Raw genomic sequence first — 144,179 nt, forward strand, 5'->3', positions numbered from 1 at the left:
AAGATAGTCCTCCATCATGCAGAATTCATTGGTGTTCTCTTACAAATAGTCAATATGGTAAATTTTCATCAATGGTGTATCAATGGTGGGCTTAACTATTTTAAAGCGTACTTGGAAACTAGATCGCCTCGCTGTTGTTTAACCATACTATATCATCCCTAAGACTGCCTCGGGGGTCCTCTCCAGCATTTAATAAGGTAATGAGACATTACATATAACCTATTTGTATGTATTATATTATTGGATTTCCTGCTGCTATCAAATCAATTGTTACTTATTTGGGATAATCCAGCAGGCACAACAGACATACCCTGGACTGTATTTTCGTTTAACAGATTAGTGGCAGACATTTTTCTTAAGTAAACATAAAAAACAAAATACAAAATGTGAGATCGCAGCCCTATAAACCTTGAAAACGCAAACAACCCTCAGTTATTGCAGTTCATCTGTATTTTCCCTTTAGATTTATTTTTTATATGCAATATCTCTTTCTGTAAATTAGAAACACAGTAAATGTCACAGGGCTTATTAAATGGCATCTAGGTAAATGCATCCAGTGCCTAAGTATAGGGGTAGTTTGCATCTACCACTGAACTACGAATCCCATTACCCTTTGAAGCTGTGCACAAACAGTATACTGAAATGCAGAAAACAATGCAAGGACAATACTTATTTTTGGATTTCGTTTTATAAAATGTAAATAAAAATAGGGTCGCGTAACACATGAAACGAACCAGGTTATGCTAAGCTACGCTTCGTTTGCATCTGAAATGTTACCCAAGAAACTATCTTCGTGTTCCCAAGTCCTCACCTTGTTGGCAACACTCTTAAGGTGATGTTCCTTATAACGCAGGGTGTTCTAAATACACTGTAAAATGAATTCATCTCTGAATTATACATGCGTCACACTGCTTGCAAAAGAACAATAATGCAACAAAATAAACCACTGAATATTAATGATGACAATTTGCATACAGATAAAACCACCAAGTTTATTTCTTCGAAATGTAGGTTTGATGCTGTTAAAAACTCTTTCCATCTTTACGATGACATCATGTCTTAGCCATGTTTCCTGCACTCTATTGTGTTGTATGAATAATAACGAACAGCGGTATAACGAAAAGTAAGAGGAGACTGAGATGTGACCGAACTCCAATAAACAGACAGAACCCCCTAATTCTGTTTGATGGTAGTCCACCTATTGTAAGTGACATAGTGGGCCCAAAACTGTTTAATCCTCAGGGCCATTTTTACTTTAGGGATGTATTTACAAGCCAGGAGTCATGCTTTACAAAGACTATATGACTTTGTGACCTTTTGGTATTTCTTTACGCATATTATGCTTTTTAGGTCTGTGAAAAACTGCGATGTACTCATACTGAGCACCTGGAACAGACAGATTTAAGTCCAAACGAGGGACTGTCTTTTGTAAACAGGGACACTTGAGCAGTATGCATGTGAATGGATTTAAGGGAGCAGATGAAAAAGAGAGAAATTCCTAATTTGTATTAAAGACCACTAGGGGTTGTGTTTAAAGAACCAACACAGAGATTTAGAAATGCAATACTGGACTCGTGGAAAATTGTAGATTTTAACCAAAAATTTAATGAACAGCTTTGGAAATAAAAGTTCTATTAATATAATAATTTCCCATTCATCTGGGGATAAAAAAATGGGCTGTATTTTATTAATTTACTAATTACTGTCAGACAAACATTTCTAACACATTTTAAGAGAATAAAGACCTTTGTAGATGCAACAGTATCCAATGGATTGCTTTTACGGAAAATGATCTGTATTCGGAAGTTTGTCTGTGGACATTTTTATCTAATGTGTAAGCATTTCACTGTTTTGGGAGAATTTTTATTGGGAAGCATGTTAATTTTCAGGGGAGCACAATTCTCCAGCATATGGTGCAGCTGTGTAACTGCTGAACAACATCCAGCTGACGGGGAAATCCATGTGCATTCTCATTCCTCTTTGGCAGCTGAGAGCTACTTAGAAAACCCTGCTGTTTGTTACAAGTTCAATTAAATGTGTGACACATAATAATACACAAAGGAAGTTCACACTGTCTCGAAAATGCCATTACATGTTTATCATCAACTCAAACCCAAGGTGATTTGGCCTGCCAGACTAGGTATTTTCAAGCAGAACATATATGAATTCCACATGTGTGGTGCTGGCATAAGACATGAGCTGTATGTCAATAAATTTAGACAGTACCTATGGCATTCTAGTTGCTTGCCAATGACTGGGTAGCACTAGTATCATCCTTAATCCAACATATATGATAACCCTGATAACCACAGTAAAAAGGCATATAGGAGCTAGATGTTTTGTTCATTTACAACTCTTCAATCCTCATAGGGAGACTGTGTGATTTGTAGAAGTAGGTCTTAACCAACTAGTTAATTCCCATCTTCCCATTTCAACCACTTTTTGCCTCTCGAACATTATAATAAATGACAGAATCTACCTGTGTGCTGTCAAAAGCCAGACCTAGGGGCCATATTTTCTGGATAATCCAGCATGAGCACTGGCAGCTCAATCAAAATGATTGGAACTGATGAAAGCACTTGTACTCAAAGAAGGATTTACCATCTTGGTCTTTTTAGGCCCTAGAGGTTAAAACCCCTGGTTAAAAACATTGTGTCTCATAAAAATGAATGTTGGCAAAATAAACTGGAAGTACCACAGACCTGAAGTGCACCGTGCACTCAGAGAATGTCTGGGCTCTCATATTATGATGAACATTTCCTCTAAAGATGTAAAAGTTTAATATCTAATTCCACTTTCGCTGTCTTCTTCACAACCGTTGGTCTTGTTTTTCCTACTAATGATGTGGCCTTAGACTGTAAGGCCGTGCTAGTTTCCTAAAAATATTTTTTTTCATTACAATTATTTTTGCCATGTCAAAATAAATTATCTCGTTACCTGTGATAGCTCAAGATATTCATTCATTCTTTTTTTTTTTCAAATCTGGTGGGTTTTTTAAGTGGCTTATCTGCCTGAAAATTAGCAGGATTTATTTATAATTTCTTTAATTAAATACAAACTAATATCATCTTTTCCAGAATTGCCTAATCATTAGTTCTCTTACATGTATAAGCATTGCTTGGTGGTAACGTTTAATTTTCATATTCATTTTAGAAGTACAGCTGCCACTTGGCCATTTCCGTTGTTAGCTAATTGAGCTAGTGTTTAACCACCATGACCAAGAATACATTCAGGGCAGCACTAAAGCACTTAGCATTTATTCAGCACTCAAACTTGGCAAGTTTGACCATCTGTTAATTTGAATTAACAATAGAGTGCCATACATGATATATTTTTGGCCAAACATTCTTTCCAGATTTGAAATTGATACCGGACCACCCCAATCTTACTCTGCCTCACATTACCTGTGCTTAACACAAGCATTACTTCAAGACCACTGACACAGAACCCTTCTCGAAGTTGTGTCTCACAGGCCCTCTAACCCACAGAACTCATTCTCCGTTATAACCAGGCTGAGCCATGGTTAACTGCTTCTGAGGGCGGTCTCCCTGTGCCTCCAGGTCAAACAAAAGGGCGAACCCTTTGGGAGGAATGTATTCCAACCTTCTGAATTTTCAGAAAGTGCTTCCATATACTCATTCTTCACGGGCCGATGTCTCATCCATGGCAGTCATGGGTTCCAAGCGCACCCCGTTCTGCACAGCCGAGAAGGAGGCCATGGTGTGGAGTAGCATAAACACCAGCACGCACAGCCTTAGTCTGGTGTTTCCGAGGCGGGATCCCGCTGAGACCGGCAGCAGAGATGGGTGGTGGTGATGATAGGGATGCAAGTGATGGTGTCGATGGTGATGGTGGTGATGACCGTGGGGTTGATAGTATATGGACTGGGAGTTCGAAGATTTGGTTGATGAGTTGTGGTTGCTGCTCCCTGGTGTGTTACAGGAATGCCATCGGACATCACAACACTCCGCCTCTGTGTTAGACATATGGTTTTCTAGCAATTCCGCTGTAAAGAAAAGCACAGAATAGCATAAGATTCTGAGATATAGATGTTGAACAGTACTGAAAAGTTATGAAAATATCATTTTAGTACAAAAAGAGAAAAAGGCACAATGCAAAAGAAATATGAGTAGACAACCAGGGTTACATACTAGGCTTTGCATGATTAGACCCATACTACCAGGTAGATATTTGTATTGGTTAAGTTTTCTTTTTCTTATAGTCATATTGCTAGATTAATGGGAAATCTCCCCAGATGTGTCCTAGGGAAGGTGTCACACGTCTGCCTGCTGTCCTGGAACATTAACTCATAGAGCCTAGAGTGCATGACGTGGAAACCAGTATGACATTAAGTTCAGGCGTTGACTAATTTGGTTTGGATCTATGAGCCAGCCCAAAAAGTTAGGAGCCAGTTTTTTGTTTTTTCTTCCCCAATCATGTTTTTATCTTCCAGGGTTTGTCCAGCCTTGCCATATATTTACACACTCTAACACCATACAGTAACAGACACACTCTGACATCTTATGCTCACAAAAACAAACACCTTACAGTAAAACGCTAATATTCTACACTCATGTTTACACTTTAACACTATAAACTAATATTCACACTCTAACACTATATGCTGACATACACACTCATGCCATTGCCATCCTCTAACATACACAATGATACTACAGCACACACACACACACACACACACATTCAAAGACTATACATATACACACTGACTCTGACACTATAGTACATGCATACATACTAACAGGCTATACATACAACTTAAAAAAAGACCTCATTGTGAGGTTGAAACGTTGTTTTATTGTCTCAATAAATCTGCCTGACGCTGGAACTCTTGAGTGCCTGGAGCCTTTATTTACCTTCTGGATTTACTGGGGAGCTGGCCCTTCCTGGCACAGTTATACTCTGACATTACAGTATACACATACATACTAACTAGACTTGTGCTTTCGTATTCGGGCGAACATGAAAACGAACACGAAGAAACTAAGAAGTGAAGATAACGGCGGTAAAACGTACACGAAAATGAAGACGCACAAAACTAAGAATCTTGGTGTTCGTCTTCGTCTACTAATCTCAATGATCCCTTAGCCCGCCTTATGTACGCAGCATCGCAGGGGTTGACGGAAGCAGAAATTCATAGGTTCGCCGTCAAGGGTTAAGGGGCCGTGCGAACTACTCTATTGGTCGCCTGCAGGGTCCTCCTCTGGCATCAACCAATTGGCCCTGCAGGCGACCAATAGGCCTACTCGCACGGCCTTTTTAACTCCTGACGACGAACCTACGGATTTTCGTAGGTTCGCTGTCAGGGGTTAACTTGGTGCAACTTGGCCTGCAGAGACCACTGGTATCCCTGCTCCAACAGTTAAAAGTCTGTATGAACGACCAATAAAGTCGCTTGTACGGTTGGAGCAGGGAGACCAGTGGTCTCTGCCGGTCAAGTTGCTGGACGAGGATTTTAAATGTCTGTCCGAGCGACTCTATTGGTCGCCAGCAGGGGGCTCATCTGCCATTAACCAATGAAGAAAACAGGGAAAAGAAAAAATGTTGGTGCGCTAAGCTAGTCTCAGGCTCAAATAATACAAATGTATAATATAAGGCCTACCAAACAGTGTGAGCATGCTGCAAATACAGTGTGTTGGCTGTACAATGTATACAAAAAACAAAATACTGTCTGCGCTTCTCACCCTAATAAAGTTGGCAACAAATATATAAACATAATATAAATGAGAGGTTTTGGTTATATGAATTGGCCAAAGCATAATTAAGCTCACCCGCCACGTCAAGGCACACTCTCAATAGGGTGAGATCCTACTCTCACCTCCTACATAGTGGGCACACAAAGCAGTTTATACTGCTACCAAAACCAGATTAATGTGTTGGGGGAGGTGCAATTAAACCTCCTCCCATTTAACCCCTGGACAGCAAGCTGCAACCAGACTGATGAGGAGCCAACAACCTCAAATATGTGCAAACAGGGAAAAGAAAAAATGTCGGTGCGCTAAGCTAGTCTCAGGCTCAAATAATACAAATGTATAATATAAGGCCTACCAAACAGTGTGAGCATGCTGCAAATACAGTGTGTTGGCTGTACAATGTATACAAAAAACAAAATACTGTCTGCGCTTCTCACCCTAATAAATATCTGGTTTTGGTAGCAGTATAAACTGCTTTGTGTGCCCACTATGTAGGAGGTGAGAGTAGGATCTCACCCTATTGAGAGTGTGCCTTGACGTGGCGGGTGAGCTTAATTATGCTTTGGCCAATTCATATAACCAAAACCTCTCATTTATATTATGTTTATATATTTGTTGCCAACTTTATTAGGGTGAGAAGCGCAGACAGTATTTTGTTTTTTGTATACATTGTACAGCCAACACACTGTATTTGCAGCATGCTCACACTGTTTGGTAGGCCTTATATTATACATTTGTATTATTTGAGCCTGAGACTAGCTTAGCGCACCGACATTTTTTCTTTTCCCTGTTTGCACATATTTGAGGTTGTTGGCTCCTCATCAGTCTGGTTGCAGCTTGCTGTCCAGGGGTTAAATGGGAGGAGGTTTAATTGCACCTCCCCCAACACATTAATCTGGTTTTGGTAGCAGTATAAACTGCTTTGTGTGCCCACTATGTAGGAGGTGAGAGTAGGATCTCACCCTATTGAGAGTGTGCCTTGACGTGGCGGGTGAGCTTAATTATGCTTTGGCCAATTCATATAACCAAAACCTCTCATTTATATTATGTTTATATATTTGTTGCCAACTTTATTAGGGTGAGAAGCGCAGACAGTATTTTGTTTTTTGTATACATTAACCAATGAAGTACAGGTGTACAGGTGTACTTGGTTGATGGCAAAAACTACAAGAAACGAAGAAAAAAACGAACATGAAGAATGTACACGAATATTCGCCCGAACCGAACACAGGAACGGGCGAATATTCGGGGAATATGAAGATTTTTTCCCCCCAAGAAGACAAACACGAAGAGAATACAAACACACTACAGTATATATACACTCACTCTAGCACTAAACACACACATATACTCTGACACTATAATATACACACACTCACATACACTACTCCTCGACACTCCCCCTCACCTCCTGATGACCTGCCACGCTGCTGCCTATCCTGAATCCGGCACCATATGTTAGTGCCTTACTGGACTCACGGCACCCACTACACCATGGCCCCGCAGGAAAACATATGGTACCAGATTCATGATGGTAGCCCTGCAAAACCCTGGGTGAAAGGAAGTGGTTACTAGTTGCCATGGTGACCTGGGGCACGGGGTTTCTCAAACTCTGCATTAAGTGAATAGATGCAAAGGGAACTGTATCAGATGCCATATGAAAGAGCTGTAGTTTTGAATAAAAACACATTTTAAGAGGAGGTTCACTGAAATACAGCCAAATAAACAAATCACCAAGCATCTTAAACAGCAGCTATCTGCTTTAACATCAGGACTGCAATGATCTCTGTGGGCATCAAAACTGTGATTGTAAGCATTAGCCACCATTATTTTAATTTTTTATTTTTACTTTACAGTTTCTCGGGATAAGAAAACAAAAAAAACGATTCACTGTTGTAGTGTCAAACGGTAAACATACCGTATGCAAAAGATACAATCTCTTGGAAACCTTTGCACTGGAATAATATACAGTTCCCAAAGATTTTGTGTGATACCTCCAGCTGGAGGGGGTGGGGGGGGCTTAACTTTTACAACAATATTACACTTTGACACTGTACAGCCCCTCCAGCACTGAAAGGGTCAAACAGATGTTTGACCTTGGAAATATGATGATTTGGGATTTAAGGAAACGTAAATATTACTTTTTAGACAAATGGTTTTCCTTTAATGGTCACAAGGGAGGAATAGCAGAAAACCAAGAACAATCTGTGCAATACTGACCACGGTACAACGGCCCTCACTGTACAACTTAAATAATCCGCACACATGTATATTCATTTCAAATATCATATAAGGAGCACGCACGACATAAGTTGTGGCGAAGTAAAATTGATGAAAAAACCCTCCACTTAAAGTAGGTAACAGAGGAAAGTGCTTGAACCAGAAGAATGTCTGTTATACCCCTCAACATTTCAGGCCGAAGGATGGGCTAGAGGTGGAGAGGGCCAGGGCTGAAGGCAGGAATGAGTATGGTCGGACAGACCCCTTTCTCCTAATCAGAAGAGCCACCATATCAGAGCCACTTCTCTTTATTGGAAGAGCCACTTTATGGCGCTTAGAAGTAGTGTGTCACAAGGTGGCCACCTAAAAGCTGTAATGGAGGTGTGTGCTGCATTAACACAAACCTCCAAAGATCTTCCACCTTTTGGGCCAGTAAGGGGAAGCCAGAAGCTCTCCCCAACCGGCCCGTGATCCCAATGGGACACTTGGGATGTATGTAAAAGGGCGATAAGGGCACTAAATTTAACCCATGTAATGTTTTTGCAAACCTAAAAAAACATGTATTTGTGTCCACTGTGACCCTTCTTGTCCAAATTATTAGGATTTGCATGATTAATCCTTCAATTTTTCATTATTCCAAAAACTCTGACAGTAGGAAAGAAGGAGGGGGCGTTTAGGAAGAATTAATTAGTAAAGTAGGGTTTGACTGTGTTACCAGCACTGTCAGAAAAGGTGGTTTGCTGGTTTTAAGTGTCTTTTAAGCATTTTTTGACGCGCTTGAAGATTTCTACCCCAGAAAAGGTTCCATGCCAGTACTCACGTTTACAGATGAAGCCAGGTAACCCTCCGTAGATAAATTCGTCGTTGTCAGGTAACATGAAGGGGCAGCGTGTTTGCACCTCCAGGCAGTACTGCTTGCAGGGAATATGGTGGCGGCACTGCCGCTGGGTCACGTTGAAATACTCCGAGCACAGCCAGGCTTTGTACACTGCCTACAGAAGGGAGAGGTCACATTCAGTTAGACAGGAGACGGCTGCAGAGTCCAAGGTAACTTTTAAACTTAGTACCGTAACATTTTCCTATTGAGGTAACTGGAGCAATGCTTAATTTTATGTAATTTAAGCACAGTTCTTCATCAGTACAATAATACAATGTATCAAGCCCTGTGACCACTATCTGACACTAAATTTACAAAATAAGTTTAATTCAATATGCTGAGCAACGGAGATGTTTCTCAAACATAGTCACTTTACTTTCCCTTTCCCTACGTGTAGGATCTTAAGTGATTATATGGAAATATCGCAAACTATCTAGGGTATTTGTATCAAGTGATTAATTATCTCTGGAGCATATGTTCAGTGGTAACAAAAGTAATTTCTATATGTCTGATGTGTCATCACAAAAGTTTTAAAAGATAAAAAGTGCCATCTAGTGGAAATATGTTGTACTGCATAAAATGGATGAGTAACCAACTGGAGTATTTGGTTGGAACATAGAAACATTTCATGCCAACCATTCAGCCCATCTAGACTGCCCATTAATTATGACTTAAACCTTAACTAGTTGTTAGTCTTGTCTTATATTATGGATAGTCATATGCTATACCTTAATAAATTCCTTTATGTATTTAATGAGACCTGCATCACCAGATCACGTTGCCCCAATATTTGCAATTCTGATCCTACATTGTATAGTTAATAAATCTATGTAATGGCTTTCGAGACCAAAATAACCATTTCATGTGCATTACAGGTGTTCTGGTTACGCAGGATGCCCACAAGAGCAGATCACATGATTTGCATGATTATTCCTATACATTAAGGTCTGCCTCTCTTTTGGTAGAAGCTGGTATGTTCCGGCAGCCTTAGAAGAAGTTAAGTGAATTCAGGGCAGTATTATGCTGGCTTGACAACATGACACTGAATATAATTCTGTGAAAGTAAAATAGGATGTACTATTGAATCCAAATATCTCTGAAAAAGCTTAAACAGACTAGATAACAGATATTTTGAAATATGAATAGTTTTAATATTTGGATGTAAATAATGCTAGAATCCGTTCAACAAGATGTCTTATTCTCCAACTTAAAATGGAAACTTTCATGTGAAAACAAGGATTTGTAGACAATGTACATTTGCTCAATGATGAAATGTGTGACCCTTAACAGACCTTGACTTTTACATGTGCCTAAAGTTAGGGGAAAAAACATGTTAAATGTTTACATCCTCTTGAAAAATGGCACATTAAGCCACCAGTCTCTGCAAAACTAATTGAGATGTGTCAAAATAAAAACACCAAGAGCATCATTGGGGCAAATGCTGTTTGCTTTACTGGTGCCCAAAAATATGGGCATTATGTTGCCTTTAAGTACAATACATTTGCAAGATGTTAATTTGTATTTTTTCTGTTGTGATACCCATAAGATGCATTTATACACCCTGATCATCTTCTCTACATTCTCCAAGGGGCCGAAAAAAAATATATTCTATCAGCAAAAAGAGGGATAATAACTGTATTGTTTATATAATAAGAAACAAAAGCATTATTGTTTGTGTCACTTTTCACTCAACTATATTCCCAAAGGAAAGCTTAGTGTACATGTCTAGAAGATCTTAAGAAATAAGTCCATGTCCCATCAGCATGCCAAAGACCAAAGCAAACATAACGAGAAATTCATACAAAAGGAACACGAGCAACAATATGTGTTTAGAAAAACACAAAAACATATGTTCTTAGGCAGGAGTGTAACTGCTTGTAAGGCAATAAATCCACTGAAAAAAATGTAAAAGTAAAAAATCTTTCTACATTTCAATGTAAAACTGCTAACAATGAATTAAGATGGATGGCTCTTCTAAACCCCCTTCGGGTTATGCACATTTGTTTAGTTGTTATGGTTTTCCATTGAACTCTTTAGGGGGATTTTGAGATATGAAGTGATAATAGACACCTGCCCTTAGCTGGAAGAGACATTTGTTCCTGAGAACTAATTTGCACTATTCTAGCACCCCCCCCCCCCCGAATATCCATAGTAAAAATAGTTGTCTGCTGCGAGGGCATGCATCCTTAATATCTTCAACAAATATGCAGAAATAGCACTCTTCATACAGTCGTAATCAAACCCTGTCCCAATGCACTGTTATCTAGGTTCAAAATGTTTTAACTTTTAGCACAAACCAATCAGATCATAATAGATTTACTGAAAAATAATATTATTTGTTTTTTTTGTTTTAATGCATTGTTATATATACATTAAACTGGGAAACACTATGGCATGCGCTGTAAAGCTCAGGAGGGTTAAGGAAAATATTGTGTGTGGAGGGGGAGGAAAGGCAGAGACATTGTACAGAACAGAGTGGGTGTGTATTTGGAAATGTGATATGTGACAGAGATGTACTGAGTCATAGACACCAAGACATGAAGCTTATAAACCGGGGAGACAACCAACTTATGGAGAGCGCAAAACAAAAAAAAATATTCTTGGATGGAATCTGAAAAACAAAAAGAAATATTCTATGGCTGTTTTCAACTGGGTTTCTAGTAGGCTCAGGGATCTAGAGTAAGACTACATAATGCTCTAGGTAGGATACCCAACTAAACCAACCTCCTCCCCACAAGGCCAATATTTAATGTATGTACACTTCAGTACTGGGAGGTTTCTTTGGTACCCCATATACTCTTTGTTATGGCCTATGGTCAATATTCTGACATTGAAACAGGACAGCCAACACCTATGGCATGTTTTTCAATACTGTCTTAAATCACAGGAAAGTTACTTGAAGTGCATCATGGAGGGTGTAAAGGTCTTCTAGAACAGTACTTTATCTTGGTGAATATTAATATTAATATTTCCCGCTCAAAAAAAAAACTCCTTCAGCATTAAGTCCTGCTCCAAGGACAACTAGATAAACAAGTGTTCTGATCAGGTCAGTGCTGACAAAGAAGCAAGGAAAATGAACAAGTGACCAGGGCAGATGAAAGAGCTGCTAAACTAAAAGCAAAATTATTTTATGTAGCCCACAGTCTTAATAACAGGGCATGTGTCTTAAATTACGTACGGTTTCCTTCTTTTATTGGTCATAGATAAGTAAAAGGTTATTAGTGGCTATGAACTCATTTTTGTAGTGACCCTTTTTGGTTGGATGTGGATAACATCTGCTATTAAGATGTCAAAGTAACCTCTTCTTATGATGTAAAGCACTATCCATCTTGAAAAAGGGCACATTAAGTATCTGGTCTTTCTGGAGATATTTATTCCTGGGTCTCTTTTTGCCCACAGTGACCTTCTTGAAGGAAATGCCTGACCTGGTGAAAATTTTTGACCCCAAGCCAATTTGCAAATTCAGGGGATTTAAATGTCTGAACTTTCATTGATGTCACTGGGAGATCCTCTTAGTCTGAATAAGACCCAAAAGGATCTGTATACACCTCGATTAGGTTCCGTAGTAAGTTTTTTTTTGCTGCTGGTCACACTTTTCAAGTTCACCGTTGCAAGTTCTGTGACACGTTGTCACAGCAGCTTCCATTGTTAAAGAAATGGAGAAAAAAAAGTACATATACAGTGTTCTATGAGGTAGAAATGGAAACCCCTCTAGTGATGTCATTATGACATCACAAGGGTTCCCTTGCTTCAAAAGAAATCCCTGTTATCTTTTTTAGTGAGCAGTGGAAAAAAATATTACAAACGTCGATAAAAAAAATTAACAAAAGTTAAAAGAAAGTAAAACTAAAACATAAAAATAATTGTAAATCCCTAAACAAAATATATATTTTTTTAAGTTAAAGACTCAGAATACCACATTCCAAAATACAACAATTTACAAAAATTATGCCATAACTGCCTAGGCATATGAGATGAATTCAAACTCTAGACAGGTGTTTTTATCTCTCATTTGCACTAAATGTGTACAATTTATAACAGATACAAATGTTAAACTTTTTTTTTCATATTAAATGAGAATTTATCAAAAAATATATGTATACTTTGTGTAGGTACGCTAAATGAGAAAGAAGGAAATTACAGGAAGGAAAGGATGTAGAAAAAAAATGTTGAAAATGATGTTATGGGTAAATTATACAAAGTTCTTGCATTTCATTCTATTCTCACTAGGGGGCATACTTGAACAAAACATTGCTCTTATGCAGCAAAGATGGTGATAATTTAAATCTCATTGATAAATTTGTATTAATGCCTGATGTTTCATTTACAAAGATAATCCAACATTATCTTAATAATCAAATATTAATTTTAGGTTGATTAGGATTTCAGTATTCTGAATGCCAGCCGCCTTAATTGTGTAATAGTGTTCACAGATATACACAGATAACTGGAAAAAATGAAACAAAAAAGTGATGAAAAGATGGACTATAAATATATAAATGCGGACTATATATATTAATTATAAGACTACCTCACACAATTCACCTTATGACCAACAGCTGAGGTAATGCCATGTGATATTATGGTCTGCCTCAACACAGACCGGTGAACATAATATATTCTGTAATTTATGTTATTAAACTGAATAACCAAAACATATTCTACAATATTTAACATCTGAAATATAAAAAAAATAGTAATCTACTGGAATTTAAAAGGAGAAACATAACTTTTTGACCTTCTTAGCATAACCAGATTTATGAAATTTACAAGCAGCTCATGATTTGTGTTTTTAAATCAGTGTAATTGTTGAAATTAGAGTGTCATCCAAAAAAGGTCACTGCAGGCAAGTGTGACTGTCTCAGATGTGCTTCAGTAGTACTCAATAATAATAACAGACTACACAGTAAACCCATGCACACAGGTAAGTGCGTAAACAATTATGGGACTTTAAAGGACTCAATTAATTTCAGTACTAATTCTGTACCTGCCCTGACAGCATAAAGTCTATAATTCACATAAAAATGTATATGAAGCTGAAATCTATGTGTCCTTTTAAAGGGACAGTTTACTGCCCTACTACAGAAGAATGGATATAAAAGCCCACTGTGAGTAGAATTCAAAAGCCTGCTACAGAATGGACAACAAAAATAAAACAAGAAATATAATCAGCATAAAGCGAATTGTACAAATACATCTATATAGCAACTGTGGGGGAGTATGGGACTGCCAATGGCCATGGGGAGGGGGCATATTGATGCACTTTTAAAGGCCCTCTAGGAAGACCAAATGTTATGTACAAAAGATGTTGACCGGGAATATTACTGTAGGCATAAAGTTCGTAAGTGAATAAGGTAACAAAATATGTAAGTAAATCACTGTACCTATACATTCTAGCTTAAAAGTGTACTTGAGAGGAATCCAGCAGACCAGAATTGTTTTAGGATATACTGGAGTAGTGTAGGATCATTCAGAATGTCCATGCTACGTTTCAGATCGGCCACATCAGATTAATTAAATGCAAGGGTTTGGTGATGTATTAACAACCAGTAGTACAGTGGGCTTAGCTGGTGCCCATGTGGTAGGTACAAGATTCAAGCTAAAATATCTTCAAGTAAAAAGTGATCAGTCCAAAAATATGTTTTGGTGAGGACATGTAGTGAATTGAGGAGAGAAAGTTGCTGAGAATTCCCAACAATGTCCAGGACAATACAGTCAAGGTGTATTGTTCATCCCTAAATTCCCAGTAGAACTTACATTCAGACACTCCTACTACATGGTGTGAAGATATTTTGTATCCTACACAAGATTGGAATGTACTCATATCTTCCGCTCACCGGCATTATGAGAATTGTCACTGCAACTTAATTTAGGGGATGAGGTAGTATGTGTATATCCTGTTAATCATGACAATTCTCTGGAGCCTCAAGGCAGTGGAGCTCTGGGCCTTGGACTTTGGAGTTGAGTCCTGGGGTGCTAGGTCCCGAATATGGAGGAGCTGTCAGTGTTCCTTGACTGAAGCAAGCACTTTAGTATAGACATTTCTCGACAGGATGCTTCACTAGGAATCCCCACCTGTAGAGTATGTGATTTCCCGGGAGACTCATCTTAACTAAACTTTTGAAAACAATCTACATAGAGGTTATGGTTTTTTGTACTTCTGCATAATGTGCTCCCCTCAGGGTATCCTAAAAGGTGAAATGTATTATGCATGAAATTTTACAGTACACTTTTTTTAAGTATGTTAAAGAAACAGAGATCTTCCAGAATGACAACAGAGACAATTGACAATGTTTCCCCATTTAGTTAAGGGGCATGTCTCATTGCTTTCCAACTTGCACTGCTTGGGTACGTCAGAGCTCTGGAGTTCCATAAACGTCTCCTCTAACCTATTCCCACTAAACATTCACCTGCTTGGTAATGCAACCATCATGACATCACTTTTTGCGGCCTTGGAATTGCAGAGCTCAAAATATCCTTTGAAACGAACAGTCTTGTAACTGTTCCCTTAAAATAAGTATATTATCACTGCAGAGTGCTGTCATGTGAAATGCTCTGCAGAACTGCTGTCTACATCTATTTCAGCTTGTCGATATGATAGTCTTGTAGGCACATGTCATTTTGTTCCTGTAAAAAAACAGAATTATGCTTTGGGGAAAAAAGAAAGAAAAAAAAACAACTTTTCTTCTCATTTCAGTTGTACATTCGGGTCCCTTTAAAGCTCTAATCATAAATTATTATTATTATTTATTGTCTTATATAGCACCATCAAATTCCGTAGTGTCTATATGTCCCGTTTTGTGTTCCATTCTTGTAACTACTGAGCTCCTGCTTTCTGTTTTTTAATTCATTATTTGTAGCTTGCACAGTTTGTGTCATTTGTAATGCTTTTCAGTGTAAATGTGCTGCATTGAGTTGTTTAATGTAAACCTTTACTTTTGAACTGCGAACGCACAGTTAAAAAAGCCATTCGCCCCCTGAGTACATGCGCTCAGGTTGAAACTGAGAACAATGTGTTACATTAAATAGATATTTTTAAAACCATATTATTATTTTTATACAATGCTGTTATTTAATCTAATAGGCACAAGTATGCCGCAATTTATTTAACAGAAAGCCATGTAAGAATGCATTCATATAGCATGCTGTGCCCTACTGCAGCAACCCTGATAGAGACAGCCACTAAATATAATTTCATCATATTTAATCAACAAGATCTGGGCTGTGATGATGTCCATATCTTTAGAGCAGCGATAGATTCAGTAAATGCTATCTTTTTACATTTTAAACATTTGGTGTACTATATTAAAAGTTCTAAGCAGGGGCGTAACTAGAAGCCTCAGGGTCCCGGTGCGAGAATTTGTTAAGGGCCCCCCTCTCACATCTACCACCTTCTCCCTCCCTTCTCACTATCTACCCTCTCCCTTCTCACTATCTCACCCTCTCCCTTCTCCCTACCCCCCCTTCTCACTATCTACTCTCTCCCTACCCCCTTCTCACTATCTACCCTCTCCCTACCCCCTTCTCACTATCTACCCTTCCCCCCCTTCTCATTTCCTACCCTCTTCTTACCCCCTTCTCACTATCTACCCTCTCCCTACCCCTTCTCACTATCTACCCTCTCCCTAGCCCCCGTTCTCACTATCTACCCTCTCCCTAGCCCCAGTTTACTTACCGTTTTGAAGTCCTGTGGTGGGAGCATGAGGCCTCTGTCTTGCTTCTCTGCCGCGGTGCGCGCAGGGGTTCACTGCTGAGCTCAGCATGAAGTGCCGGCACCTGAGACAGATGCCTCACGCTCCCACCACTGCAGTCGGGTGGCGGCAGGGAGCAGATGAGACAGAAGGATGCCGAGCGGTTGCTAAAAACGACCGCTCGGCCCCTTGGGCCCCCCTGACTGGCAGAACTCCAGGGCCCGGTCGCAGTCACGACCCCTGCGACCCCGGTAGTTCTGCCACTGGTTCTAAGACCAACCTAGGTCATAAAGCAGATCTGGTCATACGAATTGTTTAGTGGTTCATTGTTCTCTCTCTCTCTCCAGACACACTGTGTGGCTGCAACTGCATCATCAAAGTTACTTGTAAGTGAGATATATAACTGAATAAACTGAAACTTTTTCCTAGTGCCTCAGAGGCAACCATGAAGAGACTTTAGGGACCTAGCACCAACATTTGCTGTAGAACTGATATCCAGAACAAAAGCGTTTGGTATACTGACTGCAGCAAGGTGTAAAGGCACCACTTATACTGGTTTCTCACTGCAAGACATACTGGCTGGAATAAAATTACATCAGGGTAATACAACAAACTGAAAACAAACATCCAGGTTCAAGAACAACAGCGCACCACCTAGTCTCTAGCTTTCTTCCCTTGGGAATATCCCTCTAAGGCCAAAAGGCCAGCAGTAAGACATATCTTCTTGTTTCCCACCTAAGAGAAGACCCACTGAAGCCTTCAAGGGGGGTAGCAGCCAGAATCTTCAGGGACCTGAATCTTCAGTGCATATGTGCTAAACTCATCCATAATATTGAGATAAATATCTTAAATCAAACATTGTGTGGTGAAAATAATGTGCAAAAGTGTACTGCATGAGGGCAGGGAACCAAAAAAAGCGGTATTTCTGCCCCAGCCCTTGGCTGGCATTATAAAATGTATCCTCCACTTGCCAGCCACAAGGCTACAACTGGTGGGGTAAAGATAAAACGTACAAGGGAAGGCCCATAAGTATAGACACGCATACAGTTTTCTGTAACCAGAGGACAGAATGTAAAGATAGCTTTAAAATCATTCATAACAAAATATGCAAAATATCAAGTTATTGTGTAACTTATTAACTGCCAAGTTATTAAGTGGCACTAGACACGTGGAAATGATGCAAAATTACATTTCACTCTATGTGTCACCAGGGGGTTGAATAAGGCACATTGCACTTGGATTGCCAATAGTGCAATGCCTTGGGCTTGCTATGAAAGCTTACATCTAAACTGCGCTGTGTTGTTAATGTAAAAGCTGCTATCAGTAACTGACTATGACAACATTTACCAACAAAGGAAGAAGGGAAAGTTTTTCTTCTTGTGCGTTTGCATTTATCTCACTCTTATTCTGTATATGCTTTGTACGGATACGTGGATACTTATGACTCCATAGCTCACTCCCGTTCATACTCTTTTTGTGTAGTTGTGGATTTGGCATCTCTCACACCCTCCAATAGATTCTGCCACATTCACACTTAACACTCTTGCAAACAGATTGATATATAGGATAGTTCTTTGGCACACACTCCATATGAGAACTCCATAAGATAAGAAATTGCGGGGGCACATTGTGACTGAAATTATATCCACAGTGCTGCCATATTTGCCCCTTCCTAATTTCTTCAATTTTTGCATATTAGTCACAATTAAATGTTTCACATCATCAAATTAATTTTAATATCCATCACAAATAACCTGAGCTTTAAATGATGATTTCATGTATAGAAGGAAAAAAGCTACTTGGCCCTATGTGAAAAAGTAAACGACCCCTTAGCTACTATTTTTAACCAATTAACCAAATTTAATTGATAACTGGATTCAGTTTCACTAGACACAATCAGGCATGATTACTGCCAGCCTTCTTAAATCTGAACATCAATTAAATGGAACATTTTTTGCAAAGTGAAATAGGCTAAAAGGTCTAAAAAAAAAAAGCAGCACATGATGTTGTGACCTAAAGAAATAAAAAAACAGAAACAATGTCATTGACATCTATCAGTCTGGAAAGGGTTACAAAACCATTTCTAAGGCCCAGGGACTCCAGTGAACCGGGGTGAAAGCCATTATCTACAAATGGAGAGAACTTGGAACAGTGGTGAACCTTTCTCCAAGAGCGCATCGATGACTCACCCAGGAGGTCACAAAACCCAGACTAACATGTAAAGGGCTGCATGACTCACTAGCCTCAGTTAACCCCTTCGTTCCCCTATAGACGTACTGGGACGTCCAAAAACCGCCCACAAAGAAACCCCTATGGACGTCCCGGTACGTCCAGCCCTTCGTGCAGCGTCAGGGACACATCCCTGCCGCTGCACGGGAGACCAGGCTGTCGTTTGACAGCCTGGACTCCCCACTGACAGCAGAAGCCGGCTTTGCCGGCTTTCTGCTGTCCGATCGCTGTCCGAAGCTGTTACACTGTAAACTGCCCGATTGCGCAGTTGCAAACGGAGGACAGGATATCCCCTGCGGGGGGGGGGGAGCAAATATATTCTCTAACCCTGTTGCAGTTGTGAATGAACTTGCCAACTTTTTTTTGGGGGGAAAATATACTATAAACCTTTTGCAGGCCATCTCTCTAAAAATAATTGTATTGGCATCCAGGGAATGTTTGGTTACAATCCATAGAGCTTACAGTTAAGTACACTTTAATCAGACCTTTTCTGTATGTCTCACCATGTATGACCAAAAATGCATACAAAGGCTCTGCAGGAACGTGTTCTGTACAGTAATGGAGTGTTCGCCAGATTGCGTTGTGTGCCGGACAGAGGAAGGGCCTATTGATTTGATGTTTGCAGAGAAGGAGGTGGACCTATCAGATCATGTGTGGATGGAAGCCTGCCAGACAATGTTGTACATGGGGTGGGAAAGGGGCTTATGGACAGTGAGCCAGGAGGAGAGGATTCCAGACAGTATTGTATGGTGGGAGGCTGTTTGACAGCGTTGTTTGTGGATGGGGAGAAATAGCTGGCCAATGTTATGTGCAAGGTGAGGAAGGGACTGCTGAACAGTATTATGGGGGCTTTAGTGGCTTCTGGATACTGTTGTGGGGGTGTCAAAGAACAGACAGGAAAGAAAGAGAGAATAAACCGAGGAAGATGCGGGAGAGAGATGAAAGAAAGAGGATAAAAAGAAGAAAATAGGATAGAAAGAAAGCAAGGGAGAGAAGAAAGGAGGAGGGCAAGAGAAGAAAGGAAAGGAGAACGGAAAAAAGCCACATTTTAATGATGGACACATAAGCTAGAATAATATTTTTTCTCCCTACAGGTGTGGTTATCATCTAGGTGAACCCCTACATAGGAGTCATAGGTTGCCCGTCCATATCTTTATTATGCTTCTTTGTGGTCCTCACACAAAATAACGAAGCAGAGCACCTGACTGTGCACACGACATTGGTAGTTTTAACAAATTAATGTAATAATGTTAGAAGCTCAGTAAGTGGCAGTTCTTCTCGATGTAGCATTTGTTTTATAAAACGTGTGGTTCATTGCTCATAGTCATACAGAAAGGTTGTGTTATACTGAAATGTACTGTTGTAACAGTGACTAATTAGGAACAATTTAAAATGTCTTTTCTTCCTGGTGACCTGTGGAATGCCCCTCATATATTCCCATTTAGAATCTATAATCACGGGGACATCATCCGTGTTGTAAAACACTGCAGTGTTTAACGCTATCCTAGCAGCCAAAGCATCAAATGATGTTTTGTTTCTGTCTCAATAAGATGTTTGGTTAATCTTGGCCCTGTTACATAAGCAGCTTTCATAGAAATATCTTTCAAGATTAAATACAGGTTCATAAATATTACTGTCAAGCCTATGACAAGCAAAGCTAATTAGTAGGTCACAGATGTGGCTCCTAAGTATCCCATGAACCACCTTACATGTCAAATGGTGTAAACTGAAGTAATGCTGTGACTTGACTAAGATCAATGTGATATTTTTTATCTGGGCATATCAGTAAGTTCAGCTCATGTTACATACACAGTTTAAGGAAACACATTTTAAGCAGATATGCCATTCCAGGCACAATTCCAGGCTCCTACAGGTACTAATAATTTGCATTTAAACAAACCTTTCACCTAAAATCACGTTTATGGTAATAACAAGAGCATCTGCAATGTCCCCCTAAAATAGGGGTACAGTTGGGCTACATAGGCACATAGAAATATACACTATATGGAAAAAAGTATCGTGACACCTGACCATTACACCCACAGGGACTTTTATGACATTGCATTCTAAATACATAGACATACACATTAAGTTGGTCCCCCTTTGCAGCTATAACAACGTCCACTCTTCTGGGAAGGCTTTCTACTAGATTATGCAGTGTTTCTGTGGGAAGTTTTGCCCATTCATTCAGTAGAGTATTTGTGAAGTCAGGACTGATGTTGGACAAGAAGGCCTGGCTCACAATCTCCATTCCATTTCATCCCAAAGGTGCTTGATGGGATTGAGGTCAGGGGTTTTGTGGGGGCCAGTCAAGTTCTTCCATACTGATGTATCCAACCATGTCTTTCTGGACCTTGCTTTGTTCACTGGGGCACAGTCATGCTGGAGTAGAAAAGGACATTCCCAAAACTGTTCCCACAAAGTTGGAAGCATAATATTAAACAACATGTCTTGGTATGCGGAAGCATTACGATTTCCCTTCATTGTAAGCCCGACCCCTGAAAAACTGCCCCAGACCATTATCCTCCTCCATCAAACTTTACAGTTGGCACAATGCAGTCAGACAGGTAATGCTCTCCTGGCATCCAGCACACCCAGACTCACCCTTCAGATTGCTGAACAGAGAAGTGTGACTCCACAGGACATGTTTCCACTGCTCCAAAGTCAAGTGGCAGCATGCTTTACACTACTCGATCCAACGCGTGCCCCAATACTTGTGTGCATATAGTGTGTGGGTTTCCCCCTGAATCATCTGGAACTGATCTGTGCCTACAAAGGGTTTTGGCACACATGTTGTGATTTTAATGTTGCAAATTCCACCACTAGGTCAAAAAACGAAATAAATCACTGTTGTCCCATATACTATCTATATGTTAGAAACTGCTCTTATTGGATAAGACTTACAGTAACTTCCTGTTATCAATATCTGCATGATTAATCACTCCTCGCTTGTTCTGTTACTCCTCAACTTTGTAAGGTTTCCATATCCTTTGTAGGAATGGTGTAGGGGAAAGAACATGAATTCAGAAGACTTAACTGACACGATAGTTCTACCACCTTTAAGCACTTATATCTAAAGGAGTTATACTAACTTAAAACAAAAAAATCACAAGCTACATTAAGTTTGAATTAATTCACATATGCAAGTCTTTGGAGGTCCCTTTTTGATACCTTAAGCACATATTTGGCATACGCTCAGCATAGATACACAATAAATAAAAACTATTTCCATACCAACCCTAGATTTTACTGCATGCAAATTGAAGCATGCATTGTTTAGTTATTGGAGTTAGAAGAGGAGACTGCCTCACTAAAGTCCTCTCCTGGCTACAGAAACCAGGAAGCATTAGTATGTAAACTTCTTCAAGATACCCAATAGCACACTAATTGAAGTCCCTGAAGCGGAAGCCAATATATGCTAGTGTCCCGACAGCATATATATGCCTGGCAGCTGGTACTTCCATTGAGCTCCCTTTGACAATAATGGAAGTTCTGCTGAGCATATGCAAGAACCATACTGTGGTATGCTCCCTGATTTCAGTATTCCCTGCGGAAGTGTGCGAGCGGAACCAAGAGACCTGCAGTTCAGGTAAGGGGTGGGGGAGGTTGTATGAATGAGTATGCGTGATTGAAGGAATGAATGAGTATCTGTGAATGAGGGAATGAATATCTTTAAATTAGTATATGAATGAGTGACTGAAGTTTGTGAATGAGTAAATGAATTAATGTGTGTGTGTGTGTGTGATAGCATAGATGTGTAAGCTGGGTGGGGAGCATGGCACAGGGAGGCTGTTTGGGTGCAAACATGGCAAGTCATATGCTTCCAATCTGGGTGTTGGACTGGTCCTGTGGATGTAATCTGGGTGTCAGGGCTGACATGATACTAAAGAAGAGGCAATATGCAAGGGTGTGGGTGCATTAATTCACAAGGGGTGCTGGCTGAGGGCATCACATATATCAATACAAAGGCAGGGCTAGGTGGTGGGATAAATATACGATTTGTGGCTAGCTAGGGGCAATACACAAGAGTGTGGGGTCATTAGGGTGTCCCATTGGACATGTTTTCCAGGAAAAATATAACTTTTACATATTGCTGACCAGCCAAGTTAAAATGCTGCCCTGGGGATGTATAGACTCATAGACGGGAACCAATTAATCAGATATACATCCTCCATACTGCAGGGCAACATTTTATCCGGGCTGGCAAAATCACTGTTGCAAATACAATATGGAAAATACTGTTTGGGGTTTTTTTTGTAGCTTAGCCCGTCCGGATGTGGGTGTCCATGTGGCAGAGCCTGTCCTGGTGTGTGTGTCAGAGTGGCAGAACGTGTCCGGGTGTGTGTCTTTGAGTGTTGGTGCGCCAGAGCCTGTCTTGGTGTGTGTGTGTGTGTGTATATATATATATATATATATATATATATATATATATATATATATATATATATGTCTGGGTGTCGGTGTGGCAGAGTTTGTTCTGGTGTGTGTGTTAGGCTCTGCTTCATGGACACCCAATCTGGTATGTGTGTTTTGGTGTCGCTGTGGCACAGCCTGTCCTGTATTTGGGTGTCCATGAAGCAGAGCCTGTCCTGGTGTGTTTGGGTGTATATGTGGCAGAATGTGTCCTGTTTGTGTGTCTGGGTGTCGGTGTGGCAGAGTCTGTCCTGGTGTGCATGTGTCACTAACGGCGGTTCAGGCTGTGGATCCGCGCTGCAGTACAAGGAAAGGCGCCCCCAAGCGGTGATGACGAGCAATGCAGGAACAAACAGATGGTACTAGGAGAAAGCAATCGGATAGTCGGGGTCACGAGCAGAGGTCAGGGCAGGCAGCAAACAATGGGTAGTCAGGTACAAGCTGAGTTCAGGTAAAGATGGCAGGCGGCAAACAACGGGTGGTCAGGTTCAAGCAGAGTTCAGGCAACAAAAAGGCAAATAAGGTTCAGGAACGCTAGTGAAGGCAATAAAGGCACTATCACAGGCAAGGGATACTTGCAGACTGAGGGTTTAAATATCCCTCTTGCTCCAGGATCCTCCTACCCCCTAAATTAGGGGGAGGAGGAAAAAAGATAAATACCCCTTTAAGACGCTGCATGAATATTTATGAGATAGCATGCGCGAACGGCTCTCATGACGTTGAGACGCGCGTCCCGTCTAGATCCTTTGATCCACACGGGGGCGCGCGTCTAGCGGCCGGACGGACGGACCTCACCGCGTCTCCCGCGAACGGAAGGAGCAGGGGGCTGAACGCGCGGGCTGCGTCTCGGCTCCCCTGCTCGAGGCAGCACGGGAACCGCCGGCAAGGTAACAGCGTGTTTGGGCGTTCATGAGGCAGAGCCTGTCCTGGTGTGTGTGTTGGGGTGTCTATGTGCAGAACCTGTCCCAGTATGTGTGTGTGTGTTTGGGTGTCAGTGCGGCAGAGACTATCCTGGTGTGTGTGTTTGGGTGTCGGTGTGGCAGAGCCTGTCCTGGTTGTGTGTTTGGGTGTCAGTGTGGCAGAGCCTGTCCGGTTTTTACTTATCCAAAGATAAAACACCCTCCTGAATTTGTAGTCACTTTGGAGGACAATACATTCTAGACCCAGAAATCATTGAGGGGAAAAGTAGAGGTTTTGTGTTATTTACTCTATTTTAATCTCTGTATTTTATTAAAAAGGATTAGTACTAAATTGTTACTTTAGACATCCCGTGTACTGATGTACTATATATATCATGCAATCACTTCATAAACCATAATACATACCAAATACACTGCATCTATAGTTTGAAGGAAATTTGCTTATAAAATAGTTTTTTTACTAGGGCTGAAACAACTAATCGATAAAATTAATAATAATCGATAATGAAAATCGTTGTCAACGTTTTTCATTATTGATTAGTTGAATCGATTTTTATCGATTATAAAAAGAGGTTTTTTTCAGAGCAAATGCTCTGAAAAACTCCTCTCCTTATATAATCCGATCTCAAACAGAGATCAGATTATAACACTAGAATCCAGATCCCCCGCAACGCTGCAGGGGACCTGGATTCCCCTCACTGTCGGCCGGTCTCTCACTTCCGTCTCTCTCCCCCCTCCCATACACCCCTATGACTCCTCCCCCCTCCCATACACTGCTCTGCCTCTCTCCCGACTCCGTTGCTGACAGGCACTTTCACTGCAGCTTCATAGAAGCCTCAGCGTAAGTGAAGGGCAGTAACGGAGGCTGTCTGTGCACATCGCGCAGACCCCCACCGGCTGACAGAGAATCATCCTCTCTGTCAGCCGGTGGGGGTCTGTGCGATGCGCACAGACAGCCTCCGTTACAGCGGTGTATGGGAGTGGGGGGGAGGAGTATGTCTCCTCCCCCTCCCATACGCCACTCTGCCTCTCTACCCGGCTCCCTGGTGTCTTGTAAACCTCCGTTGCTGACAGGAGGCATAGTGGAGTATGGGAGGGGGGAGGAGGCAGAGTGGAGTATGGGAGGGGGGAGAAGGCAGAGTGGTGTATGGGAGGAGGCAGAGTGGAGTATGGGAGGGGGAGAAGGCAGAGTGGTGTATGGGAGGGGGAGGAGCCAGAGTGGTGTATGGGAGGGGAGGAACCAGAGTGGTGTATGGGAGGGGAGGAGCCAAAGTGATGTATGGGAGGGGGAGGAGCCAAAGTGATGTATGGGAGGGGAGGGGTCAAGGTGATGTATGTGAGGGGGAGGAGCCTGAGTGGTGTATGGGAGGGGGAGGAGCCATAGTGGTGTATGGGGGGGTATTATGAATTTCAGGGCATATAGGGGGTATAAGGCATATCGATATTAGGCATATCAGGGGGGCATAAAACATATCTGGGGTAAAAGGTATATCAGGGGGCTCAGTTGGATATCAATGGCATATAAGGAGTATAAGGCATATCGGGGGCACAGTGGCATATCAGGGGGCACAGTGGAATCTGGCATATAAGAGGTATAAGGCATATATAGGGGCAGAGTGGCAAGCTGGGGGTCAGATGTGCATAACTGGGGGCAGTTTGGTAAATAAAAGAAAATATAAACACAGCTTTTTTCTCATAGTTTTTATTAAATATGAAAAATAGTTAACATATGAATTATTATTTACTAATAACTTTGTATTAAAACCTAGTTTGAGAAACACCGTGTTTGGGTTCTTGTAGCTTTTATTATTATGTCAGTAAAATAAGAAGGTGAATAGAGAGAGAGGCCATTGCAATAAAGAGATGAAAGTGTAAATTGTACGTTTTTTATGACATTATTTTAAATAAAAAAAAATAGATTTTTTTATCCGATTAATCGAAAAAATAATCGGCCAACTAATCGATTATTTACCATTTGTCAATTTTAAAAAAATGTCGCCGGATTTCATTTTAAAAATCTCGTCACCTTATTTTCCCTCATGAAAGAACCACCAGTACTAAAACCATTTTCAGTGTATTACAGAAACAATACCCCCAATATTTTAAGTACATAAATATGCATGGAGCATACGTGACAAACTCTTTGCCTGTTTTATTGACCTATATAGTAGAAAAGTTTCTTAAGAATGTTCACTAAGTATTATGACTTGCCAGGGAGCAGACAATAATTTTAAGCTAACAATATTACCTGAATTTTATTAGGACATGCATTTGTGTGGGTGCTTTTTTATGTCACATTAACTATTCCTAGTTAAACGTTCACCATGGAGTTTGAGGCGATTACCACTGTGTGTAGGGAATTACTCTTCAGTAAATTTCTTATTGATGTGACCACAGGTAGACTCATCCAGCAGTGACTTCAAGGATTTTGAGCATAACATAAAATGTTGGCTATGACTAGTAAGAGGCTATCTCCTTTCAAACACTTATGAATGCAGAAAGAGGCAGATGATATAGCAGAAAAACGCATATAAGAAATAGATAGGAGAAGAATAGCATCATTAAACACTGTCACTGGTATGACATTTTCTGGGTTCATTGAAGACGTGGTAAGATAATCACTAATATATCACTAATATCACTAAATATATCACCAACTTTAAAATAATTTATGGTATTAGCCACAGCCAAAACATAACATGGTATTGCTCTTGATGAATATCCACACAAGATCTGAAATACAACATCACAAATGTCATATTATTTAATAATCTCCAAGCTGCTACCAACTATCTTGCATGTTGATCACCAGGCTGATACCGTGGTCTTTTGGTAGCCTAAGAGTTATCCATCCTTGATTTCATTGACATCTCCAGAATAATACTGTATGAAACATTTATTTGGGGTCTCACACATGTTTAATTCAGGCAGGATTTCTGGCTGTATTTGATTATCTGTTTTAGTGCACTGTCAGCTCAGCGTGACTCTGGGTTTTACCTGGTAACAGAGACTCACGCTGGCAATGCGGTATTCCTTGGCAACACTAGTGCTGGGCAATAATTATCCTGGCAGCAGGGCGCCACAGGAAGATGCAGTGCTGGGATGCTCCTTAGGGAGTTGCGGATCGCTGACTAATGAGAGAAGGAGAGCCCAGACCAAAGCTAACAAACCTTGCTATGTTAATTAAAGGCAGTGTTAGCCAGTAATGGTAACTATGGCAACAATGGACCGAGTCTAACTGAGGAGATTTTCAATCTACACTGAGGGTGAAATATCCAGGTAGTGACTGAAAAGTCTCACAGGGGGACCTACTGAAGCAAACATGCATAGGCTACTACTGTAGCTAATAGCCCATTTCCTTCTATACATACCTACATACAGTTCTATACGGTTCTATAAATGCATACATACACTACGGTCCAAAAGTCCAGTCCACAATAATCAACTGGTTTTATTTGATCATTTATCAAAAAAGTTGTAAAATATTGTAATCATCCTATACTCAGTATTCAAAAACATATTATTTGACACTGAGACAAAACATTTTTTATCTCTTTATTATATCTTTATGTGAAATTGTGACCACATGAATATCACCTTCAATACCATCTGCTTACAAAATACTATATATTTTATTGATATACTAGCACGTATGTGAGTTGCACTTGTCTTTTAATGATTAACACCTGCTATTAGTTCTATTAGGATGTTCCTGCTGGTTCTTCTACTATTATTGAAGGACAATGGATAAAATACCTTTTGTACTCATATCAGTGGAGCTTAGTGAAGCAAAATAACGACAAGGTGTTTTTCCAGGTGCTGAGCAACTTTCTCAGCACCAACTTGCAGCTAAGTTAAATATTTCTAAAGGGGCAATGCACATAGAAGAGATTTCCTGAAATTAAATCATTTTTATTCAAAGCAAGACAGGACAAAAGTGACCACATCGTCAGAAGAGTATATCTGAGTAGAACGGCATCTACATCTACATTTAAGCCCAGCTCAACCAGAAATGTCCTACCCCAAGAAGCAAGAGCACGGTCAAAAAACAACTAGCAAACCAAAGCCTTCATGGTAGAGTAATGGTCTCCAAGCCACTTCTTCCTCAAGTGTAAAGTATGAGCATTTAATATTCACCATTTTTGCCTATTCTGACTGCCTATAGTTTGCCTATTCTGACTGTCTCAGTACTCTCCATGACAGCTCTATATTAAAAGGACACTCCAGCTATCATACACACTTTAATGCATATGGCCAATTTAAATTTCTGCATTGTCTGTTTTGCAAATGCATGGGGGGAATTAACCTGAATCCACCTATATGCATCTTTCATTTTCACACCTCGCAGCTCAATGCCATGCAGGAGATGTGTGGCTGAACACATGGGGCTACCCTTTTCAGCTTTTGGTGATATGAGGCAATAATGTCACAGTCAACAATCGGCCCTGATCTCTTTGTAGCCATTACAGCAGTTCTTCCTCAATTTAGGGAGGAATAAAGATTACCTGGTGTGATACCCCTAACTGAGCATTAGGTCCTTCAGGATACCTCTGATCTTTTGACCTACCTTACACCTGATATGGGACCATACCTTTTCTTGCATTTTTCCTCTTTAGTCTCATACACAGGGCAAGGCTGTAACGTGGCTCACTCTGATCTCACTGTACTGCTATAGTAAAGGTATATCTAAACAAATAAATGTAATATAAAGTTATCCATATGCCACTGTAAAATCCACATTTAGCGAGAACTTATGCATTATGTCCACTTACGACAAGTTAGGGAAGATTTATCAATGTAACAACGTATAGGAATGCTTTATCTTACCAGATGTGCAAAATGTGCAACTATATGTATAAGGGGCCTAACAACTGAGGTTTGCTTAGTGCTCTATTGGTAATAAATTCAACTTTGCAAATTGTTAAAGAAAAGGTTTCAAGAAATAGTTTCTTTATTTCCGATATATGTTCAAAATAAAATATTTCTTCCAACTCAATAAACATCTTTATTCTAAAGCTTACAATTATTACTGTCTGCTTGATTTCCTTCTAGCAGATATTGTGCAGACAACATGCTAGCTCTTTAAACCTTACTAACACATTAACCATAATGACCGAGGACTTAAATCCAGCGGTTATAATGAGTAATGCATGGGTATGCCTGACAAATTAGTGCTCCCTTACAGTGTCTCCTGTCTTGCTCCGCCCAGGAACAAAACAGAGTCACGTGATGTGACGTCACTTCCCGTGACTCCGCCTTGTTCCTAGGCGGAGAAAGAGAAGAGACGATGTGAGGGAGCAACTCGACGGCAGCCTTGCGGGACTGCGCGGGAAATCTGAAGTTCAGGTAAGGAGCTGGGCTTGATTGGCCACAAACGTGGCGGGAGGGAGCGGGAGTGGAACACCCACATTGCGGGAGCGGGCGGGATTGGTCAAAAAATCAGCGGGAGCGGGATTAAAAAAGCAGTCCCGCGCAGGGCTCTAGTAGGAAGCCCCTGAGTTAAAAAAAAAATGCCAGACAAGATCCACATGAATGAACACCAGAAAGCTATCACTTTTTCCTAAATACAGCAATATATAGTTTCTGCCATAGTAATTAAAGGGCATGACTCTCATGCACGCTTACAAGATTTTTCAAGGGCTGCCCCTATCCTCTGGAATGCCTTCCCCGGTCTATTCGTCTTTCTCCGTGCCTTTATTTTTTCAAAAAATCCCTTAATACCCACTTCTTTAAGGACACTTACAACATAGCACATTAACGCCCTCCCATATTCTTTTAGCTCACCTCTCCTAGTCCCTCTCCTGCAATACTTTTACTAGTGTGGCTGGTCCATCCCTTACACTAGCACTTTTACCTTTTACCTATTGTGTAATACTCCCTAAATCCCTATAGATTGTAAACTCGTTTGAGCAGGGCCCTCCTCACCTGTTGTCTCTGTTAGTCAATTTGTTATGTTACATGCTACTTGTTATGTCCCGTCTACCCATTGTACGCTGCTACAGAATTTGATGGCGCTATATAAAACAATAAATATTAATAATAATAATGACTATCTGTGGCTGTTTTATTATGTTAAGATTATGATTAAAAAATAGGAATCTGTCACAACTTTATTCTTATCAAAAATATCATGAATTACCGTATTTGCTCGATTATAAGACGAGGTTTTTTTCAGAGCAAATGCTCTGAAAAATACCCCTCGTCTTCTAATCGGGGTCGTCTTCTAATCAGACCTCAAATAGAGTCTGATTAGGAGACTAAGATCCAGATCCCCCGCACCGCTGCAGGGGACCTGGATCCTCCTGTCTCACCCCCCCCCCCATCATACACACACTTACCGGTGCTTCCTGCTGTATTGCCGGGGCAGCGGGTTGACGTCTACGCGATCCGCGTAGACAACGTCCGCTGCAGCCGGAAGGAGGTGTGGCTAGCAGCGGGGGTTGTCTGCGTCCGTCGCGCAAACCTTCCCCGACTGTCAGAGATCAGAGTTCCCCGCACCGGTGCGGGGAACTCTGATCTCTGACAGCCGGGGAAAGTATACGCGACGGACGCAGACAAACCCCCGCTGCCAACTCCACCTCCTTCCGGCTGCAGCAGAAGGCGACGTCAACCCGCTGCCCCGGCTGGAAGCACCGGTAAGAGAGGGCTGAGAGGGGAGGGGAGGGGAGAGTGTGTGTGTGTGTGTGTGTTAGTTAAATGGGGGTATAGGGTGTGTGTGTGTGTGTGTGTGTGTGTGTGTGTGTGTTAAATGGGGGCATAGGGCATTTCTGGAGTGGCGTTAAGGGGGCATTTAATAGAGCACTCTGCCTCCTGAAATGCCTTATACACCTATATGCCACTCTGCCCCATAATATGCATTTTAACCCCCTAAATGCCAGAGTGGCATATAGGGGTATAAGGCATTTCTGGAGGCAGAGTGCTCTATACAATGCCTTTTAACTCCCTTAATGCCACTCTGCCTCCTGAAATGCCTTATACCTCCCTATATGCCACTCTGCCCCATAATATGCATTTTAACCCCCTAAATGCCAGAATGGGATATAGGGGTATAAGGCATTTCTGGAGGCAGAGTGGCATATAGGGGTATAAGGCATTTCTGGAGGCAGAGTGGCACATAGGGGGTCAAAAGGCATACCATGGGGCACAGTGGCATATAGAGGGTTAAAAGGCATATCATGGGCCACAGTGCCATATTGGAGTGGCAAGCCTGGGGGCAGATGTGCGTAACTGGGGGACAGGTTGGAAAATACAAGAAATAAAAACAAAAAAAATATTTTTCTCAATCATAGCTTTTATTAAAAAAAATAGTTTACATGAATTAACATTTACTGGTAAAACTTTTTTCCTTTAGGGTCGTCTTATATTCAGGCTTTTTCTTTTTTTTCTAAGTTAATATTCAGATTTTGGGGGGTCGTCTTATAATCAGGGTCGTCTTATAATCGAGCAAATACGGTAATTCTTCAACTGAGTCTGTCCTACCATCAGAGGGTGAAAAACATGTTCTGTTGTGATGTCTGCTGCTGAACATAAAGCTGTCAATAATTGCTTTGTAATTATAATCAGTATTGTATTATTAAGTAACTGATGCAAGCAGTTACTAAGTAGTCCTTTATCTATGAATATACCAAAAACATGTTCTTTATAAAGACTCTCAGTATGGGAGTTTTAGCTGAAGGGCAAGTTTTAAACAACTTCTTCTGAGAATGTAATAACAATACCAGACTTAAGTATTTAAGATCACGCAGGTCTCATTTTTGAAAGAAAGAGAAAGCTGACATGTACATTTATGCAATCAAGTTGATGTGAGCAGTCATATCACAGTAAAATAAGCCATATTCATCATCTCGAACCTCATAGTCCCCAAACAAATAAGAATAAAGTCATGTTTGCAGTGTTGTATACATATTGTTGTAGATTTGCCTTCTGAGTCCCTATGACAGGTATCATTTTAATGAGCAGTTAACCTGTCTCTATCATCTTCTGAAACCAACTCACTGTCACCCCTATGTGAAACTCAACTCTAAATATATGAAAAAATCCCTCTTAAGCAAAATATTTAAGGGGCGTCAGGTATGGTATGGATTATAATAACTATGTGCAACTGAAACGTTTTATGTTGAGGATAATATGGACCTCTGCACTGATGGACAACAGCAGGAGGTAAAGAAACAGCACAAAACAGACAAATTCCCAATACCAAAGGAGTTGCAAGGTCACCAAGTGAAGGGCTGTACAAAGGCATTCATATTTAATGAAGTACTCTTTTATCTAGATAGTACTCTTTTATCTAGATTTGCTACTTTTCCAGCTGCACCAAAAATACTTTAGGGTGAAATGCTGGTCTCTTTAATAATCCACATGCACAAGGGAGCAACAGTAAGCCCTTTCAGGTCATACATAGTACTCTATAGTTCCAGAGATCAAAGACTAAAAAAAAATACACACGCAGGTTAAATAACTGTATATCGTAAGCAACAAGAGCAGTTTCATTTAAGGTGTTTTTTCACTTTGGAGGAAAAGCGTTCACAAAAAAGTTTATCTAGAAGTACTTGACCTATGAAGTTATGAACAGTGTGCACATGGAGCTCTGCATGACGTATAAAAACACAGAAGTGTGACATTTTACCAATACACAATAGTTCATACTTTAAATATTAAACAGTGATTTTCTCTTAACTAATGCACAGAGCCAATTATGTCAACAAAGATCTGCCCAAGAATGCAGAGATCAATTACCATCTCCCCACATACTGACTGTTTCACACATTCATTTATACTATGCACAAAAAGTTCCAAAAACAGATGAAGGCAAAAATCACACACTATAGTCCTGGATAGACAAGATAATAGTTACTGTAACACTATAAACATTCCGGTACAGGTTGAATTGAGATACACAAGATAAATCATAAAAATAACATTATTTTAAAGAAGTTATTCCTCAAATGCTCCCAAAATATTGGACAGCTACAGAAAGCACGGTGCGGCTCAGTAGGTAGCAAAGCAGATGAAAAATAATAATCATAAAACTCAAATTATTTGAAGGTTTACTGGTGCTTTAGGCAGTAACACACTGTACTTTTTTGTAAAAAAAATAGGTGCCTGTACTCATGTTCCTTTTAAAAATACCTTTATGTATACACACACTCTCTCCCTGCATATACACATGCACTATCGTTTACCCGTACACACACTCACGTCTCCTGCTCTCCTTCAACTTAATGCACCCTAGAGTCCTACACGGGACTGTTTTCTTATTCCTGCTCCAGCCCGCTCCAGCTGAATTTCTGACCATTATCGCTCACTCCTGCAAACATTCTGTCACAGCTTTTAGAGATAGTGAAGAATTTACGCTAAACATTCAGAATAACGGACATAAAACATTGCGTTCCATTAAACGGCCCATAAGATACACAAGGCTGAATATAAAAGTGAGGCTAGGACCGCCTCTGAAATTGAATGCGAAGAAGCAAAAAAACCCGGCAGCCTTGCGGGCGTGCACAGGATTACCGGGACCCACTGGTATATTGTATGCCTGCATGCAGCCACCACACACAGAATACCGCCCACACCCGCAAGTTTTTTGATGGGTCCCACAGGACCCCAAACACAGTGCAGTCCTCTAATGCACCCCTCCGCAGCTCCTTTGAGCAGAAATGTCTGCGTTTGGAAGCTACTAGCATAGTCTTCTTCTCATACAGCCTCATACATGGGACTGTATCTTGTAACGTCAGGATGTCATGATGTCACAGCTAACCCAGACGCACACGTTACTCACACACTTGACAACATACCTAGACACATGGATATAAACAAATATACCCAGACACACCAGATCCATGATCTCCCCAAACACCCTGGAGAGAGATGACACTGGCCCTGGTAATACAGCCGTAATGTATACACTATCATACCTAAAAAATACAGAAGGAATGGGCCAGTTTTGCCTTGATAAATATTGCCAGTCAGGAGACATTATACATAAACAACAGAAATACACACATCATCACACAAAACAAAGTGATGATTTGTTTGTTTTGTGTGATGATTGTTGTGTGTGTTCAATATATTGATAGGTGATATCTGTTCTCACACATTTCAGTGATATACAGTCACGTACGCTTTCAGCGAGGACATTTCTGCCCACGGCGCGCACACACGTAACATTCACATACAGAAATGACAAAACACTAGATACCAATACACTTTCTGTGCCCATGGGATAGTGAGTCACTCCGAATCTCAATCACATCACATCCTCCCTGTGTCACTGGTGTTTCCCTCGTCATCCTGAACCCTGCACCCCCAATACAACAAAATGCTCAGACATGGGTCCGTTGCCATGGAAACTTCTGGATGTGGTGTCACAACTGTCGTGTCTGAGAGAAACTAGGAGGGTGAGATAAATAGTGATAGAAATAACAAATAAGAAGAGATCTGACAGGGAGAGGAAAGAGAACGGGGAGAATCTGAAGTTGGTAGAGGATGGTCAATGGCTTAATATATATATATATAAGGTATAATAAGGGAGTAGCCGGAGGGGTGCCCTAGCATATAATGGAAAGATGACAGGTTTGTGATCGCCTTGTATGTGTTTAACAGTTAAAATGACCCTTTCATCAGAGAAATTGCCCCAACAAAGCAATAAACTAGCTATTATTTTTTTCTTCTGCAAATGAATGGGCAGGAAACAGACACAAAGAAGGCATGATATGTATCTGACCACACTACAGACCACGCTACAACTAGATATTGATCGATCAACATGGATGACGCAAGTGAGCTGCACACAGGGACATGCTGACTACACGTCATACATACAAAAATACATACAATAATGCCTGACAGAAACAACCCCCTTTCATTTACTAATTTGGTTTGTGTAGCATTTTGTTAGCTTTTAGAAACCGCATGAAACCTGGATTTGGTTAAAAAAGTAGAGACAAAATATTACAAAATGTAGGTCTTTGAGGTGTTATGGGAATGGTTTAATGGCCCAGACCGCCTTTTCAAAGAAGAATGCATAATCAGGTATTTTATGAGTACTTAATATGCATTATTTTACTTTGGGGAGAAGCTCCAGCTCCAGAGTTGCAGCAAGTACTTTCCACATATGCACACCAGGGGGTCTCAATGGTCTCCCCCAGAACACTTGCTGAGCCCGTTCTGGGACTACATGTCAGGAGATGTGTCCGGCCAAACACATTCTGAAGAATCCCCTCATGCATTTGGATGGGGGCACCACATATGTTAAAGCAGGGCTCGACAAATCCCAGGCGCCAGGTCGCCATGGCGACTCAGAATTTTGTCCTGGCGCCTAGGAGTTTGTCAGCCTCTTACATCCCAAAAGAAAATGCCCCCGTGTCACCACGGGGGGCGCTGCTGCTGCTGTCTGCCCAGGAGTCTGGGCAGACAGCACAGCCACTCAGAGCCCGCCCCCGAGCCTGTGATCACTCCCACGGAGTGATCCTGTAGGCCAGGGGTTCTCAAACTGCGGCCCTCCAGCTGCTGCAGGACTACATCTCCCATAATGCTCCTTCAGCTAAGGGGCTGGCTGAGGAGTATGGGAGATGTAGTCCTGCAGCAGCTGGAGGGCCGCAGTTTGAGAACCCCTGCTGTAGGCTGAAACCGCAATAGCAGGAAAACCTGCAATAGCGTTTTCAGCTGTTACAGGCAGCTTCAGGGAAGGGGGTTGTGTGTTGATTGGTTCCCCACACAAGTGTGGGGACCTGACACAACATCCCCCTGCTGCCTGATCGCTCCATGAGAGCGACAGGGCAGCGTTAACCTCTTCAATGCCGCGATCGCGGCATTTAGGGGGTAATTCCCGTTTTGTAAGGGGCTCTGCTGCTGGTGGTCTGCCTGGAAGCCCAGGCAGACCAGCAACAGCAAAAACCAACCCCCACAAGCCCTTTGACTCCTGTAGGCATGGAAGCCTACAGCAGTCATCAGAGACTCCCCCCTGCAATGGCTGGTCTATAGACCAGCAATTGCGTCCCAGCTGCCAGAGGCAGCTTCAGGGACAGGGGGAGAGGGTTCTTTGGTCTCCACATGAGTGTGGACACCAGCCCCAACCCCCCCCTGCTGCCTGATCGCTCCATGAGAGCGACAGTGCAGCGTTAACCCCTTCAATTCCACAATTGTCTATAACACATTTGTGGCATTGCAGGGGTTAACATTTGTCCCCACAAGCTTGTGGGGACTAAATATCAGTCAATGCTGTGCTCCAATGGAACATCAGCATTGAAAGCGTTAAAAAAAATAAATATATATATATATATATAAAAAAAACAAAAAAAAAAAACAGCACTGACCTAAAAGTCCAGGGTGCTTCCAGGTCAAATGCTGTGAGTTTAGTAAGTGGGCTGATGATGATCAGATCACTCCTAACCAACAATTAGTGTAAAAAAAATTCCTGGCTCCTAACTTTTTTAGCTGGCGCCTAGATTTACAACAAATTTGTCAAGCCCTGTGTTAAAGGGACCTCTTAGCTATCATATGCATTAAGGTGCATATAATGCCTGGATCCGCCCTAGCCCAAGACAGGGAGAAGACTCTCCTCTTAAAGCTCAGGTTAGTGTGCCGTATGTGTCTCTCTAGTTTTTCAAAACTTTGTACCAAAAATAGTATATATATTCCAGTACAGTTATAGGTGCTCACATGATATGGGCTGGACAAATGTATCAAGCTTCTCAGAGCCAGACCTTTAGAAGCCTGGATAACATATTTCCTAAAGAGACAGTGTCATGTCTCATGCTGCCCCACCATTAAATAATGCATCTGCCATATAAAGCTGGGGTTGTCCACACCCTATACACCTAGCGCTTTAACACTGGACTTGGCTCTGCGTGTTTTGAGACTATAATTTAAGACTAAAATCATGCCTCCCATTTGATACGAAACAAGTGTATAATTTTAAAAATATATGTATTGATTAGTGAAAAATTAAAAAAAAAGGGAAATTCCATATTCATTCAGTATATTGTACTGTGCCACAAACCATTTCAAATATATGTTGAAAGAACACAAACCTGCTACTAGTATAACAATAACATTTATGTATATGTATTCAGGACCATGGACAGCAATTCACATGTTGGGCTCATGAGCACATCATTAACACAAGGGAGTTTCAATGCCTTTATGACTTAAGCATACAAGTCCACTTCCATTTTGTTACTGATTCTGGTCCCTTCAGTCTACAGTAGTAGATCCTTGAGGCTTGTTTGTCACACAATCTTAATAGCTGAACTGCAAAATAAAGCTAAAATAGGTAAAGCCACGGGCCAAATAGTATATATATCACCAGGTACTCGGGGAACTTAGCAAACACATAGCCAGATCACAACTTTTGACCTTCAAGGATTCTTTCTTGTCTGTTAAGGTGACAGAAGACTGGCAGAAGTGGCACTGTAAGAATACCTTGCATTCTTTATTTTATATATATATATATATATATATATTCACATTAGGTATAAATGAAACATGAGTGACAGGAACATGTGTTTTAACCTACGTGAGCTAAAGGGGCTCGATGGATGACTGCTATGATGGTAATGGTAAATTCTATAAGTTATGACATTGCCATAACAGGTAAACCTTTCACATAGACTATTTTAGAAAAAGGGTATGAAAACTCATTACAGGACATAGACAGGAAGGCCCTTGACCTCTACGACTACTCACACTCTTCTCTGTCATTCCCAAGAAGAAGAACCTACAGTACTCAAGTACATCATCAAGGTCATCTGTCATCAATTGGTGCTGTATGTATATATGCTTTATATAATATATAAGAAGACTTGAAAGCTGTGGTCTTGATTTCTCTTTGGTCACGGAACAGCTTAGATATTTAAGACAAACAAATATCTAACAGGCACTAATAAACAAAAAGGGATCAAAAGCTCAGCCAGGTAACTACAGACCTGAGAGCCTGACACGTGTGGTGAAGGAATTAGTTGAAAGCTTGCTAAGGTATAATATAAAGAAATACACTTTGTTCAGTGCTTGGTTAAATAGTGGTTTAAAGATAGTTGTGGTTAATGGAAAGTTCTCCAAATAGACAAACGTGGTAAGTGGAGGTGAGTTTTAATGTTTATAAATGCAAAGTTACGCATTTTTGGAACAGAAATACATGTGTAAATTACACCTTAAATGGGATTGTGTTAGGGGAATCATTATATGAAGAGGACTTGTGAATAATTGTAGCTGCTGCAAGGGCCAGTAAGGTATTGGCGTGCATAACAAGTATTGACTCACCGGAGGAAAATATTATTTTGGCTCTGTATAAGTCAACAGTAAGTCTGGGCACCTGTTCTTAAAAAGGACATTACAAAGTTTCAAAAAGTGCAGACACAGGCTAGAAAGTTAATAAGAGCAATTGGACCTTAATTATTATACAAATACATGTAAGGACGATACCAGCCTCTCTCTGATGACTTGTTCATTTACAGGACTGGGACTAGTTCAGGACTAGTTCATTTAAAGAACTAGAGGCCATTCATTTGAACTCGAAAAAAGGAATTTTCACTTAAAGTGAAAAAGCATTCTCTACAGTAAGAACAATAAATTTGTGAAATTCATTACCTATAGAGATTGTGCTATCAAAGTTGATGGATATCTTTAAATATGGGCTGGATCATTTTTAACAAAGAAGAATGTACAGGGATATAATTGGTTATATGGGCATGATTACCAGTGTGTGTGTGTGTGTGTAAGTGCATATGTTAGTTACTAGAGTGCAAGGGCTGAGGGGAAACTCTTCTCTAGCTACCCCCGGGCTAGGAGATCACATCAATGGGAATGCTTTCTGTGCATGCACGGAGGGGTCTCCCACATTCTGCATAGTGTTTCCATGTGTAACACTTGGCTCTGCCCCTTTCAGCTTAATGGCACACTAGTCTGTTTCGGTAGGCTGGTGTGCTAATGGCACAGAATGGTGTCTGTAGTGCTCAGAGTTAATTAACCCTTTCTGAGAACACTGTGTGTGCAGTAAGCACCATGAGATGCAACTGTGAAAAAAAGTTAGCCATTACTGCCTGTCAAACTACTACACTAGTAAGTGGCACCAATATACTACACACGTGTTCATGTGGATTTAATAAAGCAGAGATGTATTGCTGTAGTGAGACATTCACAGTTCTGACCCAGACTAATTAGTTTGAGAAATGGCTGATATTTATTAACCTGCACAATGGCCAGGTGAAGAATATGTTGCTTTACAAATGGGATTTGACTTTGCTGTAGATGAAAAACACCTTAACCCAACCTGGTTAAAAAGGGGTCACAAAGAGGTCTACGAAAAACCATGCATGATTGTGAGTGGTTTGTAGAACACGCAGAAAACAGACAACCGTTTTGTATAGAATGTTGTGGTTAGCAAAAGAATCTTAACCACCATGGGAACATCTGGAAACCATTTCAATGAGTGGGAATCAATCATTTACTGTAGATGTGTACTGCAATACACACAGCTCTAAGTAGACTACTATCCACAGTTCATGTTATGTTCTCAAACACACGAGTTCAGATTACAACATCTACATGACCCTTTTTCAGGGGATTCTGAAACCGAGGAAATTGCTTATGGTGACGTTTTTGAGGTGGCTTGGTCATGGCTTTAATAAACTCTGTACATCTCCCTAGGCACACATGTCTATCCTCCTTCCATGAGAGCAGAGCCTTATGTATAGCATTTGGCATAAATAAAATGTTTACTTAAGAGCAAGGGGTCTATAGCAAGAAGTACTAATGTGATGAACTTGCGAAATAAATACTTATGCAGGTGTGCTTTTCCTATAGCAAGAAAAATTACAATTATTGGAAAAAGTTTGGTAACAAAGGGTTAGTAACATGCTTGTGAGTTTCATTCAGTGCAATAAAGATTATAAAACTTAATTGCTGTAAAAAAAAATAATTTTTTTTCCCCCTTAATGTTGGACTATAGACTTGTACATTCAGATTCATACAAATCTCCAAAAATGAGGAAGGATCCCAGACGAAACCCCTATGGCTCCGTCCTATTTCTTAGGTGGACCGAGAGGCCAGAATAATGCAAACAGATTAACAGAGAAGGAGGTGCAGAAACACTTCTCCTTTCCAGCCAATCTGTCTTCATTATTCTGGTTTCCAAATGAACTTCTGCAAAATGGCGGCACCTCTGGGCAGGCCCTCTCCCCCGATTGGAGGAAAAAAGGAGAGGGGATGGCCGGAGGTTCTGCCAGTGTGCAGAAGTTCACCGGTGGCCAGGATAATGAAGATAGATTCGGAGAAAGAGAAGCGTTTTTTTGCATCTCTCTTTCTCTGCGAATCTATCTGCATTATTCTGGCCTCTCTGTGCATTTCTACAAAAGGGCGGAGCCACAGGGACAGCCTCTACAAGTTACGCCAATCAGGAGACAGAGTGTGTCCGGTGGTTCCGGAAGTTTACCGGGAGGCCAGGTTCACTTAGAAGTGGACAAAGCAAGAAGACACAAAGAGAAGCGGTCGTCAGGGAAGGTAGGGAGATATTCACATGTAACAGCGTGAGAGAGAGAGTGTGTGAAAGACCATGAGAGAGTAAATGAGGGTAAAGGACAACAAATTTAATTTCCAAATGTAAAAAGACCTTCAAATTTTGTCCAAACCAAAAGGTCATGAAACAAATTTGTTGTCGACCCCCCCCCAAAAAATGTCTAAATAGTTTTTTGTCCATCTGCACAGCTCTAGTGGACTGTTCTTGTATACCCAGTATCTGCAAGCTGTCACTTGATCAGGTTTTGGTTTAACTTCCTTTCACATTCAGGTCAATGATAGAACTCAGTGATTTATATACACGATGTATCTCTTCTGAGACATTCCAGATAACAGCGTTCTGCGGCAATGGAGTCACATCATATTTGAATGGCTTTTTAGCCAAATAAAATGGAGATTTATAGAGATCTATAAAATAGACATTATTGCTCCTGTATGGGCCAACATCAAGCTCACCAAGAACTTCCTACTTTATATTACAAAGGAGGCAGATTCCACTGTATCTTTCCATAAAACGTCACGCACCATACACATCGCATCCTACCAGCCGATCCCTTTCCTAGAGAATAAATCCTAATTCCTGATATGCGAGTGCTGCTTTTAAGCAGTTATTAATCTGTGTAATGAGGTTTCCTGAGCACTGTGCACAGTTTAAGAGCTTTCCCCAGAGGCTCAAATCTGTAATGTCCCCTCCTGGGATTACAGCTCATCTCATAATGTCCATCGGGCCTGCGGCTGCCACAATGCACCTGGGATTACATTCTTAGTCTACTGCAAAATGCACAACACGAAACAAGCTCCCAAATGCAATAATACGGAATGCAGTGGTATTCTTCATATGAACATCGCCTAGTTTTTCAATGTTGGTAGTGCTGAATTTTTTTAGTTATAACAACCTAAAATATTTTTATAAATGATGCTCGAAAAAGCAAAATACACTAAAGTAAATACTCTCGCTGGATATAACATATGGTCCAAGGGTTTTCTTTCTTTGTAGCATTAAATAATAATATTTAATATTATATCACTGTTAAACTTTTGCTTATCATAAGAGCAGAGGGACAGTTAGCAGCCAGACTCTAAACAGTAGTAACCTGCCAATGGTACTTGTGCCATTCCCAAAATATCAGTCCCATGGTCCTCTTTTAACTGCCACTGGGCCATGAGATATGGCAGAAAACTGGTATCAATATGGATATTGGATTCATTAGTCTAATCCATCACTGTGGTCAGCGACGGGCTGTTTGAAATTTGTGGAGGTGGTAAAGCAGTGAGCAGGCAAGGTAAGGGTGTGAGGTGTATGGTATGATTGGGGAGTGTGGTGTGATGGAGAAGTGAGTGTGTTTTAGTTTCAGTGTGCAGTTTGTGTGAGTGTGTGTTACAGTGAGTGTGTACTAGTGCGTATGCTATTTACGGAAGGCGAGAACCACTCATCTGTACCTGCCCTTTCACGACTGTGGCTATTAGTTTTATTATTATTTATGTAGACAGTGACCTGTAAAGTTCCAGTGCCTTCATTTTTGTGAAGATCACTGTAGCTGTTGTAAGATATCATTTGGAATGGCTCAGCTGAAAACAGAGTCGAAACATGTTGTGCTTTCTCCCTTGGTAATATGCAATGACAATTTCTAGATCCTTTAAACGCTGGATGTACTGAGCTCTTTCTCTTCTCCATTGTGTTGTGTTAAGAGAATATTTCTAGAGAAAGAGACAAACACATTGACAACAACTAAAAGGAAAGAGTAAGTAGGGCACACAACAGGCCTGTTAACTAAGTCCAAGTTGCCAGTTGAGTTGCAGAGGTAACTTGGCTAACCTAACTATACCCATATCCTCGACAATCCAAACTTAAACAACAATTTGTCTAATCAAACAAGTGCTGTGTATTTTTAACATTCAGGTCTCTCAGGTTGTGCCAGTTGCTCTCAATAGACAAGCATCGTCAATGTTGTCAGTCTGTTGCTCACGAGTTGAGTTTATTTTGTTGGGTTTGCAGGACTTTTTAACTGGACTGACCAACAACACTTGAGACTGAGTTGCTATCTTTTCTATTGCAGGTTCAAGCAAATCAGGAGGCAAGGTGACACGTGGTTGGTTTTTAGTATATATACATATGCAGATTGTTTCATTAAATTCAACTTATAAAGAGTGAGGCTCAGCAATTTTACTTTACTGCCAAATCAATCTGACTTGAGCGAATATACTCATGACATAAAAGAAACATAGAGTCTAACCAGTATACGTGACACCAAAAAGAAAAACATAGCTAAACACACAGACACAAGTAAAGAAAGGCAAATGGACAGAGTCATCTAGAAGCACTGACAAGCACTTTACAGATAAGATCAGTACAATCCTGCTTTGAGTGACAGCTTTACTACCTAAAAAGCTGTGATCTCATGGCTTGGCACTTCTAACCTATTTTCTTTCATTCAACAACATAAGGGAGTGTGTTTTAAGAAGTTCTACAACTTACATTATCCTAAAAGAACCTATGGAATATCCCCTGTAATAACACTTCATAGTGTTTATACAAGTACAACGCAAGACTGCATCAAAAATGGGCTTCGACACACTTAACAACTACCACTCGCAGCAGTAATTAGTAATTACTTCCTATGCTATACAGCATATCCTGTAATAAATAACTATAGGCAGCCAGTGTCTTAAATGTAAAATACCCAGCTCAACTACCCATCTTCAAGGTTAATGGGCTAATGGCACACTTTTAAGGCCACACATACCATAGGTAAAGCCTTGCTTAAGTTGCAAGTACATATTTAATTTAAGAAAAAGATAAATAATAAAATAACGAGCACTACAGGAGCCCTTCAACCAATGGCAAGTGAGCCATTGTGTAGTAGGGGCTAATAATTTCCCCCCTGAGAAGTATAGACCCCATTCTTCTGCTGAATGGGATGGGGTTCGTAATAATAATAATAATAATAATAATAATAAAACCTCATGGGGAGTCATGGAGCACAGCAGTTCTTCACCCTACCCTTTATCCTGTGCCCAGTGGAATAGCTGAAATACTGATTAAATCCTTGGGGCTCACGGAATGATTCCTTCATATATATTGGCTCAAATAACAGAGGTCACCCGACTGGTCATACATCACTGTCCTTTGGCAGCAACGTGGTTACTCGATGTAAGGTAAATGTTGACTGTCCTAAAACATGTACTTTCTTTAACTGGCACTATTTCTATTTCATATCGGCATAGAAACACCGGATTTGATGTTATTTACCTGTCTCGCAGTAGAACAAATAAATTAACACAGTAAATGTGTGGGCAACTACATTATGCCATGTCAGCACCAGTAATTGTCTCCTTCCCTGTGTGTCATTGTGTATCTGCTGCGCACCTGCTATCATTCTGCATTGTGATGTTTCCGTACTGCAGTCTGTGCTCGAAACATGAAACGTGGCTGTGTGCAGCAGACGGGAGGGTGGCAGGTATTTTACGCTGGCAGAGCTGCAACGCAGCCAATAATGGGGGAGTACCAAACGGGAGGGGGGGGGGGCACAGCAGTGGGATGCGGAGGCTTCCCAGACATGAGCCATTAGAAGATAAACAGCCTGCAGCGACAAGAGCAGGAAACACGGGTAGCTCAGGAGGGAAACCCAAATCTGAGATTGGCAATAAGGAAAGCACACAGAACTGCTGTATATAACGGCATGTTATCCCCAGGAGCTTCGAGCTGCTGCAGGGATGGTGCAAGGCGCATTATTTCTAGCATGAAAGGGGGAATCCACCAAGCTAATCTACTGCTAGTTCATTGGGAAACCCTCTCAGTGTTATAAGAAGGGAACTAATAGCAATCAAGTACAGCAAGGAATGTAAAGATAGATGCGGAAAAGCAAAGGCATAAAAAATGGATGATGGGAATTTAACTCTGTAACAATACATCTTCTGAGACCATGGTATTCAGGATAGATTCTATGTGATTTCTGCCTATAGTACATCTAAAAAGCCATTTTATGTTCTATAATAAAGGTTAAGGTTTTAAGTATTGTCTTTTTTTTCCTTCTTTTTCAATATTTATGTAACAGTAGAGCTGCCAGAGGCTTCTAGTCCGTGGCCTGTGGCAAGGAGATAAATAAAACCATGACAGCTACAGAAAGATGTAGTAAACCTCAGGGCCATTTATCAAACTTTTGCAGTTAATACCAGGATAAAACTGGACCGTGTTTAGCTATAGAACTATGCCCTAATGTAAGTCCTGGTGAATCTAGTGTTATATTGCCATATATAGCCGTGGTTTTCTATAACCATGGGTTTGGATACTTTGAAAAGCAGACCATCTGGTTCAAGAAAGAATTGATATCGACAAATGAGGCCCAGCCATAAAGCTATATCTAAAATAAGAACTTGCAACTTTATTGTACGCCTTTGAGGCTTTGGTGGCCAGGATCTCAGTAACCAGCCCAATGTTAACATTAACACCATAACACTGACAACTCAACAAATTTAAGACACTACACCTCGGTAAATCCAAACTTCACTCTGGTACCTCTTCCAGAGGGGACATCTCTACAGTGGATCAATTTTAATCAATGGACCATATCCCACCACAGCTCTGCCTTTTGTCTGCTCATGTTTGCTCTTGTAAACAATCAATCTACTACAGTATCAATGTGTTTTTATTTGGCACGTTAAGTCCATTGTTTTTATGTCAGCAGAGATTGTTTTAATTAAGTTATTGCATCAGTGTAATGATTTTCAGAGAGTAAAAGAAAGGTTGCTAGAAGCAGTCATCTTGGTTTCATACCCAAAAATTTTGTGTGATTCAGATTTTTATCGGGAAGATCATCTTAGAAAATGCAGGCCTATTATAGCAGCTACATCACGGACATTTTTCCAATAAAAGCGTAGGCAGAACTATGTAAAACACAGAAAAGGGGCTCCCATCAGCTGTGCCATAGCTACTGATGGCTGATTATCACATCAGGCAAGTCCATCAGGGCAGAAAAGCAAGTAAGGGCCCATAAAGTAAGGTAAAGGAACAATATGTTTTAAGGAAAAAAAAAAGACAAAAGTCTTTCCGAGACAGGGGAATAATCTGCTTACAACACAGCCGACAAAGCCCTTTACATGGTGTGAATGATCTCTGTTTCCTAAATTTTTTGAATCCAAATGAAGGTGTGAAATACTCAATTATTAGCCATAGACCCAGTGATAAGGAGAGATTAGTCAAGACTTGTTGGTATTACATGCCGGACAAGTCACTACTAGCTTGAGACAGACACAGGCATTATATCCTCGTAAATCCAAGATACATCACAATACATCACAACATAATCCAAATGTAAAAAAACATTCTGGGTTCCAAAAATACAATGTTTCATTAAGGATATACTACTGATGTCGCAGTAAGTTAAGTGGGAAAGCGGAGGTGAAAGGTGTCCTTTTGGTGGCTTCTCATTGTGTGACTACCCACCATATGGCATCCAGTGTTCTCCTGGGATGTCTAAAAGTGAATTAATAAAGAGAGTGTGGCTGGTTCTGGAGCCCTTTTACTCTGCTACCCCCTCCCCCTGCAGGGAGATCTGCAGCCGGAAAAAGGTTCCCTTGTCGTCTCCATGGGAACAGGCAGAAACTGAGACGCTAAGAGACATTTTGATGGGGACTGAATGAGGCTATCAAGTGCTCTCCTTAACCCTTTAGTGAGCCTAGATGACCGTGGGCATTAAATTGGCATTTATCCATACAAAAGTGATTATGCCTTATGAATTATTTAACCTCATAAATCGCTTTACCATTAGAGGCAATGCTCACTACACAGACCAGCAAGAAAAAGAGGGATGCTAAGGAGGATGGAAAACTGGTTGTATATCTGAACTGTAGCTTGAACCTTGCAACAACAAAACAAATTGCACAGATTCAACGCAGAGATTTAGGTGAGAAAAGAGTTAATGCCGTCATGGTTAATGTGTTAGTATTAAGTACGTAAGATTGTCAGTTCAATTCCAGCCTGAGCCGCCTACACTCCCTCTGGCAGAATCCTTTATCTTTCTATACATCCAATTCCCATCAGTGAGTGATAAAAAGCAGGTGATACCAGGCTACTTGTATAGAAAGGCAGTACAGTACTACTATGCTACTGTATTGAACAACGATTTATGTCCTAATCAATACAAATCTTACTTTACAATTTAATTCCTGAAGAGCCGTCCTCTCAGGATGTTTCAGTGCCGTCATTCATATGAATGATATTCGACAAGCCGAAGTTCTGCTCCACTTCAGCCTCATGCATTACAATCAAAGGGAAAAAAAGAGCACTATGTCTCACATATCTTATACCTCACTGATTACTGTCAGGACCAACAGAGCCACATTAGCAAAAAAGCTTAGAGGAAATTATCCGCGTCTGATGCTGGAGAGTATCTAACAAGTCTAGCAGACATAGACCATACATTTCCCATCTAGCCAAAGTTTCCACATGGACGAGGCTTACGGATATGACCGTATTCCATGAAAGGAGTTATGATTCAACCATGAGCCACCTGCGCGTTTGTTGAAAGATGTGGCCCAAAGAAAGAATTTAATCGCCTGGTTATACATCTCACATGTAGCTGGGCAGCTGCCCTGGTCAATGTATGCATCTCCTGGAAAAATGGGCGACATGGTCACACTAGTGAAGAGATATTCTGACTTCTCACCTCGATTTGACTCAAGCCTGCTGGTCCTTAGGTGATCACAGTCGGATTAATCAGTGCCTAAGCATGACAGAGCAAAGAGTCCACAGGGGCCCATAGACTTCAAAGGTTTGAAGGAAATTTATGTCTTAACTCAGGTGGAGCAATCAAAATGTCAAGCAAGTGAATGACTCACTAGGGCTCACACAGGCCTTTCCTTAAAGCTATCATTAAAATTTTGCATAATCATATTTATGTTTAAAACATAACTGTAATTAGTATAATTTTCTGTTTCATTTACAGGGGAGGAAAGTTTGCATAACATTCTATTTCCGTCTGTTGTTTCATTGGAATCAAGTTATACACAATGATTATGTACCAACCCACTTCTATCAATACCTATTTACTGTGACTTTACTGTGCATGCAAATAATATAAAATTTTGATAAAGCTAATTAGGTGCTAATTTGGTTTTATTCATGTACCCATAAGTTCAAGGTGAATGGAGTATGCATTTTGAATGGCCAATCCCAACAGGTTTGTCCAATGGGAAAGGTCAAGCTGGCCCTACACAAATAATACTTAAAAGGGGAGTCATATTAAGGTTCAGAGAATCACCAAGTGTTTGATTCACTGATGCTTTTCCCTCAGCTAAATGATTGGCACTCTACAAAGAAGCGCCATTTGTTTGCCTTTCCAGTGGATGCTTTCTTCTTTTGTGGTAAGCAATGTGAGACAACAAGCAGTATGACTGTAACCCATCAACATGCATTTAGATACCAGTGTTCTCCTGCACTTGCAGGGGTATGATACAGTACATGCTTGCATAACTTGTCTACAGACACTCTCAGTACCACACCTGTGTATGCTATGGCAAAAGGGTAGCCAGTCATGGCACAAATTTGACATGTGTATTTGCCGTAGATTTAGGTGTCTCTCTTTCTAAGTACCCTACCCAACTCAAACACCTTATTCCTTTCCTGGTTGAAGAAGGGGTGATTGTCACTCGATGGCCAAACTATACTATACCCACAATGTTGGAAGCATGGCATTGCCCAAAACCTCTTGGTATGCTAAAGTAAGTTATTTTGGACAATGCTATGCTTCCAACTTTGTGGGAACAGTTTGGAAAAGGCCCCTTTTTATTCCAGCATGACTGTGCACAAAACAAGTTCTAGAAAGACATGGTTGGATGAGTTTGATGTGGAAGAACCTGACTGGCCCACACAGAACCCTGACCTCAACCCCATCGAACAAGTTTGGTTAAAATTCTAAAACCTTGTGGGATACTGGTATATCTGCAATGGGGGGACCAACTACATATTATGTCTATTAAAAATACAATGTCACCCTGTTGGTGTAATGTTCAGATGTCCCAATACTTTTGTCCATATAGATGTGTGTTATTCTGCTGGCTGTGAATGTATTCCTGTGGCTAATAATAAGCACCTTCTCCTAGTACACTCAGCTACTTGGTGTGCTGAAGCCTGTACTCTCATCAGCTATCCGGCTATACTTTGTTTTCTTTGTTTCATGGAACATGTATTAGTTTTGACCATAAATTTTGCTTTGAATCTTCAACCTGAGCTTGTTCATCCTTGAAGTGTCTATCATACCTGGTCCCGTGAATAAGGTTGCAGAAGGAGCCATATTTTCAGGATACATATACATTTAATATGTTACTGACCAACATGTATGAAGTGTTGCATTACCTGTGAAACAAGGGCAGGAGCCATCCATCCTAATTAATTGTACTGGCAAGCCTCCTAGAACTGTTTCATAAGCAAGCCAGATTTTAATTTAGTAATTCAATTGGGCAACAGGGGGCTCTTTGTGTTTTAAAAACTTTTTACTATTAGCAAAGTACTCTTACCTTTCTGAATCAGTTAAGAAAATATGTGAATTTAATATTTTCTTCGCAACAGATCTGCAGTTTCTACTAATGAGAGGCCAGAGGCTTCACAAATGTGTAAAATATTTTAATATTATTGAACGAAGACATGTTCTAAGGATAGGAAGAGAATAGGTTAACTCATATATCTGACTGAATATAGCTATAAATATTTCACGTCCTCTCTGCTAGAATGATCATATTGCTTCTGATGTAGGTCACCTTAGGGCATGAGGCCAAGAAGTTAAGTCTCGCTGGCAAAACCCTTAGTTCCTCTCTATATTATAGATTTCTAAAAAAGTTATTTCTAAAAAAAAACACAAACACACCTGGGTAACGACCACTTAAACCATAAAGCATACATTTATGACTTAATCTGCTTTTCGTTTCTATTCCACGCGAATGAGGCAAGTTCCCTTTAAATGGATAACTGGCATATTTGATAAGGAGCTTAACCTGTACCTGTAATTAATAAACCATACATTGACACTTTGTATTAAGCTTCATCTGCATGACATGGCAGCCAATAAATTGGCAAATGTAGCGCCTAGAGGGTTTATAAACTACAGCTGGTCTGGGCTTCATGTGCATCCTATTTTGGCCAACACTTTTGTGAGCGTTGCCAACATACTGTCATTGAATTCAATCTGTAGATAAATATATCTTATCTATCTATATGCAAGTGAGTACATGCTATCTACACATTTGAGGCTGATATGTTGGGTTTTGGTTGTTGGTTGTTTTGCTGGTCTATCTGAACAATGAGAATTTTCCCACATTGTCATGATTTTACTCTCGATTTATTTGAAACACCACCTCACTATATTGCCGGAGCTGCAAAGAAATATTGCAAGAACATAAGACCTATTACAAACCCCTGACAAATAGATTTTACCTTTCAGAGATCATTCACTGTCTCCAAAATCTCCAATATGGTGAGGAGTAAGTTGAACTTTATATACAAAAAATAAACATAAAAAAAAATTCAAATCTACTGGATCTCAATAAAGAATATTGATTCCTCATGTATCCACCTAGATATACAAGACTTGGTCACAGGTACTTTGAATTTGATATAATGGTAATGTTAAGCGCAGTTTAATTAGAGAGATTTATTTAGCTATGTGGAATAATGATGTCATTAATATTCCCACATAGGCTTTCATTTAAATCCAGGACAATTCAGCATAATCGAAAAGGGATGAAAATGAATAAATTTATATCTTTAGTAGTTATTAAGGATGGTGCTCTGTTGGGGTTACTGTTTTTCCTTTATAAATTTTGAGCATATGGCAAACACATTAGCCACTTTGTACTCTTATAATTACATTGGTTACACATGTAATTATTTGTGAACCAGTTGTCTGCACACTAATACAACTGATGTGTCATCCTTGTAAGTAGGAAACCTGGCTCTGTTCAAGAACCTCTCCTAAAGGGACGCACCTGGGCTTTTATGCTGTTTAAAACGGAATCAATAGATAAAATATATCAAAATAAGTATCAATGTAGCAAATGTAAGTATCACTTGACACACTTCTCTATGCACCACACCTGCACCCGAGACTACATTAAACCTAAGCTCAAGTCTCGATAGAATGTTGTGCGTAGTACTGCTTAGCATAAAATCCAATAAAAAATATTAATATCATTTTAAAATGATAGTTGATAATTGCTGAGCAATCTACCGTATTTGCTCGATTATAAAACAAGGTTTTCTTCAGAGCAAATGCTCTGAAAAATACCCCTCGTCTTATAATCGGGGTCGTCTTATAATCAGACCTCAAATAGGTCCGACTATGAGACGACTAAGATCCAGATCCCCCGCAGCTGCAGGGGACCTGGATCCTCCTGTAGAGAACTTACGCTGCAGCCGGAAGGAGGTGTGGCTAGCAGTGAAAAAAAATATTTTGGTTTTATTTCCTTCTATTTTCCAACCTGTCCGCCAGTTATGCACATCTGCCCCAGAAATGCCTTATGCCCCCCATTTAACAGTCCCTCCCCCTCCCTCCTCCAAACTTACCCGTGCTTCTGAGTCCCCGGTGTGTAGCCGGGGCAGCGTGTAGAGCTCTACGCGATTCGCGTAGAGAACTTACGCTGTAGCCGGAAGGAGGTGTGGCTATCAGCGGGGGTTGTCTGCGTCCATCGCGCAGACCTTCCCCGACTGTCAGAGAGAATTCGGGACCGGCACCGGTGCGGGGAACTCTGATCTCTGACAGCCGGGGAAGGTCTGCGCGATGGACGCAGACAACCCCCGCTGATAGCCACACCTCCTTCCGGCTACAGCGTAAGTTCTCTACGCGAATCACGTAGAGCTCTACACGCTGCCCCGGCTACACACCGGGGACTCAGAAGCACGGGTAAGTTTGGAGGAGGGAGGGGGAGGGACTGTTAAATGGGGGGCATAAGGCATTTCTGGGGCAGATGTGCATAACTGGCGGGCAGGTTGGAAAATAGAAGGAAATAAAACCAAAATATTTTTCTCAACCATAGCTTTTATTAAAAAAAATAGTTTACATGAATTAACATTTACTGGTAAAACTTTTTTCCTATAGGGTCGTCTTATATTCAGGCTTTTTCTTTTTTTCCTAAATTAATATTCAGATTTGGGGGGGTCGTCTTATAATCAGGGTCGTCTTATAATCAAGCAAATACGGTAATATATTGGTGTAGTTTGTATGTCTATAGGTAGTTGGATTGAAAGGACCCTGGTGCCAGTGATGATGGGATATACATAGACTCTGTTTCACATTACAAGAATAAGCCCAGAGAAGGATGACATCCCGGCAATGGCTCCATGACTTGAGAAGGATAGGGCACACAATATTGTCTCTAAAGGGTTAATTTGGGTGGGAGTCAACTCTTGGTCAGTAGGTGGACATTGGTGGGAATTCAATGCATTTATAAGGGGTGAGATTAGGTCAGTCTCCCTCTTTACCAAAAATTGTGTATTAGGTTGTGATGACATTTGTCCTGCCTGCCTGTCCTGTTTCATGGATGGCTGGTTGGTTTATTATTTATACGGTTTGGCATGGCTTTGCTCGTGGAGTACATTTGGGCGCAGGTGCCCCGATGATAAAGCAAGGCAGGTTTGGTAGCCACTGTGCTAGCGGGAACACCAGTGGCTTCAACATATAATTTGTTGCAGCAGTACACCTGTACCAGGGTTAGTTTATTTATCTGATTAAGTTATGGTGTATGATGGTATTTTTAAGTATGTAAACCCCTCCATTAGATTGGGGTTTTCAGGTGCAATTTCACATATTCATGTTATGTATCTATAATATGTGTTGATGGTATCATGTATTATGTTATAAACAATGTTACAATTGGAGTGCCATATCATATTATTCCAATAGCGGAAGTAAAACTTATTTCATCAATAAAAGCGTGTCTGTGGTATTAGGATATGGCCCAATAGACTGTCCCAAAGGCATGTCTCCATGTCAACTCACTGCATTTTTCCGTTTCATCCAAATGTCTTTCCAATGCACAATGCCAGTTCTTCCTCCCCCAGCTCATTACTGCACAGCTGCATGAAAAGCCTACCACTCAAAAACCCCAGCTCACACTTAAGGTCAGTCTACCAGGACAACCATTCAATATGTCCACAAATATGTGCCAGCCAGCATATTATGTGAATACATTTGAAATGTATGGGTGTAAGAACTGAATGCTCAATAAAATATGTGAAAATATTGGTACTCATCTACACCAATAATCCTCATCCCCCTCAGGTGCCTGTGGTTGGCAGCCTGGATTTAGAAATGGACTATCCTCCCTGGGTAGTTTTTATACATTCAAAAGGAATACAAATGCTATGTGTTTATTTAGTTGTAAAATTGTTATACACTATATGACCAAATGTATATGGACACCCCTAGCAGTTATTGAGTTTAGGTTTCACTGCTAACATGTGTATATAGACAAACATTGGCATTAGAACGGGTCCTATTGAAGAGCTCAGTGACCGTCATAGGATACTACCTTTGCCACAAGGCAGTTCATTTAATTTCTGCCCTGCTAGATCTGCCCCAGTCTACTGTAAGTGCTATTGTGAAGTGGAAGCATCTAGGAGTAACAACAGCTCAGCCATGAAGCCAGTTGTTGAGTACTAAAGCGTGTAGCGTGTAATAATCTCATGTTCTCGGTCGCATCACTCACTAAGGAGTCCTATACTGCCTCTGGAAGCAACATCAGCACAAGCACTGCGGGTTGGGAGCTTTGTAAAATGGGTTTCCATGGCCAAGCAGCTGTACATAAGCCAAAGGCCAAGAGTGGACTGGAGTGGGGTAAAGCTCACCGCCACTGGACTCTGGAGCAGTGAAAAATATGGTTTCTCTGGAGTGATGAATCATGCTGGAAAACTGAGTTTCATGGAGCATTGTGTTCATTGTAACTGTGGGATGTCTATTCATAAAGTAAGATTAGTGTGATCATGTCATTCTGGCATGGGGGGGGTGTGAGGCAGTCCCCTGCACCTAGAACAGTCAAGTAGCAGTGTTAGGATCAACAGTGAGGATATCAAGATGCAGGAAATAACAGCAATATGAATAAGTTACTTTATTGGCAAAAGCAAGCAGATGGAAGTTCAGGAGAGTAGTCAGCAATGGAGAGGTTAATGAGGAGAAACAAAGACCAAAAATACTTTCAGCAGTGATGAGGTTAAAGAGCAAGTCTAAAGACCACTATTACTTGCCACTGAATTAGCCTTGATAAGGAAGGAAAGTAGCGAGCAGGAGCAGGAGCAGGAGCAGACTGCTGCAATTTCAACAAAATAACTGCGTACTGAGTAAAGTTCTCCTTGTCCCTTTTATTTCGTGCTTGATTAATAATCCGTCCCTTGTGTGATGTCATCTTCTCTGCTGCAAACCCTATAAAAGGGTGCAGTAAGCGCATGCACGTCCTATAGTGCTGGTGATGATCCCAATCTGTTTGTTTTTGGGCCTAATGTTCCAGGGAACCACGGAGGTGCCTGCTGCAGACTGGGTAAGTGGGTATTCGGGGGGATGAGCTCCGTGGATACCCCTGGCAAGTGTAGACATTGCATCCTAGGGCACTCAGTTTCAAACACACACAGCCCTCCAAAAATTACATGCGCTAGTGCTGGATGTCTGAGGCACTAATCTTGCTTCAATAATAAAGTCACTACAATCATATCAAGATCCATTTCTGAAACAATAATACTGTTAAAGTCTTTCTAGGAGATGGAATGAGACACAATATATCTTGATATTTCAACTTAAATATATAAACAGAGAAAGTTTAATGTGGTCCTTTCTGCCCTGTTTGAATAAGACAAATAATATTTATGAGGGCTACATGTTAAGTGCATTTGATGCAAATATTAATATGTTGAATGTTTTTCCGCATGTTTCTGGAAGCCAGTGAGGGCACCTGCATAGTTGAGCAGCTGGAAAGCAGTGGATGAATATGGCACTGGTGTTGAGGATTGATTGCAGTGGGAATAGTGGCTGAGAGGGAGCCAATTAGAAGAAGGCCACAGGAATCAATTTAGGATATAATTAAGAACACATCCAAAGCTTTAGCTGTGAGATCCTGGAAATGTTACACAGCTTAAAATGCCAAGATTTATTGAGGGACTCAAAAATTATTCTTAAGAAGATGGCCACTGGATATGATGTGCCAGAAAGGATCAACCCAACCAGCCCATGCTCTACACTGCCTGTAGAAGCGGGACAGTGGGACTGCAGGACAATGCCTGGAAACCTGGGCTGTTGGGAGGTATGCTTAAACATACTTTTTTTTTAAATCCTTTTATGATAACGCATATTATCACATGATATTCCGGTCTAGCCTGCAAATAATTTTCCCTTCACCCAAGCATTGTTTTGTTTACTATTTTGTACTAAAGTGAGGTAGACAGTGGTCACCAGCAGTTTATATCATTAAAACCATCGCACTTTTACAACAGAGAAATATGCAAATCTGTAATGGCTCCACGCAAAGTGGTACCAAGGGAAGGAAAATACTGTGCTTTTCCATTAAACTACTTTTAGAATCGGGGTTTTGCTTACTTTTTCTGCTTGGCTTCTTTGTTTTCTCACGCAAGTCCCCAAATCACATACAATAAAGCTTGCTGCCAGTTTAGCATCTGAAAGGGATGTTTTTACATCAGACTCGTACTGGAAATCTCCTTCACCCTTACAGAGTTATGTAAAAATACATGATTGCGAGAGATAGTATATTCATGCACATCACAAACTCATTAGCATATATTTAGAGTAGATGCTATTGGACATGATTAGTCAACTGTTAAGGCATCTGCTTGTTCGCCTGGTTAATCACTCGTTATTATCAATTAGAAAATTCAAGTTTTCCATGTAAAATGATGCTTTTGTGGGGACAGGTGAATTAGTACCTGATATTTCTTACACCGACAAAATTACCTTTGTGGACTATTTGCCAAAATGTTCTAAGGACTGTGGATACAGACCACAACGCAGTAAAACAACTATAATGTAAAAAAGCTGGATATCTCGTTTAAAAGTAAGAGGCAGAATTGACTTTAGGAAGGATGGAATCAGGGACAAATGTTGGCGCAACAAGCATAACAATTAATGTCTTCACCTGATGTTATCACCATTTTACTACTCCCACCCCTACAAAGGCTGTCTATTAATTTCAACAAACAAAACAGAAACTATAATTTAACATAAACAAAGAAATACGCATTTAATGCCGCAAGCAAGGTCTATATTCCATAGTGTTCCAAATATAGGTCAAACCCCTAGAGTTAGATATGAATTTCAAGAAAATGTAAAAAGTATTTTCTCACTCTCTCGCTAAATGTATCCCTACCTTATCCGCTGTCTTCCGCTTGTCCCCGTGTGTTCCGTCTTCACTCCCGGCGCACTTCCGCATAAGAGCTCTTTTGTGGAAATACCGTGGAAGAGGACTGAGTCATGGGGACAGCCTCTCCCCCGTTCCTCCAATTGGAGGAATGGCTGTGCCTAGAAGCTCCACCCTTTTGCAAAAGTGCGCAGGGAGTGAAAACCAAACACACGCGGACAAGCAGAAGATACTGAAAATGTCTAAAACCTGATTATTTCAAAGATTTAAATTAGAGGGAAAGTGTGGCCTATAATCGGGACAATACGGTAATCTGTCTGATTAGTATACCTGTAAACTCTCTGGGTTTGACCAGGAGTCTCCAGGTAAAGCTCTGCTTCATCGGGTCCTTTCATTCTTTCTTCAAATAGGGGAGTTCCATTTGGCAATGCCCATTTCTCCCTACTCTTTGCCCACTTCCCACTCAAAGAGTGTAGCTAGCCCCATAACTTCATGAAACCACCAGCCAAGGAGTGAGCTCCCTATAGCCTACATGGGACATTCCAAAGTTCAACCACAGCTATTCACGTTTATATATATATATATATGTATAATTTTACACACTATAAGAATTTTGTGCCAGCATTTAAAACCATGTGTGATGTGTGGCCATCTACACTCAGCACAGTTTTTTATTTAAAAAGAGATTTTTACCTAAAACAACATTAGTGGCTTGTGATTTGGCCTACATGAAACCTTCAATGTGATATATATATAAACTGTGGGGCATCTACCTTGGATAGTGGCGAAAATTGGGACTATCCTCCGAAAGTGGGCCTGTTGGGAGGTATGAGGTCTGAATAATGTTTCTGTTTGTTTTTGGATGGAAATCCTTGTGGTGTACACTTTTCATAATTCTGCGAAAACACAGGCCAATCTAAACATGTTTGACTGCAATATAAAACCTGCGCATCAAGCAGGAAGGTACTTAAAGCACATGAGCAGTGAACTGACTGAGTAAAACATGCTGCAGGCGGTCTGAGGGTCAGTGACTAAGACTTCTACACAGAACATGTATATAGATGAGACACGATTCACATTCTTCGCTTACTGTCGCAATATTAGAATTTCAGAAACTTTTGGAGGTACAGATCAACAACAATGCAGTCCTTTAAATTATGTCACCATTATGGCTTAGCTGTATGTTCATTATAGAAGGTCAGTTTAAGAGTGGCAGACATATTTGTATCTGATATCATATTCATACGAGTCAAATAATTAATTCACTCAAAAATGAAATATATTTCACACATATATAAATGAATGACATGTTTACATCAGAGTGTATACATCACATATGTATAGTTGGCAAACGTTCCCATTAAAGATTTCCATCAGGCAGGGAATAAACTCAATGTGTTCATTCATAAATACGGCCCCTAATGCTGACACTTTGATGGATCAATACAATGTGTTCATCCATTCAGATCACTTGTATGATGGATAAAACATATATTTAAGTCCCCACGTATACAGAATGGCCAGAAAATAACGTACTAGAAAAGTACCGTAATAGATCAGTGTCAGCAGGTTCAGGGCTGAAAATTAAGCAATAGTGCAGCTGTAATAAAGCGAATGCTACTCTAGGGCGTTCCAAAGCTTTATTTTCCCCCATACAATATGTTGGTTACATGGTTAAAAGGGGTATAGATATCGAGGCGTATTTTAATATGCCGTCTCCAGAATTCCACATCGTTTCCTGCTGAAGATAAATGACGACGATGTAAACCCCTAAAAATAGTCCTAAGTAGTCCTAATATACATTGGCACGGTTGCCTCCTAAAAGACACTACTCCGGGAAGTCTTCTTATACAGAAATATAAAGATGGGAAGCAAAAAAAATGCCTAAACAGAAAAGATGCCATGTAAAATCTCCAAATCCCTACAAATCACTTGTAGTTCCTCTTACATTAACCTTTTCAGTGCTAACCACGTGTGTTATACACAGTTGGGGGAAAATGGGCCCAGCGCAGCATAGTAGTGGAGACATCTGATTTTGCTCGTCTCAACTGTACATGCAAGACTTCTGTTTAAAAGCAGCTAAACGTGATGGATCATCTGCTTACCTATATAGAATAAAACTGATGTATTTATGACTCCAAAATATCCCATCTAAAATTATCTATTAACCTCTGCTCCAGGGGTCAGCACTTCTAACCCATAAATGGTGGGAGGAACAAGTTCTGCTACATTCCTATCGATTATTGTTATCAGAGGGGATGATGCGGTATTACAAGCAACGACAAAATATACCCTGGCTTTGTGAATGAAATGAATGACAGACTAGGTGGTAATGATACAAACACAACTCCACACAGAATCTAGAATGCATGTCACGCTGGAGAACAACGTACAACGGAATAATGGCTGAAAACAGTATTCTCCCTTCCCAACCTGGAAAATGATAACCTTTAGCACACATCTCGTTTCCCCCAGGTTACTTTTAAAATACATGTTTCTTACACAAATAACTACAGGTAGCTTTAATAAATGAATTATTTTAAAAGCCATGAAGACATCATCATTACATCATACTTTGCAACTGGCTTTTGCAACGTAATTGGGGGAAAAACCAAAGCAGCTGGTACAGCAAATTGCCTCTGAAGTGAAGAATCTAAAGTGAAACATCATTTGAGTCATAAACTGACTCTGACCAAGATTACATTATTGAGTTAACTTACAAATTTGCCTTGAAGGTTAATTTCTGCAACCTATAAAGACTTTATCCGTGTTTTATTAAACTAGCAAGCTCCGATTCTAGCCTACAGCGGGTTTTGCGATCAACCCAGTGGTCAGACGTTGACGGCTCGTACGACCTAGCCCACAATCTGAATGTTGGAAGCACTGCTGGTTGTGTTTGTGTAAACCCCAGCTGTGAACCTGAGCTCTGAATCAAAATTTCAGCGTCATGTACGGGAGCAGAGGGACTGCCACTGAGAGGATTTATCTACTGCTTGTTACATCGTCATACAGCCAGTCGCGCTTCCATTGGGTTATATTCCAGGAAACTACGAGGAAGTCTGAATTCATAATAAATAGATAACATGGTGAGATTATGTTCCTGACCAAAGACATGCTACCTGATTTTGATTACAGAATTTAGATTTAATCACCCGTTATACTAGTATCAAGGGCATGCAATACACAGGTGGGCACTAGAAACAATTCTGTGTACCACATTGCCTCGCATGAAATAGTTTATTATCACAAAATGTCTTGACTTAAAATCCACAATAAATATAAAATCAATTCACATGGAAATGTGAAATAATAATGGATAAATCTTGCAACTTGTTCACATTTAATGGCGTAAACTCTTTATTAGACCAATTGTAACCTTTCAGAGAAGGAATATGCAGTGGACTGGCTAGAAACGTTTGCCAGAAACACTGTTGGGACACAGGCTATGGCCCGCTATTACCAAATACTGCCTTTAGTAGTCCGCCCGTTATTCCTGCTGTAAAGACTCAAACCTTGGCTGGCCGTGTATAACGGGTAGTCACTGAGATTTTTTTAATGTCTCCTAACACATTGAACTATGCATTATGCAGGGCCAGCTCAGTCATTCTTGCTGGAGAACTTGCTAGTGTTGGCTCTTCATAATAGTGCAGTGAGAGAGTTGGAACCAAGACTAATAAATAATTTATTATTTTCTGAGATTTTATCCAGCAAACCTTTCACCATTTTGGTAGCCCTTCTTTGTACTCTCTCCAGACTGTCTATATCATTCTGAAGATGGTCTCCAGACCTCTGCACAATACTACCAGAAATTTAGAACCGTTTTGGTAAAAATGGAAATGCAGTAAAATAATGCAAGCTGTAATGTTTTTCCTTATTTATTTACAATTTTAAGCCTAAACTATACGGAGCATGTTAATAATAATGGAGAATGGCGATGTTTAAATGGAAAGGAACGGTGGCTGCATTCTTTTAAATGGTCTGAATGTCCAACGTGATAAAGCCAAGCTGATGTTACCACCACCTACCATGACGTAACTGGAAATCGGGAATAAATTGTGGGCACATCAGGAGTGTGATTGTTGTAGGTCAAGGAAACGTACGGTGACAAAAGGTCTACAAAGGCCAACCTTTCCAAGAACTCTTACTAGATAATTCATAAAAGCGCCTAGAAAACAACAGTGTAAATGATTCTTAACAATACAAGCACCACAAAGTTCAGTCTTATCTGTGCTAAACGTAAATCGTACATCCCTGGAAAAAAACGAATCCACAACACACCAATAATAATGAAAGCGATCCAATGCTCTTCTCTTATTTTGTAATAATTTTATGTTTCATATGCTTTCATTTGCTCTGTATTTGTTAGTATATCCCTTTTGATTATCGCAATGTTATTGTTATCTTTGTGTGTCTGGCCCATTTTTTCCTGTTTAGTTTTCTTTCTCTGTGTCTCCCTTCTTCTCTTCCTCCCCCTCTTCCCCTCTGGTACAGATAGCAGGCTCTGCTGATTGCAATGCAGGAGTTGGCGTCTGCATTTTCTGGCAGGCGGTTTTAGTTGCCATGGTTTCTGTTGCTTTCTGTTGTAGTAGGCAGCAGCCCGAGTGGCCCATTACAGAGAGAGGCTGGTAAGAGGGGCCACAGGTCAACCAATCTCAGCGTTTTTCACATACCATGTCTGCCTGGCACAAGAACCACGAATTGTACAAATGTCAATTGAGGAAATTAAAGTTTCATTAGCTGAGCTGGGGGGGGGGTATAAGAACTCATTAAAGAGTCGCAGGGTGCGTCCATGCACTGGCTGCTCAGCGGGACACACCACCACTATCCTTCTTCGTCAATTCTCTATGTGTTTTCGAGGTGTTTGTAGAAAATGTTTAGATTTTGTGCTCAAGTTTATAAACTTGATCACATTTTGTGTCACCCCCCCCTTGCTGCCGTAAAGCACTGCTTTGCAACTTCTAGTGCTACGTCACAAGCAAAACAAACCCTTATTTAAAATCTTGAAACAAATACTTCCTTACATGTCTTGACCTGGTAAACCTTGTGATACATAATTATTATTTTTGCTGCAAACTCATACAAAAGTAGAAACATTATGAGTGTCCTTTTAGAACCGCAGGATCATCTTGTAGAAGATGTGCATGGGTTCGTTTTTGCTCGCTGCGGACCTCAAATAACAGAGTGCCTATGGGCTAGAACCATACTAGGCACCAAACTATGACACCTGGATGAAGTACTGCAGTCGAGCTCAAGGGGCAGTATTTAGTCGAGGTGCAGTGCGGGGCAGTCTATATAGCCAGTTTCCCTACATCATTTGCAGGACACACACAAACATCCGGGCTTACTATGGTACCGTGCCCTATTGGCTGACTTGGGATGATAGGAGTATGATTGCTAACAGCAATCTGCTAACAGCAATCACAGTCCCATCATGCCTAGGTTCCAGCATTTACTGTTTGCCTGGGTATAAAAAGAGTGTGTTTGCTGTTAGCAATCACACTCCTATCATGCCAAGTCAGCCAGTACATGCTGAAACCTGGCTAGCTGCCCCCCTTGTGTATTGATGCTGCCATCCGTATGGGGTCTGCACTTACAGCCACCCTGTAACAGCATGTAATGGCTGACTTGGGATGATAGGAGTGTGATTGCTAACAGCTAATAGCAATCTGCTAACAGCAATCACAGTCCCATCATGCCTAGGTTCCAGCATTCACTGATTGCCTGGGTATAAAAAGAGTGTGTTTGCTGTTAGCAATCACACTCCTATCATGCCAAGTCATATTGTTGACTTTTTTTTGTCCAATTGTGGTGTGTTACCTTTAATAAAAGTGTGGTTACACACTAAAATTGGACAAAAAATACAATGCCCAGCCAACCAGTACATGCTGGAATCTGGATATGCCTGAGATTGCTGTTAACAATCATAATATATCATTTTTTTGTACAATTTTGGTGTGTAACTTACTTTTATTAAAAGTGGGGGGGTCATTTTCAGTTTCGGCTAAGTGAACCCTGAATTTTTGGTTTTGGTCCAGAATTTTCATTTTAGTGCATCCCTAAAATAAATAGAACTATTTTATTTTTACTTATACAGAATCCTGAATTTGTAGGCCCAGAAATCCCAGAAATCAGTGAGAGGAAAAGTAAAGGTTTTGTGTCATTTACTGTATTTTAATCTGCATATCTTATTAAAGGCCATATTTTCTCAGTGAAAAATGAGTGCGGCCCTCGCACGTATACAATTCTGATGAAGTGGCCCACTGCAGAAAAAACTTGGACACCCCTGCACTAGAGTAACACGTTACCAACACTTGGAGACATCTCAGCGATTATATATATATCTTTTTCTGTATATATAAATATTTAATAATTCTGATACCAAAAACACCCATCAGGACCAGTAACTCCACTTGTACTTATCATTATTAAATTAGATTAACCATAAACACTACCAATGAGGAGAATCTTGTTAAAAAGTTCTGGTTTCAACCCAGAAGTGAGTTTGTGTTAATATTCTAGTAATATGATGTCAGGAAAGCAGAAACCTCATTTTAACCGCTGCAAGTGAATTCAGTGAAATAAATAGCAGCCCTGTTTCTAGATAGAGATGCAACTCTCAAAGTTGCAAGACAAAAGATGGCTCCTTCAACTTGGCAGGTGTATAGAAATAATATGATGCAGGGCAGCGATCATTTAAGAGCACAGACTTTCTGTAGGTTTCACTGCATTTACCCTATCTTTCAGTGACAGTATCTCTGTAACCAAAATAAGGGTAATTAAGGATATCAAATACCAATTTAGCCGCAGTACAGCATATCGAAGAGAGTAATCCATACTTTTAAGCACAGATTTATACACTTTCCATGTAAGTTAATATAAAAAAAGTGTATACTCACCTTTTATATAATTACTTAAACAATTCTGCGCAGTGAATATAAAGCGATCTGTATCATTAATCGTAAAGGGCTACTAAACAGCCACAAATACGCCTGCCTGGGGCAAATCTGGGTCAGTATATTATACACACCTGCCCTTAAGGCCAGTGGCCTGCCTGTAGATATATAGTAATAAGTCACCGGTCCATCACGTTTAACCCTGCCGATGATCAAGAAGACAGCCCCGCATTTGCACTGATTTGCCGTTGTGTCGCAATAAGGGGAAAAATTCCGCCTTGTCCCCAAAATTGCTCTGATCTCTCACTGGATCACCCGGCTTGAATTAATCAAGGCATTGCTACTCTTTATATCTCTGTATATTCTTCTTTGTTTAAAAAAAAGGAATCAAGTCGATATTTAACACTTCAATTGAATTTGATAGCACAACATCTGTAGGTAGTGAATTCCACATCTTTCTTACTCTTACTGTAAGGAACCCTTTTGTTCTTTGGACATCCCCATTAATGAACAGCCATCATAGAGTTTGCATCCCCACTTCAGGGAGAACGGGCAGAGCTGGTTGGCTTGCCAGCATTTTATAAAGCAAAATAACAGGTAAAATTGTGCGTTATGGGACCAGACCCGGATGGCTGACTATGCCCATGCGACTGCGCATAACCAGCCGCTGGCTGCACCTGGTGCCAGGGCCACCAGTCTGGCCCTGTATGGGACTTAAGGGATAAGGTTTCCGGATGAGCCAATTAAAACAGGACACGTGTGAATCCAACACCCTGCAAGCCAGTCTTTCAGGCAACACAGCAGCATGTACAAATCACACAGCACCAGGTTTAAGTTGGTTCATTGTGTAGATTTCGCGGCAGAATGTACACTTTGTAGGTACGCAGTGACAATCACGCCTATTTGGTGGAACATTGGAGCAAACTGTGTATTTGTAGATTCTCATTTTACTACAGAGGGGTCCACGTAGCTACTGGTCTGTGCCATCCACCACCCTAGAGACAGTATTGCATATTGCAAACCCTAACTGGCAATTTATCATCATGAAGATCTCATAGGCCCATGAACACATCTGACACTGATCAACACAAGCGTAACATACTGCTCAACCGCGTGCCAGAGGCTCCATAACTGCCCCTCTCCCATGACTAATTGATTTTCTATACACAACGGGCAGAGAGGTGGTTATATGTAGGAAATAAACTTCACGTAATGATACGTCTTCTCGCCAAAGACCTCCGTGTGCGCTCCTCTGTATTAGCTGTGTATCCTGACAATACAAAAAGGTTAAGCACAATACGCACCCGCCGTGTGTTTCTAAATGGGCATTACCCCCTGTAATGCTCTACCCGGTAACCTCATCAAAATGACCTTTTAAATTAACCCTTCAAGTGGCAAAAGTACCTATGCAAGTGCCCATTCTGGCACTCCGACTGTTAACAGACCATGTTTGCCACAGCAGCCAATCACACAATAGATCGATTTAGAACATCAAATAAATTGCCCCAAAATAGTGACCCCAGGAGACAGGTGTTCCCTGCACTTGCCCCCCAGCAGCTGGCACGGGCTGCCCCCCCTTACCTTGCAGTCCCCCACGCAGGATCTCACAGAGTACTCCCCAGCTTGCAGGTATTTCTCCAACACAAAGTCAAACTCCTCGTATTTTTCCTGAGCGTGTTGATCCAGTCTCTGGTAAGCTTGGACACAGCTACTGCACACCTCACCCTCAAGGAGGGCAGAAGAAGCTGCAGCTGCCCCTGCGAAGTCCTCCATCAGTTTCTCCAGGCTGCAGTTCAGGCTGTCGGGGTTAGGCATGCCCAGCAGCAGATCCAGAAGGGTGTAAGTATTACAAAAGGACAGGGTGAGGTTGCGAAAATAAGCCTTCAAAAAGTTCCTCTTGGAGGAAAAAGAGAAAGGGTGGTTGGACCAGGAGGTGGAGGAGGTTTGGGGAGAGGGTGGAAACAGAGACCCTCGATGTCTTTGCAAGTAATGCAGTTTGGTGCAGGCATAATCCAGGTGAGAGGACCTGGCACCAGTGCAATGCGGACTGTGAGCAGCAGATTTGGTCAGATTGCTTAGGAAGTTGTCCCAGCACCCCCTGCCCTCCCATGGGAAGCTCTGGAGGGACAGCATGCTGGAGTTGGCCTGCTCCCCCAGGGCTGGCTGGAGGCTGAACGAGAAGCTGCCTCTTGCTTTGGCCCCAGCGGAGACCAGCCAGAGGTGATTAGACAGCAGGACGGTGAAGAACAGGAGAGAGGCTAGGGACATTCGCCATCTCTGAGCCCTCTCGGAGTCGGCGCACGGCTTGTCGCTGTGTCGAGGTTCCCAGCAGATCTTTAAAACGGCCTCATCTTCCCTTGGATACATCCAAGCCCCCCTGATCATATTTTAGGGGGTGGGAGAATGCGGGGAGCTGCGGCCGGGTGCTGTCAGTCTCTCCCCACCCCCTATATGTTTGTGGTGGGTTTCCTACACCACCAGCACAATGTCACCTGCCTCTCGTGAGGGGGCCTGCGGAGAGGGGCATCATCGGGAGGGGGTTGGGGAGGGGGAAGGGTGGACAAGAAGATGAGAGGCTGATAAAGAAAGGAGAAATGACGGGTGGCTTGAGAAGAAGGATGTCAGGTGGTGGTGCTGGAAGGATGGATGGATACGGGAATGGGTAGATGAAGGGATAAAGGATGGTGGATGAAGGGATGGGAGCTTCCCCTCCCCTGCCCGCCCCTGCCCGGGTCACTCAGGAACTGGCCATCGCAAGCAATACTAGGAGAACTAACCAGGAAAAAAAAGATCCCCCCTCCCTCTGTAAAGATTTACCCCCGGGGCAAAGTACATCAAGGTGAAGTCCATAGGGGGTGCAAGGGACAACCCATGCAGATCCCCCACCCTCCCCCTATGAACCCAAAGCAAATCCAGGTGAGAGCATCCCCGTGTGACTGCTGCCCCTGGTAGAGCGCCTCTCCGACTCAGCCTCTGCTGCCCATGCTGATCGCGGGCTGTTCGCGGTCCCCTGGTCCTCTCTATGGTAGGTGTCTGCACCGTGCTTATTGTTTTCTCTTCCTCTTTTGATGGGCACTGTTCTTCTGCTCCCTAGGCATCCTGCTGCTGGGGCGGAATATTCCCATACCTCCTCTTCCTCCCCGCGCTCCGAGGCTGAGCTCTCCCCTCTGTGCTTTTTTCTTTTATTTTCTATTTAATCTGTCGCCATCTTCAGCAGTGGATAGAACACCTTGAGAAATTGATCAGAGGAGCGCGGGCACGTGTATGCGCGGCCCGATCACGTGACCGCGCACTTCCTCCCCAGCCTTATGCAACTGCTTTTTTTTTTATTATTATAAAAGCCAACCCCCTGATTCTCTGTGATCCTCCACCCCTTTACTCTCGCCCCCCCCGTCTTTTCATTCACTCCACGCCGCTCTTCATTCATCATCTTTTCCATTCAGTTGCTTGCCTTACAGCCCCCTCCCCACCCAGTGCTTATACCAACCATGACTAGTCACCTTCCCTCAGACTGCTCTGAAGAGCTTGGAGGGACTAGGCTATTCTGCAAAAGGCAACAAACCAACAAGTCTCCTCATGAGAAGGAAGTAGCCCTCAGAGGTCAGATATTTAAATGCCAAGAAGTGCAAAAATACGGAGGAATGCACACTTTGTAGGTATTTTCCTGCTTTACTAAAGCAGTGTAGGACACTGAAAACGTTTATTTCTGAGAAATTCTTGTGCTCGTCTTTCTCATTTTTCTCAATTGTGGTAGAGTTCTTTTTTTTCTTTTTCGCCAGTGATAATACCCATCTTGGATCGGAGAATTGTAAGCATTGGCAAGGACCCCGCGCTCCATATAACACGCAGGTGTTGTTATATGTTTGGGTTTAGTTATTGCCATTTAACATTTAATTTAGATTTCTTTTTACAGATGAGCCTGCACTCAAGTAAGCAGTCAAACCATATTTAGTACAAATCATCATGTTTATTTTACATTCACATTCTCACTGATATTTAGTAACGCCAGAATGAAAATATTTGATCATTAGATGCTCATGATCAGGTAATTCATGTTACGGTGTCTCTCACTGAATTTATATTGTGTAACCAGTGTACACTCGGCAGCCAAGAAGCCTGTATTATCTTCATAACTGTTTAGAAGCTTAGCCTATGGGTATCCAAGATGCCTTCCAATAATTCATCTAACTCAAAGGTAACCAACAATCAGCTGTCAGGACATCGCGAATAATCGCACTTTTACATTTCCACTAGCGGTGAGTGCTGTTAATTATGGATTCTGGACGTATTTTGGCTCCATGTAGTGTCAATTCACATAGTATAAAATATATTTAAAAAAATAATGTAATAATTGAACAGCTGACAGGCGCTAGTGTATGTGTATAGGAGAATGTGATATTGAACACGATACACAAGGTTGTAGGTCAATCACCTCTTCTTTAAATTTGCAGTATTATAACACAAACGAAATATGCTTTTATTCTTCAATTAAACAAAGGAGGGAATGTCACTTTAAGGGTCCTCAGAATTCCTGTAGCCAGTTGTAAATGTGGCATTCTCCTAAGCAAGTAAAGTCCAAGTAAAACAAATAATGCTTCCCAGCCTTCTGGCTTCTGAATTGTAGCATCCTCTAAGGTCCTCAGGTCTAGAGGCTTAGATCACACAACCCACCATACATTGTAACCAATACACACAGAGCAGGCAGCCTGAAGGGAGAGCTGGTGTTGTGAACAGGGATACAACATACCTCTGCCTAACTTGTCTCCCCTCTGTCTACCAGGCTAAGCTTTATGGGGGGCTTGATGACCACACCTGTAGTTAGATACCTGGATAGAAGTTAACCTTATCCTTACTGGTTCGTGCAGCAAGTGAAATACAGGCAGGAAAGCCAAAGACACTCAGCGACAGGATTCTGTTGTAATCTGATTCTGCTGTCCATGAGTTATGGTGCTGATTCTTCCTCAAAATCACAGAATTCAGCTAGCATTAGCACAGTGCCTGCATTCCCCGCCAGTCCCACAACCCATATAGACGCAAAATAAATATCCCTATGTTCTATGCAAATCATTATGTGGGTATTTCATGTCATATTTGTGTTGTTTTACCCGCCGCTCCTATTTTAAAAAAAACATTATGCCTTCATCTTATAAGGTGTCATTTCTATCTTGTTTGTAATGTAACTATAGTCCTTTTTTTTTAAAAAAAAATGTTCATTAGCCAAGTAACATATTATTGAAACAGTAAAGTATCAAGCACATGTTGTATGTAATGAGGCAGAATTCCCACACTTCCTATCAAGCAAAAACTAGTGTTGATATGAATGTTGTCCAGTCTGCGCAACTGTTAGATTGTACCCAGAATTAGGAGATTGGGATGGGCGGCCCAGCTGAGTAGCAGGAGGTGAGCTTAAAAGAAGATTTAATTGAAGTTTAACATTTTTGCTCTCCTTTCTTTGGTCATTGACATTGCTAGCCAATCCATTCGGAAGGAAAAATCCACTGATGTAGCAACATTTCCTTGTTGCTGCTAATATTATGTGATAATAAAAATGTGTAATCCTGTCTCCATCCACTGCTAAGATGGCCGTTTCAGACGGGACCATCTGCAACCGACAACCCAAGGCAACCCAGAACCTCCTCACCTGCTCCCAAAAACCTATTATCTATTGGTGCGACCAGGAAAATTTCATGTGGGACAAGTGGCTGATTCTCAAATACCAAACCTAAATTGCTTCAAAGGTGAAAGATACACATATTGCCCCAATTTTAGGTGCATATCTTTATAAGTAGCAGAAGGCACTACTTTGCATATGTCATCTTCATTGCGTCTGAAGGGTCAATATTGTCTATGTGTTTGCTCCAGGTACAGACACCAGTAGGCTGTGAGGTGTGTTTTGACTTACTTTGTAGGTAAGTGTAAGGTGATTTGGTGGAATGTGCTTTGTGGGCAGTTTTCCATATAATGTTTTCCAGACCATTGGGCCAGTCCCTGTAAGTGAAGTGTTGTGATACCTGAGTTGTACAACTATGTGCCAGAACGTATTGAAACGGGAAATGGAAAAATTAGGAAAGTGTTCTATATAATTGTGCATCAAGAGGATGCACTTAGGAGGTTTGTGTCATCTATTGTACATATACCACTTGACATGCCAAATAGTCATTGGCCCAGATGTTCCTGAAAGTCAAGGTTCCATACCCGAGAAGGGAGGGTTGCCCATCCAGTTCAAACCCAATCTCAGTCTCATCTGTTTCAAAGCATTTATTGTGGTGATAAGAAGCATGAAAGACATAGTAGTGAATTTAGAGACAGATCTGGAGAGAACCCCTGATCATTATATCGTATTGGCTCACATATAGGCCGCACGCTTAAAGTTTGATGCTATTTTAAAGAAAAAAATATTTTTAAAGAAAAAAATAGACATTAGTGGAATGGTAAAAAAGTATTTTGTCTAATGAACAGGAATACATGTATTTTAAAATTTTGGGTATCTATCAGTTTGTCAGCATATGTTATATACAGACAGAAAACCAATAGCCATGTTAAGGTCCCCCCTTAATTCATAATGTACCTTACTTACAGATATGCCCCTCTGCCCCCAGATATACTTTATAACCCCTGATATGCCATTCTGACCCCCAGATATGCCACTCAGCCCCTGATATGCTTTATGCCCCCTAGAAGTGCCACTCTGCCCCTGATATTCCACTCTGCTTCCTAGAAGTTCCACCGCCCCGACTTACCAATGCACCCCCAGACTCCCTGGTGTCTAGCAGGGCCGGCCGGTGGACGTCTGTGCGATGCGTGCAGACAACTTCCGCCGCCGGCACTTCTGCCAGGGCTTCTATGGTGGAGCATCGGAAGGTTACGTCACGCCGGTGCTCCACCATAGAAGCCCCGGCGGAAGTTCTGGCAGCGGAGGTTGTCTACGCACATCACGCAGATGTCCACGGCTGCCGGGGAGGAGGATCCAGGTCCCCTGTTGCGCTGTGGGGGATCTGGATCTTAACCCTGCTGCTTACCCGAAAAAGAAAAAAAAGACACCTGCCCGGCGCCTGAAAGACACCTGCCCGGGCGTTGGGTGATATCAACTGCCGCTAAACCCCGAATATAGGCCGCACACCCACTTTAAAGACCTAAAGTGGGGGGAAAAAGTGCGGCCTATATTCGGGCCAATACGGTAAATATCTGTAAAGGTGGACGTTAAAGTAATTCTAGCTGTTTGTCTTGGAAAAGTCTTTATTTAATGATTTAATGTCTGATGGTGTCAAAAACACCTGCAGGGTATAATAACCTTGAGAAAATGATTCATTTAATCAAAGTTGCCCTACCAGAGAACCAGAGATGCAAAGTGTCATAACTGCGCAGGTCCACCTCAGTTTTAGCCGTCAGTGGGGGGGCAATGGAGATAGTGGGCATGCACCCCCCTCCATGTAGACTACGTTGGCGTCCAAACAATTTACTCCTATTTTAGTGGTGGTATTTGCATATCATTTTCGCATAAGGTTAATGAAAGGAGATCGAAAAATTTGAAGCCTAAAATCGGGCCCTTTGACCCAGCTAAAGGCTCCTTCGGGCATCCAGACTTAGTGCATTACCCCCTAGATCTCAGGGCTTTCAAAAGGCAAGTAGCTGCTAATGTTGTGCAGATGCCTATCATTGATTGTCTGCGCCGCTGAACAGGGTGCAATAATCTATTAATAAATGTTGCAGTCTATTAGCCATGATTTTACTTAGGATCTGTATGTCCTGATAAGTGTTATGGGCCTGTGTTTACTGAAGGAGGGTCCTTCTTCCAAGAATGCCTTCAGGGCCTGTGTGTTTGTCATGTTTTAGGAGCCTAACCGTGTGTTCTATTTCTTGTTCAATTTCAAGGGCACCAAGTTTGTCCTTTTGTACCTGTGTCATTTTCTACAAACCTGCCTTCTGCAAAACTTCCATGACAATGCTAAAATTGATCTGGGTCAGCCTTGCAATGTGCTGCTGAAATACAAAACTCACCGCTCTGTGTAAGGTAACAATTTGAGTTGTGGTGTGTGGTCGCAGTTGCTAATAATTTGCCAGATTTATTCACTCAATTGAAAACAAATTCCTAAAGAAATGTATCAAGAAGTCATTTTAAGTGTAAGTATTTGTCTCTATTTTGGAGCGACTGATCTGTCTGGTAGGCTGTTAGGCAAGTGACATGGCAGTAAACAAAGAGTCATGTTTAGTTTGACAAATCTGGCAGTGTAAAAGATTAAGTGACCCATCCATCCATTTATTCATTATGCAGGTACGTAGGGAAGTACCAATACTAAGATGTCAGGCCCAATCCAGGCTGCAAAGCTGCTTATCTCTGTTTTTTACTTTTTCGCCACAGTTCCCCTGTCTCGCTGTATCCATTCCTGGATTTCCTTATGCTCTGCCATTAACTTCTGAATCGTTGATTCCAGTCCTGCTCTTGGCTTCAGCTTCTGTTTCCTTTATAAGTTGTGCCCCACCAATTTGTTGTTTGTCACAGTCTGCATTCTCTAGGTATGTCTTTATCTCTGTTCAGATTTAATGTTTAGTTTCAGCCTATTAGAAATTCAGTAGGCAGGGTTTAGTGCTAGCACCCACTGAATATTGGAATACTTTGGTGTAGTGGAGGGCTAAGCATACTATGGCCATATGATGTGACTAAATCTCCAATTGTTATCTTATAGTCCTAGGCTAGTCCTGTATTTTTGTGTGTCAGAAAGTTACCTTTGCCCTCTTTACCTAAATCATCTGAGGATCTTGGTTCCTCTCTTCTCTCCCCTCTCCCCGTGTCCCAGTTAAGAAATATTATCCTTGCTTAAAGGAGAAGCATCAGGATCTCGGCTCCTCACTCCATCCCTTGTGTTCCTTGCCTTGTTCCCTATCCTTTGTTGTGTCCTGTACCATGTATGTCTTGTCTGGTTATGTTAAAATCAGTGTTCTGTGTATTGTTAGTTATGTTCCTGACAATCAAGTAAGGGGAGTCTGGCAACAAGGACAGCGATAGATCAATTAGAGCATGATCTGAAATATGGATAGGATGTATGGAGGAATGGGTGACTGTAGAGAGCAGTTGTGGTGAGATTGAGAAATAGTCAATGCTTTAATTCTCCATCCAAAAGGGCAGTCCAGAACCGAAACGAGAGGCAAATTTCTTCTGCACAAAGTAACCGACAACTCCAGACATATGTTTCGGCCTTCATTGGCCTTGTCAGTGGGGTACAGTTGCTATCCCTAAAGCATAATTAAGCTCACCCACGTCAAGACACACCCTCAATAGGGTGAGAACCCACTCTGACCTCCTATATAGTGGGCACACAAAGCAGTTTATACTGCTACCAAAACCTTATTAATGTGTTGGGGGAGGTGCAAGTAAACCTCTTCCCAATTAACCCCTGGACAGCAAGCTGCAACCAGACAAATGAGGAAACCACAAAGTTAAAGCAAGACAAAAATAAGGCCCACCTAGCCTGACTCATGGACAATCTATTGGCTTCAGAGAGAAATGTGAGATTTCTGTGGTCCGTATGTATTAGGACCGATTTTGGAGAGGCGATCATTTGAAATTGAATCTCCTCATGATGCAGAGCCCCTATAGCCATTAATACATAGGGTTGTAGTCAATGGCGTATATTCAGAACAAGGTCTTGTTACCAGTGGGATACCTCAGGGATCTGTACTTGGACCCATTCTCTTTAATATTTGTATTAGTGGAAAGGTATGTCTATTTGTTGATGACACAAACGTTTGCAACAGGGTTGGTGTTCCTGGAGGAAGAAGCCAAATGGCAAATGATTTAGGTAAACTGGAAAAATGGTCAGAGCTGTGGCAATTGGCATTTAATGTGGATAAATGCAAAGTAATGCACCTGGGGCCTAAAAACCCAAGGGCAGAGTATAGAATATTTGATACTGTCCTAACCTCAACGTGTGAGGAAAGAGATTTATTTCTGAGGATTTAAAGGTAGGCAGACAATGCAGTAGAGCATCAGGTAATGCTAGCAGAAGGCTTGGTTGTATAGCGAGAGGTATTAGCAGTAGAAAGAGGGAAGTGCTCATGCCGTTGTACAGATCACTGGTGAGACCTCACTTGGAGTATTGTGTACAGTACTGGAGACCGTATCTCCAGAAGGATATAGAAAGGTTGGAGAAAGTTCAGAGAGGGGCTACTGAAATGGTTTATGGATTACATGATAAACCTTACCAGGACAGGTTAAAGGATCTTAACCTATATAGCCTGGAAGAAAGACTTGACAGGGGGGATATGATAGAAACATTTAAATCAACAAGATAAAAGAAGAGAGTTTATTTAAAAGGAGAAATACAACAAGAGGACATAGTCATAAGCTAGAGGGGCAAAGGTTTAATGGTAACATCAGAAAATATTACTTTACGGAAAGGGTAGTGGACGCATGGAATGGCCTTCCAGCAGAAGTGGTAGATGTTAATACAGTAAAGGCATTTAAGCAAGCATGGGATAGGCATAAGGCCAAGCTAGATATAGGTCAAGGGCAGGTACTAAAGGAAAGTACTCAGAGGTTGGGCAGACTGGATGGGCCTACTGGTTCTTATCTGCCGTCACTTTCTATGTTTCTAATACCAGAACCGACTTCTGCGTAATGAGTGCTGGTTGTAAGGGTCATCTATCGATATGTGATTCTTTGAGGTAAACGAGGAGTCAATAATTGTGCCTGCAGCCCCTGAAATGAGCACTTGGGCAACCGCCGAAGATGGCGCCTATGACAAAATTGTTATAAGCAGTTTACCATTATGGATAATAGGGAACGGAGAAAGCCCACCTAGGGTTTGTCCCCAACAGGACCCTAGGTGCGGGCGTTTCCCCTGTAGGGCAGGAGTGCAACAAATCCACAACATAGGCACAGGCCCTCCCCCCTCCTGAAGGCCCTCTCTGCCCCAGAGAGATGGGTAGCCCCAAGCTGCATAGGCTCAAAGAAGTAGCGATGGAAGGCCTCTGCAGGCCCTCCCTAAATGAGTGTCTCTCCCAAAGTCTGGAGTCAATCAACAGGAGAAATGACACTAAGTCCTCCAAGTCTGATGGGAGATCCCTAGCTGCTACCTTCATGGAATCGGGAGAGGCCATGGAAGAAGGCAGCTACAAGAGCCTTGTTGTTGCATCTCACCTCCACTGCCAGGGTACGGAATTCTATGGCATAATTGGCAACTGGTCTCGTATCCTATCGGATGGACATTAACTGTTTGGCAGCAGAGGTGGAGCGGGCCGGAACATCAAAGACCCTGTGGAAAGAGGCCACAAATTCTGTGTAATATTGAACAACTGGCTTATTAGTCTCCCACAGAGGATTGGCCCAAGTTTCGGTGAGGAGAGAAATCAGGAAGCCCACCTTAGCCAGTAGTCAGTAAGGAAGGCTTGTGGGACCAGCTCAAAATAAATGCTGACCTGACCCACGGTACTGACTAGGGTCCCCTGAATAGCGCTGCAGTAGGTGGGTCGGTTGCAACCGCTTGTACCGGAGGTGCTTGTACAGGTTGCTCTAAATGAGCTGTGCGATTAAGTAAAGTCTCAAGGGCTACAGCAAACTGATCCTTCCTGTGGTCTTGTTGGTTCAAACGTAGGAAAAGGCTGTGCACTAGTACCCTCTGAATTCATGGCCCTTTCAAAATGTCAGGGTACCAAAAACCAGGAAGTGTCCTGATCGGGTGTGATACCACGAAAGGGCAATGAGCAACTATACAGCAAACAGCAATTGTAGCCACAACCTGAAGGAAGAGGAGGGGTTAGCTAGGTTCAGAGGCTATAATGGGACACCATGAGGCAAGCATTGCAGGCAGACTACAACCTAGACACAAAGGAAGTGGAGGAAATATATTTCCCAGACTTTGACTGTATTGGAGATCCATCTTAACTGCAACTGGCCAGAGCGAGGTCTCTCTGCCGCATGCACCTACCCAATGACCATCTTCTGCATGGGCACATCGGGCTGCTGAAATGTCTGTGATACCCAACGTTGCTTTTTTTGTGTTTGTATGCTTCAAGAGGGTTTATGCTGTCCCTTTTTTCCTGCAAGCACCCAGCTTCCTGGGAGTTGGGTGCTGAACCATTTTTTCTTTTTTTAAGGGGAGGGCAGGTTCAGCCATGGATTTCTAAAAAACAGGAACAGTAGAAGCATGCTACTTTATGAAGCAGAATCACTCTGTGTATACCATACCTGGCTCTCCTAACTAAACACTCTGTGTACAAACTATTTCGTGTACTAAACCCAGCACTGGTTTACTACCTGTCCTCTGCACATAAACTGGCAATCCGGGGCTACCTGTCCTGTGCATCTACCTGTGGCACCTACTATATACAGGTATCTGGCAAGTGCTTTGCTATCTATATTATTTGCCTCTACCTGTGCCTCCTAACAATTGGGATCCTCGTACCTGGCCTCTTATCTTAAAACTTTTGGTAGATTTTTCAGGGTGCATTGCACAGGGTGAACTGCCTCCAGAAATGCATTATGCCCCCTTATATGCCACTCTGTCCCATGATATGCCTTTTAAGTCCCCTTATAAGGCATTTCTGGAGGCAGAGTGGCATATAGGGGGTTAAGAGGCATATCATGGGGCAGAGTGGCATATAGGAGGGTATAAGGCATATCAGGGAGGCAGAGTGGCATATGGGGGGGTAAAAGGCATTTCTGGGGGCAGAGTGGCATATGGGGGGTATAAGGCATTTCTGGGGGCAGAGTGGCTAGCTTTTCTTAAATATTAAAAAAAATGTTTACATGAATTAATAAAGAAATACAGGTTTCTTACAAGAATATCGTGAAGAATAATGTGATCACTGTTTTGTTTCACTGAATAAAATGGAACTTTTTCATCTAAAAATGTTTGCAGTAGCAAATGTTTTGATTCCATTACGCGTAATGTATTTCATTTATTGGGGCCTTTTAACACTTTTGCTTTCTGGCATCTTAATGCAAATAGCGTGATAAAAAGAATGTTTTATAGTTATTTGTATGGCAAATAGTGTGACTCGGGTATGTATAAGGGGTAAGTGTGTTTCCAGGGCTGCTTTTCATTCCCAGTCCGGCCCTGCTGGTCATAACTATTATGGACGGCACTCATTAACCCAGGGCCGTCACATCCTGGTTCCTGGTACAAACACATTTTTATATAATATCTTAGACAGTTTACAAAACAGGATGCTGAATTATTAATATAGTATAATTAGTGTTATTGCCAGATTGCAAACTTGTTTGAGCAGGGTACTTCTTACTTCTTGTTGCATTGTTATGTTATATACTACTTATTATGTCCTGTTTACCCACTGGACAGCGCTATGGAAAATGATAGTGTTATATAAAATTATAAATAATAATACTGGTAGTACTTTATCCCTCTTTATACAGTCACTTTAACTAGGAGAGACTCAAATAGGAGCTATCTAGAAGCTAAAGTGCTTAATCTAGTCTGTTTCTTAATTGAATTTTCCATCAGCTCTCCCGCTACTGTGTATTCTGAATGCTGCGCTTCCCCAGGTACCCAGCAGAAAAACACATGCAGAGAGAAAGCAGGGAGTCCCCCAAGTTCCCTTATTTAAGGAAAATATACAAGAGCTGACAGACTGGGAAAAGATGCAAGCTAGTCTTGATTTTGTCTGTAATCTGAGCTGCAAAGAAACAAAGAAGAAACATGATTATCATTAAAGCAAAGCAGTCGCTTTCTTTTTATAGACGTGTAGTTTCCGAGTCAATTTTTTATCTTACTGCAGAGGAGCTCCCTTATAGACTGGTATTTAAAATGTGAAACACACAGACTTTGTAAAATAAAAAAAAACCTTTTCTTATGACACAATTCCATCAACACAAAGAAGCACTTCACTGATTTATTGTCAAAATAAGATATATTTTATACAAAATGAAAATGCCGCATGCCATGGCACCAATGGTATTAGAAGGTGCTAAAAATGTGTTATATCTAAAAACAGTATTTATCTAATACTTAACATATGACTCTGAAAAGGGATGACTTGCTTTAAAATTGAATCCAGTGATTGTTAGGAACTGAAAAAAATGTAGAAGAAAAGATGGAGTAAAATCAAATTGCAGAATTGTGAGGAAGTGGTAATAGGGAATCGTTTTGAGAACTAACCGAATAGTCTGCCAAATGTCATTTAAGGTAAAGGTATATTAATTAATTAAATGGTTGTTGACAGAGAGCAGCGTGAATTAGAAAACGTAAGAGGAACATGTTAAATTTCAGTGTTAAGGAGTCTTTGAGGAAAGTTTGGGAGGAACCTGGAGTGCATTATGCTGATTAATTCTCATGGAATAAGGTTCTGTTTGTCATACATTTATGGAGCACAAAGCCTTGGGAGCCCTAATGAAAAGTGAGGGAGCTCTGATGCAGGCAGAAAAACATGTCTGGAGTTGTCATTGCAGCTTTATTTATCTCGGTTGACCTGCAACACCATTTAAAAAGAAATGAAAAAAGATGCCAGAGACTAGACATGAATTAAAATAAGGTGCAGTTGTAAAATAAAATGTCCCTGTCGCCACTCCATTCTAACCACCCCAAAACACTTTGTGGCATATTAAAAAAACATATGACTGAAAATACTCTAACAGAGCTAATATGTGCATCCAAAAAACAGGCCGGTTTATAGAAGTTGAGAAAGCCTTTGCATTTTGGATGAGTGGCAAAGGGGGAGGTTTGTGCTTCTACTTTGAGTCCAGTTTGGGCCTTTACAAAATGAGGCTGAACACAGAGGCATACATGTCCATATGTAAAATGCATGTGTGAGCAGGACATGAAAACAAACTATGGCCAGGGCTGCATCTACATACCAAATGACCAGACACAAAAACATGGCACTCCCGCACATTAAAAGGTGTGTTTTGTAGGCGCAGCATAGGCATTAAGTAGTTATGGCATGAATAGGAAAATAGGTGGGTGACATTGGTTAATGTTAGTCTTGACCCTTCACTTTACATTGTTCCCTTCAAAGCATGGTACTATAGGCACACGTTCAGTGCCCTTGTTTATTGGAATACAATGAGAGTTATAGTTCATGTATTTTAATGATTTTTAACATTGTCTATTGTTTCTTTATTTCACCCACTTCATGTTGTCCCCTCTGTTGCTCATCAGCCATGTTTACCCTCTTATTAGTTTTGAGAAATACTCCTCTTTCCCATCTGGCCTTTTTTTCACCTGTTTTTCCTCCATTTAGAATCTCTCACCTCTCTTACCTTCTTGTGCGTGCATGGCCCTCTCCCTACTAGTTTAGGAAAAAGAATTACCCCATTTTACAAGGGGTAAATATTAACTGCTAAGACACATTTACCCAGGGCAAGATTTACACTCTAGTGTCCTCAGGTGCAAAGACCACTCCTGTTTTAAAAATAAAATTGCTGTTATAAGAGGCCTATGCATAAAAATTATTTACATCAGAAAATGGACAGCTAGGTTGAGAGTGGACATGTAGCATTACTAACTAGTAGGTCACCAGCAGTGAATAGTTATATGGGCTTATAAGACGTTAATATATAAGCCATGTGTGGTGTTATGGGAAAGGTGGTTGGTGTCAGCTGGGTGAGTTGTAGCCAGTGGAAAAAAAAAAGCCGGATATCAGGCTGATTTATAGTTACATGTATTCAGATCTTTGTTGAGGAGCATATGAAGATTAGAAGGTTAACGAATACCACTGCAGCACTTTGCTATCTAAATATATATATAAGGATGGCAATACTAAACTGGTTGATATGAAAATCTGGTGGTGAGATTAATATGGTCCTATATTTAGTTATTTCATTTTATTGAATGTTCAATTTTAATGGTATTAACATATAGCTAAGCATTGTGTCCCCAAGGCAATTTGAACAGGAACACTAATTCAGTCCATTGTTCCTGGTGTAGGATACGGTGACTCAAGAAACATGTCTAATAATGGAAGTCATGCTTGACACATATATCTATGTGTATACAAACGATTCACAGAAAGTAGCATAGTAATGCGGAATAGGTTTAACAGAGGAACAATGAAAAGTGTTATTCTACAGAGTTGTTAGAAAAACTCAACTGGAGTCAGTGGTATAATAAGTGATAACACATAGCAGGCGTTCCATATTAACAAAACTGTAGAGGTATCCGTTTATGATTTGATTATAATTGGTATAACATCATTGGCTGGGGGTTATTGTTCATGTGTTACAGACATTCTGTTGGATGGGACCCTGAAATTGTGTATTTGTTAAGTTATAGCAAAGTATTGTACATTAAAAGGACACTTCAGTATAAATTGAAATTCCTGGCCCTTGCAAAAGCACGGAGGGATTGGTTAGAATCCCGACTATGGATTTTCAATATTTTCTCACTCTCTCCACTAACTTGGCTTTCAAGAGATGTGTTCAGTCGAACACATCTTTTGCTACTGTGCATGCACCCTATACTCACGACCTGTTAACTTCCAGGGAAAATTAGCAGACAATGTAGTGAAACTCATTTATTTTCCCTATAGCTAACAAATAGGGTACCAAAGTACTTTCTTGTGTAGTAATATGAAACAGAAGATTCAAAAAGTCACCTAAATATCAACCTCTCTTTTAACATAAAAAATAAAGTACAGCAGTGTCATCGGTTCCATTTTTGGGTCAGCATGAGAACTTTTAGCTCCCCAGATAAACCACCAATGGTTACAAGATACATGCAATTGTGATATGTGAATTATGCTAAACTTTCCTATTTACCACAAAAATAAGTTGTAAAGATGTATGAAAACAAAAAAATAATTTGGAACTTTATGCTTAATTGTGCATATCACCCATAAACATAGCTTTGCTTAGGACTCCATTGATCCCATGGGGGACCTAGTGGATGAAGGGAAAGAGTACCCAAGGATGACAAATTAACTTAGATCCCTGTATTGACCATAAAGTTTGTGTTCTTTAGTTTGCATAGTTAATAATTCAAAAAAGTAAAGTGCAGATACATGTTCTGAATCAGTGGTTATCTGAAACAGATAGCTTAACTCTTTTCATGCTTTAAACAGCGCAAACTTATAAACATCTGTGGTTGCGCCGTGGGTTTTCGACACCGCTCAGGCAGATCCATGTGTATGTGGTTGCATGTGTGTTGAAGTGGAGAAATCAGAAGTGCTCCCTATTTTTTATATATAATGCTAAAATGTGTAATAAAGTGCATTTGCTGGATTGTAAGACAAGGTTTTTTATATATCCGAGGTCATTTTATAATCTTATAATGAGGCTTCAAATATAGGTCTGACGACAAGACTAAGATCCAGATCCCCTGCAGGTGAATGTCTGCACAATGCACGCAGGCAACCTCTGCTTCTGCCGGCACTTCTGCTGGGGCCTCTATGATGGAGCGCCAGCGTGACATGACCTTCCGGTGCGCCACCATAGAAGTCCCAACGGAAGTACCGGGTAGCAGCTACTATAGGGAGTATAAGGCATATTAGGGAGGCAGAGTGGCATATAGGGGTTATCAGGCATATCTGGGGGGCAGAGTAGCAAGCTGTGGGGCAGGTGTGCATAACTGGGGGGAAGGTTGGCAAATAAAACTTTTTTCTTATAGAGTAGTCTTATATTAAGGCTTTTTCTTTTTTATCTAAATTAATATAAAACATTTTGGGGGTCATCATAATCGAGCAAATACGATAATCTATAAAGATGCTACACAATAAAATGCAGTTATGAAGTATCATTTTTTTTTTAAACAAATTTTGTCTGCAATTATTTGTAACATTTTGGTGCCCCCTGGTGGACCATTCGAAATATACAGCCTTTCTAACTAGTGTACAACGTAAACTAAATTTGTAACTTTCTCACAATTGTTTCGCCATTACATCTTGAATCCCATCTAATAGAAGCCACATTTATTTGGAGGAGTATTCAAAAACCATATTGTATCTGTTAAGACTAATGGCAGATAAGCGGCAGACACATTCTGATACTGGCAGCACCTCTTGGCCAATTAGATGTTATTAGAGTGAGACACAAGTTCCTACACAAATCAATACAGGTCTAATGAACCCCATCATCAAGACTTACCAGGGCTATTTTCCATTTCAATGATAATAGCTTTTAGGACATTTCTACAACTATAATTTATTTTTCTAATTTACTGTACCCATGCATATTATATAATGATTTTCTTTTGATACTATAATATCAAGATGTTAAAATTGTATAGGTAGCTCATCATTTAATCTGAAATTGTATTTAACAAATTAATTTCCACATAAAACTGAACCAGAAGAAGAAATGCGCCTCAAAATATGTTAGTTCACATGCCCTGATTTGAAAACCACCTCATATGCATTTCAATCAATTGCAGAAAACAAATGTTCAAGTGGTCGCATTTTCAAATTTGGTGTGCTAGCATATGCTTCTAAACACAGGGTAACATAGTAACATAGTAACATAGTTCATAAGGTTGAAAAAAGACCAAAGTCCATCAAGTTCAACCTATATACATATTGTGTCCCTACTGTGTTGATCCAGAGGAAGGCAAAAAACCCTTATGAAGCAGATGCCAATTGCCCCATACCAGGGGGAAAATTCCTTCCCGACTCCAAATATGGCAATCAGAATAAATCCCTGGATCAACGTTCTGTCCCTATTAATCTAATATCCATAACTTGTAATATTATTGCTTTCAAGAAACACGTCCAGGCTCCTTTTGAACTCTTTTATTGAGTTTACCATCACCACTTCCTCTGGCAGAGAGTTCCATAATCTCACCGCTCTTACTGTAAAGAACCCCCGTCTGTGCTGGTGTAGAAACCTTCTTTCCTCCAGCCGTAGAGGATATCCCCTTGTTATAGATACAGTCCTGGGTATAAATAGGTCTTGGGAGTGATCTCTGTACTGTCCCCTTATATATTTATACATAGTTATTAAGTCCCCCCTAAGCCGTCTTTTTTCCAAACTAAATAACCCCAATTCTGATAATCTTTCTGGGTACTGTAGTCCTCCCATTCCCCTTATTACTCTGGTTGCCCGTCTTTGAACCCTCTCCAGCTCCACTATATCTTTCTTGTACACTGGTGCCCAGTACTGTACACAGTATTCCATGTGTGGTCTGACTAGTGACTTGTACAGGGGTAGAATTATTTCCTTGTCGTGGGCATCTATGCCCCTTTTGATGCACCCCATGATTTTATTTGCCTTAGCAGCAGCTGCCTGACACTGGTCGCTACAGGTAAATTTACTGTTAACTAAAACTCCTAAGTCCTTTTCCATGTCAGTCGTCCCCAGTGTTTTCCCATTTAATACATATTCCCAGCCTGGATTTTTCTTCCCCATGTGCATAACCTTACATTTCTCTGTGTTGAACCTCATCTGCCACATCCCAGCCCAAGCCTCCAACCTATGCAGATCCATTTGTAATCGTGCGCTGTCCTCTATTGTGTTAACCACGTTACAGAGCTTAGTATCGTCTGCAAAGATTGATACTTTACTATGCAATCCCTCTACAAGGTCACTAATAAATATATTAAAAAGAATAGGACCCAAAACTGACCCCTGTGGTACCCCACTAGCAACAGTCACCCACTCAGAGTATGTACCATTAATAACCACCCTCTGTTTCCTATCACTGAGCCAGTTACTTACCCACATACACACATTCTCCCCCAGCCCAAGCATTCTCATTTTATGTACGAGCCTTTTATGTGGCACCGTATCAAATGCTTTGGAAAAATCAAGATATACGACATCCAGCGATTCACCCCGATCCAGTCTTGAGCTCACCTCCTCATAAAAGCTGATCAGGTTAGTTTGACAGGACCGATCCCTTGTAAACCCATGCTGATATGGAGTCATACACTTATTTTCATTGAGATACTCCAAAATAGCATCTCTTAGGAAACCCTCAAACAGTTTACACACAACAGAAGTTAAACTAACAGGCCTATAATTCCCCGGGTCACTTTTTGTCCCCTTTTTGAATATTGGCACATTTTCTATGCGCCAGTCCTGGGGAACAGACCCTGTCACTATAGAGTCCTTGAATATTAGAAATAGGGGTCTGTCTATTACATTACTTAACTCCCTTAGAACGCGGGGGTGAATGCCATCTGGACCTGGTGATTTGTCTATTTTGATTTTTTTTAGGCGGCACTGCACTTCTTCCTGCGTTAGACAGGCGACATGTACTGGGGCATTTATCTCATCCTGCTGTATATTACCTGGCATTTCATTTTCCTCTGTGAATACAGCAGAGAAGAATATATTTAATAGATTAGCTTTTTCCTGATCCCCGTCTATAACTTCTCCCTCATTACTTTTTAAGGGGCCAACGCTTTCATTGTTAACCTTTTTACTATTTATATAGTTAAAGAACATTTTGGGGTTTGTTTTACTCTCTTTGGCAATGAGTCTTTCTGTCTCCAATTTTGCTGCTTTTATCTGATTTTTACATATTTTATTTTTTTTCCCGATAGCTTTTTAGTGCTTCCTCACTGCCTTCCTGTTTTAGTAGCTTAAATGCCTTTTTTTTGCCATTTATTGCCCCCTTTACATTTTTATTTATCCACATTGGTTTTCTCTTGTTCCTGACTCTTTTATTCCCATACGGTATGTACCTTTCACAGTGAGAATTTAAGATATTCTTAAAAATCTCCCATTGAGCGTCTGTACTCTTGTTTTTGAGGACATTTTCCCAATTTACAGTGTTAAGGGCTTCTCTTAGTTGATCAAACTTTGCCCTCCTAAAGTGCATAGTTCTTGTGGCTCCTCTAAGAGTTCCCTTATTGAAGGACAAGTTATAATGCATCATATTGTGATCACTATTTCCTAGATGTCCCCTGACCTGCACATTAGTTACTCTGTCAGGTCTGTTGGTTAATATTAAGTCCAGTAGGGCGCCCCCTCTGGTCGGGTCCTGTACCATTTGGGACAGATAATTATCCTTACTTATAGTCAGAAACCGGTTTCCTTTATGAGATTCACAGGTCTCGGTTTCCCAGTTTATGTCGGGATAGTTAAAGTCCCCCATAATAACCACCTCATTGTGATTAGCTGCCTTGTTTATTTGCTTTAATAATTGATCTTCTGCTGCTTCCATTATATTTGGTGGCTTATAGCAAACCCCGATCAGTATTTTATTATTTTTCTTTCCATATATTTCTACCCATAATGACTCCACATTATCATTTCCCTCACATATATTCTCCCGCAGTGTGGCCTTTAGGCTGGACTTTACATAAAGGCAAACTCCTCCCCCTTTTCGTTTTTTCCGATCCTTCCTGAATAGACTATACCCCTGTATGTTAACCGCCCAGTCATAGCTATCATCCAACCATGTCTCTGTTATACCCACTATGTCATAATTTTCTTCAGACATTATTAACTCCAGTTCGTCAGTTTTATTGGTCAGACTTCTGGCATTAGTAAGCATACAATTTAGAGGTGTATGGTTTTTTTCCCTATGAAGCCTATCCCTATTAACTATTCTAACCCCTCCCTCTGCTCCACCCCCAGGTACATTTATAAGCCCCAGCTCTCTATCTACACTATCTTCCCCTTCTATATTGTAGTTTCCCTCCCCCCCTTTCCCTAGTTTAAACACTCCTCCACCCTTCTGACCATCTTCTCCCCAAGCACAGCTGCACCCTCCCCATTGAGGTGCAGCCCGTCCCTACCGTAGAGCCTGTATCCGACAGAGAAGTCGGCCCAGTTCTCCATGAACCCAAACCCCTCCTTCCTACACCAGCTTCTGAGCCACTTGTTTAGCTCCCTAATCTCCCGCTGCCTCTCTGGTGTGGCACGTGGTACAGGTAATATTTCAGAAAATACTACCTTGGAGGTCCTTGCCTTAAGCTTGCTACCTAAGTCCCTGAAATCATTTTTAAGGACACTCCGCCTCCCTCTCACTTTGTCATTGGTGCCAATGTGCACCATGACTGCTGGGTCTTCTCCAGCCCCTCCCAGTAATCTGTCAACCCGATCCGCGATGTGCCGAACTCGAGCGCCAGGCAGACAACACACTGTTCGGCGATCCCGGTCTTTGTGACAGATCGCCCTGTCTGTCCCCCTAATAATTGAGTCCCCCACTACCAGCACCTGTCTGGCCTGCCCTGCGCTCCTCCTTCCCTCCTTACTGGAGCAGACACCCCTCTGGTGGTCAGAGGCAGTGACTTGCTGCAGTACTGCTAACTCTGAACTAACATCCCCCTCATCTGCCAACCGGGCAAACTTGTTGGGGTGTGCTAGATCAGGACTAGCCTCCCTGGCGCTTTTCCCCCTACCCCGCCTTCTAACTGTAACCCAGCTAGCTGCCTGACTGTCCTGTACCTCCATCCCACTATCCTCCCCCACCTCTACCCCCGAGAGAGCTTGCTCAGTGAGCAGCAGACTCCTCTCCAAGTTGTCAATAGATCTCAGTGTTGCCAGTTGCTCCTCTAGACTCAGGATTTGTGCTTCCAAATGAGCAACCCGCACACATCTCGCACAGCAATATGCACCCTCGAAGCGCTGCTCAAGGATTGCATACATTGAGCAAGATGTACACCTGACCGCATTGTCAAACATGGAGGACATCTTGGCAATGGGGATAGCTCCAATAACTGGCAAAAACAGACAGTAAGGCGCAAAATATATATAAATATATTATATGCAATCACAAGGATTTATACTGAAATAGCCCTTACCCTTTTTTATTTTGCTTTTTTCAACAAAACTTTACACTGAACACATACAAACAAACACAGTGCTCCCCCTTGCAATAGTAATGAATATACTCTCCTTCTTTGCTTGTAACTCCTCACTTAGAGATGTCACTTAGGAGATTCGCCCCAGCTCAGGATTCGCTTGTGTGTCCAAGCTAAATGCAACTGCAAAAGCCAAGCAGAACTCACAGAGAAGGTTACTTAATTAGCAACACACCTGAAATAGCCCTTACCCTTTTTTATTTTGCTTTTTTCAACAAAACTTTACACTGAACACAACACAAACAAACACAGTGCTCCCCCTTGCAATATTTTTCATGTACCTGTTTTACCACCAAACTTTTTTGATTTTTTTTCCCTTAAAGTAAGTTTTATTGGATTTTAGTGTTTGAGAAAATGAGTGCGAAATGTTACGAAGGAAAAAATAATTCACCCATATACCCATTAGGAGCATACAAGCTACATGTGTAGCCAAAAAGAGTACCTTACGGCAAATAGTAACGCAACAGGGTATGGTTCCGGACTAAATTAAACTTTCCTAGGACACTAGTACATAATGCTGACTGTTGTCTTTATGTGTTCTTATGATATGGTACAGATGAGGAAATACAATAACATAATGGTGTTATCCGTGGTAGAGCTAGTACATAATGGGTCAATACAATAACCTTAAATGAAATCAAGAAGAATTAAAAAAGGAGAATGAAAGGAGGAAAAGAAGACAGATAAAGAAGTCAATAATGTAGTGTCGAGCCAGACTAACTAGTCTGAAAGGGAGGTCATTACAGCATGAGAGCAGGAGCTCTGTCAGATGAGATGAGGTTGTTGTTGCAAGGGTCCCAGATCTGCTAGAAATCCTCAATTTTATCTCTGCTTTGCTGTGATCTTTTTCATGGTATAGAGATAGCATGCGTTGGTCAATTCTTCCTCAAATGTAGGGGGTAACCCATGCCAGTGTCTCGCAAAAGCTTCCGAGGCAACCGCACATACTCTTTTGATTTGCTCTGCTTAGTTGAGGAATCTGCACGTTTATGGAAAGAAGTGCCACTTTAGGCAAATTGGCAGAGTCCGAAAGAGGTATAAAAGCGTGTTTTTTTAAGGCATATATTGCATATATATAAGATGTTGAAGGTGGCCCATTCCAATAATTCCTTCTTCAATTGTCTAAACAGAGGACGATAATTAGCCTTATAAAAAGAGCGTAGGTGTCACTGGTAATTTTAATCCCCAGTCAGTTGATATGGGACAATTTCTAAAATAATGTTTTTCTTTGTTTGGTCAATTTGGGCTTGTGGAGTGTTTATGTTTAAGGCTTCACATTTGTCTTGGTTTATCTTAAATCCCAAGATTAGGCCAAATCCCCATCAATGTGAGGCAAGGGAGACCTATATAGACAAAGCCAGTGCGTACTGTTCACCAAAATAAACCATACATGATACATAACACTATTAAGGAACTCCCCTTTGCAATTTCTGCACATTACAATATATTAAAGGTGCAATTCCATTTAGACAGATCATTACTTTTTGTGTATTAAGCAAATAAATTGAAACAGATATATAATGTTATGATTTCCTTTGCAGATTTAATAACTTGAATACAACACAAATACTTTTAAGAAGCATTTTCAGGGTTTTTTAGCAAAATCAGTGCCTTCTTTTGTGTCGCATTGAAATTAAGTGTTCCTGGGGAAAAAAATAAGGTAAATTTTGTTTCATAAAAGAATGAGTAAAGAATTGATTAATCTCTTCAGGACATGACTAATCCAATAGTTTAAAACTGAGGACATTTTGTTCAACTGTACTTTGCTTCTCTCTCATTTAGTGTATCCACACAAACCATTTATTGTTGTTTTAGGACAAGTAGGAATTTCTTCTGAAATAATTTTTATTTATATACATTATTTAGTATGGGGGGAAAAAAGAAAAAAATAATCTTTTTCAGTTTTACCCATTTTAAATATGCACAGTCCATGCAAAAATACCACATATATATATTTACTTGTCTTGCCTAGTATTTTTAGTAATTACATGTCAAAAAGTTTTTTTTTGTGAAAGTGATCCTTGACACCATTTACACAGCCATTTTACTGTCAATCTCGGCCAAACGTGATAATATTGAGTTTTCCCTCCGTTTTTCACAAACACACAGTATCATAGTTTACTTCTTCAACAGAATATGTGCAAATACAAAGCAGAGCACAGGAAGTAATAGTGTGGTACAGTCATGGATTTAAGGTATATTAGACCAGCTTTGGTCAGCAGTAGCCGTAACCATGGTAAGGGTTCCTGTGGGAATGCCAACAATTTGGAGACTATTTGGTGTATGGTAACCGCTCAAGCAAGAGCGAAGGCTTTTATTTTGTGCTGACATATCCAATGCTGTTTATTTTTGCAAACTGAAACTGAGCTAGATGTGTCCTGGGCTCCATTTATCCTAGAAGACTGTGGTTACTAATAAGATCCTTGACAATAAATGTAATATATATAATGTGTCACGGTAACCAATCTTATTCCTATCATCTCCAACCATAAACTTGGCTTGGTATGCAACAAACTCGCTTGTATACATGACCTTTTTCTCTCCCATGCTTTTAACCTCCTAGCTCTTGCTGAAACCTGGATCCCCTCCCATGATACTACTGCCTCTGCTGCACTCTCCTTCGGAGGACTACATTTCAGCCACGCTCCTAGGCCTAGTGGCAGAAAGGGTGGTGATGTAGACATCCTTCTCTCACCTCACTGCACCTTCCAGCATATACCAAGCCCTCCCTCCCTGTCATTCTGTTCCTTTGAAGTTCACACAATCTGTCTCTTCTCTCCAGGCCCTACCTCACAGTTCTTTGACCACCTTTTCTGCCTGGCTCCCTTTCTTCCTCTCTCCTAATATCCCCTGTCATATTCTGGGTGACTTTAACATTCCTTTAGATATATCTAACAACTCTGTTAGCTCCAAACTCCTCTCCTTGACATCCTCTTCTGGTCTCTCTCAATGGACTAATTCCCCTACACACACTGAGGGACACTCACTTGATCTGGTTTTCTCCAGATCATGCTCCCTTTCAGATTTCTCCATCTCCCCTTTCCCTCTGTCGGACCCCCACCGTCTATCCTTTTCTCCAGTGCTAACCCCTAACAAAACAAACTTACAGCGCTCACCTCATATTTGTAGACCATTACCATTACCCAACTGTCAGCCTCACTTGAACCTCTCTTACCTTCCATTTTAACCCTTTCCTGCCCAGACACAGCAGCCTCTTTTTATAACAATACAGTTGCTTCATCCCTCCACGCCACAGCTCTGACAATTTAAACGCCAACCATGGCATACCAAAACCACACGGTTTCTTGAGAAGTGCTGCCGCACGGCTGAACGCTACTTCAGAAAATCCAAATCCAGTGAAGATCTTTACTCACTATAAATTCATGCTTCACACCTTCAACTCTGCCCTCTCTCTCGCCAAAAAGCTCTACTTCTCCACTCTCATATCCTTCCTTTCTTCCAACCCACGACACCTTTTTTCTACTTTTAACTCCCTTCTCTGTCCCTCCACACCCACACCACAAACCTCTTTCACGGCCCAAGATCTTGCTACCTACTTCAAAGAGAAGAATGAGACTGTTAGACAAGACCTCTCTTCTTTACAACCCCCTGCTACACCACCCACCACCACTCTCTCCACTCCTCCCATGCTAACTGCCTTTTCCCCTACAACCGAAGAAGAGATAGCCACTCTTCTTTCTTCCTCTCACCCAACAACCTGTCCCCTTGACCACATCACACCTCACAAAGTCTCTATGTCCATCCCTTGGTCCATCAGCCTTCAAGCATGCGCTAATCACACCCATTCAAAAACTCCTTCCTCAGATCCCATCTGTTTGACTAACTACCGCCCTATCTGTCTGCTTCCTTTTACCTCTAAGCTGCTTGAACGGATTGTGTACAATTGCCTTACTAACTTCCTCTCCTCTAATACCCTCATTGACCCTCTACATTCTGGTTTCAAACCCCTTCACTCTACTGAAACAGCTTTAACAAAAGTCTCCAATGACTTACTCTCTGCAAAAGCAAAAGGTCACTTCTCCATTCTAATACTATTGGATCTCTCCAATACTGTTGATCACCACCTTCTTCTAGACTCACTTGCTCACTAGGCATTCGAGATACAGCTCTCTCCTGGATCTCCTCATATCTGTCTAACCGTTCCTTCTCTGTCAACTTCTCTGGCAAAACATCATCGTCCCTTCCACTTTCGGTTGGTGTCCCCAAAGGTTCAGTCCTTGGCCCTCTGCTGTTCTCTCTTTATACTTCATCTCTTGGCAAACTAATCAACTCATTTGGCCTCCAGTATCATCTATATGCAGATGATACCCAAATCTACCTGTCTTCTCCTGATCTCTCTCCATCTCTCATGTCCGGTATTACCAATTGCTTGTCTGCTATTTCTTCATGGATGTCACAACGCTACTTGAAACTTAATCTTTCTAAAACTGAACTCATTATATTCCCTCCCTCCATTTCCATTACCTGAATTCTCTATCACCTTGGGGTCATCCTTGACTCTAACCTTTCCTTCATCCCTCACATTCAGTCCTTCTCCAGATCCTGCCGCTTGCACCTAAAAAACACCTCTCGTATCCGCCCATTCCTCACCCAAGAATCCACAAAAACTCTGGTTCATTCGCTTATGATTTCCCATCTTGACTACTGCAACACTCTTCTCGACTCTCCTCTACAGTCTGTCCTAAATGCCGCTGCTAGGCTTATCTTCCTTGCACGTCGCTCCTCTTCTGCTTCCCCACTTTGTAAAACCCTCCACTGGCTCCCAATTACCTTTAGAATGAAATAAAAAATCCTGGTACTGACATATAAGGCCATCCATAATACTGTTCCTCCATACATTTCTGCCCTCATAAGCAAATACTCTCCTACTCGAGCCCTACGTTCTTCCCATGGGCTAAGGCTCTCCCCCTCACTTATCACGCTTCCTTTTCCCGTCTACAAGATTTCACTCGAGCTGCCCCATATCTCTGGAATCTACTCCCAAAGAACCTTCAACATTCTCCCTCCCTCCTAACATTCAAGAAACATCTCAAAACCCTTCTTCAGAGAAGCATACCATCTTAGCTGCTAGAACTTCCTTGTCATTGATACAACCACCACACTACCTCTCACCCTTTCTCTATGCCTTATGTTTGTCACCCCATTCCCTCAAGATTATAAGCTTGCCAGCAGGGCTCTCTCCACCTAAGGTATCGGCTATATAGGGTTTGCATATTAGAGGGACACTGTTTTATGTGTTATATATGTGGAAGAGACAAAACAAATTAGAATGAGGATGAAAAATGCAAAAAACAAGCAATTGAGATTAAAAAAAATGTCAAAATACAAGCTCTCAATTTGTATTCAGCAAAGTATCCTGGATACAGCCCTGTCCCGCATACATATTAGACTTGTGCATTCAGATTTGTTCAAAATAGGGAATTTACTGAATATTTGTAAATTCGGTGATTCGTACAAAGCCACGAAAATGAGGCCAGATCCTCTACGGATCAGATGAAAACTAAGCAAAATCTCCACATTTCATCCAAAATTTGTGGGTGCACATTAATTTACACTCTTTCGCACTCTCATTCTTGTCCAATCTCTCTCACACGCTCTCTAAATGTTTCCCTACCTTTTCTGCCAACCAATTCCGCTTCTTCTGCATCTACGCAGACATAACCTCGCAGGACCTTCTGCCAAAATGCCAGCGCTTGCCCTTCAATCGAGAGAGAGGATGTCACCACAGCACGTCCAGAGTTCAAGTGAGGCCAAAATTATGGTGTTTTCGGTGACGTCCTCTCCTCCGATTGGAGGATCAGGAAAGGACGTCACCGGACGTGCTGCTATGTTACCATGATTGGAGGATCCAAGTTCCCACAGGTTATGTCTGCTGAGATGTGGATGAAGATAGAAGTTTGCAGATAGAAAAGAGAATAAAAAAGATGGAAGATGAAGAAGAAGCAGAAGTGGTCGACAGAGAAGGTAGAGAGCAGAGAGAGTGTGAGTGAATCTGAGTAAATGTGGGCAGCGGGCAAAACATTTAGTTCCCGAAATAAAAATGCCCCTAAATCTTTGGCCGAACTGGGCTCTTACCTGTTTCCCTGGGCGGAAAAAGAGAGTTTCCTCATACAGTGTGTGGGCGTGAAGCAGTAAGCTCCACCCCCCCAGTGCTTCTCGACTGGCCCCCAGACCAGTGAAAACTGCAGGAAAGGTATGAGGTGCAGGAGGCTGAATGGGTGAATGAATGAGTGAGTGTTTAGGGGCAGAAATGGGACAGGCAGGCTGTTTAGGGGGGCAGAGGTGACACAGGATGCTAAAGGGGCAAAGGAGGCACAGGCAAGCTGTTTCAGGGGCAGAGGTGGTACAGGAAGGCTGTTTTATGGGTAGAGGCCTACCAAGCCAGTGTCTGGCTTAGTATATAGTGATGGGAGTTATGCTGTGCCACCATCAATGTCTGGCTCAGTATATAGTGATGGGAGTTATGCTGTGCCATATATGTTCAGGAAATGTTGTTTTTTTAAACTTACTTAATTTCTAAGTAATTTTTTCAGATTTCTAGTTTTTCTTTCAGTTGAAATAAATATTCTTGCCAACATTTTTTTGTGTGTGTGTCTTTACATTTTAAAGCGGGGGGTGCCACATACAGGATCCGCCCTGGGTGCCAAAATACTCTAGGTACACCGGTGCTTAGATTCAATACTAACTAATAGTAACTCTTAAGGTTTCCATGCATGTGAATAATTAAGTAAACATCATATGAGCAGAAGGGCTGAAGTTAATCTGCTCAGCACCTGGGCAGCCAGCATCGGTAGTCTTGCTGATGATCACCACCAGGGCTGCCTTTAATATTGTTTGGACCCTGGGCAAGCATCTGCTTGCCCCCCTCCCATACTCCCTGATACAATCACACCCTCCACTCTAACAACAAACCCCCTCCAAAAAACATAAAAAAGTTTTTCACTGTACCACACCTCTCTTTTCCTCTCTCAAGTAGACCAGGTATAGCTATAAATAAAAACACATGGAAACACAGGATTGCAGGTATAGATCAACTGAATAAGGCATACAAACCCTGTATTTGCAGGTATTGATAAATGACACATGAAACATAGCATTGCAGGTATAGAGCAACTATATAACACACAAACCCAGTCTTGCAGGTATAGATCAACTGAAAAATCAAAAACGAACAACATAGAAGGTATAGATTAAATAAATAATGAATGGAAACCATAAATTGCAGAACATGCTTAGCACCCAGATAGGACTTTCCTTTGACCCCAAACAGCCTCCCTGTGGCATCTTTGGCCCCAAACAGCCTCCCTGTGGTATCTTTGGCCCCAAACAGCCTCCCTGTGCCATGTTATCACACACATACTCATTAATTCACTAATTCACATAAATGTATTCACAAATACCCATTCATACAGACTATTTATTTAATCTTATGCTGTCTTAATTTTAAAATGGCTAGTTCAACTCAACTCACAAATAGAAAAAAAGTTCAACAAATGTATGCAAAGCTTCTGCAAAACTAGGTAAATTCAACTATTGATTTACATCCAGCAACCGCCACAGTAAAGCAACCAAATGCAAGTTTACCAATCATATTTTTTATCACAGAATTTATCCTTTCTGCCACATCATTCTACTTTGGGCAACTGAGGTCTATGTAAATTACATCTAGGGTGACCAGATTGGCCATGTTTTCCAGGACAGATGTCATACCCCGCTGGCCCTTACTTGGCATGGCAAAGCATATGGCGTGCCTTATGCTGTTCCCTTGCGGCATAGCTCTGTGGTCGCGGTGTAGGCCAATATCACAAAACAGGCTGAAACTGTGGAATTAAGGGTCTTCCGTTTACACCTGTAGAGAAGGAAAGCCAGGTGATATGATTACTAGACCTCCAATAGCCTGTAATCAAGCTAGCAGAGGGGTATATGTTATAGAAACACAACGCTCTACCTTCCAACCTGATGAAGGCCTCAATCAAGGTAGGGGAGGAATGGACACCTGTAGCACCATAAAAACTTCACAGACTTCTTCCTTATTGTTCCAGAGCTTTGGCTCCTGTGTGTCCTTGGACTTCAGTCTCAAGATCTACCCTCCTTGATGTGCTACTTTATCTCCCTTGGATTACCCAGTTTTGACCTTCTGCTTGCCTTTTAGCTTGTCCTGTTTGCCTTTAACCTTGACCTCTGCTTGGTTTTCTCTTAGGAATATTGCAGCCTTCCCTGACCTTGTGGACTGTTCCTGATTTTGTCTGCATCACATACTCTTACATTTACACCCTCTGGTTCCGCCTTTACCTAGGGGAGTCCTGCTTATTTACTACCACAGGCCACCTGATAGGGGTTCCTGGCAAGAAGTAGCACCTCTTGTTCTAAGCTCCTACTACAATCCTAAAATACATATATAATTTTTACATATTACTGCAGGTAAAGTTATGAATAATTGGTTGCCTCTGAGTTTTCTACATCCCACATACTGCAGGGGGTAGCACACATTCTGCTGGTGAGCAATATGTGGAAATTCTATGTACTCTGTCCAATGTGGTCACAGTAATTATATCCCTTACATACCATAGAACCCTGTAAGGCTGAATTACCTTACTACCACCATACAAGTGGGAGAGGCAATATGTGGAGATGGAGCAAGGGGACACTATATTTTCCACATGCCATTATGACTTTGGACATTGAGTGACTCTCCACTACCTAGGAGAGTAAATGAATACTTGGGTTTCGCTTTTTTTAAAAAAAAATTGATGCAATTCACCTGTAAAGCAGACAGAATGAAATAAACCTGTTTTGTCGCAATATTACTATCCACATTCTTTCCTAGAATGTCTTTCTACAGGGTTAGGCTGGTGACCGCTATCGCTAAAAACATACATCGCGATAGGCTCTTGGGAAACAGCAATACAAATAAACTTATACTTCACAGAATATCCCAGAAATTCCATATACGCTGCTCACGTAGAAAATCAACATAGAAAGACTAGGGAGGAGAGAAAAGGATCCCTGCAGGTGATACTATTATGAGCTGCCCCACAATTACATTTGCCAATCTAAACATGGTGTTCCAAATGAATAAAAACTTTGCAAATCCTTAATGGTTTACATTTGGGCTCCTGCACAAGACTTGGTGAAGCTCTGTGATGTGCTGCACGTAAATGTATCTTAAAAGGGCTTCATTCACTAACTCCACAGCCTCGTTGCTCCTTTTATTCCAACTCGGTCAACTTCAATGAAAAGGCACAACTTGAGCAATCAGAGATGTCAGTCCAGTGACAACTTGCTATAAAATACGTTAGCTGTGATCACTAATGATGGCTTACAAACCAATTTTTTTTAAAAAGCTATTCTGAGTTCCTCTGGTGCTAGAGTTGCCCTTGAGTTGAAAATAGAATCCAGTTCAGGAGTTCAGGAATTTCACATCACCAACTTGTGTTAAGGTGAGTCCCATTCCCTATCATAATTAAAGAGCCCACATGGTCGACCATTCATTGTCTGTGTGTCTATCTATACACATATGCATACTAATCATCACATGTGCTAAAAAACAGCTGTACAAGCAGCTATAGACTGAGGTTGACCAAATAATATAATATGATCTGCCTTACAAAAAATTAGTGCAGTTTTTCTGAAGTAATACTGAAGTTTTTTTGAAAAAAAAAAAACTGCAATACTGCACTTTTACTGCAGTATTACTGCACATTTACTGCAGTTTTACTGCATTTGTACTTCACTGTACTGCAGTTTTACTGCACAATTACTTCACTTTTTTTTTTATATTGCAAATCTACAGTTGTACTTCAGTGTACTGTAGCTTTATTGCATTTGTACTTCCTTACAAAAATAACTGCAGTACAACTGCAGTACAGTGAAGTACAAATGCAGTAAAACTGCAGTAAATGTGCAGTAAAAGTGCAGTATTGCAGTTTTTTCATGTCCAAAAAACTGCAGTATTACTTCAGAAAAACTGCAGTAATTTTTTTCGTAAGGGCTGTTCTTTCTTGAGTACTATAAAAATGAACCCCTTCGGTCCCAGGGGTTTTTGGTACCTCAAAACCCGGAGCAATTTTGCAATTTTTGTGGTATGTCGGTTCAGCGATTATTCGCCTTTCCTGTGAAAAATTTACCGTTGTAAACTATTTATTGTTTTTCAAGGAGAGAAAGAGCTTTCTTTTTATACCATAGTTAGATAATTAGCTGAAAATGTAGGATCAGTAGATGTAGAAAATTAGAAATAAAAACCCTATTTTTTTAAATATTTTCCCTCTGAAACCCAAGTTTTTTTTTTATGCTTATGGCTTAACGGGCTTGGGGGTTGTGAATGGGGGTTAGGAGGGTTATACTTTTAAAATGTTGTGTTAGGGCAATGGGATGTAAGGGTTTTTTTCTTTTTTTTGCATTTAAAAAAAATGCACTGTTATCAGTGCAGTGGTTAGAGGTCGTCTTAGGGACCTCTTGAACATGTTATAAATGCCAGTGGTGTCCCAATAACATCACTAACATTGACTAAAGGGGTTAAGAAACCTTATTCTTGAGTGCTATAAATAGTAAAACAAACTATACTTAATGGTGCTATAAAATGATAATGTAAAATTATCTGTTAATCAATTCCAGCAATAATACTCATTGTGTTTGTGATGGCTGTGCTCTCTATCGATAAGTAAACATAATTACCCTAGACAGGGCCAGCCTTCGGTGTGCATCCAGGGCAGGTGCACATGGTGTTTATCATCAGGCAACCAGAAAGAAGAGATTCACTTCTAACTAATCCCGTTTGAATTGATTAACAATCCCCCTGCTACAAAACTGAAGGGCAGATTGCCCTTTTGGACTACACAACTCCCCATGTTCCGCTGTAAAACTTATGCCCAACCCACCGATTTATGCTATGGAGGCTGTATCTGCTCAAAGCTGCCTCTACAGACTGCAATAAAAGGTGTACATGGCGCTGTTCTCCTTTTAATGGAGAGAGTTGCTGGGGGCTTCCCTAGTTCAGGCCTAGAGCAGCTCCAAAGTTAAATACACCACACTTGGACACCTTTTGATTTTTGAAGCACAGAACAAGGAACTTTAGGCTTAACCACAGACATTTTGCGAAGCAGTCATTTGCTCTGCACCAAGAGTTACAGTATTTTTAAAAGGGAAAGAGAGGACAATGGTTAGTTTTGCATCAGCATTCATTTTGCATAGACATTAAACTGTGCTTGTAGTCATACTACAAAGTATCTATCATAAGGCGATTCAGAGAGATTTTCCAGTTTTCTTTTAATGAACGCTTCTCTAATGCTTAGGGGCAAAATAATTCAACTGGTGCTTAAACAGATTCTGTGTTGTAGAGCAGTGGTCAAAAGCATGGCTGGATTTCCATCTAGGCCTACTAGGCATGTGCTTATAGCTCTATATTTTTAGGGCACTGCAGAAGGCAAATATGGTGGGCCTTAAGGTAGCCCTGTCCCATTATAACCTGCCCGTTCTGGTTGATCAACCATGTCCCACATTTTCTGCCCAAGCCTTGCTGCAAAATCATTTAAATGTTGGTTTATTCATTTTTTAAATATGTCAAGGTGCAAGTGACATTTCTGACTAGGGCCAACTGAAGGGTAAATCTTATACTGTCAGGAGGAGACCCAAGAGCTACAAGTTCTGTCAGTGAAGTATAACTCTAAATTCTGCTCAAAATCCAACATTGCAACACCTCGGCACTAAACATCAATGCCTTGTTTAACGAAGGTACACTGCCATTAGGAAATAAGATTGATTATGACCTTAGTCTTGATCAAAAGGTTTGTGCTGTGTTAACCGTAGTCTTGTCATCAACCATTTTTCCACTTTTCCAGAAGAGGGCAACATTTCACAATAAAAAAGGGCTTTCCAGCTACAGGCCACACAGTTCATCGGATTGGCAGGGTCACGAGTCTTACCTATTACCTATATAAACAGGACCTGTAAGGAGTGCCCACCAGGTATTCTCAGTCACTGAATTGAAAATAAATGTGAGGTGTGGTAGGAGTCTGTGCAGAACTGGCATAGACTTGAAGATGATGAAAGCCAAGTATTTGTTCAAAGCTTAGGCTCATAGCAGAAAACATCCCGTTGGCACTATAAGAACTAACATTTCCCTGTGCTACTAATATAAATTGAAGAAAGTTGAAGGTGAAGGAAAGATGAGGACAAAGACAGAGAAGAAGAGAGTGAGAAAAAAGAGTAAGAGATAGAAACTAACTTTAATATCTGTAATAAAAAAATACCACTTAAAATGTAATGAAACAAAATGGATCCATATTTTCACAACCTTACACAAGATTTATGCAGAATGCTTGCGGTATTACAACGTCTAATTAATTCTTCTCGGAATTCATTATGCAGCCACACACAGGTAATAAGTGGCCCAAGAGGCACTAGAAAAAAGGGTCATGAAATCTTTTGAACCTGCAAAAAAAAATAATTCTAAACATAATGAAAACCTATATGAGAAAAAATCATAAACATTAATAAAAAATAATATATCACTCATTACTCTAAGGAGTGCTGATATTCATTATTCTGTAGACCCTTACTGTAGACTCTTCTGTTCGTTAGTCCACGGTACTGAAAAGCTTAACTTTCTGCACTGATTATTAATATTGTGATTCATTTTTAAAGAGTAAAATGTATATATGCAGTTGAAAGTGATACCTTTTATTGGGCCATCAGTACAATAGACCCATGAAGTTCCAAAAGATCATCTGATTCTTTTTCTAAGATTTTTTTTCTTGACACAAAGGTATAGCATGATGATCCACACTGGATATAGGTTAATGGACCTGGAACCTTAGAAGAGTTAGCCCCATAGACCCCTCTCCCCTCTAGATAAGAGATTGACACATCTGGTGGATTTTGAAAAGGCAACAGCTTTATTAAAATCAAAGCACTATGACAGATAACTTTATTAAAATGTAACAGCTACATTGATAAGGATTAGGTAACCTCCCCAAAGCCAGGGACCCTCGCTCAAGCAATTTAACGCAAACAATCAACACATGGAGGTTAGCCACTCCTCTTGCTTCTTGACCCTATGTTTTACAACAATTCCCATTCACTCCTTGCCATTTACCCACCCCACGAGCCATGAACTTTACCAGCACGTGGTATAAGTACAGCAGCCTCACTTTTCCCTGGGAACTCTGCCCGTCAGAAAAAGCCCAGAAGTTTACCTTAACTTGTGTTTCCCATACCTCTGATGAGAAACAATACAACTTAAACACGTAAATCAACCACATAACAGAAGGGAACCCCCCCCTCAGTAATCACCACAGAAACCTCAGTTCCCACCAAAGACTGTGTTCGACTCCCCTTGAGTGCATAGGCTCTGCCACAATGCCACCGTTTTTTCCAGCCCAAACCACACATCTAACGATCAAATATTAGAACCTATGTCCGTTAAATGAACACCATCACCCCTAAATAAAGCTGAATTGCCGTTCTCCAACTCAGGATGTGACACCACCAGGCCCCCTAAATGGGCGATGAAATGAGAAATTGTCTTGTTGACCTTAACCCTAGCCCTGTTAACCATTTGTATGAAATGTGTGTAAAGCAAACCCAACCAGCTACCCAGCAAAACCCAAAGCACCCAAAGCTAAGCTGGCAAGGCAAACCTGAAAACTAAATTCTTAGACCACCTATAGATGGCACCCAAGTGAAAGACTAAGGCTAAAGTGGAGCGTTGCCCAGAGCTGCACACATCAGCCTGCCTACGGCCATGCTCTGAATTTGAACCTGCCCCTGCATCAAGACTCATACCTGATCCGGCACCCAGTGTCCTTACACAACGCCAGCTGTCTACAGAACATTCTTCTCATAGGTATACGGGACAGGCAAAATAAAATGTGCCCAGTAATGACTGCAGCTGTTTTAGCTTCACTTTCTTTGCTTCCCTAAAATGGCTGACCCAGAAACGAAGGTCAGGTTCCCCCAGGCCTTGCTGAGCAGAACGTCATGCCTCCTGTAGGTACAGAGAAGGGAGTCCTCACGCGCTGGACTGAGCCCTCCTATACGTGTCCCCTGATGAGCCCTCTCTGGTGTTCGCTTCCAGCTCCGTTGCAGGCCACTGATCCTGTGCTGCAGACGCCTCAGAGGCCGCCCTCTGCCAACATTTTTCTCCTCCACATTGCCTCAGAGGCTGCCACATGGCCTGTCAGCAACATCATCTTTGCGCGCCCCGACAGGCCACTTCACTGACGACGCCTGGAACTACTCCGATCCTCACTCTTCTTCTGGATGATGGTGCTAACTCTGGGCTGAGTGGCACCGGTGGCCTGGTCCTCTGTGTCCTGGGGGCCAGGATGAGGCTGGATCCACCTTCTGCAATGGTTTTGTTTACTGAGGTCCCAATACTGCCATCTGCTTCTCCACTTGCTTCTCCAGCCATGATGTCCTGAACTGCAACACAGAATCCCGAATCTCCGCAAGCATCCAATTCAGCCATGATAAGCCCTTTTTTCACAGGAACAATGTGATAAATCTTCCACACACTTGACAAAATATTCCACTCACTTGTCCGCTAGAAGAGAAAAGGTAACTTCCTGTTACCCTAACTGTTTGACCCCTAGCTTACCCACCCAACTCCCAATATGCCAAAAACCTGCCTCTAACCTAATCAAGGCCAGATAATGTTGCCCCTTGGCATCCAGGGCTCACTATACTTTAAATATCATTGTTATGAAATAATCATACTCTTTTCAACAAGGTACTAGGTTTCTGCACTCTTGTGTTCCAAACTGCTGTAAAGTATAGTTGCAAATCTAATTGCATAAGTCTCACAAATTGTCTTAAAGGGATACTCCATCATAGTAACTTAAATTACGTCAGTCGGCAGTCTTGACCACATCCCGCAAGGGTAGGCTCCAGGTTGCCAGATCCCAGAAGTTCCCTGGTATGCCAATACTTATGCATAGAAAATGCTCCCACTGATTTCAATAAGAGGGCCTTGCTGGCAATAATGAGATTAATCTGACCATGAAAGAGGCAGAGGCGGCAGCTCTGTAACTGCAGTTTATCCCTAAGTTTTTTTTTTACTTTTTCATATTGCATTTTAAAGTACTCAGAAAGTACTTAAATATGCATTATTCTTTGGGCTAGCCCCATGGGCTATTAAACTGCCCAGTTTATGCAAAGTACCATACTATTAAACTATATTATGTTTTAATCACAACAAACCTACTATTCCTCATAACACCAGTCAAAAATGAACAGTATTTATTACTTTAAATGGAACAAGGCAACCAACAATTTTGAGTAAGGAGTTGTCCACACGTGTTTAACAACAATATGACAGTGGTGACTGCAAATCGTAGATCAATTGACAAATGTTATCTAATATCAAAGTTCACTTCTCAAACTAATGTAATCAGAAAAAAATGAAGCAGCGCAAACAGAAAATGTGTGAATTTTTGATGACTATGGGTGGAAAATCGTTTCTAAATGGAGACAAGCAGAGAGGGGACTGACAGAGCAATAGATTCATTTATCAAATTTGGGAGTTTAATGTGACGGATGACTACTGGACCAAGAGGTCACATGGGAGTGTGGGAGGCTACAAGGAAGAATGTCTCCACCAAACAAGGCGCAGTCTTCTAGGTCAGAGAAGGAGAAGATGATATTTATCTACAGGGAGCAAGCAAACACAGGGCCAGAATTTAGTTATAAATGCAATCCGATCCCTCACTAATATTCCCTAGATCAATATAATGTATGGATATTTTTTTTTAAAGTCAATTTGCTTGCATTACCACCTGCAATGGTTTGTATTGTTTAACTTGGCCCTTGACTTTTCATGACCTGAGCGAATTTTATGATTTGTTAAACATACATTACACTTAAGAGCACATACTATTAAGTATATGTCTGTTCTGCCTTTTCTCTTCCAAATCCTTTTTGTGTCCTGAAAACAAAATATGCAAATCAGTATGCTCAATTAACTAATAAATTATAAAAACAGCAAATAAATAAGATAATGCTGATATTTTTCAGATTAAAATTTTTTTTATTTTAAAACATTTTTTTTTCTGGATTTGATGATAATGGGGGTAAAAAAAACAGTAGGTCCCATCATATAAATACCTTAAAATACCTAAAATTTCTTTCCTCTGGATCAATATATGGAAAACACTGGAACGCGTGCTGAATGTCGGAGTATAAAGTAATTGTTGGGCAATGTCTACGAGTAAAAGTGTACGGTTACCTGACAGGGTATGTCTTTTATAAGAAAAATGTTCAAAGTATAAGCCCAATCAAGCGGAGTAAGATGTTTAGTCACCAAATCTGTATAGCTGGTTAATTGGAAGTAGACAAAACATGGAAACTATATATTAGAAAACCTATCCTTACATGAGTTCAATGTTAGAACACATTGATAAGTTATATCCAAAAAGAGAGAAATTGGCTAACACCCTATGTTATGCCATAATAAAAGAGGAGCTTGGGCTATAACTGCCTAAAAATCCAAGATACACAGCAGTGGAAGATGGATTGAAAATCTCCATTGAAGTATAAATCTTAATCTAGAAACGTTCCCAACTTCAATATAGGGAATTTGGTGGTCCCTATAATCCAGTCAGCAGCGTGTCTCCATAGAGCAACCACAATATAGCTCCCACATCTGGAGGTTAGTAAGTTACATTTTAATTGTGGCAGCATATACGGACTAATGTTAATTAGACTAATGTTAATGTAAAGTTATTTAAAGGGATTCTCATCTAAGTGTGTAAGTAGTAGGGTAAGAACTAAAATCTAATTTTTAATTTTTAATTAAAGTAATTTTGGAAATTAAGTATGTGAAACCTACCTATGAACCCACCTTATAAATTGTGAGGATTTTTTGTCAGATGGATTACCAGGTAATCAATATGGAACTGTAAATTAAAGTGGGGGGGTATCAGGGAGACTTGTGCCCAAATAGATTTTAAATCTCAGAATGATCCCCTATTTGTTCATAGTTAATCCCTGGCGGCTGTCAGGTAATTGTGAGAAGCGTCTGCTAGCACCTGGATCGAGTTTCCCATACAGACCCTCCTGTGTATGGCTACATATAAAACAATGTGGCCCCGTAATACTGATTTTGATGTTTTCCACAATAGTAAAGGGTTGTCTACGTGTTCTAAATTGTTATCTACTAAATTTGCCCAGATAGAAGTCAAGTGATCCCTAAAATGTTTAATTTCAAACAATAATGTGGGAAAACTCCACCACCAAAAAAAGGTCACATTCGTTACGCGGGTGAACCTGAACTATACGGGAGCGTGTTCAGATATCAGAATGTTTTCAGGTTGAGGGTCATGGTGAAGATGCCCAGATAGAAGTAAGTAATCAATCCTAGAATCTGGATCACGTGCCGTTGAGATTGATGTCAAAATCCTGACAATCAAAAAATGGATCCCCAGGAGTGCTCCATCAAAAAACTGCAACCATCATAAAACCCTAATACTTTATTCTAGCTGTTATAAACCAAAACTGTCTCATGCTCAACTTGCCATTGTCCCCAGTGTTCAGCTGGCATCTCGGGTGAAAAATAAATCAGTATATGAATAATGGAGACTTGCAACTTAGAGAACGTCTTGAATAAACCCACAAGCACAAGGTAAAGGCCCTGTAATATACATGTATACTTCATGTTTCTTTATATGTAACTTCTGTATGGCTTAACTTAGAGTAGGTACATATACCATAGGTGATAAGGGGGATATATAATCATCAGTAACATGCAGTTTATTTAAATTGTTAGCTGAGCATTCATGGTCAGGGCTAATGAGAAGGAGAAGATGATATTTATCTACAGGGAGCAAGCAAACACAGGGCCAGAATTTAGTTATAAATGCAATCCGATCCCTCACTAATATTCCCTAGATCAATATAATGTATGGATATTTTTTTTTAAAGTCAATTTGCTTGCATTACCACCTGCAATGGTTTGTATTGTTTAACTTGGCCCTTGACTTTTCATGACCTGAGCGAATTTTATGATTTGTTAAACATCAAAAAACTGCAACCATCATAAAACCCTAATACTTTATTCTAGCTGTTATAAACCAAAACTGTCTCATGCTCAACTTGCCATTGTCCCCAGTGTTCAGCTGGCATCTCGGGTGAAAAATAAATCAGTATATGAATAATGGAGACTTGCAACTTAGAGAACGTCTTGAATAAACCCACAAGCACAAGGTAAAGGCCCTGTAATATACATGTATACTTCATGTTTCTTTATATGTAACTTCTGTATGGCTTAACTTAGAGTAGGTACATATACCATAGGTGATAAGGGGGATATATAATCATCAGTAACATGCAGTTTATTTAAATTGTTAGCTGAGCATTCATGGTCAGGGCTAATGGTTCACCTTTTATTTTACAGAATAAGAGAAAATGTTAAGACAACCTCCCTACAGCTTGTTAGACTGGATACGGAGAAGGGAATTGTCACAAGACAAGATGTCTCTATTTAATGAAACTTTGAAAAGTGTTTCCCAATACAGACATGATGATGCATTTTCCTCAATAAATCCACCTTGCTGAAATTCAGAGGCAGTTGGCAGCCAGTTGAGGCCTTGCACAGACATGCCCTCCACAGTGAGATACTGCTGACCACTGTTTAATACACAATTAACTCAATGCCCTTGCAATACAGAGTGAAGGCTCTGTCACTCTTTCACCAAGGCTATGTTTGCGCTGTTGGGAACTTTACATAGTTATCCTCTGATACAGAGTCCCCATTGTCTCCGCAACTGCCCTGCATGCCCTGCGCTTGTTTGAACAGTTATGTTTGATTTATACTCAGGGTCTGGTTTATAGAAAGGCTCTTGTGTTTAATTCATTGCTGTGGAAATATGGAAAGAAAGCTCTTCATAAGAAAATTTGCCGTTATCCCTCATACATCTGGGCAGGGCCTCATCAACCAGGAAAGATGTCTAAACATTTCACAGTCTCTTACAACAGACCAAACATACAGGATATGTACCAGTACAACGCATGAAGACTACATTAAAAATAACCCTAGCTCTTTTTTCCTGTGCTTTACTCTGGTATTTATATTTTATTTCATTTTTTTATATTGTTACTAAGCTGGTGCCAGCTCTCCCAGGCAAGCAGCTCTGTGCAAAACAGCATGTTTTGTGAAGATTAAATGACAGAGGTATAAAGTCCATCAATAATAGTAAAAAGGAAGAATCCAAAATATTCAACCAATCAGGTTTACGAGATGTCAACAACCAAGACAATTGTTGGTAGCATCAGTGCTCAGGACAAGAACAATAAAAAGCATTATCACTTGTATTAGTAATCTCCCAGTTAGCTAGAGAACAGTTGGTGTATTGATTTTTAGTACCGGTAGTGGTTGCTTGGTTTTTTGATGAAAAGCATCAGAAGGAAAAGGCAGATTTGCAGAAATGTACTAAATAGATAGGACTATATACAAAATATTATGGACAAAATACATGTAAAAAATTTAACTGGACTTCATGACAAAGCGCGTCCATGTACGGGCTCACAATGCATTGCCATTGATGGGTTTAAGGACAATCCGTTGTCTTTAAGGGACACTTTGTGCATTATATGCACTTTAACCTTTAATATGCATTTGCCCACCTCTAGCTATTTTCTATGGAGGAGATGTGCTTGGCCAAAAACATCTACTGGCACGTGATATACTTGCCACCAGCTGCAGCGCTGGCTCGGCAGACATTGTGGTGTGGGGGGGGTCTAACAAAACCTCCCTGGGCTTGAGAGAAAAGCACTCCTATTTATGTATTTATTGTGTTTATTGTAGACAAGGATGAATACAACATTATGGTAAGTAGGACAACTTGCAATAAGGAAGATCAACTGCACATATCAAATATGACATTTTAATTGTTGCAGCGTCCTTGGATACAATAGAGTATGATTAAGAAAAAAAATAATGTTTGTGTAAATAAAATGTGTGACAATTACAATGTTGTAATAAACATAATGTATAAATAAACAAAACTACGTATTCGCTTGTCTCTTTTAAATGTTCAGGTGCCTTGTGTCTTCTGTGGAGTGTGGATGGGCCCATCTCTAAGGATGAAGCTCGATATTTAGGGTGCAGTTGCCTTATATATATGAAGAAGTGAATTATGCATCCCATCTCGAGCCCCTACACAAAAAGCTCCCCACCTCTGTGTCTAACCAGTAACAGAACATGATTCCCAAGATGTCAATTATCTACATTCTGCATTGATCACATGCTGTCACCACTTCTCCCATCATCACCCAACAATTCTATTGTACAGATTAAATGTATGCTCCTGTTGCATTGTTTCTAGTTTAAAACATTTCTCTGTACATTGTGGCGGAAACAGAGTATCTCATTTGTGTATGCCGTTAGTATGTCTGGAATAGTTAGATTTTGGAAACATATGAGGCAATATTTGGGTCCTGTTGATATTTTATTGTGGTCTATGTTCTGTCGGATGAGTCGGAGAATAGTTGGAATAGAATATCCCACGTCAGGGGCATTTTCTATTAGGTTGTCTAGGGAATTGGACCAGTCACTGTCTGTGAGTGTTTGAATCTGGGTGTGGATGAAGTGTCTGACTTGATGGTAGGTCAAGATGCTAAGCCAAATATTAAATGACATATGTTGGTCCAGTAATTGCCATTCCCTCATTATACAATTGTGTTTTAGTAATTTCAGAAGAAGAACAAGAAGAAATCTAAATAATACATGGGCGACTAATAAATTCCAATTTTCAGATCTATCACTTCAGGATCAGAAAACCAGTTCCTTAGAACGCAATGTGAAGCATCAACAAATGTTAAGCTTTAACATGTGTCATTTGACTGTCTAAACATTTTGGTACTATTGCCAATGAAATTGGGAAAACAAGTGAGTAATCAGTTCCTATCACATTCAGGGCAGCATAAGCCAACAGTTAGGAAATGGTAACTAAGTATTTTGTTTGAAGTGTCTTGTGACCTTTCACATCAGACATCTCTTTGTCCCTGACCTAAGTTTACTGATCTCTTGACTGGCCTTTGGGTTAATGTTCTACTGACTGGCACAGAGCATGACACCAAATTCCTCTCATGTGCTGATAACACTTATCATATCAAAATACATACAGAGAATCCCACAGACTCTGAACTTCTGTCATTCCTTCTCTGTCACTGATTACCAAAGGAATACCTCATTTTTGGGAGTTGCTCACACCCTTTAAAATTACAGATAAAGAATTTGGTTTTAATTATAAAAAAAATTAATTACAAACATGAAATGTGAAAACATACAGAAATGAGATCCATGCTAAAGGCATGCATTGGATCCGGAGGAGATGTCTTTGATTGTGAAAGAGTTCTTCTTGATTTGTGGTGATGGTTCTAGAAACATCTAGATTAATAATAATCAGTGGTATACAACTGGAAGTCCAGGGGCGGTAGCCTCTCTGCTGCATAACATGGAGCCAGTCACTCTTTTGGGGATTAGGCTCTTGGGCTAGGTAAACCGGGCCATGAACACTTTGGTGCACTTTGCTGAGTTGGCAGAGCCTCCATAGTTTACTTCCATCTGGCTCAGCGCATCTTTAAAAGAGACATTATGCCTGGAACATCTCCTCTCCTGCTCTGTATAGGAGGCATTAAACAGGGCTGTCTTTAGCGCAGGGCAAAAAGGGGCAGCCTTCCTGGATCCAGGTTTACCATAGTGGCCCACAGCAGCTGTCCCGTGGGACTCCTCAACAACCACATAGTTAAACTGAGATCTGTGTACCACCCATCACAGACATCTCCTAAGTCTTCCATCCCAAAATCCTGTTCACCCCTGCTGTTATAGAGCACCAGGATATGACATCATATTCCAGCATTCAGGAACAGGGAACAGGCAGACCTCAGAGTCCTAGTGGAGACTAGTAACTGCTCATATCTTCTCTCTTCAAGTTTGGCAAAGAGTTGTGGACCTGATCTGCCCAGTGCATATCTACAACACAGTAAATAATCTATATTAGTGGAAAGATTGAGAACTTCCGTAGACATGTGGGGCAAAAGTAGCAGCTGCTTCAAGTCTAGGCTTATTTTAGGAGCCCACATCAGATGTTTCTTGGGCCCTCTCCTTGTTGTGCCCATAAGTGACATCAGCTGGCTGTGTAAAGGCGTGATTACCATGAACGCCACAAGGGTCAGAGTTGGCTACTGATAGGTATGATACTAGTGGAGACTTGCACAAAACCCCATTATAAGTCCCACTTTTGGCAATGAATCAACTCACAGTTTTATTAGACAAACCATATGTATTATAACACAAAAGAATCCTAAAACACCTCTCATATATAATATCATCATATAGACTTCTTGGTGTGTATAAGGATCATATCTTAAATATAGGGAAACTCATGATAAATTGTATACCAAGAGAAAAAGAGTTCCAAACACGCTCTTCTATTATAAAATATATTGCTTTATTATACAAAAATATAAAAACACATACAGCATATCAAAAGTTGGACAGAAAGGTCTCTTGGAAACAATTCCGAGCATATGGAGGAACTATGATTGCATATATAAAGTTACCTATGTGCATATGGACAATAATATAAATAAATAAGGATAAGGTGCTATCACAACAATTACTCACTATGGAGTACATCTGTATCCATTATAACATGTTGTACCTTTGCAAAATCGCAAACATACACGGATAATCCGATAATCATTATCAATCGAAAATATGTCCATAAAATGCTCTAGTGCTTACCCATTTAGTAAATATAGCCTCCACTTCCCCTACGCCGTTTCGGTTCTCCTTTTTCAAGGGGTCGCTGAAATATGTATTGTCAAGCGAAACCTTGGTTGCAGCCAAAAAATTTTGGTGTCCATTCTAGCAGAAATAAAGATTACAGTGAGTGGTTCCACTATAGCAAATCAATTCTCTAAATACCATGGGCATGGACTCATTGTAAAGACAGCATGATCGAGTCTAGTGATTAGCTTACACTGTGATATCAAGGTGTTTTTGATTCACTACTTATTATGGATTAATTACACTCAAATAAATGTGCAGTATGCCTCCTGTTACTACATCATCCCATCATCATTATTTAAGGGGAAACCAAGAGGGGAAAATTGATGTCGTTTTGTTTTTCATTTTACAGTTTTTGACAATTATGAGCCAAAACACAGATTAAATTTCATGTTTTCTAGCCAGAATAATGAATAACGTTCTCAATCTATTTATCTTCTGAGCAATGCCCGTGCCTTTTTGTGTGGGACGGTCTCAATTTCACTGTCCTACTCTCCTGCTTTTTGTGAATAGGGATGATCGCGGGCTAACTGAAGAGATCAGATTATCTTCCATGAAATGTCCACTCAGCTGTAAAACTGATCAATCACAGCTTCCAAAGTTTTACTTTACAACCTATCAAGATTAATCCATCAGGTCCAACCTCGCTTTTTCTAATTGTGCTTCAAAAAGGGGGAAATTCCTTCGTACTCCAAAAATCACTGAATAATCTCACTGGATCAACAAGCTGTAATTAATCATGTACTTATAACCAGTTCTATACCTGTATGTTATTGATTGCTAAGAAATCATCCAGGCCATATTTAAAGGCATCAACTGAATTTCATAGCACAGCCTCTACAGGCAGTGACTTCCACATCTTTATTGTTCTTACGTTAACCCCCTGAGGCTGAGGACACATGGGGGCAGATCTGAGTTTGGTAGGGGGCCCAGATGGATTCCAGGGGAGACTCCTTGCCTGCCTGCCCAGTCCCCTCTTATGTCTAAGTCACCCTGTGCTTATTGGGGGCACAGGGTGATCGCAAAACCTCATCTGGTCTGGCCTGACCAGGACCTAGCTGCAAATTCATGGAACTGTGCAGTGGCTAGAAACCGCGGTGATGCCCTCCGACAATTGGAACTGCGTTGCTACGGATACCTGTTGTCACACTTCTTTGCTCTTTTGGGGTAACACAATGCATGTGGTGGGCAACACTTAGTGGCGATTATGGAGAGGGAGCTCATTTGAGAACCCTGGTTTTATTACCCATCTTTAGGACCGGAGTTTACCCAGCCCTGGCTATGGAACTCTGGCCCTGCAGACTATTCCCAGGGACGTTTCCAACATTGTCGCTAAGGGTCCTGAGATCAAATACTTTAAAAGGCTTTGGTCTGCACAGTCCTCCTTAGTTACCTTCCACCCGGCACTGCACAGCTTAAAAGGCAGAGCACCAGGATATTACATCATATCCCATCGCTCAGCAGGAAGCACGGTGGTGCCGGGGAAGTGGCTGGTGGCATTGCGTGAGATAGACCTAGGGCAGCACTGATGATAAATATGCCACTGGTTAATCCACCCTTACAGAGCTGATAAAACTCACAGACAGATACAACAAAAAAGGGCTTTACAGTATTAATAGAAAGACAGAAATGTACATATTGATAGATAAATTTATCTAGTTTTTACAGTTGTGTGAAAAAGAAAGTACACCATCATAGAATTCTGTGGTAACAATCATCTGTTTCTTAGCAAGTCTAAAATTAGGTAAATACAACCGCAGATGAACAACAACACATGATATATTCCGCTGTGTCATGATTTGTTCCAACAAGAATAAAGCCAAAATGGGGAAAAATTCAGTACAGCCTTATTGCTTCCAATCAAGATGCTAAGTGGCAGACAGGTGCCGCTAATCAAATGCCCTTGATTAATTGCTCATCAGTAAGCGTGACCACCTCTATAAAAACTGCTGGTCTAGAGCATTCAGGTGTGTGTTAAGACAATGCTAATGGGGAAACACAGCAATGACCTTAGTGAGGCAATCGTTGCTCCCATCAATCTTAGGAGGGTTATAAGGCCACATAACCCATAAGGGTTACAACAAGAAAGATTATTCAAGTGGAAAACATTCAAGATAGTTACCAATCTTCCCAGGAGTGGGCGTCCCAGCAAATTGACCCTAAGCTCAGACCGTGCAATGCTCAGACTTTACAGGCCTAAGTTAGCATTTAAATGTTAATGTTCATTACAGCACAATTAGAAAAAGAAAAAAACACGTATAGTTTGCTTAGAAGAGTTGCCAGGAGAAAGCCTCTTCTCTCTAAAAAGAACATGGCAGCACAGCTTAGGGTTGGAAATCTACATCTGAACGAACCGCAAGACTTCTGGAACAATGAACCCTTTGAACAGACAAGACTAAAGTGGAGATGTTTGTCCATAATGCACAGCGCCATAGCATATCAGCACAAACACCTCATACCAACTGTCAAACTGCCGTCTCCATCTTAAAAACATTGCTCGCATCCGTCCCTTCCTAACTCAGGATGCCAATAAGGCTCTTGTCCATGCCCTTATCATCTCCCAATATAAAACAAGGGGGATAGAAAAAGCTCTAGACGGTATAATTATACTCCAGGTATATATAAAAATAAGATAAAAATGTGGCACATATGGGCGATACAATCCTCTCCTAAGAATGAAATAGCAGCAATGGTGTGGTACGCAGGTGTTGGTTAAAATTGTGGAGGAAAGCTGAATCCCCTACTTGGAAAGAAGTAATGGATCAAACTACCCACCAAGCTAAGATGGAGAAACATTTCTGATGAATCAAAATCTGCTGAGATATAACCAGATATGGTCCCTGTGGTTTAATTATATTACGGATATTCATTCAAACGATTCTGTCTCTATCACATAGATATACTCTTTTGGGTACTAACCTTAATTCCCTTGAAAGACCCCAATGGGTATAGTGTCCTCGGAGTACATTATAGTTACCGATAACTCAACCTCTACCCCTCCCACCGCCAATCTCGTTTGGTTGCGTCTTGCGTGTATGTGTATGAATGTTGGGTAATATGAAGATTTATATACGTCTTAGTACTGTTTAAAGATATTATTGTAGTTTATGTGAAGTGGACCAGAGTAGTTCATTTTTTCCTTAATGGTTGTGTATCAGTAAGAGTTGTAACTCTGGTTTACCAAAGAATTGTTGTGTATATTCTTCATATGCTCTGTATCTTTTTGATATGTGTTTTATATATTTGAAAAATTCCAATAAATTATTTATAAAAAAAAAATAAAAAATAAAAAATTGTGGTTAAGAGCAATTTAAAGGTACATTTTCTTGATAAAAAAGAAAATGATCCCAGGAGCAATGTAAAAAGGTTATTTATTTATACTTTACAGAATAAAAAGTATAAAGTAATATAAAATAGCACATGTTATACTTATACTAGTGTGGCTGGTCCATCTCTAACATTTTACCTTTTACCTATTGAGTAATACACCCTAACTCCCTCTAGATTGTAAGCTCCTTTGAGCCCTCCTAACCTCTTGTTTCTGTAAGTCAATTTGTTATGTTACATACCACTGGTTATGTCCTGTCTACCCATTGTACAGCGCTACGGAATTTGATGGCGATATATAAAACAATAAATAATGATAATAAATGCTGTGGTGGGACCTTAAGAGAGCTGTGCATAAACAAATGGCCGCAAACCTCAATGACCTGAAGCAATGTTGTAAAGAGGAGTGGGACAAAACTCTTCCACAATAACGGGAGAGACTGATAAAGTCATATAGAAAACAATTACTTCAAGTTATTGCAGCTAAATGTGGTTCTACAAGCTATTGAATCATAAGGTGAACTTTGTTTTTTTACACATGGATTTCCCATTTTGGCTTTATTTATGTTGAATAAATCGTGACACCGTATAATATGTCATATGTTGTTTATCTGAGGTTGTTTTTACTTCATTTTTAGACCTGCTAAGGATCAGATAATTGTCGTTATGTCCTCATATGTAAAACCATACAACTCAAGGTGGGTGTGCTTTCTTTTTTACAAAACTATATATATAATATACATACTATTACTTTACATCATTCTGGGATGAGAGCCAAGGGGCATGTAGACATGCGGCTACACCACACATAACTTATAATACAGAAGCTTAGTAGATAATCAGTCTAGAAAATGGTGGCAAGAAAGTGAGAACATTTCCAAAAACCAAAGACTTATGGAAGTGTCTAAAAAAATTAAATAGGTGATTCTTAAAATAACGCAATGACTGTAAACCAGGAACCCAAAGTGTTTCTGAGGTTTTTTTCTTGCTCCCTAATTGCTGTAGGCATTGGCTGTATTGCCTGAAACGAGGTGTGATGACACAAAGTAAGGAGAAAGGAACATAGAAACAGAATTTGACGGCAGCTAAGAATGATCTGGTCTACCCAGTTTTCCTGATGGACCTCCTTGGTCTTTGAGATTCAGGTAACTTTTTGCATATCCCTTTAATTTTTAAATTACCTTCCTGTATTAGCTTCAGCTGGGAGGCTGTTCCACCTATCTACCACCCTCTCAGTGTATTAAACCTTTCTTACATTACATCAAAACATCTGATGCTCTAGTTTTAGCTTATGAGCCCTTCTTTTTCTACTTTTGAAACAAACGTATTTTGTACACTTTATTAAATTATTTATTTCAATGTTCCCATTTCCTCTCTTCTTTCCTCCAATCTGTACAGAGGGATTTGGGTCTCAAAGAGGCACTTTCTGTCCAGAAGAGAGACTCTTGCAAAGTATCTTACCACATTAGGCCTCTTTTAGATATTTAAAAGAGTAAACCCATGTTTTAGTTCACCCTTATAATTATTATTTATTTTTTAAATAGCATCACCATAATCTGCAGTGCTGCACAATGGGTAAACAGGACATAACGAGTAGTGCATAACGTAACAATTTGACTTACAGAAACAAGAGATAAGGAGGACGCTGCTCAAAGGTGCTTTTAATCTAGAAGATCCTTAATGGATTACTGATAATACTGGAGCCCTGTTATAGGGTCAAATCAAGTGATTTATGTGAACATGCATTATCACTGTGGCTCCATATGCTGTGCATTATAAAGGTGAAGATATACTTAGGGGGTTATTCATTAAAGTGCAGGTTTGCACAAGAAGCGTGGCTTCAATATAACACTTTAATATACATTATGGAAAACCGACTTGACCATGCATAATTAACATGGGAAGCACCATAGCCTGATGGCCAGGTCCGGCTCTCTTTGTAATCTGTATTCACTGCCAGAGGGCAGGTATATGACGGTATATCACGCTGTTTCAATTTAGACCACAAGGGAGTACATGAAAAAGAAGTCTACGCTAGCCAGCATATTTGTTTCCAGACTTTTATAAGTTGCAAATATGATGACTATATCTGGACTTAAAGCTTTGAACTCTAGGTTTTCTGTTTTCTTCTTCTTTAAATCTGTTCATACTATGTACGGCATGATAATATCTACACTGATGGCTCCATCTTAGTGGTTGTTCTGAGGATGTGACTGCAAACATTGATGAACACATAGATAAGGAGTAAAAGATAACGTATACAATGTTATCTTTTCTTCACCTGTCTGCCCTCTCCCATCTAATGCAAACATTTGTCATGCAGTGTAAACACAAGAACATCCAGAAATCGCATGGGATTGTAGTGGTGATAAAGCTGATCTCAGGATTAGTCTCAGAGCCCTAGCAAGGAATCCCCTTATTCCCTTTCAAGGTTACACAACCACACAATACAGAACGGTAAACCTCCAGGGCCAACAACCAGGAGATATTGCATATGGCCCTGGTTCTCTGCCCATTTTTCAGTGTATATGTGGCTAATTGCATTGATTGGATTATGAATGTCCTAAATGGCCTATTGTATACTGTCAAGTTGTAGTTGTGTATTTAGGAGCTGAACATTATTATTTATATTTACATATTTTACTATGGGACCTGTCACTTTACTCGCCTGTGTGTTTGCTATCAATAAATATCTATTTAAAAAATGAAGGCAGACAGAATGGTTGCATGGGAACTTATAAGTCACAAGCCATTTAAAGGCAATGGCAACTTAACTTGAAACTAAGTGATGGCCACTATGTGTCACTGGAACATTTTTGGGACAGCAGGTAATATGCTGGGGTAGGCAGCCCTTGAGGGAAATTAATATAGGTTTGATTGAGTGTGGCAAGATTGGGAGAAAAAGCACTGGAGATAGTTAAAGGAAAGACAGGGTAAAAATATCTAAAGGAAGGCTGGAAGGGTAGAGAAAATATTTGCAAAATATTTCCTGATACAAAGTTGCCACTATTCAAAATTCTATAATTCACAACTCAGACTACAATTTTGTAATTAATGTCCTCTTTCCAGAGAATGACATTACGTTTTTTCGTGGTGTTATCCATGGCCTCTTGCTCCAGGGCCACTTTTCATTGCCAATCTTGTCCATATGCATACACATATATATATACATTATATTGCACTATATTACCCGTACCTTTGGACTTTCTCCCTCGTACACAACTTTGAAAAACTCTCTGAAAACCCACCCTTTTCGAGAAGCATACAACCCTTCTTCCTAACACTCTCAGCCATCATCCTAATCAAGCTGTCTGAAGGATCAACAATCTACAGATCATCTGGACTCGATCAACTCCCCTCCATCCAATTCCTCTATTGTTTCACTTCCCCCTCAACCACCGACTAGATTGTAAGCTCGCAAGAACAGGGCCCTCTTCTCATTTGTACCAGAAGTTGCTGGCCCTTTATAAATACATTTAATGTAATATAATATGTATGTGTGTTCATTTTGGAAATTAGCTAAGTATTAAATGACCAGGTATGAATACTTGTACATTATTAAGGAAATCAAAATAAGGTTTCTTAAACTGGAGCTGAATCTTTCCTATTGAACATTGATGAAAGTATTTTATCCAATTGGACAAGTGGCTGTCGTTAAGAGTGTAAAGAGCTCTCCAGTGCCCAAAATATCCCAGGGGCTACAGCAACTACTTGTTGTACCCCACTAAAATGCAAGGAGGTGAAAGGAAATGGTAATCAGATGGAAAACGGGGAAAAGGGAATGCTAAGACAAAGTGAGGTTATTGTGATGACTGTAGGGATGGAGCTTGTACTTATACGACAAGCAATGTCTTGCCTTGGTCCCAACTAATATTAAAGATGGCCATGGTTATAAAGGAATGCTACATTTGTCAGTACCTGATATATTTAATAAACACAATGAAGTCATATTAATATTTTTCATTTATAACATTTACATATTAGAATATCATCTTAGAAGAAAGCCTACCTATGTGATGTGACCTCCTTATTAAGTGATTTTGGAAAAACAGTAAGATTAGATTTAATGAATGACTTAATCCCATGTCTTTGATTCTCTTTCTTCTTAGCAGATGTAAACCTTTGTTTTAATGGTTCTAATTATCAGAGTTAATTAGTGATAATTGTTCCCAGTGGAGTGGGTAAGAGATACAAATTGTATTGCTAGGACGATGAGTTTGACATGAAGCAGAACATGTTTCCAGACACAGGAACAGAAGCCCCAGCTATAGACTAATTATACTCTTTATTAGTCTATTACTTTCACCTAGTGCATTTTCATTGAGACATATACCAGTAACCAAACATTACATGAAAGGACCCTTTTTATGGATTCTGCCCATAATTTCTGCTTGGGCTTCCCATCAGAAGGATACATGAAACATATGTAACAATTACAGGATTAACAACCTGAAATTGTTTGTCTATCCTGATTTATTTATGTAAAACCAGCTAATTAGTCTCAATCCACAATTTGTATGGCATAAAAACAACAAACAATTGATTCATACATTCTGTATATCAGAATTCCTGCAAAATCACCAAAAATAAATATAAACGAAAATTAAAAAAAGTTGAATAATTGGCTGTTTTTATTTTATTTTTGTCTGGTTTACGGTTAATGCCATCCTGAGCCAGGCATGTAGCTCAAGCCCACATTGATTTGCGTAATCATACATGTGAAGATGTTAAAAATGCTAATTTTTATTGCTAAAACTACGGTATATACCGTATATATATATACACACACACATGCTAGGGCCTCTAGATGCTGCTTTAGTTACAAAGAACCCACAACATATTGAAGAAAATGTAAAACACACCAAAATATGAGAAGAGAGAGGAAAATTAAAATAATAATGCAATCTATGGTTGTTTATGTCCTAAGCGTACCTTTATTTGTTACATCCACGGCATTTTTTATATTTCGCCATATTCTTCCTTGAACACTAGATGCTCTAGCACAGGGGTTCTCAAACTGCGGCCCTCCAGCTGCTGCAGGACTACATCTCCCATAATGCTCCTTCAGCTAAGGGGCTGGCTGAGGAGTATGGGAGATGTAGTCCTGCAGCAGCTGGAGGGCCGCAGTTTGAGAACCCCTGCTCTAGCACATGTAACATGCAATACTACATTCCTAATTCTAGATTGCTATTTACACACAATTTCACACAAATGATCAGACTTTTTTAACTTATCAGCGTGATCATTCATTCTGTTGGTCGCTGGGTTACTTGTGCAGAGGAAATTTTGTGGTTGGAATTTGTCTAATATGCTCAAAGAGATTCTTCTAGTGTCTAGTGTTTCGCTGGCACAAAATAGGGAGGCAGATCCCCCTAATGGAATCTGTTAATGACTTTTATGATTTGTCATAATCAATGCAGCAGGCCTGGTCATCTGGCACACCAGGCAACTGGCAGACTCCATATTCACCCAATCTGCTGCTCTAGAGGCTGAATATGCCTGGCTGGCTGAGTGAGCATGAAGACATAATGTACGGCCTGTTGTTCTTAGTCCAGCTCCATGGATTGCCTTCTGATGTAACCCCCATATCTATTAAAGAAAACTTGCTGGGTTTGACCTGGAGTTCCCACGTATGCCGATTCCTCAGGATAGAATCTTCAACCTGTGAATAATGTCTAGTTCCACTACCTGTGTAGCTTCTGTCCACCTCCTGCCCACTCCCCACCAATAAAAAAACATATAAAAAACAGATACCATACTTAAAGTGCCATCTAAGGTAAACCACAGTAGTGTTAATAATTTGTAAATTATATGGCATTCTTTTCTTCTGTTTTTATAATAAAAGCAATAAAATGATGTCCCATTTTCTGGCTAACAGAAACAGAGAAGCTGGAAGAGATGTGCCTGAGGAGGAAAGGCTTGAGTGCCCCTGAGGAATGCTGTCCCAAACACAGAAGAGCATCTGCCACTTCTTCCTACACTATGGAGTCTTCTACACATGGGTTTCACAATGCAGATAAAGAAGTGTATGCTAGCTCCCCTGCAGCTCAAATTTAATTAAAGGAGCAACCCTGTGGAAAGAGGGCAGTTTGTTTAGTTATGGGAAGCTCTTAAATATTAGACTGTTAGTGAATTGCAGGATTCAAGCTTCGCTAACCACATATGGACACTATCTAAACTTTCTAGTAACACATGCTGCCTTGTCAGTTGAATGTAATGCCTGTAGCTGCACATACTACCCCTGAGATAGCCAAAAACAACAAAAAGGTAATTTTACACTAGCAATTAAGTAAAATAACACTACGATGCTGAATTTAGAAATTAAGGTTGCAGGACTTTATGTGGTTAATAGTGTGTGTGTGGGGGGGAATCAGGCATTGTGAGGATTACGTTGCTCACATGTTAAAACCTACAGTCACGTTGTTTGGGTAAACACAGTACATTGAGTTCAGCTCTTCCATACCCGTATCTGTTAATCCAGAAGAAAGCAAAAAAAAAAAAAAATATCCAAAGGCAATAATGCCTTAACATTACCTTGCCCTAACCCTAAATACCTCGCTAGAAAGGCAACCAACCTCTTTTCAAAATTATGCAGTGAATTTGTCATTCCTGCCCTGTCTGTAAAGCTCTATGAATGAAAAGAAAATCCCCAGAAACGTGTTTGAATTGTCTTTGAATATATATATATATATATATAGTAATCATATACCTAAATGGGCATCATTTCTCTAAATAATTGCAGTTAGCTGCAACATTTCCAGCTACACGAAGTGGATTTTTTTATGAAATGGTGCTCCAAATTGTATTGAATGTTCAAGATGTGGTCTAACAAATATATATATATGTTCTCACCCTATACATGCATTGCCCATAAAAATAAATATAATTGACAAGGACTAACAAATCCTTTTCCATAGAGGATTTCCCAATATACAGGTGCTTGGTCTATAATTAACATGCTTAATATTCCTCAAATGCATAATTTTACATTTTTCAATGTTGAAACACAGCTGCTATTTAACTATCTCTTCTGTTTTGTCTTAAACCCCTCTGTAGGAAGATGAGATGCTGCTGGTTTAATTATCTTAAATTTTGTGTAATCTACATAAATCAATAAAAATATTCCACAAATATGGAGATGTTGCCCATTAACAAAACCTTTTGGGTACCCCACTCAAAACTTCAGTTCAACTGTAAAATGTTTGTATTCTGTCTGGTAAACAGTCATGCGTATTTTATATAGTAAAATATTGTGTGGCAAAGAACAAAAAGCTTTTGCAAAATTCAGGTAAAGAGCATTTATTACTTCTTCCTGGTCCACATTGTGGCTCATAGTTTCATAAAAAACAAGCAAAGTAAGTTGGTATGACTCTTAAAAGTATATTGGCACCTACAACAGATATTGTTGCATAGAACACATTCCTCAATAGCCCTCTTAGCAATCTTTTCAATAGCTTTCCCTCTATGCCATATGTTTACTAATCTATTATTTCCAGGTTGTCAATCAACATGTCATTTATTGGGATTATGTTTAATCTGTATTTTTAATTTTGCTCTTTCCATTTAACCTGGGAGATTTCTTTCAGGGGAGAATTTAAATTAATTATATTGATTAAATTAGGGGCAACATCCAATTTATTTGAAATATTTATTTACCAAATAGACTGAAATAGTCATTTTATGAATATTATTTATATTTGCAATTGTTAACAGATTTCTTTGCAAATAACTGTGATGTCTCTCTATATTACTAAATGCTCTTAGACTTGTGCTAATCGGAAGTGTCCCTAATTTTATTTTACCACAAGGTGGCAACCCCAGCATTATGTCTCAACTCCACTCACTTTGAATATGTACAATGCACTTTTCCAGTTATCACTATTGTCCTGGATTAAAGGTTAATATGTTCTAGTTATAGGTGCATTTCAACTTGGCTGTATCCTATTCTACTTTGCAGTCCAGCTGAACACTCAGTTGCTATAACATAGATTTCCACTAGATGTCGCTCCATACTTTAAAATCAACAATATGTCATAACAGGACAAGCAACCTTTACTTACTTTGCGATATCTCTTACTAATTTTAAAACCAGTCTGTGGTTGGGTGCTTTGACAGAGGATACAGTAAATGTCGAATATGATACAAATGTAGACAGATTTTAAAGCTACTGATAAGACATTTGCTAAATTAGACCGAAACAGCTGTCAACAATAGAAAATGAGAAAACTACCCTGGATTTTTGGGAATAATACATGTTCTCAGTTTTTAGGAATCAATAAAATTATACTGTGCACAGTCACACTTTATTTGGCCATCACAGGGCAAACAGTAAAGACAGGCCTTAAGAAAAGTTTCAGTACTGGTATATTTAGCTGAATTCAGAATTGGAAACATTAATTTTTTCCAATACAAATCACTGTTAAAACGAACAGTTTGTGGCTTAATTAGGGGTAAAAAAGCAGGGAGATCAGTGCTTAATTACTATTTGTGCTTGTAGATGTGTAAATGTGTTTACATAGATGTTTATTGTGTGAGTGTTAAATGTGTAAAATGTATTCATGAATGATATACAAGGTGTGTATGTTGGTAAAGTTCTGTTAAGACTAATTATTGATTTAAGCACCAAATCCACAGCACATTGATGGAAACACCTCTCACGTAAAATCTATAAAAATGTTGCTGGGTGGGCAACTTGTCATACAGGACAAAGGTGTTGTTGGTCACTAAACTTGTGTTCCAACATATAATATCACAGCCAAATACAATAAAAAATTCTAGATTTCTTGATATCCATATTTTAATTAATCTAGATGGAAAAGTATCCACCCAAAGATGTGGAAGCTCTGCATCCTCTGCAGCCGTATTTCCTGATGGGCTACTGGAGAAAATATATCTGCCTCTGATCAGAGTGTACACTAAGACCAATATCATAATCACATCACGCCCCAGATGCCTTAGTCTAGTCATCATGACAACTGGCCAGCCCTAGGGTTTTAGGACCTTAGGTAAACGTATGTCTTTAGCATACATCCCAACGAAGACAGATGTTTTTTTGGGACATAAATCCTTATGTCCCTCTTTCCTCCCCTGATGTCCCATTTTTCTAGAGCTAAGAAAGTTGGCTGGGAATGAGTGTTCTGCAAACCCAACAAGTCATAGTAATATGTATATAAACATCAAATGTGTGTTTATAAATAAAACTTTGTCAATAAAACACATTACTCTTCTTCTAAATGACTTACTCTGATATAAAGATATCAATAGGTCACAAAGACACATAAAAAGTCTTAGTAAAGCCTGTGTATATACCTTTGTGTGGGTTTATGTGCTACAGGGTTTACTGCCTGAGACATTGCAGGATACCAAAAGTATGCTTAGTTTCCTGCCTACGTGTAAATATTTGCAGGAGGAGTCCCTGACACTCTTCTTACGTTTGCACTGCAGCCAGGGTTAACATCCTGGAGCCATTTACAGGGTCTCATGCGACACGTTGTGGAATTAAATTAGGTAACCAATAAAGAGGACCACCGCAGCTTATAGCTTTAAGCAACAGCAGCAGAGATTTGCCCAGGACGGGCTGGGTGGACATGAGGTGTTTCACGTATATTGCTGTTCTTACCACAATATACTTATGAAGTACTACAAAATTCTGTTGGTGGTGGGATTTTAAATCTTCAGCTCAATTGTACAGAATTACAATTTAGCTGGAGATCCAAAATCACACCAACAGGTTAACTGAAGCCAGGAAGCATGTGATATAATGAATAATTGTAGTTAATAAATTTCACAAAGTACAGTTCTTATGGGGTTAATCCATTCTGGCCATTTCTGGTCAATTGGAGAAGTGAGAGTGTCAGAGGATGAAAAGAGACAGATATGAATAAGAGAGACAGTAGATGAGAAATGGGCTTTTAAGGCACTGTAAACAAAAGATATAATTTGAATAACTCCTGCAGGCCCACTGATGAGTACATAAGTGACCTTTAACCTTTTCTAGGTCAGTTTGCTCCTGGATTTGTGCTCCATGTCTAAACAAAGTTAAGGGGTGAGACTTTTAATGAATCACTCTCTCTGGGCTCTTCCTCCCAGCCATCCATCAATTTAATTCAGCGAATTCCATGAGATGGTCTGGGGGTGTCCAGATGAGAGCGATGTTGGGGGCTGTTCCAGGGAGTCCTAAGATCAGCCGCTATCCATCATCCTTCAGTCTGAGAAAGTGGACTGGTCTAAAATGGCATTATTACCTTTAATAGTATAACTATTAAATCTAACTTCATAATGTGTACAGAAATGTTCAGTATTTCTGCAACTGTCGCCTTAAAGCAACTATTTAGAACACTGGATTTAAAGACTTAAAGTGACCAGGTGTACAGGGAAAATGATATGTGGCCAAGATCAAAGTGTTGGCATTCAGGCCAGCTTCAATTTATGATAATTTATTTACACAGGATAAATTCCACAGCACTGGATACAATAAATAAAGGGTATTACATTGATTGGTGACATTTCTATATAAGAAGATTAAACAGCTGCCTGTAGCCTCCATTCATTTCTAGGGGTTCCCCTAGAGGATGGAAAAGGGAAACCTTTGCAACTGTTTTAACATAACATTACATCACTCTAATGCAGTTTAAATTGGACAGCGTCTTGTTCTCTTTATTGAGTCAAATTAACACCATCACTTGTGGGATATGGGACCTTTTTTATTTTTTTATCTTTCAGGAGGGCATGATTGGGATTATGCTGTACAGTATAAGGGCACTGTACCATGTATATAATTAGCAGGATCTCAGGATGCATAATCACAAATGGTTTAGCATTGCCCAAATAAATGATTTCAAGTGAAATGGTCCACCTTTCAACTGCACCAGAATCACTTGGCTGTATAAATGGAAAGTATGAGTAATGGTTGAACTGCCCAAAACCTAATGTACAGATACCAGTAGCCAATTAAAGAAATATTTAAAAAGTTGTCTGGTTAAATGTTTATTTTCTGATTTATCTTTGGATAATATTTTATTTTCCCAGTCACTGGACTCAGAACAAGGCAGTAAAAAGATATAACACCCAGAGACTCAAGATAGCTATTGCATGGGCTATAGATATAAGAAGAAGGAAGTGCACGCCCAGCATGTAAAACTGTGATTGTGTTCCTCTTTAAAACTGAACTACATGCCGGTAGAGGTCACCCACAGCAGCACGGTGGGGCAACATAAGAACAACCCTGCTGTGCATTGTTGCACAGCAGGGACAGTGAGACCATCCCCCCAGGGCACTAGTACTCCAGCGAGCGAAACCGTAGTGGGCATAATGAGTCTTACCTTATAGAATTAAATTTCAATACATGACCTTAAGAACACTGTCCCCCCTTATATTGCTGCTCCTCTCATACTCTCCTATCTGCTTTACTTTTTCCATGACTTGCATCTCTTTTACACATCATAGTGATTTAGGTTGGAAAAAAAAAGTCCACCAAGTTCATCTCTCCTGTTGATCAAAATAAGTCAAACGCTTAGAGCAGTATTTGTATTTTAGTGTTTTAATGTTAATGTTCTAGCACATTCAGCAACAACCAGTGACAAATTCAGAGACATGACACCCTTCTCCACCCTACGGCTATATTAACAGAGACAGAAAATGGGATTTATTGAAGACTGATGAGTTAAATCTGAGTTGCCAGTCAAGATAAGTTTGCGAATTGGACCAAAATACCAGTTTGCATACTGTTGTAACCTAAACGCAAAATGTATATAATTGATACCAAAATGATTTAACATGCTAACTCATGTACACTTTTTCACACAAATGGGTTTTTGGTTAACAATAATTTCCCTACACATCCACCAGTCACCCTACCATTCATTAAAGTCAGCTCAACTAAATGTCTTTTTATCGAAAAATCCCTTCGGTTGGCAAACCAAGTAGAATAAAAGTTAACTAAATGATTCAAAAATACATGAACAGTAAGCCTACCAAAAGAAAATTATCCATGTTCAACTCATAAAATAGTGTCTCCATTACTACACATATAAATAACAATACAAAAATAATATTTCAACTATTAAAAGAACTTAAGTTTTACCATTGGTGCTCATTCCATTGGCACCTGATGTAGAATGCAGGCTAGAGGGTCTTTAAGCCAACCTCACTTTCTGTCTATTACTTTACCTATATCCCCTATCTTTAAGTGGGTTGATATGGGTAGATTATGTAAATCTTTTCTTGTCCTAGTTATCCTATTCCTGCCAATAGAGTGTATAGTCCAAAAACATGGATAACTTGAATTTTAGTGCATTAAGTCCCATGTGGGTAAAATTTGCACCGTGAAGTAGTAGCTGACTAGAACAGCTTCTGCTGTCCATTATATCTTATTAACTCTTGTTCCACCAGAGGCTAAAAGTGCATTAAAATGACATTTATGAAACACAAAGGAAAGAAATAGAGGGAAAAAAATAGAGAAAGTAGCAGCTGCTGATAATGCTTGGACCATCTAAAGGGTAGCCTAGGGGCTTAGAGATGCCAGGAAATACTGAACACCTTCTTGTTTAAAAATGTCAGCACTGCAGCTTGTCAGGGAAACAGATTGAAACGTATACTCGCTTGTGCTACAAAGGATACCGGTTCTGATTTCAAAACATTACATACCTTGTGTCTTTGTGTGTCTTTGTCACAGACTTGTCCATATTGGCATTTGTGAATTTCATTTTGCTTGCTACGTAACCCAACAATCTCATAGTCTAATAGATACTTCCGAAGAACTGACAAGTTGTGACAGATTTATTAAAACGTGTAGCTAAATTTGTTTTCCTTCTATCAAAAAAATGTAAATAACAATGTCTTTATTGAATAATAACTGTCAGGCATTTCCCATTCCCAACAGTAATAACACAAGAAAACAAAAACACCCGATCGTGATAATATTCAAGCAACAATTTGTCATGTGGTATTTACGGTGTGAATGTAGGGATTGGTTTCCATGCTAAAGGAATAATTAGAAGGTAGGGTATGCATTATATATTCGAGGGACCTCAAACTGCTTTTCACTGTCACCCTTCCACACAGGGCCAGTCTAGAGGAACAAGGTCTCCATCGTCCCTCCTCATGCATTTGGTTGGTAACGAGGAAGAGAATCTGGTGGCAGCTCCAAAGCAGCTTAGCATCCTAGGCAGGTGCCTAGTTCACCCGTGTGGTATGGTCTTGTTACTTTACATTTTTTAGGCACTCTTTTGACTCTTCAAATGACTCTTTAATATAGGGTCCCAAGCATAAACATCACTCACTACATGTGCATGCAGGTACTGACTCACAATGTGTTTGTACCTGAATTTCCTGGATATTATTTGAAGCCAGTGTTTTCCGAAGTAGCTTGATTCACTTGTGGTATTTGGTATTCCAGTCTTGTGGTATATATCTGGTTACCTTGTCTGTTCCTGCATGTGGCTCTCTTATGACCCTTTGCATTGTTTCTTGATCCTTTCTCAGTCCCTACCTGTTTGCACTGCCATTTTGGTATTAGCTGTTGTCATTTGTGATATCTTCTGTTAAACTGCCCATGCATCCATTAGTGCCTGCATAGCTGCTAGGGATCAACCCCAGTGCATTTGCAAATTCTTCTGCAACAATCTTGCAACAATCTGCTACTGATGTCCGCAGATTAATTTATATGTGATGCTACTATTCCTAGGCTATATTCAGGAATCGGTGCTCTAATTATTTTTCAAGTAGAAGGCCAAAGTCAAGATTATATATAATCTCCTCTCTGATTCCGATATATTTGTTTAATTATCTTAAATCAGGCTTCTAAGGGTCCTTATTTAGTTTTAATCTTTAATATGGTTAATGTTGTTATAAAGTCCCTATACTATGACGCTATTACAATTTAAAAATTAATTCATTTTATATTTCAATTCTATCACATTTCACTGAAAAAAAATCATTTTGGCCCTTATCTGACCTATTACTCTACGTACTAAGTATATTTATAAAAAACTATTGTTTCTTTATTTTTTGCTTCCATCTTCCATAGATGTGCTAGGTGCCAATGTTTTCTTAAATCTCGCTACTCCTGTAAACAATATTTTTTTATTGAACACTTTGCAAAATATGTTTTTATTTATTTATGTTATTACATATTTTTTTACTTGTTTATATTTTATACTGTAGTCTATCAGTGCAGCAATTTCAAATTCTTCATTTAGTACATTGTCTAGTTCTGTCTTACTATAGCCCCATTCTAAGAACTGTAGTTTTGACATTTGTGCTTGTTGCTTCATACCTTTTTATTTCTGTACAGGTTGAATTTTTTCTTGATTACAAATGTATGTATTGTGACAAATGTCAAACTTTTTATGCAACCTTTTGGTCTTTCTGGGTGTTCTTATGTGTTTTTTGATAGCTTTGGAACAAAATAGAAGAGTGGTGTTTTTGGGTATGGGATTTTTCATTCATTTATCTGATCCTTTATTAAAGTTTTGTAAAAATCTGAATCATTTCATTTATTGAAAGCCTCCTGAGATACAATATTATGTGGATTCAATAACAGCAACCCCTCATCCATAGTCTTTCTGTTGCTTCTTGCACCATTCAATGGAATGTAGTGCTGGCTCCGTGCCACATAAAGCAGAAGTGGATTTCCAGACATCCTTAGCGTTTGAACTATATAGATATCCTCTTTCAGTAAGTGCATTAATCTCTCCTTGCGTGTTGCTGACGGCATTTGCAAGTAGTGCATGTATACTTTCACAAATAAACAAAGTAAGCAACGTTAAGTTTTGTTGTGCAAAAACCCTATTTATATTTTTTATTTTATATTTTTAAGTTAAGCTATTCATAGATACCCAGTTTAGGGTAAACTGTGCATCCTATCATGTGATATATTGGTAAAAATACAAAACAAAATATATTCCCACCCCCATAATGTCCCCATAAATTTTAAACCAAATAGTAAAAGTAGCTTAAACTGAATAATTTTCTTTAAAGTGCCCATCCCGCTTTGTACATTTACACAATAAATGTGGTTGTACATACATGTAGATTGCACACATAGCCCATGTCACAGTTCATAATATAGTGCATCGTAGGCACATATAGGAAGGTGAGATTCTGTAATCATGCCAAAGGCCCTTAACCGGCGCTTCTCCCGGAGTGCTCCAGGTCAAACCCAGAGAGTTCCTAGGTATGCTTTCATCATACACAGCATCAGCATGCCAATACATTACATTTCAATACAAGCAAGCATACAAATCAAAAATATAGTATGTGTGGAATATTGTGGTGATATAAGGGTAAGTGATGTTAGGTGCATTGCTCCAAACAAACCTGAGCCTGGGACAATGTCTATTGTCGACAGTTTTTACAATTATGTATGTGCTAGTACAACAAAATATCTGATATGTAAAATGAGAAACTGGTATAAAACTGGTCTCACCTGTATTCTGAGACACAAGTACAAGTGCAATTTGAATGCATTTTGCTGTTGTACCTTACTAGATGGGCCATATCTCCTTTTCATCACACGGTGAAAGCCAGCCTGCAGTTCTTTCCTCAATATTATCCCGCAGTTTGACAGACAGAATTAACTGGTTAGACTTGCGCCTTGTTTTGTTATTTCAGTGCTAACAGCAATTAGATCAGTTGTAAATCATCCTTTGAAGTTTCTCACCCATTAATTGATAAGAATTCAGGTATTACAAGCACATTGGGCCAGAATTAATCATTTCAGAAGTACTTGTTTGCTGGGGGGTTTCAGTGGGGGGTTTATTACCCATTTCCTGCAGTTGACTTATAACAGGGGAAATTCGGTATTTGAGGTTCAGCCCCGGGGTAAAATGAGGTTCCACGGCTTAAGTTTATTTTTACGCAAACAAAGTGACAGTTGAAAGATGGAGCAAGTTAGGTGGGATGGGGGACAGAGGCCACACTTCAGCAAGAAATGTTATCTTAGTTCATACCGTTATATGCAGAAAGATTAGGGTGATACATTTCTTCTCTTATTATATCCCACAAAGGGCATTCAGTTGCTTCTGATTTTTCCCCCATTTTGGTAACCAATGTGGGATATAGTTAGAGTCGGTTAGAGTCAGTAGAGGAGTAGGTGGACCTTGCACTTTACGGCTAGTGGCCACCAAATGACATATGTCGAGCCATGTGTAACCAGCCATCCATTATGTTTGGATGATTATTATTCTATACTAGCACAACATGCAACCAGGCATATTCAGCCGGTGGCTAGAGTGACAGATCTGGTGAGTATGGAGTGCTGTCTGTCAGAAATACCAGATGGCCAGTCAAAGATGCCTTGAACACATCCATATCATGATTCAAATTACTATGATAACCAAAATTCTGCTTTTTTCTTCTAATTACAACAGTAAATGTGTATTTCAATTGATAAATGATTAAATCTGCCTCAATTAATGAAGTACATTTCAGCTATGATAAAGTTGACACCGTGATAACCGGCTTTATGGGTTTGTAATAATATGCTGGCAAAAGAAATATGTTTTTCATTGTGTGGTTTATTTTTATTTTTTTTGCAATTTTGTCTCCGTTGTTTATAATTGAAATATTTGAATTTTGAAGCATCTTCTTTGGGTGTCATTTGATCCCTGGCCTCCTTGCCAGGTGGAAGGAGACAGATTGCTTTCATTTCTAAATGCAATTATATTTTATTATGCATTACTTCCCCTGCATCCTCTGAGGATTCATTCATAACCTCATATCCTCTCCTCGCATCCACGTGGGCCTGTACTCAACTCTGCTGGCTTTTATTTGTCTTGATGACAACAGGCCAGTTTAATTAAAATGTAATTTGTTGCCCATGACAACTGGTTTCTGACATTTCACTTATGTTTCCATGCTGAGCTTATTATCTGGAGCGTTTTGCTTGGCATTTTTAGGCTAAAGAGTGGTATCTCCTAAAAAATATAGCCAAGCCTTCATTTCCATTAAATGTCAGGGTCAAGTAAGTGTCATCAGGATTTGTCCAAAGTGATAGTTTGTCAATATATACAAAAGCAATTATTGGCCTGAGTCGGAACGATTCTGTTGAGTTAGACTCCTTTAAATGAGTTTAACAGCCCCTCTAATGAGTGAATCTCATCTCCTGTGTGTGGGGTTTTTGCTCCATTTCTTCTGTTGAGTAAAATACGATCCAACTTAGGAAAGTTGTCTGCTGTCTTTTGTTTAACGTCATTACACATTTTATTTTGTTTTTTCGCAAAACATTTACACATTTCTTTTTAGTAGTAGTAATGTTTTTTTTACTACATTCTTTATACCTTTATAGCTGGTAGTTTAACAAGAATCACAGTATTTTAACTAATATTTCCTTCTCAAGTCCAAAAGTATCAAGGTTGTTACCATTACTGTATGATGTGTAGTAATGATGGAAGTTCTGTGGGGGGGAAACAGCTGCCTTGAAAAGGCATAACATATAACTTCTCAAGCATTTTTTTTTATTCTTGCAATTAGGATATATTGTTTTATGTAAAGATTGTGTGCTTTTAATATTTATGCTTTCTGTCATAATTAAAATCTTTGTTCAGCTCAGAGGCTGTTCTACATTTGCCCACCCAGATGAGAAAGAAAGAGGAAAAAGGGTTACATGCCCTTTCTGGAATTGACTGGGGGCTTTTATCTAGGGACTAGGCCTCTGTAGGCCTGGGGCCTCACGCTCCATTAGAGGCTGACAGAAGAGAGGGAATGGGAGCAGTAGCCTGCCAAAGCAACCAAAACACTCACATGAAAGGAAAACAAAATTAGACTTTCTTTATTACAGAACTGACAAGTTTGATGGGTTTTGAGGCTGAGAGAGGCAGAGATTAAATAAGCAATATGCGACAATATTACTAGCAATATTATCCAATACAGTGGCCACAAAATAATTTTTGTATTCACAAGCATGTTTAGGAAATTAAAATGTAAGCCTACATTATGTTAATTATGTTACATTAGGGTATGTTTTAACTGCACACCAAGATATTTTTTGTGGTTCAGTTAAAAGGACAGCCTACTGCCCCAAACATGTATGCATATTAAAGTACTTTATAAGTGCTTTTATATGCATTTTTTTTAACTTTGCGTATAAGAAAAGAATACTTTGTTTAAATGTTGCAGCTCCATTCTTTGTAATACCTGCCAGATTTGGCAATCAATTTATATACATGAAAGCGCTCCAGTTGAAGTGGGATCATCAAATGCGCATGCGAGACTATGGAAATCAAGCCAGAAGAGAGATCTGGAGCTGGCTGGAGGGGATTACCTTGCATTTGTGCAGTATTCATACAAAAATAAATTGCAATTATCAGATAGGATTCAGATATTATACGGATTAAATTGCATGGACTGATGTGATAATTTAAAGTGGTACTGCAGCTGAAATCTAAGTTTCTCGTTCATAAAATATAATTTTGTAACATTCACAAATAATCTAATTTCCATCCACGGGAATGTACTGGGACCCACCATTACTGTACATATAGACCCTAGTTTCCTAGATAAGTCAAAATTAGGACACAAGTACAATAACGTTAATGGTGCAAGAGTGTCAGCTACCTGTTAATGTGTCTACTTGGACTCATTCATTCACCTGCCTCAATAGCATTTCCATTTGTTGCCAATAGCAAAACAAGGGTGCTGGTGCACAAAGTGGCAAAGCATAGCTTTTCTAAATTAAACATTATGTTTAGGTATAGGAAGAGAACAGAGAGCCTTAACATTTTGTGAAATAAATAAGGAAAAACACTTTATTATGTGTGACTTAAGGGGAAGCTGCTTATAAATGTGTGTATATGATACCATATGCCAAGTATTTCATATACCCAGATTTGAACACTTGTTGAACACTTATTTGTTCTTGCGGTGTAACCATTTTCTTATCCACATGATTTATTGTTGCACAAGCGTAACATGTTTAAACAAGAAAAGACAGGAGAACCTGTGATGGGTTTGGATCACCAAGATAAGTATCCACAGAGCCAGGCTTCCAGCCAGAAAGTTCTTTATGGATAATCCTGCCCTGAAAAGGTAGTCGATTCCAGTAATACAAGCCAAATATGATCTATGCCATTTCTTCTGCCAGGTCTCCCTTCTTCAGACATGCCACTGCTTAAGCATACTACTGATAATGTAATGTAATGTTCTGTGCACCTGTTGGCCGGTTTAATCGCTAAAACAAACACATCCATGTAATGAGTGACAACGCCAACTCTTACAAGCATCAGTGTGTTCCGAGTGCAGCTTTGTGTCAGTACAGCTGCTTGTGGTTTGTTTGTGTCGTGTACAGACAAACAGAGCAAACCGCATGCTGCAGGTTTACTTTCAAAGATCCTGTGAGGTTATAGGCAAACTGTTGCCAGAATACCAGCCTCTTCTGCATCCCATCACACTACTGTACGTTCTTTGGATTTGTCTTTATAGGCCACTGACGCAAGACTTTAGATTTCAGTGAGGTGATTCACAATAGACAATATCTGATTAAAATATATGATTAAATTAAATACTTTTTTGTAGATATATTTAGGCCTGGACTTGCTATATGCTTTCTGAGCTGAACGTCAGTACACCTATTTACAGATTTCTCATCCAGCTTGGAAAATGGCTGATGTTCAGTCTGGTTCTATTATTTTATATTTGCGTGTGTCGGGATCGTCATTTACAGATGACAAAAAGCAGCATTTTTCACAACTCAGATTTGTTGTCTCTCCAAGAGATCCAAATCTATTCTGTATACCACAGAATACAAAGGGTTAAATGTTATCCATTTTAATTTTGCTGTCCATCTGTCCAGCATCTGGAGTCCAACACTCGGCCCACACAGCAAAAATTTGGACGGACCTCCCAGAAGAGGGGGTGAGCAGGTCACAGGGAGAGCAGCGGTTAAGGGAAGTGTAGGATAAACAGGGCGTCCGTCCAAAGAACAGACTCACAGGTCTGAATGGTCACTGTCCCCCGTCACCAGCATCTGCCTCCTGTTTAGACAGGGTGCGTGGGGGAGCCGTGTAAACAAGAAACAAGCTGAACCTAAACAGGATGCAGGAGATGCTCAGCATTTAATATTGAGGGAAAATAAGAATTGGGGCACAATATCAGTATCTACTTCTACAACCGGTCCAGAAATGTTTTACTCACCAACATGAGAAACCAAGAAAACTGCAACTGAAAGAAGGGATTGCTTTTTCACCCTGCACACGTAAAGAACCACAGTTTATGAGAGCATACCTCCCAACTTGCCCGCATTGTGGTCAATGGTGACCAGAGGATCTCCCCTGAACATCCCACTAAGCTGTCAAGTCAATCAAATAACTGTGCTTTTGCTGAACCTCATGGCCTATTGAAAACAAATCGCTGGGATTTCGTATCCCAGTACTCTCACTCAATAGATTGTAAGGTGTATGCAAACACTAAGGTCTGTGCCTACCCCCTCCTCTTGCCAAACTGCATCACCTACTTTGTCTACAAGTAATTTTAGGTTTTATATCAGGGTCTGGTATATGTTTATTATTATTATTACTATCTTTTATTGATATAGCGCCAACAATTTACACAGTACTTCTTACCCTGCATAAGTGACAAAACTAGAATTTACAGACTAAGACAAACTGCTACATTAGGTAAAGAGTGCCCTGCCAGCGAGTTTACAATCTAGAGGGAATGGAGTGTAGAATAAAGTAATGTATGTAGAAAGAGGGCGAGATAGTGCCATAGATGGAGGTGGGAATTGTATTAGTGGCAGATTCTAGCTGCAAAGATTGCACGCTTAATATTTGTAGTATCTTTGTTCACAGTTCTGTTTAGGTCAGTGAAGTAACAGATTAGAATACCAATTTAAAAGTAATCAAGCTTAATTGATCTTGATATATATCTCATACATGTTAGCTCCAACTATGCAGATTCTATAGGGAGGTCAGGGGTTCTGCTAAACTCTTATAAGATCTGGGCTTGAGTCCATAACAAACATAAAAAAAAAACTTTAATAACTACCATACATGGACCCTGCACTCATCTCGCAATACTATACATCCTCAATGGATTCACTATGCAAACGCCACTCACACCCCACAAACCCTAAACGTACTATACATGCACATTGTACATCAGGTAACATACACTGTGATTACAGGCAGAGCTCGTCTCATCTGATAAGCCCACTTGTTTAAAGTGCATTTATAGTACTCCATAAGCCCCCTCCCCCCACAATGCCTTTCAAAAAATGTAATTTTCTTTTCTATATCTTAATGCGGAAATTTTGGCTCACCCACAGAACAGAGATTAGATCACAAACTCTTCAGAGTAATGATTCTTCACAGCTGCATATAATGTGTATACTGGCAGTATTGTAAAAAATAATAATAATAAACCCCCACCCTTGAAGGTCCATTCCTTTGCATCCTGCACTCCCGCTGAATGGAATAAGGGAAGAGTCTTCTTGGAAAATACTGCGCTGTGTTGTGCTTGGACACAAAACCCTTGTAATAACGATGCATGCGGAGTGCACTGTATGTCCTTCCTTTCACATTTCTTAAGAACCTTATAAAACATGCCTGAATGTTAACCTGTTCAGTGCAGTCATATAGCAGTTAAACTTCAGGAACATACGGTAAATTCATATTTGTTTGGTGACCTGCTGAATGCATGTGATCAACGAAGCTCAGTCTATGTAATACAGAGATACATGGTTTATCAAGACTAGCTCAGGCTGTGTAGTATTGTACTAAATCTAATTTTACTAAATTATAATGTAAGATAATGGTAGATTAGGAAAGTGAGTAAAGTTAGAAGGTGCCCTTGCCATATTGTGGCCTATAAGCCACACGTTTCTAGCAATGCACCATCTACTTTATACTAATTCTTCACCCATATAGCATTTAATTTTAGGGCATGGAAGAGCCCCTGTAGTCTTTCTATGTCTAGAATGCTTGAAAAGTAAATTCAGCCTCGATGTCGACTATAACATCACTTATTGAAAACAGGTTATCCCGCATGTTTAAATATCACTGGATTTCTCCTTGCTGCAAGAAGGTGTTGACAAATTACCAAAATGAAGTCCAAACCTGGAATTATGTATAGTTTAGAATGGTCATTTTTGTATATCTTATGTCTTTACCACATATAGTGCCCCTTTCCTCCCCTTTTCTGTGACAAGTTGATAGCTGGGTGAGAACCATGTCTCAGTGACCAAAAAAATATGCAAGTCTATCAAGCCTTGAGCAGCAAGCCTTGAGCAGCTGTAGAAAAACTTTTTTTAATTCTGGGGCCTTAGTGCAGAGTTTTGTTCATGACAACATCTGTGTCAACGAAAGTACAATTAATTACGAAATTAGTTCATGCTTATATTGTAAATTGGGATAGCTATGTTAGTCCTGTAGTGTAGATGCAGGGCCGGCCCAAGGCAAAATGCCGCCTGGGGCGAATTTTAAAATGCCGCGCCCCCCCCCTTATCTACCCTTCCTCTCCCTCCGTCCCTGCCGCCCCCCCCCATTATCTACCCTTCCTCTCCCTCCGTCCTTGCCGCCCCCCCCCCTTGTACTTACCTTTCAGCAGTCCTGCGGCGAGTCTTCCCGTTCGGTCTCGGTGCCGGCTATGAGGAAATCTTCCGGCACTCAGCATTACAAGCCGGCACCGAGACCGAACAGGAAGACTCGCCGCAGAGGAGAGAGAGGGGCGCCGAGTGGTTTTCGCTTACCAAGCTGTCAGTACCCGCTCGGCGCCCCTCTCTCTCTCTCCTCTGCGGCGAGTCTTCCTGTTCGGTCTCGGTGCCGGCTTGTAATGCTGAGTGCCGGAAGATTTCCTCATAGTCGGCACAGAGACCCTTTCTCTCTTTCGCTTTTTAAAAAAAAAAAAAGGGCTTGGGGCGGCAAAGTGCCGCCCCTTCAAAAGTGCCGCCTGGAGCGGTTGCCCCACTTGGCTCCATTGTCAGGCCGGCCCTGTGTAGATATAACAGAAATTAAGATTACAGAACAAAATAATACCTTTTTATTGGACTAACATTCAATTTTAAGGACGGGCTTTCAAGAGCATCAACCTCCATTTAATGACGGAGTATTGGTTATGACTTGATAAAGAGAAGTTGATACTCTTGAAATCCTGTCCTTAAAATGGGATATTAGTCCTGTACAAAGATATTATATTGCACTGCAATGTTCAGTTTTTTTACACCCATGGTTGTTTTGTGTAAACTATTGTTACCTTTCCCATCTAAATCAGTTATCCACACGTTTTTATTCCTCTGGGCACTTTTGAGAGTTTATCAAAGTATATGAAGCATCAATAAAAAACCAGGCCCATTTTTTCCTGCACAAATAGATAAGGATATGGAGCATCTCCAATCTAGATAATGTGTTCTTTTCTTAATTTAATATAGTGTACAGTACATAATCTGATGATTATCCTACCTCTAGAACCTCTGGGAACTCTAGAGGTATTGCCTGGAGTCTCTGAGTAAAATACTGCTTCCCCATGTCTCCGGGTCAGTGTGGAATTTCTAATGGGAGTAGCATTTAGCCAACTGGATCCCCACTCCATTGCCTTCCCACTCCCATTCATCTTTAAGATATCTGGGGTAGCCTTGCCCCTTGTGTAGCTAACTTCTGGCAATGAGTATGTCTGGCTCCGCCCTCTCAGCAAGCCACTCCTCCCAAAGAGGGAGGGCTCCGGGTAGTACGATATTTGATGTTTTTTATTTGTTTATGTATCAATGTTTAAATGACAACAAACATGTCCTTAAGACTGGTACACACATTAAAAATAGCATTCTTATCCTTCCTGAGGTTCAGGGATTACTTAATCTAGAGTTTTGGACTTAATACATGCTATTATGAGAAGGTAATAATTATGGAACAGTTAATAATAAATCAATTAATAATAATACATTCTGGAATTTGTTTATAATATGGAGCACCCTCAGCTATACAGATTAAAATGAATGTGGCAGATTTTTTACTTTTTGGTTCTATTATGTTCTGGATGATTAGCTATGAATAATTCCACCTTTGTCCCTAAATCCTTTCCTTAATATCTCACACAAGGAGAGGCTGCCCCCAGGGTATTCCACACTCATAAATACAAACATCTTTCAAAAAGCAGTATGTAAGATAAATCCAAAACATAGACTTTCTGAAGATTGAGAAGCATTACCTACCTCAATGGCTGGAACTACAACCAAGCGAGGGATGAGTTATCAGCTTTCTCTCCTGGAAGAATCTCAGCCAAGTCCTCTGACTAGTTCAGTTCGATACACCTTTACCTACAATGTGACATTTGCTCTACTCATGGGGACTTTTAAAAATTATGTCCATTTAGACTCCAAGGCTTCCAATTACTGTTGATAGACCAACTTTGACACATTTATTTAGCAGAAGTACTATACAAGGGTTAATCTTTATCTCAGTTTCAGGGGTACATTTTGTACCCTTTGCATTTGGTTTGTGCAGACTTAAGTTTTTCTACAGCAGTGTGTTGTGGATTGTCATAAAAACATCTGGCTATGCCTTGAGTAAAGGGCACTGGAAATGTCTGTGAATATGAACAATGGATTGAAAAGTGGATACAGTCTGTTCTTCAAGACCTTAGGCATTAAAATTAGTCTTCTGTAGAGCAGATCATTCAATTTCACATCTCTGGAAATCGTTACCAGAGATTAATATAAAATGTTTATATTTTAAATATAAAAGCCTCATGTATGTTTTTGATTGAAGTGAATTTAAAAAAAAAATCCAGACTATTACTAGACTTGTGATTCTAGAAGTCTTGGATCTTGAGAGGTTTTTCGCCAAGGTTATCAGTTAAAAAAATCTTTCAAAGTCGTGTCATACATTGTATACTTAAAATGTGGGAGTGATTTTGAGAATAAGAATTTTATGGTTTGCTGCAAGTACCCTACTTTAAAAGGCGTATATCAAAGAAGTTATCAAAGTAATTAGTGTGAGCCATTTCCATTAACCTTTCGTACTCTATTTACTTCATGCTGTACCTTACTTCCTCCAAGATGGTACATGTTTCCTCTCTGGCACAGATTTATGTTTCACCACCAGTGGTTTTTATTGTACTAAAAGGGTGAAAGATGTACGGAAAAAACTGAAATCAGGAAGAGCACATGTTTGGAAGGCCATCAGGTCTAAATATGAGAAAAGAAAAAAAAACTCTACAGGAAGTAAATGTGTTAGGCACTGCAAAATCTCAAATGTTGGACCAAATTAAACTTTGAATCAATCACCCACCCCTACTTCAGTCACAAAAGTACCCATATTAAATATCAACTGTACAACTCACCTTTTATTTCGCAACAAATGTCACAGCTGCCCCCACTCGGTCGGCATCTGCTCCCCATAAAACGGCGTCATATCCTGGCACTCCATGTCTTAAAGGTATGCAGTGCCTTCTTATACACTCTATGGAGTGCAGGGGCGTAAACCACAGGGCCATGGTGCAAAAATTACCCCGGTGCCCCCCAACTTCACAGCTGGCCTGTGCCATAATTGCCCCCAAACAAGTTGCCTGTGCCTTACATACATATGTAGACAAGTGGAGTTTGTACACACAAATTACACACACATACTCATACTCACTATCACACACATATACATTAATTCTAACACACTCCATCTCACTCACCTATACATCCATGCTCACACATACACACAATTACACATTTATGCTCTCACACACATACACATTTACGCATCCATACCCTCACACAATTACACATCCATGCTCACAGCCACACAGTTACACATCCATGCTCACACACACACAATTACACATCTATGCTCACATACTTACATACATTCTCTGACATCCCCCTGTACCTGCCTCCCTAGGCCTAGTCGGTCTAGACCAGGAGACATCACTGAGTGCTGAGTCAAATGTTTGTCACAGAGACATATTTGCGCAAGTACTGTATTATCAGTTTATGGGGATGTATGGGAGACTGGAGTGTCCCTTTAAGCATTATATAAGACTCATCAGTATTAAAAACATGAGCTTGGCTGTAGGTCTAGGTTAAGTCTAAGGTTCATATTTTGCTCTGCAATTTTTGAGATTAATTACTAATATGTTTCATACAGGGTTGTATTTGGCATTCAGCCACATTGTTATAGAGTTCAAAGTCATTTAACTCCCAAAACTATATGATGTTGCCAAACCGATAGAAAGCCGATTACTATCTTCTCACAATTAGGCTGCAGCTATTTAACATAATGACAAATTAAAGTATTTATTTTCTCAACAAAACAAAGAACACATTCTATGATTTCATGTTAAGTATTCACCTTACATTACATGACATTTTTTGATAAAGCGTCGGCAGATTCCGTAGCGCTGTTACAGTCAGTAGAACAATTTCACATAAGAAACACATACAATAACAAACTGGTGCAAAGGAGAAGAGGGCCCTGCTCTTGCAAGCTCACAAGCTAGTTGGTGGTTGCCCCGTGCGCATGTGCAGCAAGCACTGATTTCAGTTGGAGTGGCTTAAGGCTACTGATTGGCTGCTTCAACTTTTTTATCCTAATGTATAGAACCATTTCTATATATTTAGTGTGTTACCCCCGCCCCCCAGCACCTTTGCTTTGCAGCAGATGCTTTCCATATTGCGCAAGTACGAGATACTTACCGCCATCAAGTTCCAGAGCTGGTTTGCGCAAGATTTATGGGAAGCCTAACCAGACTCTCGACCTTCATGCACATTTGTGGCTCCCATTGATTTAAAATAGGCCTTCCCTGCCTATGATTGACGTCCTTAAGCAGTCAAAACTGGCAGGAATTGGTGAGAGCTGAGAGGTGGTACATCTGTTACAGCAGGTAAGTGTTCTTTTAACCAAAACAAATAGTACTTTCGTATTCGTTCATGTTTGGTGAGGCTGTCTGGGGTAGCAGACTGTCCCTTTTGGTCATGAAAAGGGACACTGTTTTGAATTATAGACCCCTAGGCACAAACATTACTAATTTTCAAAACAGGTTCATGGGATACTGCATTGGGTGACATTTGTCCACAAACGCATACATAAAAAGACATGTAAAAAATGACCCTTCATTTTTACTGCCAAATTCCATTAATATACCATTGGCATCTGGGATATGTCCATATGACCTATATGACCTGCTTCTTTCCTGCCCAGGAGCACCATTTGTTTTGGAGATTAATAACTAACAACTGTTCAAACGAGGGTCAAAGTATCAGAGACGCTTTGTTGAGGAAATAATTGTGGGGGGACCAGCAACGGAAGCTCAGATGTTCCATAGGTAAAGGAATATGTTTTATTAAAAATGGAAGGGTTTTATTGTGATTTACAAAGTGCCAACATATTCTGTCGTGCTGTACGTAGAGTGTAACATTACAAAAGAGAAGTAATGGGGGCTTTACTCATTGAACCTTACACTCTATAAGGAGTTCAAGGCTACCTGACATTGAAACACTAGATAAACTTGGCTTTTAGGACAATGCAACACACTTTTTTTGTTATTTCATTTATATAGCGCCATCTGCCAGCTGCACAGTGGGCAAACATGGCACAACAAGTAGTGCATGACAAACCAATTTGGGTTTATGGAAAGAAAAAGTGAGGTCCTGCTTATATACATATGTAAAAAAATAGCTAAAAGATGTTAAAGCTTTTATTAACCAGTTCCCGCTGTCTGAGAAAGTACTGGTAGGTCCTTAGAAGCTTTGACAAGACTCCCCTTAGGGTGTATCATATTGAGTAAAAGGCACTGGAAATGTTTATGAACATGAACAATGGATTGAAATGTGTATAAAACAGTCTGTTCTTCAAGATGTTGGGCATTAAAATTAGTGAACTATTGTATCGAGATGCAGCTGAACAAGTTTGACAACATTTCTCTGCCACAACATATACCCTGTGCAATAAAAAAAATCATAGACAACCTATAAGTGTTGGTAAAAAGAAAGCTCAGGAAATTATTGATATGACTAACTTTGGCAGTGACTGGTGGCCAAATGCATACCTCCCAACTTCTACAGGCGAAGTCTGTGAGGTACAGCGTCACTGGCAGCTCTACGCATGCGCACTATGCATTCACTGGTGTCCCAGACACTGGAGAGTGAAATCGGGACCACAGGACTGCAGTCCTGAATCCCACTGTCCCGTCGAGCTCTACCTCTGTCCAGACCTGGACTGGCTATCTGGCACACTGGGCAAATCCTACATGAGCATAAAAACTCATACGGCCAAACATAACCATCCGTCTGCCGTGCTTACATCAGAGGACTGCTGGCCTTAAAGTGCTAGGGCTGCCTGATCATCCCCAGTCCACCCCTGATGCAGTCATGTGCACCTTTCTTTGGAAAGTAAACTTTGTTATTAGTATAGCAGAAGGGGTGGACACAGGTATCAAGCGATACAAGTCTTGACCTTTGCAGACAACACAGCTGAAACCTAGCAGACAATAACTGGACAGTGTTCAAGAACATATTAACACACCTTGGAAAAGTCAATTTATAACTCTGTGTGTAACCATTCACTTGTCCACTTTTGTCCTCAGGCTGGTAATAGCATTATAATTACTTGACAAAATACAAAGACAGAAGATCTGCCTGTAGAACAAAAAATTCTGCAAATATGAAGTGACACACCATTTTATTATGTTTGCTTAAATAAAAGCATATGTTACAAACAGGCAAAATCAGTTTGTGAAATGTGTACTCTGGTTCACTTTTAAAAAGTGATAAATGATAGCAATTAATTTAGACGTGAAGATTAAATAACATATATTTATCTTAAAAGAAAAGAATAAACTTTATCACCCTGTATCAGGCCTGGACTGGCCACCTGGCTTACCAGTGGACACCGCTCCATACACACCCGGTCTGGACCTCCAGTGTGCGGACAGTGGCTGGATATGCGCAGCTAGGCACTAGGTGGGCATAAAGGAAAGTGTGTTAGGGCAAGTGTGTCTGTAAGGGCAGGTAAGAGTGTGGCATTTAATGATTTACTGAGTCTAAAATAAAAAAAAACAACTACTCATCGATATAACTGCATATTTTGTTCTGCTATAAAAAGGTGATTAGATGAAGGAACAAAGAATACTATCCTCCCTAGAATTTGAGCGATTCATACCTATGAATGGGGAGAATGTTAATTAGTATTACAAACAACACTGCTTAAAGGTATCATAATGTTAATATGACAACTTATATAGACAATACAAATAAGAGTGTCTTGTACTGCTTCATAAAAAGGACAAACGTAAAGAAGTTGTTGAAGTTGCAGTGAAAGGGAAGGAAAAGAAGGTTCTACGGGGGTGAGAATAAATAAATCCTAGAGAAGAAAAATTGAATGACAAAAGAGCCATTGGGAGCATGAATCTGGTAAAGGCTGAAGGCTGGGCATGGAGAAATCGTGGTAGGGAGACATGAAAGTATTGAAATAGAGAATAAGAAGAACAAGAGTGCGAAAAGAGATAATCAAAGATTGATTGTGGAGAAGAAGAGATCAACTCAATGTTTCAACTTTCTGTATTTATATATAACTTACAACTTACAAAGTACTTAACCAACAGCATTGTGTGTGTAAATTTGAATAAAGGTTACATGCTTTCAAGTATCCATCCATTAATGGCATCTTACTGCTGGTCCCCATGCAGGGCAAGAATAGCTTTGTGGAAGGTCTGCACAGTCTCACTTCAGATGTGCTTCATGTGATAAATTCTAATCAGATAAGCATACAGGTCGAGCAGGGAGCTGTTGGCAGATAAAAGATCTGTATCTGTATCAAGGGATCACTAGTTGTCAGTAAATTGGGTGTATTTAAATGAATGGGGATAACAGATCAGTATGAAAAAGATGTGACTCCATGTGTTTTTCTGACATGAAAACAATAATGAGGTGACTTAAGTAAGATTAAAGCCCACGACCAACATAAAGAGCCGAGAGCTAAACCCAAGAGAATAAATGTAGTGAGCAAAAGACATACCTTTTTCCCTCAAGATTGTGCCTTTTGAACTATGAAAGTCTGTGGGCCTCTCTGTATGTCATATATATCACTGTGTGTTATGTCTTATATGAAAGACTAGGTAGCAGTAGCCAGACGTGAGCGTGACAATGGTCAACAGATAACTTACTCCAAGCACATTAACTAGTTTTCCTCAAAAAGTATTCACCAAAAGAGGCTTCAGATAAAACCAGTAAAACGACCACGGAAAAGATCCATTGAATGTGTAAATGGTTTGCTAATAAGTGCACATGGTATGCTATTTTTCTTATACTTTACCTAGTGAATTAGTCACCTTGAGTACTGCCTTAGGCTTGACTTTGGAGAGTGCCCTCAGCCTCCCCATCCTCAGCCACTGTCCTTGCTTCGTTCGGCTTGACACAGTCCTCCACAGACCAAATGGGCTAGTTGGGGAGATGACCGTGGTAACATGTCCATTGAGCAGTGGCCTACTCACTTTATATGGGATCTGCCCCAGTTTTGCACTAGTCAGCCTAGCGGTGTTGGATAGCAGCAATGACGGATGGTAACGTTTCTGACCCATAAATGTAAATCTGAGAACATCTGTTAATACAGTTGTTAAGCTTGTGACAAAAGCCTTCCACTGTAAAATACCGCAAGCAACATAATCTCTCAGTATCGGCACTTCTAAAATAATCCTGCTCTGAATTCAAAACGTGAAAAAAAATCCAATGCAGCTAAAAGGGGAACTGTCACCACACCACAGCTTTTAGCATAACTAGTTTCATTAATTCAAACTGCCTTTAGCGTGGATCTCTTGATTGACAATCGTGTAATTATTTTGGAGGTAGTTAGCTTTAAAGTTCACCTCATGGAAAATGAGGTTGATGGCAGCCTGTGGCAGGTCAAGCATTATATGATCAATTCCCTGTCCAGATGTTCTCTCCCTTCTCTTCATCCTCACTCCTTTCACTCTCCACTCAAAGGCTACCCCAACTGATGGAGAACAATCAGACAACTTAACAACAAGGCAGAAAAAATATAACTGGAGAAACAATCATGCATTTCCGGAGAAAAGACCTTTAAGTCTAAGCCAAATCTCAAAGACAAAATTCCATTGGGCATGAGATTTTGTGACTCCTCTGCTTTGTAACGTTTCTATACACTATACGCTTTTAATACACTCATCAGACTAGTGTTTTTATTTGGTTTTGTGACTCTCCAGGGTCGTTTACACTCTTTCCTAATGAAATGAATAACATATCACTTAGTAGCGCGTTATATCAATGGCAGGTAGTAGGCATTTGATACCTCTTGCCATGATACACATATAAGTGGTGTTCCAATAGGTATATATTGCTTAATTATTTAGTAGACTTGGGCACCAGGGGGCTCTTCGTGTTCGTCTTCGTGCTCGTCTTCGGGGGAAAAAAAATCTTCGTATTCCGCGAATATTCGCCCGTTCCTGTCTTCTCTTCGGGCGAATATTCGCGGACATTCTTCGTGCTCGTTTAATCTTCATTTTCCTCCTGGTTGCCTAGCAGGGGTTAATACGGGGTTAATAACACATCACAGCAGCAGCAGCTGCCGTGAAGGTACGTGTGTGCAGCTCTATTGGTCGTTTCGGCAGGGGGCTGGTCTGGCATCAACGAGTGAATTGCAGAACTGCAGAATGCACTTCATTCGTTGATGGCAGGCGAGCCCCCTGCCGAAACGACCAATAGAGTTGCACACACATACCGAGGTGTACTGTCCATAGATGTTTAATAAAAGAATAGGGAATATTTTACATTTTTAAATTGATTTTGGACCACTTTACATGCCTAACATTTGCTACCTATTTACAATGGCATACTTTGCAACAACCCAACTTACTTATTGGACAGGACTGGAAAATAGCAGGACTGTCCACCAAAATCTTGGGTGTGTTGGCAGGTATGCTGATGGAAAAATGTTGGACAAGAACTAAAAAATAGCTTAGGGTTAATGTACGGTTATGTTTAAGATTAGTAGCAGTGCACTGGTTTGGTTAAAGATGGATTATGTCTAAATAATAATAATTTAATTTTAATGTTTTTTTAAAAAAAAAAATAGGGGTTTATTTAAATGTATTTTAAAGTTAGATTTATTATTTAGTACTTGATTATATTTATTAAATGTTTATAGTAGCGTTACCTACCGAGCTATAACTACCTATGTGTATTTGCATTTTGCATACCTAGTTTAGCTAAATTAGATGGGACAGGACTGGAAAAAAGCAGGACTGTCCCTGAAAAAGTTGGGTCTGTTGGCAGGTATGTGGATGGAAAAATGTTATAGGGTGAAGTGTGAGTTATAGTGTTAATGTAATGCTATTAGTGAGTGAAGGCCAGGGCAAATAACAAGGAAAAGGTCCTTGTGTTTTGTGCATTGTAAGTGTGTGTGTATGTGTGTTATGTGTGATGTCACTGTGTGTTATATGTGTTATATGTGTTATTGTGTGTGTTATGTTTGGTTGGTTGTGTATCAGAAGGAAAATAATGAAATGGAAAAGGAAATGGGAAAGGCAAATGAGTGGGCAATTGGCGACCCGCTCACCTGTTTCACCCCAGGGCAAAGCACCCAAACACTGTCAGTCTTAGACG

The 144,179-nt window shown here is 40.3% G+C and overlaps 1 protein-coding gene across 1 annotated transcript; it reads right to left on the bottom strand.

The window, feature by feature from the left end:
* Positions 1 to 3,635: 3,635 nt before the first annotated feature.
* On the bottom strand, positions 3,636 to 65,181 carry LOC149287447 (NALCN channel auxiliary factor 2-like). The gene is made up of 3 exons (XM_089492814.1): positions 64,396 to 65,181; positions 8,755 to 8,926; positions 3,636 to 4,006 (listed from the first exon to the last, which is right to left on the bottom strand). The coding sequence occupies exons 1-3, from the start codon at positions 65,179 to 65,181 to the stop codon at positions 3,636 to 3,638; spliced, it is 1,329 nt and encodes a 442-aa protein (XP_089348940.1).
* Positions 65,182 to 144,179: the final 78,998 nt, after the last annotated feature.

The sequence above is a fragment of the Sceloporus occidentalis genome, unplaced genomic scaffold, assembly GCF_023333645.1.
Source record: "Sceloporus occidentalis isolate IW3139 unplaced genomic scaffold, rSceOcc1.0.p SCAF_60, whole genome shotgun sequence".
Classification (NCBI taxonomy): domain Eukaryota; kingdom Metazoa; phylum Chordata; class Lepidosauria; order Squamata; family Phrynosomatidae; genus Sceloporus; species Sceloporus occidentalis.

Coding starts and splice junctions, on each gene's coding strand:
- LOC149287447 (XM_089492814.1), bottom strand. CDS start 65,181: ATGTATCCAAGGGAAGATGAGGCCGTTTTAAAGATCTGCTGGGAACCT. Junction 8,927..64,395: donor CCTGCGTGGGGGACTGCAAG/GTAAGGGGGGGC, acceptor TCCCTTCTGTAG/GCAGTGTACAAAGCCTGGCT. Junction 4,007..8,754: donor ACCTGGCTTCATCTGTAAAC/GTGAGTACTGGC, acceptor TTTTCTTTACAG/CGGAATTGCTAGAAAACCAT.